Genomic DNA, 116335 nt, shown 5'->3' on the forward strand with positions numbered 1-116335 from the left:
TTTTACATGATGCAGATAAATCCGTGACATTCTTTCTGGGTCATTCTTGCGTGAGTGTTCTGTGAAATTACCGGATAAATAAAACAAAATGGATGTTACAGTTAACAGAGATGCGTGACAGGAAGAAGATACCCATTTTGATATCCGCACCTTTTTCTGTGTGGTCTGGCCTCTGTTTGGTGTTTCTTTGCACACGTTGACTTCCTCCCACAGCTAGAAAAACACATCAGGATAATTGTTGATTCTAAACTGAGGACAGGAATGCGTGTCGTTTTCCACCCCAAGACTCATCTTTTTTTAAAAAAAGAATAAATAGGTGTGTGGGAAGGGGGAAAAAAAATAACCAAATACCTTTATTTATAAAACTTTATTTTATTCTTCTCAACTCAACAGCTGTGGCTCTTCGAACAGTCTCCAAGTGATAAACTCAAACAACAAACATGGTACATATACATCAAACAACACACAGCACCTTCTATCTCATTAAAAAAAAAAAAAAGGTCTACAGTGAAACAAATCTTAAAAATGATCGGAAAAAAAATGGCAATGGTGTTCTGTCAACAAAAAAATAAATCAACTGTGGCTTAAGATTTCTTTCTTTTTATTTTATTTTATTTTAAAAGACGAGTAAAATAAAAATAATTGAAATCAGGGTCATTTTTAAATATATTGATCACGAAATAAAAAATACACATATCGGACTGCCAGTTGCTCTGTGTTGTTTTGTTTTTTTAAGTGAGTACTTCTGGTTATACATAATTTTGTACAAACTCTGTGTAAATCCTCAGGGTGATCTAAAGTGGTTACATTCAACTGTGGAGTGCCACAGAAACAATATAATATATAAAATAAATTCATTATATTTTGTATACAGTGTTTTCTGTTTGGCTTAAACACTGGTTCTGCAACAATTTATTCCTGAGGTTGCAACACTGTCTTAATTATGATCTAGGTGGAACAAACAGGGGAGGGGGGGGAGATGCACAACAATGGTTAGTCTGAAACCCAAGGACGAAAGTCAAACTAGGAAACAAAGTGACATCCTGCAGGATGAATATGGCAGCAGATGTTTCAGTCTTTTGCAAACCTTTAAAAACTTCATTTATGCTTTGCAACATTTGCCGCTTGCTTGATCAAGTTGTCACAAAAGAGACATGCACATGCCCACAGAGTCGTGATGCAGCTGCACAGATAAACGCGGGAGGACACCGAAAACGCAGAATATTTAGGCAATTATTACCGAGAGGTAAGACACTTCATGACTCCGGACATCTTCACGAGAGTAGTTTCAAGCATAAAAAAAAAAAAAAAAAAAAAACTGCCGACAGTTAGCCCCGTGCAGCGAGGGATCTTCTTCACACACATCCAAGGAGACTACTAGAACAAAATTTACAGACTGTACCTACTGGAGACGGGGTAGTGCAGAAATAGTGAAGGAACCGATACGAAAACGACTGTCAGGAGACCAATGCGAGGTAGCATCGACGAGGGGAGCGGTGGGACCTGAGAGGACAAGCTTGCGGCGCTAGGTAAATGCTTAGATTTGCCTTTCCGTGTATAAAGAGAAGACAGATAGCCCTGTGAGAGCAAGGGAGGTGCGTGAGCTCCGATCCTTTGCAGCTGGTGAACAAATCGCGCACAAATAAATCTTAAGCTTGCGAGCGAGTACCGTGTTCTGATGTGCGTGCAGTCTGGCGCAGAGGGCGAAGGGAGCCGCTCCGCCTTAGGTTAGTGTATATACATTTGAATAACTGACAGGCAATGGATCATTTCTTTAAGAGCGAAGGCAAAACTCTTCAGAGTTTCTCTGTTGACGAACAGGGCAGGATCAGTGACACGAGCGGAACGATAACGGATTTACAAAGCAGGTGATATAAAATAAAAAAAAACAAAAAGACATTCAGCTTCTGAAATAGCATCATACAGTAGCACATTTTTCAAAATGAATTTCAGATCAATTGAAAACGCATGCACGATTTCCATGGACTATATTCCTTCCTTTGTTTTTTTCCACAACACTGTAACATCGTAGGTTGGTTTAATCTAGTCTGTTTTACACTTATGGACACAAATAAACGATACGAAATCACTGACATGCATGTTCTTACACGGGAGGGAAAAGGAAACAAACGGCCATTATTAACAATTTTACAATATAGCGGTGGAGGGGGGAGAGAGAAAAAGAGAGAGATGAATGGAATTAAACCATGTTAACAAGAGTCGGGGCAAGAAACAGGGCAGGGCTTGTTTGGTTGCTTTGCAGGTCAACAGGACAAGGGTCAGGACTGCTGGCCACCCCACTGACTCTCTACGGGCCTGCGCAGGAGCTCCTCCACATGCCTCGCCACATCCATGGTGTCATCCAGGTCAAAGTCTCCGTCTCCATCCAGCACGGGGTCGGCCCTGCCGAGGCAAACAGAGGAGGCTCACGACTGGACAAAGGGCGGCGGCACGGCGGCGACAAAACGCACCGACAGGGAGACGGTGGGCTTGAAGTGCTTGAGAACTCACATGGCTGGGTACATGCTGTAAGTGTGTGAGTGATTAACAGGTGCTGGAGAGGCGCCTTGATCCATATACGTTGGATTTCCACCGACCGGGTCTGGATTAGCTGTGGCGAAGCTGCAAAAGAAACCCCCCGGACGAAAAAAAAAAGAAAAAAATTACTGTAATCCTGAATCAAACGCCGCTGACAATTTATTCAGCAGTTTCCTAAGCAACAATTCTCAGCGTGCTTCCTGCGCTTTTTTTTTTTTTTTTTTTTTCTTCTTTATAACCTCATGTCCATTTTCTCTAGCGCTGCGAAACCAACCATGGAGAAAGGCAGGCGGTGCAGCTTCATAACTAACAAGCCTAACTCATATGATGAGTGGAAGACAAGCTCATGCAGGAACCCCCGCCATCTTTAATTGGCCTCCTCCAACTGTAACAAGCTAACTAATGGCTGACCTGAATTCAAGGTCCAGCGCTGGGTGATTAACTCTAAATGCTGCTTCAGAATAATAACCGGCAAGTGGATGGCAGAGAAGGAAGAGAAGAGAGGCGAAAGGGAAATGGAGGAACAAGAGGAAAGGAAGTACTCACTCAGGCACTACTTGTTTGATTTGTGGTTTTACGTAACCATCCACTGCTTTGGCTTTAAAAAAAAAAAGGAAAACAGAAATAAATTAGTGTGTGTTTTTTTTTTAGCATTTTCTTGTCTAAAAAAAAACGAGCTTTGCATTAGCAATTCTTTCACAAACAGAGTCTCTTACAGAGGGGTGGCGTGTAATATTTGGAGAACACCTCGTCCTTGGGTCTGTCGGGATAGAGGAACAGGAGGTGATTGAGATCGCTAATTCGGTCGGCCAGGGAGCGAATGGAGAAGTCTTTAGTTGTGTAGGGCATCAGATTCCAAACCATTCGCTCACCTAAACACACAGAGCGCGTTATCAGTAACAGTAGCTCCCAGTTCTCTCCAGGACATTATTGCAGATGTTTAGGAGGACACTAAACAGGCTCTAAAATGTTAGCACAGCATGAAGTTAGCAGTTGCTTATTTATTTATTTAAAAGCGTTTTGCATGCACTGTAGATATGTACGCCCTTACAGCTTTCTTCTGATTTAGCTATTTCTCACACTTGTGTGTGAATATCAATAAAAAAAATTTTAACAATAGACAAAGATGATCTAAGAAAATGCAAACTGCAGGTTTTTTTAGGGGAAAAATCTACCCCAACAAACTGCATCCTCTCTATAACAGCCACAACCCCTCTTGTTAAATTGGGAGTTTACAATAATTAAACACATTTCCTTTTTTGTTTTTTGGGCAGTGTCTGACTCCTCGCATCCAGGCCTGATTAATCACTGACCTGCCGAATCATGAAATCGCTTGAATAATAAATGTCAGACAACATGAAAGAGGCTGGACCAGATCAAGGAAATTCAAAGCCATTTCTAAGGCTTTTGAATCAGAATCAGGTTTAATCGGCACGCTGCTTCGTACAGCAGGGGATTTGGCTTCAGTTCCACTTTACTCTCAGTGAAGATATTTTAAGTATAATAGACAGAAAAATGTTAACGGAAACCTTTTTCTGGTAAGTATGAATTTATACATTTTCAACAGAAGAGGAAGACTTGGTTGGATTGGTGCAAACAAGCATGGTAACGGTGTGGGTACCCTGACTGTTAAACGTTCATCAGCTTGACTGCCTGGGGGGTAGAAACTGTCTCTGTGGCGGCTGGTTTTAGCAAATAGCGCTCTGTAACGCTGACCTGAAGGTGAAAGTCTAAACTGTCTGTTTGCAGGATGTGTAGAGTCTGCAGAGATGTTAGCTGCCCCGTTTTTTTAAGCATAGACCTGTACATGTCCTGGATGGAGGCAAAGTCAGGCAAGATGAACCTAGCTGCCTCCAATGAACCTAATTGTTCAACACCAATGGTGGACAAGTTTACACCAGATTTAAAGGGGGTTATGAGTTTTGTTTTTTGTTTTTTTGTTTTTTTTACACAGTATCAGGTTGGTGTAGGACACTACTTTCTTTGATTAGATTAAATCATTCATTAATGCAAGTTGTCCTTGTTAAAATTAAAATCTGTTTGATGGTCCAAAACATTTAAGTGGACGAAGACTTTAAAAAAAACTGTAGGTTAGATTTGAATAAGTTTAGAACATGCAAAACATGCAACATAAATAAATAAAATAAACCATTAATGAAAACCCTGAAATTGACAGTGGGTGTGCCTTCTTTAAGGTTAGGTTTAGCTGCAGCTGTTTCAATAATAATGCCAGTAATATTTAAATATTCAAAACAGAGGTTAATCTAAAAGGACAATGAAGATTGTTTTAAATAAACTTTATTCGTGTTCTTCAGAGTGAGTTTTGAAGAGCGTGGTATAAATGGATTATAAACACACATGGTGGACAATATTTGAACACTGGTGCTATTCCAGGTACGTAACACTGTTAAAACATAGCGAAGTGAGGAACCACCCAACAAGTAAGCTCCAGTACCACCAGACCATCCGTGCATGAACACATCAAAGCAGATCTAGAACTAGGACTTTGCCAACAGGGACCAGTTTATTGGTAATCAGAAATGAATTATGAAATAAAATAACGAAACGAATAAACCATGAGGCTCTCGCGCCTCTCCAAAACTACAAACTGAATAAACAAATTGGGCCAGCACACAACATTGAAATGGACTTAGGGATACATTCCCAGCGGTCAGCATGTTGAAGTCAAGCGAGAACTCCTGAACCGAGTCTTGGTGGCTCCAGGGAAGGAGGCACCAAGACACGGTTCAGTGTGGGATGACTTTTGGGATGCTGCCTGCCTATTCGACAAGGCAACAGGAGAGGCCAGTAAAACTGTGATTCCTTGGTGGAAAACTACAAACATCGTTGATGATTCTAATGTGGATCAATTACAGTTAATGCGTCGTCCACTCCCAGCCACAGCCGCAAAATACTAATGGCTAGTAGAGGCTAGCGTAGTGTAGTTTAGTGACAGATATTAAAATATTTAATGGTGCAGACCATCCCTTCAAACAGCTGCTGAGCTTTATAATTGATAGCTAGAGAGCTGCTGCTTAAAGAGATGTCTTTGCTGCTACAGCCGAGGCCATGATGTGGCCACAGCACTGGACCCGACAGCAGATGTCTAGATATTTGGAAAACGGGGTCAGTCAAGAGAGAAATCCTCTAAACAGCAACCCTTAAGAGACTTTAAGATGAAACATGATACACCACATCTCTATTTTTTTTAAAAATCCAGAGCTGTTTACTTGTAAACTCTCTGGCCTTCCCCAAAGTGCAGGAAAATGTGGGGTTTGTTTTTGAGAACATTAAAACTCCTTGATGACCTTCTTGGATCCTAGGTGGCATTGTGGACACCGGTGCTTTCGCTGACACGATTCAGGATGTGAACACTGCGAACCTCTCTGGTCCGTCGGCATTCATGCGCTCTGTGCTTCTCTTAGCCGAGAGCATGCTGAGCACATCACGACTCCACGCATTCCTCTTATAAACAAAAGAAATGGAATAACAAAGGGAAATCCCTTGAATAATAATTTATGTTCAACAGCAAACGTGCGAAGAGGCACTGCGCAAACAGCTTCTCTGGGTTCTGAAGAACTCCTCTAGAGAAAAACCACAATAAACAACACCAAAGTTATGAGAAACAACTGTTACACATGAATAATTGTCTTACCAAAAAAAGATCAATACAATTGAAACAAGCTGTTTGAGGTATTTTCGCTAGTTTGTCCTTTATAGCTGATAGTTTACTTGAGTCAAAGCTGCGCACTCAGAGGTCTAGTAGCTTTATGTACATTTACTTTAGGGATCTGCGCTCATAGCGGAGACTCATTTGGTTCGCTTGAAGCCAAAACAGTTCTCAGATTTGCCATCCTGCACATCCTACCTGCTTTGTTGGGATTTTCCGCCACCCACGCAATTGTTATGCCTCCAATCTCAGAGTCACTGAAGCGCAGAAGAAAGGTGCCATTGGGTTTGGACATCAGCATATCCTGAGCCTGCTGCTTGTTCACAAAGCCCAGGATGGCTCTACAAAGAGAGTGTTATATTAAAATACAAAGAAAATGTCTTTTTTTATTATTTTATTGTTTTACGGGTTGCCAATAACGGGGAATGATTGCTGGAGTTTGTTTGCTCAGGAGCAGCAAAGCGTTTAGCGTCTTGGTAATCCTTACCCATCATTCCAGTGAGGTTTGAGATGCTTCTTTGTCAGTTCCATAACACCATCAAACCACTGCCAAAATGTGAAGTTCCTTCCTGGCAAGCTTTCCTGCAGATATGTAGAGGAAAACATCTTCTGAAAAAGCATCAAGGATTCAGTTTGATGTCTTTTAAAATGATCTCACGTTTCTGTAAATCATCTGTGGTCCAGGTCCACTGTAATAAAAAAAAATGAAACCAACGTTTCTTCTGTGTGTGCCTGCTCCCTGCGTGAGTGGATAGGGCCGTGTGTTTGTGTGAGACAGTAATGCACATTTTTTTTGAAAAAGCTGACATAAAGTTCCTGTCATCCAATGAGGATAATTTTGTGTGGTGAATGGGGGTTTGCAGTTTCCGCCTTCAATGGCTGCTTTAAGCCAGCAAATGGGGCCTCCTGCATTCTTCTACGGGGACAAACAGGACAATTTAAGATGAAGACTTGACTGCCAATGAGGCCTTCTCACTCAAGTTGACCACAGAATAGAGCAGTTTAGGGTCCTACAAATGAAGCAAGAAAAATATTTGTGTGTATGAATTGCTTGGCGATGAAAAAATAGAAGAAGAAGAAAAAAAAAAAAGAAATGCTCCCATAAGAGCCAAGCATGTGGTTAAAATCCTTTATGACTTGAGGGTTGAAAAAAAAAACCCCGTAAAAAAGTCAAAGCACAGCATGATAAAAATCCATTCATTAAAGCTGGCGATAACAGATAAACAGAAGACTATTTCTGTAAGCTGCATGTTTGCTCAGAGCATCACGAGGTAAGAGGGCTGGTGCTAACCCTGTTAAACTGTGACCAGGTCATCGTCATGCTCCGGTAGTCGTCAGGATTGTTGCTGGAGCTGCTGAAAGCTTTTTGAGCCAGGAAGACCAGGTTCTCCTCAGATAGCCCTCTGTTGCTCTGCACCTCTGCCTTGTACTTCATGTTGATGGCTTCACAAAGCTGAGGCCACAGTACCTTATCTGGCACGAGGAAAGGCACTCGACCCTGCAATTACACAGGAGTTACGGGCGGGAACGAAATACAAAAAAAAAAAAAAACATTGTTGGTAATAATGAATTAAAAAATGAACACATATTTACACAAGCAGCATTTTGATTACAACATTTAGCGATTTTTTTTTGCATAAGGCAATAACTTGTTGATAGCTAATTTTTCCTACGTCTGTGCATACCAAAAGTTTTTTCTTTCTTTAATTCAAGCTTCTCTTGCTTGTACTTTGGTGGCTTTATTGGTGCTTGGAGAGAGGCTACCTGCTAGTAGCAACGCAAGCTAATAAGACTAAAGGTACATGGTTACTAACATAATGTGAACACTACTTTGTGTGTGAAAGATTAAATGAGATACAAACCCTGAGAGGTATATTTAAATTGTCCGTTACCACAGCTATCGATGTTTGAAACTAAATGTTGAATTTAGAAGTCTGGGTTCGTGAGAAACCTTCACATTTTCTTCCTGGATTTCAAGCTTTAGGGTAACTTCCTGTTTCTTTTTTCCAATGTCGAAAATATAAAACTTATAATCGAAACTGGAATATGCAACTGAATAACAACCTTTTGTCACTGGGTAAGTGCTTTCGCCCCACTTTTAATGTCCCTCTGCTTTGAAATGTCTTTTAAGGGTAGTGCTACTTTACAACCTTGGCATTTAATTATGATGCGTTACATTTGTACAGTGAAGTCTAACATTACGACATCCGAGTAGGAAATTTCAACTGAAACTCCCCTAAAGTAGGAATTACGGGTTGGAAAGTCGGAGTGACAGGACCGTGCCCGACTTTCGCATTCAAGATGGCTCCTACTCAGCAACATAAAACTTAATTTTAACTGTTCTATATTTATGTAACATTTGAGTGCAGTTTATATGCACAAAATGCTGTGAAAAACTGTTATTGTCATTGTTATTAACAGTATTATTACAGTGGCCATAGCGGCAAAGCGAGCGATAAAGAATCGCCATCTATTGTTGTTTACCGTTTCAAGTTCAGACGAACACTTCTGAACAGCTTAAAACCACACTCAGCTATAAAATCTGACTTTAAAAGGCACCGTGAGACTCAGGTTAGCTTTATTTGTACATCTAACAATAGCTATGGTGCAAACGTTCATGTTTTTTTCTCCTGTCAGATGAGGGAAACAGGAATGATATCTACTCAGAGATGACATCACTCTAGCTTTCCAGTTTTGAGGTAAAGGGGACAGCATTAGGTGGTACCCTTAACAAAACACAATTTTTTCAGCTTACTAGACTTCCTCTTCTACTGTTAATGTCCTAAAAGGCTCTGCATAAACAGAGAAAGTTGTTCTACCAAGTAAGGTACGTTTTGTCTGACACCAAACAACAAAACAGTGTTGCCCAGAATATATAATCACCATAAAGCAACAGGAACTCCCAAATTAGGGCTGCAAAAACCGAATAACAGCCTTTTGTACATGCAGCTTTGAAAGAAAGGAGAAATGTGCGGGTTCGTACAGAGGTCCAAATTGTACGACGTATTTTAAGGACAATAACTATAACACTGCACTTTTTATTCAATTATTTAACTAATTTGTGAAACGTTTTTTTAAAAAAATATGTCATTACCATTTTCAGAGTTGTGATAGAGTTGTTTATTTCTTTCTTTTTTCACCTTTATAGATCTAATTATTAATTTGGCTGTTTCATTTATGACTCTGAACCACCGTTTCCATCATGGGGAGAAGGTTCCAACTAAGATGAGAATAAAAGCAAGTAATTTTTTTTTTTTTGACTAGATGTATGTAAAGAGTCAAAAATGCACACGAGTGTCCAAACGGGCGGCCACATGGATACAAACTTTGGAAAGCAGACACACAATCCCACACACAAACGTTTTACTTACTGCCTCTGCAAACGCGTTGTCCCACAACACCGTGGCTGTGGCGTTATTGTCTTGGCTACCATGAACTATCACCACAACAGGAAGGGATAACGTCTGTTCAGAGGGGAAAAAAAAAACCCATCACATTCAGTTTGATCATAATCGTTACCAAAATTGATGTATGTACAACAACAATACACATTAAAAAATATATACAACACACATTATTGGGAAGGATACGGTTTAAAATTATTCATCAGGGAGATCCATTGAGTGAATCCTATCTTTGTACATCTTAGGTGAATTACAAATTGTGCCAATAAATATGGACTTGCTCTGTAAATGAATAAGACCTGAAAAGTTGTTCATTTTAATTCCATTATTTTGATTTATTGTAATGAATTTAGAAGGGTGTAGGAAGAGATATGCTTTCCTTCTACCAACCAAGTTTCTTTCATTTTATTTGTAGTAATGCTATGAATAAATACATTTTCCAACACTGCTAAAATTTTAATTGTATTGATATTATTTTTTTTTTTTCAAAACCTAAAGCTTGACTAAGAACTGGAAGAAGTGTTGTCAAATTATGTGTTTTATTGGAGGCTTAGATTTTCCTGAGGATAAACAGGATTTCCACAATTGCAGGAAAAGAAAAGTTAGAACTTCTGTTGTTGGCTTTTTTCCCCCTCTTACCTTAACTTGAAAGACGAGTTCATTGCTTCCAACGCTAAACTGGGACTCAAAGAGAATGGTGAACTTCTCTTCTGTGACCGACTCTGCGCCGCGTCTGTCCGACCGTTTGATCCTTTTTAAAGACTACAGAAAAAGATGATGTGTAAGAACATTTACAAGCCGGAATGCGTCATTTTATACACATTGGAAACATTGGGCACATGCAAAATAGCAAAACAGCAGCTTCCATGTGGTTCTAAATAAAGCACTTGTTAACCTGATGACCAGGAATTGCAACCGCCCCGACAAAAACATGGGTTTGCGTAATTGGTTGGGCTGGAGTTAAAAGTTTGGCGTTAACATAACGCCTAGAATTTTAGACGTCAGCAATGACCTTTGACAAACATTTATTGCTGCTCATCAATCTAGGAATGGTTATAAAAATTCCCTGCGCAATAATTTTTTTTTAAGATGGGTAAAAAAACAAAAATTAATGCAATTACCAACATACAAACAGCAGTTCTAATCTGATTAAATTAGTTACTCTATAAAGTACATCATATAAACAGAAACAAAATATCCCAACCTTATAAATGGCAAATTATCTGGGTAAAAATTTTTTTTTTTCTCAAGGATGGAAACTACAAAGAACCACCCACATGCTGCTTCTTCTGGGGTCAAGTTTCCGCATGTAACATAATGAATAACGGGTCCTCATATATTCTCAAACACATCTTTTATACCGATAAAAATCAATGCTATTCTTTCAAGTGGAAGATAAAAAGATTCATATTATGCACAGATCCACAGTTGGTCCTTGAGTCTTTTTCCACTTTAATGCAAATCTTTTTTAGGTACTGAGCAAGTCACGGTCGACACACGTCGACTTTTGTTGAAGTCATGTTTTTTAGGATACAAAATATACTAAATCAACAGGAAGAGTTGATGATTCAGTGTACTTTGTTTTAAAATTGGTTTCCCTATAATTGCTCTTAGCTTTTCTCTAACAATTATATATTTTCTATACATTGCCACCTACAATGAACTTTTTTTTTTTTTTTGCATATTTCCTGTGTAGTTGCTGTATCTATTAGGTTCCACATGTTTCACAAACATTTGTGTTAACCACTTATAATGCATTGAATTTAAGGGGTGCTTTTATGGATTTGCTATGTGTCTGGATGAAGCCCTCTTCCAGACTACGTCTGTAATTTCAGCTTGAAGGTCCTCTTCCCAGGCATTCAGCCTCGTCATTGAAATTTCAGATGAATGTGTTAACAAAAAAAAAAATGTAAAAAGTCTGGGATAATACCCTTTCTCCAACTATCCTTTAGAGAAATGTTTCCAAAGCCAAATTACAAGGTTGTGTGCAAACATTTTGATTTAATCAACAGCGTTTGTAGACTGAAGGTACAATATGAGACCAAGGTCAAATTCAATTCTCTGCTCATCCAATCACATTCTTGTATTTGCATATAATAATAATAATCTGTGATCATTATGGATTCCTTTTAAATTCCATAATTTAAATGCTTTATAACAACCACCAACTGCTGTTTTGCATTATCCAACAGTTTTGGTAGCTAATTCATTAAAAAAGAGCAGCAGTCTCATCCCCTCATCCCCTCTGGAGTCCCACCTGCCATGAGTGATTCAGTCTAGAAGGTTTTCTTCCAAAGTTCTGCACTTGATTCCAGTGCTTGCATATTGGTTTGAAGGTACCATCTCCGTCACATAGCTCCACTGGCAACATGTGCTCCATTCTGTCTCTCCTCTGTTTTCTCAGAGTCTCTACTGCTGTTGTAATCCATCAAAGTTAGATGAGAGCTCCGCTCTCATTAAATTTTATACTAGCTGGCGCTGCGCTCATCCCAGTTTCAGCCATAACACTTTGGCTGCTGTTTACCATAGTTCCAGGAACTTAACCTGCTCCACCCTCTAACTTGAAACTTAACTTAATTTGCTTAGATGATTTATCACTTTAACCACTTACATTTACAAGCTGGGACCCTACCATGTTCGCTCAGAAATGTTGTGATGGGATTTTGTTCAGATCAAATGGTTCTACATCAAATTTAAAGTAACCTACACAAAGCTTACGTTTTATTATTCGGCAGCCATAACTTGAAGTCCCCAAAATTCACATTTGAACATTTCTTGAAGTTCATAATTTTACGGTGAGAAGGGTTCTTTAAAAGTCGAAAACATTTAACACACCTGCCCGTCTTCCCAGCAGCGGATGCAAGGTCAACCACAGGGTTAGCTCATTCAATAACCAAAGAAAATGCAACAACCCCGAAAGAGCCAACTCTTCAGGGTGATGACAGTACAATTACAAAGAGATGGAAGAGTATGGCTTGCTTTGAAAAGTTGCTGGAAGCAACAAGTTTCTGTTTTAAAAGAATCTGGGAATGTAGGTTTGCAAATATGAGACTTCAGACGCATAAAAGCAAAGTAAAAAAAAAAAAAACAAGCAATGAACAACGTTATCAGGACAAACTCGGAGCAACTGTCAAGCCAGATGGTGGAACGGTGATGATTTGAGTTTGAGGAACTGGTGTCGAGTCGACCATGAACTCACCTGAACAATAAAAGCATTTTCTAAAGTTAAACGAGGAACAAGTAAAACAAAATAAAACAACAGTCGATTCACGATGAACCGCTGGATAAGGAAAGAATCACGCTGTCGCAATGGTCCAGTCAAAGCCCGGACCTTAAACTGAGTGAAATGCTGCACTGGGACCTCGATAGAGCTGTGCAGAAGCAAGAAGTGAAGCAACATTTCCAACAAGAGGGCGAGTGAGAGACCGACGAAGGGATAAAGAAAATGACTTCTCTAATGTTCTGCTGCTGAAGGTGGTTATAAATGCAACAGAAACATTTTTTGTATAAAGCTTTTCCATTTTGGTATCATCTTTGCCGAATAACTTATGACATGGTGGAATATATTATGTGTTTTTGCATATGTAAGTAAAAAACAAATGTAAAAAGAAATTACAATAACTTAAACGCATGCTTATTTGTATTATGCCTTGATAAACAGAACCATTGAAACAGGGTGTACTTTCTTTTCACAATCCCTATTGGTCAGTGACAGTCACACCCTTGTGCAGCATCAGGTCAAATCAACCTGCCTGATATTTTGTACATCCACCTGGTTCCACGAAAACAGCGTTTACTCGTCAGGGGACGGCACGTTAGGGCGTGGTATGCGGCGCTTTAGTGACTAGATGATGGCAAACGCTCATATGGGCGCTGTGGGTGAAACGGGCGGGGCATCTCTGTGTTCTGACACCTCCTCTAGACGGAGAAGGTCAGAAGCTAGGTCAGTAGCTGGAGCTGTTTGGCACACTCATTTTCCAGTTTTACATTCTCCAGCTTGCTGTGATTTAAAATGTCTAAAAGAGTTTTCATGTGCGAAACAGGTGGGTGGAAGCAAATAACTCCCTCGCTTTGCTAGGTATAAAATTCAAAACAATTATTATCAACTGAGTTAATTATTTATGCGCATAAAACAGAAAACAGCACAGCGTTAAGGTTGTTTTAACCACTGCAAGATGCACAACTGGAATTTAGACAGCAAAGCCCCACTTACCATATTCCTGAAGTGGGCGCTGAGAGTGCCTGTAGTCTGGTGGTACTCCATCACGCAGTTATTGTTAAGAATTTCCCCGCTGCTCTCGCTGGAATAGAAAGACAATTAAGGAGTGAGTAAATTAGCTCTTCTGACTAATGTGGTGGACTCATGTGATGAGAATTGCAGTGCTTCTAATATCCCGTCCCTCTAGCTTCCCAGAATTGTGTTTTTGCTGTATAATTGGAATATCTGACTATCACCGTGACCATCTTATCTGCTTTGGCACGCTTGCACGACTGTCTTCGAGCATGTTGTTTACAGCAGACGATACAGAGCAGATGAGAATCCGACTGTTTGATTGATTCCCCGTTTCTCGCAGCTGGCTGCCAAGCTGGCCCGGAGATCGGAAAGTTCCCCATACGTGAGGGTGAATGTGGAGCGAGGCTGTGAAAGAGGCTAAAAGCGGATTCTGTATGTACGCCACAGATTCCTCCGAGGCATTGTTCAACTTCCAGTCATGTCTCGGAGCTAAGCTGTGAAAGGATGCGTTACCAGAAGTCCTCATTCCCAACAAACTCTCATTCATTGATCTCTATAGGAAAACCTGAAACTCTTAATGAAGCCTCAAGGAAGCCCACCTGTGATAAATGTATGTTACACCTGATTTATGACAGGCAAAAGACACAAAGTAATGTTTTTTTTCCCCCAAAAAATGTTTTGACATTTTCATCGACAGAAAAGAGCTCTGTAAACTTACTTCCGTGTGTTTTCATTTTTCAGCAGGGCCTTGGCTTGCTGCTCACTAATTATGGTGGCTTTGACCTGTGGAGGGTTCATGTGGACGTTTAACTTTCCTCCCACTAGGAGGCGTACTGTGGCGGCAAACTTGGTTTGGGTCTTCAGAACCTGGGGTGGCTGCTTCTCGATGATGAAGGTGCTGGGAACATAGAATAAATGTCACAAAAGGAGGTGAAAGCAGAACAAAGCGCCGTTTCTATGCTGGATTTCTTGTAATACAGGCAACAGCATGTTAAAGTGACATTTACTAGATTTTCAAACACATTTCTGCTGCTAACACGATAAATTCAGCTTATTTTGATCTACTTAAAGGATAATAGCATGCAGTGTTAAGTTTTTGTAAAAAAAATTACACACTTAAGGGTGAATATTTGCACATTCTTCACCTTCTGAATGTTTAAATGTGTTTTTTTTAATCCTCCGTATGAAGACTACTTTGAAACAAGTCTTCTCTTGCAGCTATAATTAATAATTTCTAATGTCTGCCTGCTGAGTGGCAAGTGTCCATCTTATGTAACTCTAATGTTAAAGTTTATCCATGGCCATATGCATAGGTTTATATCCTCCTGAAGTTTTAAAAATGATCCATCTAACGCAGTCGTGCTGACATATCTCGACATCTCTGATTTAAAATTAAAAAAACAGAACCGCAGCTTTCTTTAAGGAAGTTTCGGGCCTTTGCAACTGACCTTTAGCCGAACAATGCAAAATAAAGACAGGTCATGTTAATATTACTGTTTCAGTTAGCCAGCAGTAGCTTCTTTTGAAAAATTTTCTCTCAAGATTATTTATTCATGCAGCAACACACAAACAGAAAGCAAAAAAAGGCAGACCGAATAAGATATAACCCTGCAGGCCCGGGGGGGAGCGTGAGCGAAATAATTTTATCGCTATGAGCCCTAAAGCCTTCTGTTATGCAGGTGAGGTGAGTAGCAATAGGAACACGGCTCTCTCGCTTTTGTCAGTGTTAAACCTCCGAAGGTTTTAGGTGACTCCGAAGAGGACTGTGCCCAAGAAGCAATGCATTACTGTCTGGTCGCAGGCTTGTCTGTAGCCTGTCAGAAAATTGCTGTGACAATGACACGACTCCTCTATGTGTTATCGCTACCTTCGGGGACAATCGTATAAGGCAGTGGCAGAGGGTGCTGTCAAAAACTTTAGCGCACTCTTGCTCGGATACGCTGAAAGGCAAAAGCATCCTGGCAGATGGGCCTTTGGGGACGACAATAATGGAACGAAACAAGTTGCATGTGCCCTTTTTTTTTCCCCCACAATGCCTGCTTTATGTCTCAGCAAACCTCTTTAGGTGGCTTCTCCTTCCTTTCTCCCGCTCAATATACTCTAATGGACCCGTGACGACTATCTCAGACTGTAACAACACTGATCAACTGTGATGTATACAGATAAAGAAGCATTTATAGTGTTGGGGAAAGCTCTTTTCCTCCTTACACATTACTTCCATTTTCTTTTTCTTTTTTTGATCACGCTTAAATATTTCAGATCATTAAAGCTAACTGTTAAATCAGACAAAGGTGAACTGAGTAAATAAAGTCGTTTTCCAATGATGACTTGCAATCCAGCACTGCAAAAATGGAACTTAAAATAAGTAAAAATGTTCTTAGAATTTGTGTATTTGTCCTTGATTTGAGCAGATAAATAAGACTATTTGCTTATGGAATAAGATCTTTGCACTTAAAATAGGAATTACTCATCTCCATCACCTTATTTCAAGTGCAGGATGTCTAATTATCTTATTTTAGGGGTAAAAATACTCATTCCATTGGCAAATAATCTTTTTTACCTGCTCAAATCAAGGACAAATACACTAACTTTAAGAACATTTTACTTATTTTTAGAGTTGTTTTTGCAGTGAGTCCAACCTGGCTGTGTGTGAAAATATAATTTGTGAAATCGTGAATTAAAAGCCGAGTTCAACTTTTTACGAACTGCACCAAGGGTGGATGACTGCCTGAATCAGGAAATCACTTAAACAAAACCTTCTTGAGAACACGAAGCAGGGAAAACGGAAGATCTCAAAAAGGCACACGTCATGCCTCGATCGGAAGAAATTACAAACAACAGATGAAAAAAAAAAATGGTTACTGATGGCTATCAGTTTGTAAAGAGTTAAAAAGCTCTTTCTACTCCAGCAAACCACAATGATAGTCATTATCCACAAATGGAGAAAACAGGGAATGGTGGTGAACCTTCCTATAAGTGGCTGCACAAGCCAAGTGGCTCCAAGAACGCACTGACAACTTATCCAGGAGGTGATAAACGAACAAGATCTAAAGCAGTGCAGAACTCACCATCCCCAGTTAAGGTCAGTGTTTAGGATCCACAGACCAGAACTACTGCGGACCAAAAAAAAACACAAACACCTGTCTCACATCTGATGATCCCCAAGACTTCTCTGATACGGAACTTCGGGAGCTTAGACGACTCGGCGTAAACGACACGTGAATTCTGCTCTTCGCCAGAAAATCCTGAAGAACGTCAGCAGTGACCTTAAATTTAAGTCCAGGGCAATGATCCACAGCACACATGCAATTCCACCTCGGAATAGCTAAAAAAAACAACAATGAAGGCTTTTCAAATGGCCTAATTGAAGTCCAGACTTACATCCGATCGAGAGGCTGGGCCACAACCCTTAAGCAGGCCATTTGATTCTCAAAAAAAACTTTTAACGCGCCTAAATAAAAACATTTCTGCAAAGAGGACTGAGTCAAAATTCCTCTACAGTGATTAAAGTATAAAAAAAAAACGTTACCACAAATCCTTGATGGCAGCTGTTTCCGCCGAGGGTGGAACAACTTACAATTAGGAGCACTAACTTTATTATATAGGGCCAGGCTGCTCACTCAAAAAATTAAACTATGATTCAAAATCTACATTTTGGATTTACTCAGTTCATCGCCCTGCTGTTAAAAAGCGGTTCAGTGAGCTAAAACTTTTAGGTCAAAACAGTGTGAGGGGAAACGTGAAAGCGCCCACACCTGGTGACCAAAGCTGAGATGATATCTGTAATAGTGCTGTTGAGTTCGTTGAGCAGCTCTTCGATAGGTCCAGGAATGGGCAGCTGCTGCCTCAGGTGCTCCGCCCGCCGAATCTGCTGTCTGTTCTGCCAAATCGTCTCAGCCAGCTTCTCACACCTGACGTAAAATAAATTAAATAAATAAAAATAAAAAAATACAAACATTAAAAATATTTTGATTGAAACAACTGAATTATTTGCTAACTGGACCAGAAAGGTGTGTTTAAATTCCACTTACTAAAATGACTGAAATGCATAGGCAGCCCTTTTTCAGTATGAAATAACCAGTAAATAAACAACAAGCATACATGAGATCCCAAGGCAATACGCAAGAAATGACAGCCTGTGGATATACGTTTTATATCCCTTGTATATTTCTTTCATTAAAAGCTTCAGAGATAAGCCAAGCAGAAACCGGCTGGAGGTGAATAAACCCATAATTTCATGCCGTGTGCGGGAGTCTAGTGGCTGGTGTTCTTAGCGGGAGATGGGAAAGAGCTCACCAGGACTGAAGGATGTCCAAGCCCCCCTCGGGTGGGCCCCCGTTGCCTGCCAGCTGTTGCCGTCTCTTCCACTGGATCAACTCGTCATCCAGAATGATGGTCTGCTGCTTTCGCAACAGCTGCAGTGTTTTCTGGTGCTTCTCTGCCAGGTCCTGCACATAAAACAGTCAAAACAAACGCAAACTATCACCGTCTAATGTATTGATCTCTTTGGGTGCGAGGGCTCGCTCACAGTGATGGACTGCCATACCTTAGAGGCATTCCAAAGAAACGATAAATATCAAAACGCATTTGTTTTACAAAGGTGCAACCAAAAAAAGAGCGATACGAAGCGTTTTTGCTGGGGCTTTCTCACCAGGCGGTATTTCTGTAGTGTGTTGGCTTCTCTTGTCAGCCATGCATCCACAGTAGCTCTCTTGCTGAGGAGGGCGGGCTCCCGTAGCTGCCGGTCAGAAGGGGGCAGAGTGGCAAGGCTGGACAGCTGAGCTGGAGAGGGTGTCGACAAGTTAAAGACTGACCAAAAGAGATGAGGAAGAAAGTTCTTAACCTGTGCAAATACAGCACGTTTTCCCCCTGGAGCCGTAATAGTTTACTCAAAGTTCCTTGAGGGTAGTACAGACTTTGAAGACTTCCTTTGTATGCCGAAAGAAAGAAAAAGCTGTTATGAAATATGTTATGAAAGCCCTCCCACCTCCCCTCAATAACTGGCACCAAATAAAACAACACGTTTCCAGTTTTGAGTCGCTTAGGATTATGTCTATTTACTACATGCCAAAACAAAGAGATTTTTTTTGTCTTTCTTACATATATTCCTTAAAGTACTCATCCATTTCCTGCCTAGCAACTGTCAAATAAAGGCCACTACAGCCAAAAAAAATAAAACTGTATGACATTTGTCAAGTGTCTTCCTAGAATTTTGGCCCATTCCTCTTGACAAAACTTGCGTAAATGAATCAAGGCTACGTGTCATCTTGCGTGCAGACACATCTTTTTTCTTTGAGATGGCCCTTCCAAAAAAAATTCCCTTTACTGCCCTTAAAGGTGCATTGCGCAAGTTTTGAAGTCAAACATTATTAATTATCTTTCCCATACGTACCCTTACATGTAAAATTAGTTATGCTCCATTTACCTGTTGCCTTGGTAGGCTCCATTAGCCGGTTCATGAGTGTACGTGCATGTGGCATGCTGCATGCTCTCGTTCACCTGACTAGTTTGTTGCGTCTCCGCCGTCATCGATGCATTAGCGAGGGAACGCGCGCTAACTTCAATATTTATAGCTCTCTTACCTCAGAGGACATGACGCTTCTAAACAAAAGACCTGTGCAGTCGCAGCTGCTCTTCCTCTTCTCCCATGCTTGTGCCCAGCACTGGTGTAATTTCAACGTGTCGCCAGAGGGGGCAGACGCCTGCAAAAATCCTGGATCTTGCGCTATGCTCCTTTAAGCCACGTTGTGACTAATTTGACTGTATGCTTAGGGTCTTTCTCTATTTGGAAGACAAATTTGTGTCAAGATTTTACCTTCCTGGCTGAAGACGTTGCTTCGTTATTTCCGCAAAAATGTTGTTTCCTCATGATACCACCTAATTTGTGAAGTTCACAAACCCCTCAGGCCGTAAGCGTCATTGTTTTGCCTCCAATAGTACTACAACTATGGTTATTATGACCAAAAACTTCACCTTTATCAGACCACAGGACATGTGTCCGACACTTTTTGTCCTTGAGTGCATCAGCAAACTGTAATCTAAATTTTGATTACAGTTTTGATTGATTTTCTGGAGGAACGGCTTCTTCCTCAACTGCTGTTGGGACAAGAGTCGTTTCAGTCACACGTGTTGTAGCGGCAGAGCAGGTGCCCCAGATACGGAGGCAATAAATCCTCGCCAAAAAGTTTCCTTTCCCAAGCTTAGGACCCGTGATACAAATCTACCCCCTTCTCTCGCTTCCCATTTCCGTTCCGATTACTTTAAAAACAGGCCACTAGGGTCACAAATGCTTATAACACTGTGGCATCAGCATCTGGAACTTCTCTAAATCGTTTAATGGCATAGCAATCTTGATGTATGTAAATTGGTATATATCTTACGAAAGGAATAACTTATTTCTCTTTTCATTTTGGCATTTTCTGGTAAACAGAAATAATTTGAACAAATGTTTATAAAAGCTGCTCAGCCAAACAACCAAAACATGTTACACCTTTATGGATTTCTTACTAATTACCAGCCCTGCAGCTGCTCATTACGCATTTTAGCAAGTCAAACAATTCATTTTAGCGCAACAACGTTGACACGCATGCCCACTGGTCTCACCCTGGATGCGAAGGCTTTCCTGGTACTGGATGATAAAGTACTCCTGGTTGTGCTGGAGCTTGCGCAGGTCATTCTCAGTGTCTTGGGTGAGCAGGCGAAGCTCCTCAAAGGCCTGGTTGATCTGTTGGTATTTCTGAGACATGCTGTCCATCATGCCGCCCACGGGAGAGCTTGACTAAACACAATGTGGGAAACGCAGAGATGGAGGAATGAGAAAGCCAAACATTTGTGACTGAAAAAGTAGTTTGGTTTTTTTTGCCCGTCGTATGTTACGCCACTCGGCACGTGGAACACTGGATCGTTTATTACGATCCTTTATACAAATGCGTAGCCGCTGGTGAGTTGTTATTTTAGAGCCCTTGGGGTGGGATGCTGACTTCTCTGTGCTGCTGTTAGGGTATTTGACAACAAACTCCCCCGTGACTAAAAGCAAATAATGTGGCGACACTGAAAACGGAAATGGGATAAAATGCACGTGTAACTCCCTCGCACACTGTGAGTGCACCATGGTGCCACAAAGGTTCAGACTAAACAGCGTGAAATTCGTTCGGTCAAAGTCAATTTCACAAATAGGAAAAACATGTTGCGACTGAAAATCAATGCAGAACAGGACTTACTGGGAGTCAGATGTTTTACGCCCTGCTGGTTTTCATGGTTTTGTAACTTAGTGCCGTGGCGTAAACTGAAAAAAAAAGCGGCTCTTGGTACGCCAGCGTTGCAATGGAGAAATTTAAAAGGGGAGATTGAGCAAAACATTTTACTATAAACCCGAACAGGCGCTAATGTGCCACTGAATCACATTTACAATAATGTAATAAAATCTGGTGACATTTGCTGGACAAACAGCGGGAAAAAAAAGAGAGCCGTTATCCAATTACCCAATTTCCGAATTAAGGACCATTATGTAGTTTAGGCTTCACTTAGTAACGTCAGGCTCCGTCCAGGATGTGGCATTAACATTGGACGGAGGTGTGTGTGTGTCCGTGTGTGCACCGACGGCACGCTGCAAAAGCTATCAGCGTCCAACTTACATTTGTAGCCTCTCTGATGAGCCTCTGCTCTGTGTAGAGGATGTGTTTGATACACCGGACGAGCTCCAGAGGACAGCGGTCATACGTGCTCTGAAAGACAAGGAGAGCATGAGACCCGTTAAGACCCGTTATCTCCTGACGAGCCGAGCAACCGCCGCACACAGGGCACACCAATTTAGCAGCATCAAAGAGGCTCGTTAAGTTCTCCAGCGAACGCCGTAGACATGCCAAAATCAATCAAGACACCGAGACGCCGCACGGCGCACCTCAGTGACGTGAATCACAACTGTCCATAAGGCTAAGAGGAGTCTCTGATTTTTTTTTTCTACTGATTAGTGACATTACATTGTTTTTATTTTTACTCAAAATAAACATCTGAACACACTGCAAAAATGGATCTAAAAATAAGTAAAATATTCTTAAAGTTAGCGTATTTATGCTTGATTTGAGCAGGTAAAGAAGATCATCTGCCAATGGAATGAGTATATTGTCCCCTAAAATAACATAATTAGATGTACTGCACTTGAAATAAGATGATGGAGATTAATTGTTCCTGTTTTAAGTCCAAAAATCTTATACCATTGGCAAATCATCTTAATTACCTGCTCAAATCAAGGACAAATACACTCATTTTAAGAACATTTTACTTATTTCTAGTTCTGTTTTTGCAGTGCATAAACTGATTAAAATCCATTGTATTAAGTATGGGCATGGTGTCATGGTTGAGAGAGCAACACGTTATTCCATATGTGTTTCCGTGCCAGGTTTTAAGCTCGGGATGATGGTAATCACAGGAACATTTCTGTGAGCAGGGAGTTCGGTCATAAATAGCAGTGTTGGTTGGTTACCTTAGAACTCACTTGGGCTGTTCTCTTGTTTTCCTCCATGTGGATACAACCTGTTCTCAAAACACCAAGCGTGCCGTGTGCTCTTTCTAAGAACTACTACGAGGAAGGAAACTGCGCTGAACCCTTGTGCCTTCTAAACACCAAACCCCCTGGTTTATTGTAAGCAACTAAGAGGTTTTGCTGAAAACATAATCTGGCACCTTGTTGGTTTTCATTTTTTATTTAATTTTATTTTTTTATTGACAAGAGATCAGCTATATTTTCATTAACAAAAATACAGTTTGAATTAAATTTGCGCACCATTTTTAATCAAACTCAGAATTCGAGCTTGTTAACGCTCACTCATCTTTCTTTTGAACCATAAATCAAAACTGTATTCAAAGATATTAGAGGTTGGGTAAAGTTTAAGTATGCTCTTCTAAAATTATTATTATCATTATTAATTAATGTTTATTTATAAGTTCCTATTTACAAGGGAGAGCTGTCAATGGATGTTACATATGCACCAATTACTTAGATCAGGTAAGCTCATTCTATTGGCCCGCTGATAAATCATCTGCTTTTTGCCGTTTTCTGAAACTAACACATTCTGTCATGACATCGTAAAATCTAGTAAACTTTAAAGAGACGTGTCTTTGGGGAGACCACTGGCGATGTCTTGACAAAGGTTGCCGCATACTGCGGTATGTCACGGAGCTACAGGTAGACTCCAGAGAACAGTGGTCAGCAGTCTGTGTGCTAATTGTTGAAAGAAAGGAAAAAACTATTAAAACTAAATGGGCAACAGTAAAACGAGCATTCTTGTTTAACAAAGCAGTTAATCATTTTCAAGAGAAGAAAAAAAGTACTTGCATAATTAAGCTTCATTGGAAATCCTTTAATTAGTTAGCTGCACCTTATAAATAGTTTCAGACAGGCATTGAGTCTTGGAACTAAATTATTCAGGTATAGTCATTAAAGGACTATATTTTAATAACTGCCTTTTTATGGCAAAGCGGCAAACAATGTTATTTTTAAAAACTGCTTTGTTGTATAATACTTGATCCATAGGTGTTCTTCCCTCTGGTAGCTGTTTGAAGCCCTAAACATAAAAGTGACACCAGATCTTCACATGTACCTTAATATAAAGACATTAACCAGACTAAACAAACTAAAAAATTTACTTATATTTACCAAACGACAATAATGAGGGACAATTTGTTTAGATTTTTTTTATATATATATTCTAAATATCCACAAATACCCTTAGCGTTAGTATAATTGCCTTTTAAACTGTATGCCTTGGGTCAAACATTTTGTGTCTTCTTCCACAAGCTTGGCACAACAGTTTCCTTGAATTGATGCCCGTTCCCCCAGCTGTACCTAACATGAGTTAGCCAGGTCTGCAGGCCACTTTGCTCTTCCCACAGATTTCTCTATAGGACTGAAATCAGGGCTTTGTAACGATCGCTCCAAACATTCACTTTGAGATGGCTGCCTTTCTACTATGCTCGCTTGTACTTTGTATTTCCATTGTAATTTGTTGCTATAATACGGCGACTTGCACCAGTTAGCAACTACTAAGTATCAGGCAGTCTTTTCTGGACAGTTTTTTTTTTCTTTCAGTTTGGATCAATCCTGGGATTTTTGCTGAGATCCTCGTTGGAATCGCAGCGGCTCTTTGTGGGTGTTTATGAGACACAGAAGGTGGAAACAATCAGGCACACTTCTCAAGGTCCAACAATGGGGACAGTGTGCTCCGCTCCCGTCAATCCACCTGGCAGATGTCCGCTGCCTAGTGAATAAAACCGATGAGCTGTTACTTCTCAGCGCAATAAACGCGATCCTCTGTGGATCTCCGACCCTCCGCTTCACCAGAACCTGCCTCGGATAATGCTGCGCACTTCTGATGGTGGGCTTCCAGCTATGTGGAATGAAACGCAAATGACGGACCGCGTGTTGATGTCAAAGTTTTAAAGAAGACATGTAGCCTTCATTTGGAGTCTTCTTTTTATTAACCACAAAGCCTTTGATTCACTGAGGGAGTTCTCTTCATTTGTTCTGGCTGGCCTTTACATCCAACAACCAGCTTGCAACTGAACAGACATGGAGAACAAACACCCAGAATATCTCATTACTAAGGGTTTCAACAGCACAAACCACTCAAATTAACTTCCAAAATACAAATAGCATATCAAGCATGCAACCAGGGATAAAAAAAAACAAAAAAACAACAATCTGGACCACTTTTATACAGCTTTAAAAGATGCACACCATGAAGCTTCGGGGCTTTCTGATCACCGTCTGCTTAATCTTATTCCATCATACAGGCAAAAAGTCTAAACCTCTAAGCCTGTGGTTAGGACTGTTAGGATGTGGACCGATGAGTCAAAGCAGAGGTTACAGGCCTGCTTTCACTGCGCAGATTGAAACGCGTTTGAAGTATCATCCACTGCATTATTAATCAGGTTTTGTTTTGTATGTGTGTGCAAAGACCGTTCATATGTATAACAACAATAAACCATGGTTTTCTTCATATCTGAGGAAGGTATGTTTGACCAAAGAAGAGTCTTACGGAAGTGGATATTTCTTCTGTAGGTTTGAAAACAACCATTTGCACCTGAAGCCCACATCAGAGGACTACATGCACCTCCCATCAACTGCTCTGGAACTGCCTCCCCTGTCCCCTCTCACCCCCTACCTGCATTGAAGATAACCGAGGAAGATGTCCAACATTAGAGGAGCAGGGAAGCTCCAGGACATGGCGGTATTCATCCTTTCTACCCAAAAGCCTGCACTGCAACAGCTGGAAGCAATTTTCACTCATCCGTCTGGAGCGGTGTGAGGTTTGCCTTCTGTTTCAAACCCTCCACCATCTCCACCACTCCCCAAGAAACGAGCCACCAAGGGGTTAATGACTACAGACCCGTCGCCCTGACGTGCGTGGTCATGAAATCAATCCGTTGAGCGACTGGCGTTGCATCTGAAATCCATCACACCCCCTAAAGGTTGCCTGCCAGGCAAACAGGTCAGCAGATGATACACTCAACTTGGGATTACACTTCATCCTGCACCTCGTCAATCAACCTGGAGCTGGTTTGTGGACTTCAACTTAGCCTTCAATACCACCAACCCAGTCATTCTTCACCAGAGGCTCACCCAGCACACAGCGCCGGCCTCCAGCTGCCAGTGGATCACAAACTTCCAGACTGACTGGCCCCCATGGGGCTTGCTCTCTTCAAAACCCTTCTTGTTCACGTATACACAAATGATTGCACCTCAACGGACCCGCCTGTGAAACTCATCACTGGTCTGAAGCTAGATGTTGGGTAGTCTAAAAAGGCAGACAGAAAAGGTGGATCAGCTGGTGACTGCACCGGTCCACTGCTCAGAACCACCTGGAGCTTAACACGCTCCAAACTGTGGAGGTGATAGTTGACTTCCAGAAAGCGTGACCGAACTGTGGTTTTACCCTGTAGGGCACAACAAGCAGCAATCAGCATTATCTCTGTAGTTTAAGGCTCTGATTCACTTTGTATCATTATGCTAAGTACATTTTATCTGTCTTTATAAAACATGGCTAATACGAACCGTTCTCCACAAAGGTTTTGTCCACTCCTAATTTGTCATTTTTCAGGTCAAAATGTGCTTTAGAAGAAGTCAGACTTAAGTTTAGAAAGTAGTTCTCCTCGCTTGCAATGTTTTTTTTTTCTTAAAGAAAAGAGCACAAGCGGAGGACAAAAGAAGAAGTGGCAGCTCTAAAAATGTCAACAGTAGACGATCGGAACCGAAAGTCACATTTTTAAGAAAATCCAGCCAAGGCCTCACACAAGACCTGAGAGATGCATTGTTCGACTGCTGCTCAACTCCTGTGTGTCAAGTTTTCAGCGCACCCTTCTTAGCATAACCTTGTTGATGCCAAAACATACATTTCATGTCTGTCAGAATAAAACCCAGCTTCAAAATTGCCCTTCGGTAAGTAGTCTGTTATGTATAGACACAATACTGGTGTATTGCCTGACTTTTAAGACTCTATTTATGCCTAACTGGTTTACATATCAGAGGTGATTGCCTTAACAAGCAGAAACAAAATTATCAAGTGAAGAAAACAAAGCAAAAAAAAACTCCCAGAGAGCTACTGAAACAAACTAAAAAAATGTATTACCTTGAGTTGATTAGCGTAGTGACCCAGTTTGATTTTAAGTAGGAAGCCATCCTCTCCAACCTGGTGCTCAGCCTTGTTTTGCAACTCTTGTATCAAGCTGTCCAGCAAACGTTTCGCCTTGAACTCCTCCTGCGGGTTCTCCAGGTCTATGGCATCCCTAATAGCACACGTACACACACACACAAATAAGATGCACAGAGAAGAAATGTGGAATGCATGTGCATGCAGCAATAGTTAAATGACTCCTTAAGCACTGGATGAAAAAAAAAAAAAAAAAAAAAAAAACTCACCAGAGCTGGCTCTCTATCCACTGGGACAGATAATGTCGCACTTCAATGGGGAAGTGCTGGCCATACAGGGACTGCATCTGGTGAAGAGCATCTCCCTGAAGCTGCTGGGCCTGGATCCACACTGCCATCATCAACACCCTGAAGCTGCGAGGGAATCAGCCGGTTAGCACTAAGTTCGGAGCACGGCTTGAACATGAGATCAAACAAAGCAGTTTGTGTGATTTGATTATATCAGAGCGAAGATTAGGAAACTCTCTGTTGACAGTTTGCTGAACTAACTCCGTGACACTAAAAGGACACCTGCAGAAGTCAGCACAGTAAGCATGAAAAAAATGTGTTGGTTTTCTACTTGCTGTCAACGTCTTGTGCAATAAAGATCAATATATTGATTATAAGACAACCTAGAGTTTCTTTCTTTTTTTTTTTTTTTAACCAAACCACAGCACTGAGACTGCATTGACTGAGATTTTAAAATTATATGCTGCATGTCTTTATTAACCTGACTCTCGCCAGATGGATTTTGTTCCGCAGTGCTCCACACGTCCATCTGGGATCGCTCCATTGGAGATGTATTTCAGAAGGTGGGGCCTTTTTAAAAAAATCCTAGCACTACACTTGTCCGTCATCTTTACTGACGTGCTTTAAGTTACAAGCGGGAGAAGGGCGAAAACATGGTTTCCACTAACAAAAGTCGTAAAAACGGTTCTTTGGTGTTCTTTTAAAGAATTAATATTCTGTATATTGGACAACACTGACAAAGTGGCAGCATCAATGTTACCGCTTGCTTCCTTGCTGCAAGCCGCCATTGTTGTCCGAATCCAAACAGTCGCTTCTCCGATACGTCACATCCCGCCCGGCGATCCTGATTGGCTCGTCCATTTTATGTGGTGTTGAAATCCCTCCCTATGGCAGCGATTCCAGATGGATGTGTGAAAACGTGTTTGAGCTCGGCATCCAACTGGCGAGAGTCAGGTTAGGTCTTTATAGCTCTTTTTGCTAAATGTCAGTGCTACCTTTGAAACAGATTACCACGGTATCATTATCGATAAACTGTAATAAGTGGGTGGGATAACGCTCTTACTCGAGAGACTGGGATTACTTTGTATCACTTGGCAATTGTAAATCAGAGCCAACAAAAAGGCACGTGGGGTTTCTCAAGGCCTTCTTCTCAGGCCACTTTAAAAAACATAAAATGTTTTTTTGATGGTCTGTCAGACACCAAATGGTCTAAAATACATTTTAGAGTTGCTGGTCGGGTACAAAGCATCCAGCTCCCCGAGGCCATCTGGGACCTCTTCATTCTGTGTTACCAAAACCAGAACTAAAAGCAGAGGCTACAGTTATTTTCTATGCCCCACTGCTCCAACTTCCTAAAAACCTGAGAAAACTGCAGAAACTGTTGGCTCCTTCAAATCATGACTGAAAACATTATTATTTTCTGCAGGTTTCATTTGAAAGTTAAATATATTTAAAGTTAATTCTTGCAGTGTCTGAGCTAATGTTTAATTGAAATGGGCATCTTATTATTCCTTTGATTTTTAATCTAATGCTTAAATTTGGCTTAGTACTTAAATGCGTTGCTGGTCTGTTATGTGATTTTATTTACCCATAATCTTTTATAAAGCTGTAAAGCACTTTAAATGACCTTGTGCATGAATGGTGCGATACAAATTTCTCTTACCTAAAATAATCTAGGAGTGAGCATCTTGAAATAAGGGTTTGTATCAAACGAGAGCTAAAACGGATATTACACTGCTAAAAAAAAAAACAGTAAAGGAGCACTTTGAAAACACACCAGATCTCGAAAAGAAAAAAAAAAATACATGCTACATATCTGTACTGACATGGAAAGGGTAATGTGTTAGGAACAAAAGGATGCCACGTCATTTGATGAAAATTAAAATGATCAACCAACATTAGGCTATCCAAAGTCAGAGAGAAAGTGAAACTCACAAACTGATGAGGCAAACTGGGTGGATTTGCTAAAATGTCACTGCAGCAACTCAGAGTGTTACTCAGCAGTTTGTATGGCCCATACGTGCCGGCATGCATGCCTGACAATGTCGGCGCATGTTCCTTATGAGATGACAGAATATCCTGGGGTATCTCCTGCCAGATCCTGACCAGAGCATCACTGAGCTAATGGACAATCAGTGGACCAGACTTGGTGGTGTTGGAGAACCTAAAGATGATTTCCCAGAGATGTTCTATTGGATTTAGGTCAGGAGAGCATAGAGGCCAGTCAATGGTGTCAATTCTTTCATCCTCCAGGAACTGCCTGCATACTCTTGCCACATGGGGCCAGGCATTATCGTGCACCAGGAGGAACCCAGGACTCACTGCGACACTGAAGTGTCAAACAGTGGATCTAAGGATTTCATCCTGATACGTAACAGCAGTCAGGGTGCCGTGGTGTATCCTTTATACAGCTTTGTGCCTCCCAACATGGATACCCCCCCCCCTCCAGACCAACACTGACCCAGCATCAAACGGATCACGCTGATCAATGTTGCAGCTGGCATAACCATCTCCACAGCTTCTCCAGAGTCTTTCATGTCTGTCACATGAACTCAGAGTGAACTTGCTCTCGTCTGTGAAAAGAACAGGGCGCCGGTGCCAAACTGGCCGATTCTGGTGTTCTCTGTGAAAATGCCGGTCGGCCTGCAGTCAAATGCAAAACTACCGAAAGGCAGAGAATGGAAAATAAAATGTCTGCAAAACCGTTCCTGTTTTTTTTTTTGTTTTTTTGTTTTTTGCCTCTTCAATACACCTGCTGTTAATTTCATTAACAGCAAAACAGCTGACACAACAACCACCTCTACCACTGAACTAACCAGATCAGGCTTCCAGAAGTTTACCTGACTTTATATGATACCCTGATTAAAAGGTGTTCCTTCATTATTATTTTTTCAGCAGTTTCCATTTCTCTTTCAAACACAATGTTGCGTACTCAAGTGCATCAATATTAGGTGCAGCAGCAGCTGCAAAAACCCCATTACTCATAGGACGGATTCAAAACGCGTTTGTTTTTTTTAAAGATGCCTGCAGAGCTTGGGCGGATCGGGATCACAGATACACATGTTTAAAAAAAAGAAACAAGATGAGCCTCTGTCATTTCTTACATTCTTGTACTCCACAGTCCGAAACTACAAACACAATGTTCATACGCCGTCTTTGAGCTGCTGTTGACCTTTTATGACTGTATCAGAAAGCGGCAGCCTGTCCAGGTCAGACTTTCTCTACCGACCGGCATTATTCTGGACCAGAAGTGCCGCCAGTGAAGTGCAATTATGTTTACTGCAACAGTGTTTTTGAATAACATGTAATGAGATGTACCCAAGACTTGAAGAACCAGCATAAACATCATCAACACATGCTTGGTGTTGATTCATGCTGGTCATGCTTTTGAGTTTCAGCATTCAAATCCCCTGAAAAATATCCAGAAAGGATCAGGCTTGTCGAGCACGAGCTTATAACAGCCACTGTTATATCGTCTTATTTCACGCAGACAGCCTGGCTGCTCCCACGTTCCTTTTAAACTTTATATTCAATGTGACTGCCACGTTCACATTGAATATAAAGTTAAGTATTAAACGTAGTCCTCCTAAACAATAACAAATTTCCTCACGCTCCAATCTGGTAACGCTGTCAGAATACAGCAAAAACAGACAAAAAATGCAGCAAAAAAATAAGAAAAAACAATAAAAAATTATTTGTGAGTATGTTCTTATCTGTGCTGACAAACATAACAAAAAGATTTACCGCTCAAAGTACTACGCATAAAAAAAGTATTAAGTACATAAAAGTATGTTGCAAATGTGTCACAAAGACAGATGCTTGAAGATTAAAATTGAAGAGTACACAGTTTAAGAGGTTAAGAGAACATTCACTTATTCACAATAATAAATGATTTAATCCCTGCCTTCTTCCTTTTCAAAAGTTTTAAAACATATTCAGGCGTGACTTGTCTTTGACTGACCGCAGACTCTCTCTTTGGCTAGTTTTTATCTATAAATGTATTCTTGGGCATCTTCCTATATACTTATGCTCACTTCGGTCTAGAGCTGTAACCCATTATAGCCTGCGCTCTCGGGACATAATTTAATGCAGGTCACAAAGGTCCGAACTGAAATGAGTAAAAAAAAGGCTTTTAAATGTTCAGCTCCTGCAATCAGAAGGATTTAAAGTTATCATCTCTTGTTGCCTTGGACCAATTCAACTCATTTTTAAATGTCAGAGACACTAGATCATTTGGCTTCTGTAACTCCCCTCGGTTATAAGTTTAATGTCTTGGCCAGACCACTCTTGGAAAAAAAAAAAAAAGGTTTTAATTTCAATGAGTTATTATCCGGGTTAAATAAAATCTACAATTATGGCAATGAGCCCGATTTTGACTGAAACCTTGGTGGCTGCTGCTATTTGCAGTCAGTCGAGTGGTTTGGACCACCTGCCTCACAGAAATCTGGTGGGAGCTATTGATCGTTGTGTTTTCTGCCACTTCCAGTCGGCGCAGTCACTCTACCTTTAACTTTAAACGTGTGAAATACGCTTCCAACCGTGTCGCTAGAAAAAAAAGTACTCAAGGCCTTTGCTTCACGTCTGTTTACGTTTCTTAGTATGAGTCAAATAACGTCTTCCCTGAACTTTTTGACAATTATTTTTGACTTAGCGTTATTTGCAACATGCAATTAAAAACGTTACGGGGTAATTTTAGGTGCTGCGTCTGAAGCACACCTGTAGCAGCTGGTGAAGCCCTTGACTGGGTGCATCAGTTGGGCCTGAGACCACACTGGATGTGCAATTATGTGCAAACTAGAGATAGTAGTTCTAGATAAAAAAAAAAAAAAAATGTGAACACAGAACATAGATTTAAGAAGATTAAGAATTTCAAGAACGCCCTTTTCTTGACGAGGCTCACATGGAGATTTGACTACGTTCGCAATGCGGATGACAAAACATCCTGGCGAGCAACAACTTCCTCATATTATCTTCTTTTTCCAACCTAAACAACAGCACCGAACTGAATGGCGTCTCTGAAGGACACCATTTAGCTAGCAATATAGCTAAGTATTTTCACGCTGCGCATGTTGAGGGCTTCAACACGTTCTTCCGTTATCCTTAGGTTGAAAGGAGTTGTGTTGGGTCAATGCCACTTGTTTCCAGTCAACACACCCACTCGGCCTTCTCAAAAGCAGCTCAGTCACTGTCAGTAAAAGGCAGAGAGAAATGAGTATGCGGGAAGTTTGTGGTGTACATTTGTCGTGTTTGTGTGTGCATGAGTGTATTTGTAGGTGTTTGTGGTGTCGGTGGTTCTGCTTGACAATGTGTGCATCTTTTTTTTTTTTTCTATCCGTGCACGCATAATTTACACAAACAGAGCTACACATAGCTTTCTTTACTATAACACAACAGCCAAGCAGAAAGGGAAGTTCGCCCTCCCCACCGAAATGATACTGGGTCTCTCACACGTCTCTTTCACTTTTGTTTCTCAGCAGCGTATTTCCGAAATCCTGACTCCCATTTAGACATTGGTTTCTTTTTCTTCTTCTTTAAACTCGTTTCCTTTTAAGACCACATAGGACGTCGCTAATTAAGAAGTGCCGTTACATAAAACGTTGCGCATGGTTAGCAATAATGCATAAAGAAAAAGAAAAAAAAAATGCCGCTTCGCAGGAGATAACAACAACAAAACTTCATTTGGTAAAGAGTTTCTCATGACTGGAACACATGACTTACAGTCATATGTCAAATGAGTCCTTAACCAGCTGGAAAATCAATTAATTTAATATAAAACTCAAAAATCCTTTCTTCATCTCATGTGACCTCCTGGAAAAGTTGTCATTTAAATGACAACTGGGTCTATTATATGTGCAAATCTGTTTCTACCAAGGGCAAATTTAAGCACCCTCCCCAAGTATCGATAACCTTGGTAAAGATGTGCACAAAAGTCTGGAATTAAATGGTTGTTATAGGGATCTGGTAACAATCAGATGGCCCGCTTTGCTGCACTGCTAGCCTCTTTCTTCACACTTCCACTTCTAAATGTTTTCATCACGTATTACCAGCTATCCATTATTTATACCCGCTTATCCATGCAGGGTCGTGGGGGTGAGGGCGGCTGGTGCCCAACTCCTATGGACATTAGGTGAATTATTGCTAATGGTATTAATATTTATTTTATAGAAACTGTTAGGGGTGTCGAAAGTTTTTAATATTTTTTTTTTACACATCCTTACCATGGGTGTTTGCAGGTCACGTTAGATTCTAACTCTGGCATTGCTCATACTTTAAAATCTGTATACCGTGACCTTGAAAGTGCCCTTATTGATCACTAAAGAGCAGAGATCTTTGTGCTGGTGAAGAAGTCAGGATTTCCATAAGCAGCTCACTTCTTACTCACTCTTTTTGTTTGTTTTTTAGGAAAGATGGGATTCTCATAAAGGGGGTTGCTTTTTCCTAACTACAACAACTAGATGAAGTTGAAGATGGTGATCCCCCTAAACAGAACCTGTCTGACAGCACGAGGTGGGCCAGAAGGTTGAAATATGCAACATACAAAGCCCCTGTCTAAAGATAGTATTTGAGAACAGTTAAGAAACAAAACAGACGAATCTGAAAATATTCACACAGCTGTTTCCACATCTTTGGGACACCGGTGAGCCACAGTAAGAGCCAACAGTAGTGATTCTTCCCAGGAGTGGCTGATCTCCAAGGATGCATCAACATCTCATCCAGGAGGTAATAAAAGAGCCCCTCTATCCAAAAAAATAACATTTTGGAATGGCCTAGTTAAAGTCCCTACATGCATGTGGCTGAGAGCCTGGTGAAAACCCTGCAGTGGAGCTGAATCCAAACAATTCTGCAGACTGGGCTGAAGTTCCTCCACAGTGACATAAATGATTACCAGTTATCACAAACACTTCAGAGCAGCAATTGCCACAAATGTTAGCACAGCCAATTATTAGGTTTAGGGTGCAATTATATACTTTTCTTTGTTACTTAGGATTTGGTTAATTAGAATTTATTTAACTTAAATCAAATATTAATTTAGAATCTGTATTTTGCATTAACTGTAGTTATCTTTGTCTGATCTCAACATTTGTTTGGCTGATTTGAAACATGTAAATGTGTTGTTGGTCCTCCCCCCCCCACCACCACCACCCCCATATTGTTGAAATTAATAAAAACCAAGCAAGAAGACATAATCGCACATTCCCCAAAACAAAGAAGAATGAAATTCAAATGTGCAACATCGACATATTATCTTTGACGGAATCGGGCAGCAGCACATGAGCTATCAGCTGATTGGAGGAAGCACCCAACAGGAAGAGCATACAACCTTTCTGCCAGCTCTGTCTGTGACACCGACTGTGTGTAGCTTTGTCTCTGCACCATCCGCGCATCGCATGCCCACAAAGAACCGCCGGGAGTCGGGGCTAAAAACTTTTGTCGGGCTTCTTTAAAAGTCTGTCTGACACTTTAACAGCTGTTAAAGGCGCAGACTGGGGCTGCTCACCATAAACACTTCCATTCTCACCTCTAAGAGGAAAGTAACATCTTTCCCAGTAACTGATTCACCGTTTCCACGAGTTCCAAAATAGCCTGGAATGAACCTGCGACGGCTAACTTCTCTACCTTTTTTGCTTCTCAAAACCTGCGACGGATAACTTGTGCAATATGGCATGGATCAAGAGAGACAAGCTTACCTTCAGGTCTGTGCTACTATCTAACAGCAGGAAGCTGTAAAGTGGAGCGGCACTAACCTGAGACAGACAGAAAGTGAGAGAGCGAGAGAGACAGAGAACCAGAGAAAGAACGACAGAAGAGATAGAGACCAAATGGAGGAAGTGAGTCAACCATGGGTGCTTCTGAGGAAGCTGTCTATTTCTCACAGGGAAGACAGCTTCGACAAAAGGCCTGGGGAGGTTAAGAAAAGGATGAAAGGGAAAGTCCAATGAACAGATTTGGTAGTTCTCCTTGTCTTGACAATTAGTTAAAATAATTTAGGGGGGGGGATCCTTTCCAAAGACAAATGCATGATGATTCAAGATGTTAGTGATGTTAGACTATCTCTGATTAGAAGAATAAAACGATGCCCAGAATAATTACTTGAAAATGGAATATACAGCAACACTTCAACCTCAGGAATGCTTACAATTTCTGTAAAGATACCTTTGTTCACAAAAAAAACCTGTATTTCATAATTGATCTAAAACATTTACATCAATTCAGATATTTATTTATCTTACAAGGGTTCTTACAATGAAGAGAAGTGTGCGGAACGCATTGTGAAAACGTTATGCTTTCCCACTGATCAGAATAGTACATGCTGCCAGTGTCATGGCAGTGACGCCGCCCATGGTGGGGTTGGTTGGCGGCAGAGAGGTGGGTGCTGAAACTCAAGCAAGGCAGTGCTATTTGTTTAGGAGCATTTTATTGAGCTGCAACACGTGTTGATTTAGTCATTCAATTACTCATGTCATTTTTGTGAGTCTCCTTTTTGGGCGCTACTTGAGTCCCTCGCTACCACCACTGATCCCCCCACCCTCCTACATGTGACAACAGCATCATAAAACTCCTGAAATCCTGTGTTGGGTTTTGGTTTTAATATCCAACACAAAGTTTATTCACATGGATTACGAGAATGAAACATGACAGACAAGCCATCTATCCATCAGCAAGTCCTGTTTAATAACAGTCGACGTTCGAATCACATCCATTCAGTTTATCCAGTTAATTCCAATACAAATAAATCTATAAGCATAGATTCAGTCAAAAATCTCATTGCCAATTGCAAAAGAGTGTTTGTGGGAAGCCCAGCAGCCTGCACGGCGTTGCTGACTTTGCAGCAATTCCTCATCATCCTGGGTAAGCACGTGGTGACAGTGGAAAGCAATCACTCTTTTCAACAGAATGGAAGAAACCTCCAGTACTTCAATATGTTGTCAAATGTCATCACTGGTTGGTAGTTGAGAGGAGAGGTCAAGAAAAATATGTTTTTTGTTTGTTTGTTTTTTTACGGGGGAAAAAATAAACCAAAATTAGTCAATGGTTGTGACAGATAAACCAGGAAGCACTGGGCTCGGTGTAACAAAAATTACACCAAGAGATTACACCAAGTCAACAGCAACAATAGCTATGCCAGCGATTCTGTGCAAGACAGACACATAGCTAGAAGCATGGGCAGGTATCCTGTTTAATAAATACACATTCATCATAAAAAACATTAATCACACAGAAAAAAAATGTCTTTTGATTACAAAAAAATGGTATTTTCAATGAGGACATTTTAGCTCCCAACATGCTGAGACAGAATAGAGAAAAATGTAACTTTGGCGTAAACGCTCGTGGATGTCTAAAATACAGAATTTCAATAGAAATGTCAGTTGAAACCAGTATTTTCTCTTTACAAATGTTTCAACAGATCCGAACGCATTAATACCAGGGTTAGGATTTTTAGCTGTACTAACTTGTCTATAACCAAACGTGTGGCACTATGAAGAAGCCGTAACGATTCGAGGGAGCAGCGCTATCTAACCTACAACCAGACAGAAGGTCGAGTCTCTTATTGTGGAAGACAAAAAAAGGATTAGACTTGAAATTTGGGCTCGTCATAACTCAGCCAGCTCTCATTCCTGGCTGGACTCTAAAGAGACAGAACATAAGGAGAACACATGCTGATAAAGAAACTCCAGATAAACATATGAGCATCATCATTTTTTTTTTTTCGTTTTGACTGTTGGATAATTTCTTCTAAAAACCACTGTGAGCCTATTTCAGTTAACTCAGCTGAAAACTGGCGTTCTTGTAAAGCAGTTGTTTTAAATGTTTATTTTTAGACATCTGTAAAAGATGTCTAGAATCTATAAAGGCCTTAATGGAGCTAAGAACAGAATAAAAAAGTTAACCAGTAGTTCAGGTGAATTGAATTACTACCACTTTGGTAATGCAGGTTTTGGAAGAAAAAGAAAAAGTGTTTGCCACCTTGAAGAGTTCTTCTGTTTTTGTCTTTGTGTCACATTAAATTATTGCAAATTATCAAGCAAACTTTAATATCAGATAAAGATAATTTGGATGAATACTAAGCTTAGCTTTCAAAAGATTACTTAATTTAATTTGTGTGTGTGTGGCAACAATGGCCATCAAGCTTCTGTGTTGACTAGCAATAAGGAGGAATTTCGGCCGACTCGTTTTTGCAGACTTATTTTAATTCAGCCACATTGGAGGACGTTTTTTTCTTTAGCACACAACTTCTTAGTAAACTTTAAGTCTGTGTTTTGTCTAAGCGATCACATTGCTTTTTTTTTTTTTTTTTTTTTGGAGCTATTCAGTGGTGGAGTTGCTGCTCTATTTTGTCCTCCATTGTCCTGCTTTTACAATCCAAGCGGATGTGAGCTTAAGACCATAAAGTGATGGATAGAGGGATTTAATCAAAATGCATTGATCAGTCCGTTATGGCAGGCCACCCAGGTCCCGTAGAAGCCAAGCAGCCCTAGAACAATACACTGTTACATAGTAAAAGAAGACGATATTCATAACAACTGTCAAACATATTGATGTTTGATTGTTATGTTTCTTTTTTGGCACATGGGAGATGAGCCTTTGTACTCTTTTAGGTTAGCAGTGGTGTTGGCTTAGGAGCTCTTCCAAAGATGCTCACTCTTTTGATTAATGTTCAGCCTTCAACACCAACTTTTACTGATCCAAGCGAGGTCTTCCGCACTTTAGATGTTGTTCTTGATTATTTTATAACCACCTGGAAAAGCTGCTAACTGGACTCTTGGATTAATCTTGCCGGTGCTGGGCACTTCTGGGAAAAGTTCACCACTGTTCCATTTTATTTTATTTATTTATTTATTTATTTATTTTTCAATTTGGGGAAAATGGTTTTCACTGTAATTCATTGGAGTCCCAAAACCTCTGAAATGTTCCCCAGGCCACAGACCGGTACCGAGCTGTGGGTCATTTGGTACTGTGCTGCTCAGAAAGAATAAATAACTTACTTTATTTATGATTAGTTCATTATCTGAGTCTGAGCAATGTTTTTTTTTTTCTGAACATTGTTTTATTTTGAAAAAAATGTCCTTTCAATCCCTTACCTTGAGCAATAATAGATTTGTGTGAGTAAACTTGCTCAATCAAAACAGTTAAAAGCATATTTTCCCTAGGCCATGGCACTCATAATCAATTATCTCTACAGCTGTATCAAAAACAGCTGCAAAGAGGTTTTTTTTTAGGCTGTTAGGGCAATTACCATCTAAAATTGATGATCGCTAATGTGTTTCTCTTCCCGTAACAAAACCTACAAAGAACAATTAGCTCAGTTTTAAAGCAGAATGGTGCTAAACGAGGGGAAAAGCCTCTTAATATACTGACAAAGTTACAATCGCAGCAAATTATTCACTTCATTATTGCACTGTCTCTGAGATTTTAGAAGGCTGAAAAACAATATGTCAGAAATGAAGACAAAAGCCCTGCTTTAAGTACTGCGTTCGTGATCATTTTGAGTTTCAGCATTAATGTCAAATAGCTGCTCCAGGCTTTTGATTGCAATGATTTTTATAATTTTACATAATCTTGAAACGGGAATAACATGCCATGGTGTGCGCAGGTTGCTAAATTACTCTACTGGTGGCATGGCTGCAATTTACCCATGTTCCTATTAGGCACTATGAGCCGGAAACCAGTATTTGTGTAAATGAAAAAAAAAAAAAAAACTTTAATCAAAATATGAGGAGCTCTTTTCTAAAACACTTTGAACTCAGCACTGCACCTTTCCAGGCGCCCTGCATGCTCACACCGAGTCAGAGGCAAACCTAGGAAAGTTAAAAACACACATGCACATAAGATTACTTCACCTTTTACTTTGGCTAACCCATCAAAGCTCTCCAGCAGTCCTTTTATCCTTTACAACCTTTCTTTTTTAAAAGAATGAGAATGACCTTGGCAGGTACTTCAAACGCATTCTAACGCTGAAGCACATTTCTAGTTGTCTAGCATGAATTACCTGCACACAGGTCTGCCAACAATTTCGTTTTCCTCATCCTTCTCACTGTTTTTCTCCTCGTCTTTCACACACCAACAACATATGCTGCCACAGTACCTATTCGTTATCCTCGTAACACCAGAAGCTCATTTCACTTAGCTTGTGAAGTAAAGAAAATTCAATTTGACTTCACGTGTTTCTCTCCTAGATTTTCTTGTAGCAACACATTACATCCCTGGACTTCAGGTTAAAGCCAATATTCCTCTTTCTCTCCACACGGTGCTGGCAAAGATGCAGGGGACAACTTATTCGGATTTTCTCGGTGGCCGATGCACAAAACCACGGCATATTTATGAGCAAGGGAATTGCTGGATGACAAAGTAAGAGAGTTGTGTCCCAACTTGCATTACGCAAGAGCAAAAAAAACAAACTAATCTAAACTCCGTCCTCAAGCAGCTGCAGAGGCTTTTTGTACCGACTCAGACAACCAAAACACACGGCCGCTTACTGAATTCTGACTTCTTCTGATTACCCAGGGTTTCCCAAAGTCAGGTGACCTTTGCGGTTTAAGATAGCCTTCAAGTGTGACTCATTGAAGGCCCAGACAGAGATATAACAGTAGTAAAAAAAAAGGTCAAATGCCAATAAGAGACAGGCTTCTAATAAAGGTTTCAGCTGTTAGCTCTATTTAAGAACCATCTACACTAAGAGCAGTCAGCATAAATAAATTACAGGGAATTACACAAGTGTGAATGTCCCTGTCTAATTGTCATGTTTTTGTGATGTGGAAAGTAGATAATACATCATTTCAGGACTCTTTTTTAGCTTTACTGTGACACATGTCCAGTAAAATTCAAGTAACAGGTTTAACCTGCTTGATGGAAACATTTTGAATTAAAAATCTCCAATAGCCTCATTGTATAAGCATGCATACTTTCTGACACATTCATTGTTTTATGCACTGTTTGTTCTGGTTTCAAGATTTACTCCTGTACTCCTAACATGAATCATATAAAATGTGATTAACCTTAAATAAAACTTATATATTGCAGTGGGGTCTTCCTAATGCTCATTTGAATTATTTGACTAAAGCTACAGTTTGCAGAAAGGTTAAAGAGGATAAAACTAATGTTATTGTACACTGATATCAGTCTGGAGAGGGGCATAAAAACTTTAATGTATTCAAATGCATAACAAGATAGTGAAAGCAGTCATCAGCAATTGGAGAAAATACAGGAGAGCATTGATGCTGCGAATTCAGGCTGCAATAGGTTCTCAAAAACACTGAAGGAGCTGCAAGAATTTTTGGGACACAATTTTAAAAGATATGTCGATACCATAATCCATCTGGATCACCAAAGGAACGTAACACCCACAGTGAAACGCAGTGGTATTTGAATCATGGCTTGAGGTTGGCTTTCTCAGACGGAACAGGGAGGTTTGTCAGGATGGATAAAATACGACCAATTCCAAAATACCATTTTTTACCCAAAAACCTTCAGATGTCTGGCTGAAGATAAAGAGTGGTTTGGTTTTAAAGAACCACAGAGAGTCCAAGCATATATCCAAATAGATAATACAATACAACCTTGGAAGAATTTTACGTTTTCTAACTGCCTGGCCAAAATTTGGAACTAAATACTACAGAAAACTGTTATAATCTGATGCCGACACGATTCTTCCTAACTTATTAAACCTTTGCAGGGCAGAGCTGGCAAGTATATAATAATGTTTTGAGCTAAAAAGCACATTTCAACAAAGTATTAGTTTAAGGACATGTCCTCTTATACAACAAGGTTGTTGCAGCTTATTTCATAAATACATTTTCCCCAATAAATCTGGCTTTCTTTTGGATTTTACAGGGTATGGGTCACATCAAAGGTCGAAAGGGTTTTAAATGTTTTATAACGGGCTCATCTTTTACACATCTTAAATACCCTGACTTTTAACAGGGGGGTATGTGTACTTTTGAGAACCCCCATCCATAGTTTATGGTAATACAGTAGCTTGCTCTGCAACAAATACGCAGTAAACGGTACATCCCTCCCTTGTTCTAGTTACATTAACTTGTGTGCTGATGTGAAAGCAATCACAACCACCCGTTCAGGAAACATGACAGTGTCCTTGAATTGTAGTCTATGCAGTCCTTTTTTAAGCTTCCCACAATGAGAGCACAGGATTAGCAGTGTGCAACACGTGTATTTTAAAGCCCAGCCGGCAGGTTTTGGGGTCACAGAATATCTTGGCACAGTCACTTACCTGACTTTTTTTTTTTTCTTTTCTTTTTTTTTTTTTTCAAAACATAAACCCATGTCACCCACTCTTTCCTCTGAGGAAAACTGCCATTCATCAGTGCAAACACTTCCTGTTAGGAAACCGAAGTGCCACCCACCCATTCAAAGCAATCTTGCCATGTGTACAACAAAAAAGGAAGGATGTTACATGAAGCGACAAGTAGCTTTCAGTTTGATGTTGTGATTGATTAACAACACAACTATAGGAAAAAAAAGCTCAGGGCTTTCGAAGAGATGTATTTGTTTGACTTGCGTTCGTGCAGAGTTGAAGTGTCTACCCGTAAATTAAGTCTTTTTTGGCATGACTTTCATAAAGTTAGAAGTTTTAGTCTGTTAAAGCAATAGCATTATGCTATTCAGGTGCTGGTAACTTTCTTCGTCTTGGTCTTTACATGTTTCATATATACTGTGCTGCATGTACAACTGTCGTTTATGCAAGACTGCACGGTAAATATAACTTCAGTTTTTTCAGCTTTACCCCTTCCTTACCTTATGGTCTATAATGTTCACCATCCATGATTTCCTCTGTCCATAAAAGCCTCATGGTTCCTGTTCTGAAGCATTAAACACCCTGGCTGGTTATGGAGATATTAATATTTAGGTGATGTCTAGTTGAATCAGGCAATGGGTTCAATAATTTAATTTCTGGCCGCACCACATAGACAGAGTTTAGTTCGTAGGGTCCTTTTCCATGTGTTTATGCTGTTCTGTTCTCACACCTTCACCAAGCAATTCTAGATTTCTCGTATAGTTACCAGCTAGTTACACGATACCTGTCTGACAACATCCCTTCTTCCTCAATTATTCATTTTGGCTGGAGCGCCAGATCCAGGTAACTTCATCTTGAGAATGATGACGACTACCTCGTCCACGTGCCCTTCCAAGGTGCAAGATAGGGTGTTGCTTGTTACCCACATCCGGGCCTTCAAAAATTATTTCTAAGTGTTTGCTACAATTGCTTGGCATTATGTGAAACCTCTAAGTACTGCCCGCACAGTTCACTGAATTTCACAAGTTTAATTAAGTAATTGATCTGTAGAGTCAAAGTGAGAACAGATCTCACTCCCAGGATTGGACATAGAAACAATCATGTAGTGGTTAAACTATTTAACAAATAATTTTTACCATTACCCTTTAATTTATACCTAGCTAGATGAGTATACTCCTGTCTTAGCTAGCTGACAGTCAAAAGATAAAAACTATACCGCTGTTTTCATCTTGTGTATAATTAGTGAGAAAATTACATTGATAAACATGCGACAGATTTTCTAACTTTCTATAAACAAGTACGCAACCGTTTATTATACGACACAAATAGCAGCATGATTATATATTTTTACAAACAAGTCTTTTAGTCTCTTACTCTACCTGCAATCATGTATTAATAAATGTGTTGTCCTTGCACTTTAGCACTTCATAGCCCCAAAAAGCCCCCCTTCCCCCTGCCAATTCAAATAAATTACATTTGATTTAATTGGATTTTAATCTCAAAATGCTTAGATCTTTGTTATGGCAACTGGACCAACAAGCTTTCTCCAATTAACCTCAGTTACGCAGCTGGAAGCCAGGGAATTTTCAGATTTCCCTCAACTTAGGGAGTCAGTTAGCTTAAGCCCCTTTAAAGAGATTTTAGCTGTGATCTAATGTGTTCTGTAGACCTCTGTGCATTACGCAAGGTTCAATATGAGATGGGGAGCTGAACCCAAACGGCTGATGTTACAACTCTGAGCCAAGTGACTTTATCTATATAGCGAAAACATAAATACCATATTATGTAACATATCTAATTTCCAAGTAGGTTTGAAGTAGGGATGCTACAGACATTGCTCTGTTACAACCAGTCCGGCTACTGACTTTTCATGAGTTTCATCCTGTTGGCTTCACTCATTTTAATAGGAGTGAAGGTTGAGGTATTAAAGGGTTGAGATATTAAAAGGTTGAGGTATTAACATGTAAAAGGCCAAAGCATCTTAAAGAGGTGTTCTGCAGGTTGATCGTAGAATTATCGTCAGAAAATACCTTGAGATAAAAAGTCGCTAACAAAAATCCAGAGCACTGTTTGCCCCTCTCCCATCAGCTAAACGCTTCAAAAGCCTCAAAGCCAAAACAAATAAACTTAGAAACAGCTTCTTCCCAAGAGCTGTGAGGGCAATCGTCCCCTCATGGGAGACTGCAGTCCAACTCTTTAAAATCACCCAGCTGTTACTAGCCCATCATACATTACAATTCACCCTAATGCTATCGCCGAATTGCACACTATCATCTCAGAATATCTACATGCGCATTTCTGTAAATGAAGCCTCAAACCATCATTGTACAATAAGCTCCTTATTACCTCATAATCTGTTATCTGTGACTCATAAAGGACAACTAGTACATACAAACTTTTGAATCTTCATCCTTTTGTTTTTTAATCTCTCTTGAACGCTACAATGGGAAAAAAAAACACTTTAACCCTTCATTATCAGTTTGTTTGTTTGTTTGCCTGTATTATGTGTACTCTAAACCGGAGTGGCCAAAAAGAAATTTCAATAAAGAATCTTTGAATCAACTGCAGTGGCTGCACAGCATTCTCTGGAAGTTGCTTCTGAGCCAGGAGGAATCACACAGGATAAGCTTTACACTGCCAGATATTTTGGAAAACATGCAATTCTAAGTTTAACGTCAATTACTGGACTAATGATCAGCGGAGATCACAGGGACCCCCTCCGGTTTGATTACCGGGTAAACCGGTCGGTAGACAATGCCGTGAACCTGGGACTACACTTCATTTCGCAACACCTTGGCCAACCAGGGACACACGCCTGGATCCAGTTTGTGGACCTAACCTCGGTCTTCAAAGCCATCAACTCAGACATCCTCCACCAGAAGCTCACCCAGCTCACAGGGCCGCCCTCCACCTGTCAGTGGAAGACCAGCTTCCTTAATCACCAGCAACAAGAGGTGAGGCTCTTGTAGCTATCATAAAAACCAGTTTATTTGCCAAGTTTGAGCAAATAAACTGGAATACAAGGAATTTGACGTTGCTCTCATCAAGGATATTTAAAGCACAAATATTTCAAAAAAGATAATTGGGAACATTTTGTAAATATGTATAGATACATGTTTCGACAAAACAGGAAGACGTGGTTGGATTGTTGCAGATAAGCACGGTATTGATTTGGGTACACTGACGGTTAAGTATCCATGAGTATCCAACAGCCTGGGGGAAGAGACTGTCTGTGCCGGCTGGTTTTTGTAAATAGTGATCTGCAGCTCCAACCTGAAGTTAAAAGTCTAAAGATTTTGAGTGCAGGATGTGTGGGGTCTGCAGAGGCGTTAGCTGGCCTTTTTCTGACCCTAGACCTGTAGAAAACGTACCGTCCTATAAAGCTTCCCATCATTTGCACCTTTCAACTCGTTGAGGAGGCCAATGGCGAGAAATCTTTCACTGTATTCTGCTTTACTACAGAAAAAGCAAAAAAACAAAAAAAAAAAAAAAAACAAGCTTAATCTTGACAAGTTCCACGAGTTTGAAACTATTCTTAATTAAAGCTGCTGTCACAGTTTCCTATAATGCAGTGTATGCTATGTTTGGGAAAAGGTATTACCAGGGTCTAAAAGAGAAGAAAATGGAGGAGATTTTGTGAAACATCAAGTCCTAATGGTGAGAATTAGGTTTCGACATGTTGGGGGGGTGGATCTGTGATCGCTAGTTTTAGCCGGCCATCGAACTATGTAGAGTACAGTGTCTAATGCAACATGAGACAATGTAGGAGTGCTCTTTTCCTGTTGCATCATATTTTCCTGTGCCATTGAAACAAAAGGCAGATACACAATAGCATGACGGGGATTTAAGACACAGCTTAAGCCTCATAACAGTCTTAAAGAATCTGCAGTTGATCTGAAAAGGGGTAAAAAACAAAAAAAAAATCTGATAAGAACAAGATCATGACGTAATATACTAAACTGTTACAAAACCGTTAACAATATTCTACTGACGATCGCACAACTGTGACTCTGTGTGCAACGGGAAACACAGTGAAATCAATGTAATGGGACAACGGGACTTGGTGGATTCGGTGTCACACAGAAACACATGACAAACATTTGTGCCAGAGGCTGTGAGGAAGGGACAGATGACTACATGAGGATCTTTGTGCTTTCCAACCTGCCTGGAGGTTATGTTGCTGTGCTCTAACCCACATCCCATCACGCTGTCAACATGAGGAAGATCACTCATTAGCTCAGCCGTGTGCTCGCGTGTGCGTGCCTGCAAATGTTGCATTCGTAAATATATTTCTATCGTGATGGCACATGTTGTTTTTGCATCGCATTTAAATGTGGGAAAAACTTTCATTAAACGGGCCTCGCAGGACTAAATGCACACACAAAAAGGGAACACATCTGATGGCTTAATCACATTAAGAGCAAAGCATCTCTGTCCTGCAGGCTCTTCCTATCAGCCTCTGTGTCAGCTTTTGCTGCGATTTCTCCACGCAAAGGGCTAAACAAGAAACGGAGTTGAACACTGTCACCATCGCACTGTCACATTAGCAAAATGAGGTTATTTTTGAACAGTCAACAAAACAAAATGATCCAGCGGTGTGCTTAAAAAAATAAAAAAACAGTAGTCAAACTGTTCACCAAACAGAAGCCATGTAAAAATAAACTGGGCACCTTGTCTTTACAGGTTATGTGGCTATTCCTGTAATTAAAATAAGCCTTTGGGAGAGGTGAAACAGAAATAAAACATCTAATTAAAATATACTGCGCACTAAAGGTGATATGACAAACTTCAACTATAATGCATTTAGGAAAGAGAAAAATTAAACGCTGTAGATAAGGTAAATGTCATTGCACAGGGACATCTGTATGCCAGAACAATAACAGGGCATTGTGCGTATTCTAAATAAAGAACTCTTAAAAGACCAAACAGCTGCCAGTTGTGGCAGAAACAATGTTAAGACAATATACTCTCTTAGTTAATGATGTCAGAAGAACAACAGAGAAAAAAAAAACATACTTTTGTGGATGTGGACAGGCTATTTAATGGATGTAAAGTGAGATCAATAGAATGACTGATATGTCCTAGATCACCCCTTCTTTGTTCTTGCTTCTCTCTCTAGTCTGCAAAATGTTCCTGCATGTTTCCCTTATTGGTGAAACACAAAATGTTTCCAGTTATTTTTGGAGTGTACTTGCTCATTTTATGTCCACTGACCTCACAATCGCCTAGATCAGTAGGTTCTCAATAGTTTTTTTTTTTTAAAACCAATACCATTTCAGTAAACAGTATAAAGGCAGAAAGAAATACAACAGGACAAAAGAGAAAAAAAATGGCACTCCTAATAAGATTGCACAATATGCTACAAGTTTATTGTCATCGCAATACCGCTGTACGCAATATCAACATTGCAAAGACCTGCTAGTACTGCACCAAGTAGACTGCCAGTTGCATTCCGCTTTTTATACCAGTAATTAGGGCTAGACGATAATTCAATAACTATATACATCGATCGATAGACATATATCAATGAAAGAAAAAAGGGTCTATAAAAAGTTCAATAGAATAATAGTTTTCCTTCCTTTTGTATTCTAGCCATCTAGGTTAATATTACAGTCACTACATCCTCCCAGCCAATCACACACAGACCCAGGAATTAAGCCCCGCCCACTTGAAAGAGCTCAGAGAGTAGGTGTTCTTTTTTTAAAATTTGGGAGTTTTGGTAAACAACTCAAGTTTTATATTCCGTTCCAGTTTGTCAGGCTCCGGCCGGGTCAAGCTACACAATTCCAACCGTAGCAAACAGGAAAAAGAACGGCTACAACCTCCACTTTGTCAAAGTTAAATAGTGTAAATAGAGATTGTTAATTAATCGTAATTAATTTTTTTTAATAATCACAATAAAATTAACAGTTTTATTTAAATATCGGATGAAAACCACCCTTTTTGCGCCAAATAAGGAAGCAGATTTCTCATTTCAACATTTAATTTGAAGCGTGGTAATCCTCTCCAAACAGCTTTGCATTCTGCTCGTAATGACGGTGATCGCACAGGCTCCCCTCGGGCTCCAAGAAACTTTGGAGCGGAGCTAGACGGAGTAACCGTGGATGTAGTATGCTGGAAAGGAGCGGACACGTACGGGTGCGGAGGCTGTGCAATTACGAGGTGATTCTCCTCTATTGGTAATCCGTGTGTATTTGACAGATTGTGCATTCTTTGTGGACTGACAAGTTTAACTTTTCAAGTTTCAAGTCACAAACAGAAACAGAAAAAGACTCCAGAAGTTGACTTCTAAAGTTGGAGATTTCTCTTCAGCCTCTAATTCCTTTATGACTGCTACATGCTTAAAACAGCAAAAGCTGGTACATTTTTTTTTTTTTTAACCAACAACACAAACATGGTTAAGCTGAGTTTTATGCACCGGTAATTCCCACAACGTTGTTTTGACTTCAGTGGTAATGAAGCCGCACAAGTTGTTTCTGGTTTCTGTTGCCCACTTCAATAAATATTGGGAATTTTTTTCGACACCTCTTCTTTTCTGGCCAGTTGTAAGCCTACTTGTAATGCAGAATAAGAACCTGGGCTATATATAATCAACAGCAGGTATTTTTATATCTGTTATTTGGCCTTTGAAAAGTCCTATTGCGTACAGTTCAATGTAAACAGTGACATGGCGACCAGTCATTAAAAATTTCATTATTTAAATCAAATTCCACAAAGAATTTGACGCATTGAAACGACAAAATTATAGAATTCAACTTTGTATGAAATGACGTGCAGAAATACAAAAGCACTGGTTGACTCACAGATCATGATAAGTTGTCCTTTTGTCAAACTAACTGGATCTAACACAAAGACTTATATCCTGAACAGTGAACTATGCCTTTTTTTTTGTGAACCTCCTTCTCCTTTGCACACAGAGACACCCCGCCGCGTCAGACAAAATGTCATTCTATAAAGATAAAAACAAGTGTGGCCCCAGGTGACAAGTTTCCCGCAGTGCTGAACTGGAAGTCTGGGGACACTTTCTACTGGCTATGATTATGAGCAACAGCACATAAAGGCAAAGGATCATCTCTTAAAAGATATAATACACCCCCTGCCACCCAAATGATAAAAACCTTGTGCAGGGTATTTCGTACATATTGCCCCATGGCAACAAATGGCGAACTGCTGAAAATATGTTTAGAAACTGCAAACATTGCTTATACACAACACTTCTCAACTTCTAGCTCTACATTCAAATGAAAAAGATCTATTAACCTTAACCTGCTTATTAATTACTCATAAACATAGATGACTTCTGATTTGCTTGTTTTACAGAAAATTGCTCTAAAGAGAGTATTTATAAGAAGCCAAAAGGGAAAAAATAAAACACCATAATGAAAGTCAGTTATGCTGACTGACTGTGGAAGTACAGCAAATGTAATCTTAATTGAAAACCTTGTAGCCTATTAATCAAAATGTGTCATGTGAGCCTGAAGATGTTTATTCTCAATATTTAAGAAATTCAAGTTGTCAAAGCAATTATCTTCTTCGCTTTGATGATTTAAATCAAATGTGCTGGAGCGTGCTAAGTATCGCACTAGAAGTTCATGTGAATAAGAAAGAAGAATACAGTAAATATTGCCTAAAAAAAAACACTTATTTGGGCGTGCCGATGGCCCAGGGGCAGAAAAACGTGACTCATGTACAGCTTTAGATTTGAATATTATTTTCATTGAACAAAAAACTTATTTCTGATAAATGATGAGACAGGCATCTCTCAAAAGCGAGTATCTATATTGAAGGTAACACAATTTATCTATTTTTCTTTACATTTCATAAAATAACATGTTGAAAATGATGTATACCCTTCTAAATAATCATATGAATAAAGCTTTATTGACATTATCACTGATATTTTGACAATTTACTTTTGACCATGATCATCTTCATTTTGAACTACCTCCGCAGATTATCAGATTCCAGTTGGGACACATGCTGGGCTACTCCAAAAATGTAATATTACTTCCAGTCAAAAGAAAACATTTGCAAAACTTAAAAGGTCACTTTTAAATCTGCCAGAGTATAAATACTTTGTTAAAATGATAACTTTTCAGTTAAGACTTTTTCCAGTCAAAAGAAAACATTTGCAAAACTTAAAAGGTCACTTTTAAATCTGACAGAGTATAAATACTTTGTTAAAATGATAACTTTTCAGTTAAGACTTTTTCACAACGAACATTCTATCTCCCTCCTTTAGACATTTAAAAATGACTGTTTTCTCTCTTTTTATGTCTAAAAATATTTTTTTTTGCCATGTAATAACACTTTGAGAAAATATATTTCAGTAAATTCTTCGTAATTTCTGGTGGCTCGCACTTGAGTGACCTGCAGTTGGAGCGCTGCTGTTTTTAAGGACATGTAGGCCCATCCTCATAGGCGCATTCCAAGTCAGATACAAATCAATGACCCACCAGTCACTGTCCTGGGTCATTAGAAGCTATTGCTTGGTGTGAGTGGAGTACTTGGTAACCTGAATCATGATGAGACTGCTGATGTAATCGATTTGGAGGACTGAGCTGTAAACAACGGAGAGTTGGAAGCTCTCTCTGTACAAAATGTGGACACCATTGTCGTTAAAAGTGTAGCCTTTATTCTTCATGTGCAGGTGAACTGCTGAATCTTGCCCTGAGCTGCTGGCCCCCCTGAGCTGTGCCATTACGTAGTTGTTTGGTTCCTCCGATATAGGAGTCCTCGCAGTCCTTGCTGCATTGGACCGCATACACAACGCCGCTCGGCTGTGGTTTGGACGTTCTGTCCAGTTTTTGTCCAAGTGTTATTAGGTTTGAAATTTACTGGTATGTTGTATTTCGAGCAGATTCCCCTGAGTTTCTCAGAAATTCCTGACACATATACGTAGAATGACAATGCTTTTGCGTCTCTCTGTTTTCTCCTCTGTTAGACGTAGTGTTGTTTTTTTCTGCCAGGCTTGTTGGCCAATTGGACAAATGCCCAGTTTGGATAACCACAAGCTTGGACTGATTTCCTGATATGCTTGTGTTTTTTTTGTTTCTCCTCTGTGGCATAGGGAATGTTGTCCGCCCGATAACTCAGAGTTTGGTTCCAGTGGGTGATGGGAATCAAAATGCAGATATTGATCTGTGTGTGTGGGCTTCCGGTAAACCTCCCTTGACCCGAAATGTTGAGACTCCCAGATCCACAATTCTGTCTAATATGAAGAGTTATCGTGCTGTTGTGTCCTTTAGCAATGGGGGAAGCAGCAATGTTATTTGAAGGACTTCGATGTCTCTGTCTTAAGTAATTACTTAAAAAATATTGAATTTCTGAAAAGTCTGGAAGGAACCCATACAGAGTAAGGCCAAAATACCAAGATCTGCTGATACACAGGAGCAATTTAAGACTACAACCAATCTAACTAAAACAAATCCTCCGTGTGGGTTGGAAACCACGTAATGAGTTTGTTTTTCAAGGGACATCTCAATAAGTTTATTAGTGATTATTTTCTTATTATTTTATTACCAATTGGTTTATCTGCCAAGTTATCCTGTAGTACACATTAGAAAGCCCCCAAGTGGTCACAATGGCCAGTTTTCCATTGTTTCAAATGCACCATTGAACCTCTGTCGACACCACCGACATGCAGTCCTTGAAAGGCATTGGGAATTTAATTTAAAACACTCTGACTTTATTTCTGGTGTCCTGCACGTGAACAGTTTGTGTCATTGAAGCGTATGCACTTTGATGATAAAATCCTTTAATGGATTATCTATACAAGGACAAATCTCATTCTTCCATAGACGATGAGGAATGTTGACCCCTACGTGACAGTTCTGTAAAAACTATAATTTAAAATAAAAGAATTAAAATAACTATAAATTGTGCAATAGTGAGATTTCAGTTTCTTCGGTTTAGCTTCGGGCAGCCTTCTAAATGGTACTGCTGCAAAAGATTTTTTGACTTGAAAAGGAATATTGTTCCATTTCAAATAACCCTCAATGACAAGGTTATCTCTCATGGGTTGGTTATGATTGGGGGGATGTAATTCTTCATTTACTATATGTTTTTCGCCCCCCCCCCCCCCCAACCCCCTCGTACGTACAAGGGCAGCTATATCACAGAAGCAAACAGGAAATAATTTCTATTTGTAAATGGCTTAATGTTAAGTCATGGCCCCAGTGCAGAACAGAGGATGCAGATGGGTTTTTCTGTACAGAATCGTGAGTGCTGCATAGTCAGAAACAATCACACACAAAATCTAAATGGGTTTGTTATAGACTCGTAAGCCTGAAGTTGTATACATGTATTACAAAATTGACGATTCACTGCTCAAAGCATTTTATTCTTCCTTCTCCTTGTAACTAAATATGATGCCAAAGCTTCTTTATGACAGGCTAATAAATTTTTATTTACAGTTAAAAAAAAAAAACAGCTTGACAAACTCACAATCTTTCTGAGTCTCTCAGCAATCAGGTTATGTGTCAGTGAGGTGTGTTCGATTCTACCCAGTGATGAGCATTATTCCACTGATGGGACCAGCACATACCATTTCTATGTGCAACAGGTCAGGTGATGGTACTGTATTTATTAGCCTAAAGATAGTGGATTGTTTGGTTCAGCTGCTCGGGACCATTTTTTATTGTAGTCAGAGCGGTGACGGGATGTGATGTCCATTCCTTGGCATGAGACCAAAATAATGAGCTGCTGCTGCTGCTGTAGGTGTTAAAGTCTGCTAACATGTGGAGAACAGCCAGAAGAAAGCACGTGACCGTCTTTTTGGACGAGATAAACACAAAGGCGAAGTTCTGAGAAATTTTTTTTGAGGAACTTGGATGCCTGTGTCTTGAGCAATTATTTCAAAATGATTTAATTCTTGAAGTCTGGATGGTTACCAACCAGAGTCAACCCAAATTACCAAGAGATGCAGACACATAGGGTCATTTAAGACCACAACCAATCTAATTAACACAAACCACCGCACCCCATGTGGGTTGGAAACCACATAATGAGTTGTTGTTTTTTTCAAGGGACATCTCAATAAGTTCCTTAGTGACAAGAAAAACAAAACTGTGCTACGTGTTAAGCTGACAGTACAACGTGGATGTTGGAGAGAAAAACAACAAAAAGAAAAGGTCAGTAAAGCTCATCTGCACCAGTGAAGTTGTCAACCTCCTGGACAACATAAGATAACGCTAGCTGTTTCGGTTCAATTTGCATGTTATTTAAGCCATTACAAGGCCTTCGTTGGGCAGTACTATAAAGCTTGCTACTCCACATTACTCCAGACATTTTGAATTGAGAAAGCTTCCTGGAGAGGAAGCGAAATGTCTTTAAACTTCCGAAAAAAGTCCAGTGGTTTTGTTTTTTTACTTTTTTGGAATGACCATGACCGGGATGACTGAGGATCTTCACCAGCATAACGGCAGCTGTAATTAGCTTGACGGACACCCCAATGACGGCATTCTGCACCATGCAAAGCTCCGTGGCATTGCTGAATAAATAAATAATGAAGCAACAAATCGACAAACCAGTGCAACTGTGACATTGTGATCTGCGGTGAGAGCAGGGACCAAGTGGAGGAAAATCTAGAAATGGAGGTTTGCCCTGGAAAGGAGAGGAATGAAGGAGAGACAGAATATACTTGTGTGAATGAGAGGGACCTGATCGGAGCATTTAGGTTGCATTGAGTAGAGATAAAGAAGGTGGAGGATTACGATTACGTAGGGCCAACAGTCCAGAACAATGGCGAGTGCGGAAAAGAGGTGAAGTAACATGTCCAAGCAGGGTGGAACGGGTGGAGAAAAGTGTTGATTGTGTTGTGACATAACAGTCTACTCGAGAAAGTGAAGAAGTGTAGAAGTGAGCCCAGCGATGGTGTATTGGTTTATAGACAGTGGCACTGAGGAAGAGACAGGAGGCAGAGCTAGGGGTAGCAGAGATGAAGATGCTGAGGTTCTCTTTGGGAGTGACAAGGATGGATAGGATCAGGAGTGGGTACATTAGAGAGAAAGATCTTGTTAGATGTACTGGAGATAAAGCCAGAGAGGTAGTTATTTGCACATGACAGCACCCAATGCTTCTAAATATTGACCCATTTTTGCCTGGTTTCTTGGCTCTCTATCCTTTTCCCATTTGTTCAATACATTCTATTACACATACTATGACTCAATTTATTATGTCCAAGATGGCTTGGACATGTACAGAGAAGGGATAATGAGTACATTGGTAAAAGGATGCTAAGGCTAGAACTGCCGTGCAGGAGGCCTTGAGGAAGAGCAAAAAGAAGATGTATTGATAAATACAAAGAGGACAAGAAGGTAGACAGTGTGAGAGAAAAAGATGCAGAAGATAGACTTATATGGAAACATGACTCGCTGTGGTGACCCCTGAAAGGGAAAAGCCAAATAACAAAGAAGTTTACACTGACTAAGTTACTATTTAAAGTGCAATGTGTGGTGTAAACCTCAAAATGTCCCTCTACAGATTTCTAAGTAAGATTTATCTTCTGAAATGATGAATGAAAAAGCATGAAAGCACGTTGTAATTCAGTCTCTTAATATATGAGCAAATGGTCTTTATTTATCGTTAAGTCCCTGAACACACAACCTACCAGGTATTTTTGAATTACCAGCACTCTGAGTGAAAACAATCTGTAACCTATGTAAGAAAACTAGTTTCTAAAATATTTTTGAAGACTGAATTTAGTAAAATTATACAGGAGTGGAATCTGAAAATACATAAAATGATTAAAATTTTCACAGAAAATGTGAGACTATTGTTGGAAAATAGCACATTATTTTAACTAAAAGTGTTGTATTGTGTTGTATTCTTGAAATAACAGCCAATTACTGAGTTTGTTTATATGCATTTGTTACAGATGCAAAGCAGGTGAAGGAACGTATTAGGGCTTAGCAAGAAAATCCCCTGTTTATTACCTGTTATCACACTAAAAATGGACAAGACAGCTTGTTTAGGAAAAAGAATGAGAAGCATAATTAGTGACAGGATCTTGCCAAATGGTTATGCTGCTAGGTTTTCAAGAAATTGACAATACATTTTACCTTTCCACATGACATATCTTAACTTATGTATTAATTCACTATTTATTTAAGTATTTAAAAGTTGCTCTTCCAATTGATGCACTTCTCTGGTTTTGCATGTCATAATAATTTTCTTAATACAGGTTTTAAATCTACTGGTAGAAGGATACATTACATCATATATTCAAGCTATGTCCACCGTGCACTAACATAATCTACATCAGGTAACCTGAACGGCTGAAAAATAATTAAGAATTCACCACAATGACAACGGATCAAGCTTCATTGTGTTCCCCTGGTGCTGAGGATTATGCCCCGTGTCACATTTCTGCATGTGTGCCTTAAAATCTATATTATTTCATGCATGAATATTATGGATGCATGTTGCTCCCAACCAGCGAGCCAGCGGATGGCATTACATAATCTCTGACCCAGAGCGAGAGATAAATGTGAACCAGGCCCCGCAGCTCACGTACGGGGGCAGCGGGAAGACCAGCTTGTTGAAGGCGAGCCACTTTTGAAGCCGAACCCTGCAGCCAGAAAACAAATGAGCCAAGGCAGACAGCAGAGGGGACCAGCCAACCAGTTGTCACCGTCCTGCAGTGTGATCTAATGAGCACATCAGCGAAAAAGTCGTCTGGTAAAAACAAGCAGGTAAAAGCCCAGACTATGACCTTCTACATGGACAAACAGTGTGAGATGTTTACCAAAGAACTTCAGCCAGCCCTCCATTTCTGTATGTTTAGCCTTAAATTATTCCCTCCAGCTCATTGAAGACAGAAAGGTCGGCGTTGTTATTCATGCCGACTTCTTAAGAGACATTACAACCGACATTTCAATTCCTCAGAGGTATTCTGCCTGCTCTTTTATCAACTAGACTACTTTTAGTGTTGAAACGGCCAAATATTTAGACTCAAAATATAATATCTATGCAACTTATGTGGATATATATTGCAAAAAATACATAGCAATCTGATAAATATTTTCATTGTCAAACTTGTAGGCCCATGTCATGTTTATATCTACTTTATATCACATACATACATAGATGCATAAACTACCAGTCAAAACTATGGACCTGCCTTTTCATTCAGTGGTTTTATTTGTACTCCCTCTGGGAACTCCTTCCAGGCAGCTGCGAAACCATAACTTAACCTTGAGACGATCATCAGGAGAAGAGTGACCAAAGCGGTAATCAAAGGGGGGTATGTTTATTATTTCACAATTTTGTGTTGAATACATAATTCTGTATACTTTTGAGTTCTTGTTTTGATGTCTTCGCCATGTATCTGCAATATAGAAAGTCATAAAAATAAAGAAAAGCCATTGAATGACAAATGCGAGTCCAAACCTTTGACTGATAGAGGATATAAAAGTTTTTCCTCAGTAAATACATTTCTAATATGTCTATGTCATTCATACCCGATGTCAGTAACAAAGAAATCAATAAAAATTATATAATAAATTGAGTCACGGTATGTGTCATAAAGAGAACTGACACAGGGAATATCTATTGAACAAAAGGGGAAAAGGATGTGTAAAAAAGGTAAAAAGCCTAAAGATAGAAAGCTAAAAATAGGTCATTATTTAGAAAGAATTAGATGCTGCTACGTGCAAATTAAAATCAGCTGATTTAACTTTAACTGATGGCTTACAAAAAAGAGTTTTTGATTACCAAAATATTGGTAATCAAAAACGATGGTAGAAGCAAAGAGAACTATCATATAAAAGTATTTTACATAACATACTAATGGCAATAACAATACAGCTGCCTTTCTAAACGTGTCAATGTCCAGTGGGTAATGCAGAGCCATAATCCAGAAGTGGAATGAAAGTATTAGACTAAGGGTGTTTTTGTGCCTTTATTAGATTACACTGAAGGGGCAAAAAATACATTTAAATGGTTCTTGTGATCTCGTTTTTTTTTCTATACACATTTGAGAGCCACTGTACTGCCTTTTGTGTGTTGCACAAGATGCATGCATTGTTGTGAAACCGTGCAACATCTTAACAGATGATTACACAATCCAATGAGAAACAATTCATTTGAATTTTATTTTTATTCCATCTGTTGACATTTTAAAAAGAAACTGGAATCCTATAAGACATGACCGAAGTATCGCAGGCATTTTTTACATCCTTTTGGTGGCTTATTTCAAGAATAAGTTGTCTTTCGACTTTGTGAGCTCACATCAAATAATTCAAATACAAGCTCTTGACAACAAATCTTTATCGTGTTAGAATTAACCAGCAGATGACCCATTCATTCTAACAACATACTCCAGGATGGTAAAATCTGGAGAGCATAATGCTTAATGCTGAAAATGAAAAAAGGCTTTCCAAAATAATCAACTAGAGGCAAGAGGCTTAACCCAAATACACCATGAATTGGACACAAAGACCGAGCAGTAGATTCGGATGAACAAGTCCACTTCATGTGACAGCTCAGGCCACTTGGACTTCTTGTCCTAATATCACACTGCTGAGGATTAAGATACAGCTCCACATCAAATGTTGCTTTTATTTATGTACATGTAAAAAAGCTTTAAAAAAAGTATTTGCCAGTAGCATTGCTTCTCACCGAGAACTGTGTGGGCTATATCCATTTTAAACCAGAGAACTGTCCAGTAGCTACCAATGAATTGTACATAATAGCATTGATAGAGAACTGCCAGCTGTTTTTCCCACAAGTTATTGCCATCAGTTCAAATCCCTCCTGTCTAAATCACACACACACACACACACACACACACACACACACACACACACACACACACACACACACACACACACACACACACACACACACACACACACACACATACATACATACATACATACATACATACATACATACATACATACATACATACATACATACATACATACATACATAGATAGATAGATAGATAGATAGATAGATGCAAATATCTATGTATCTATCAATCTATCTATGTATGTATCTATCTATCTATGCATCGATCTATCTATCTATCGATATATCTATATATATATATATATATATAGATATATAGATAGATCGATAGATAGATAGATCGATGCATAGATAGATAGATACATACATAGATAGATACATACATAGATAGATACATACATAGATAGATAGATTGATAGATACATAGATAAACAGTATTTAGACAACTTCCTCCAATGATCCCAGTGTCCCTCCAATGGCGATACTAATCTCCTAACACTAACCATAACTCATATCCTTCTGCCTTTCAATCTCAGCATGTTTTTTTTCCCCGTTAACAGATAAATTATTGTTGTTGTCAGTACGATGGATGACTATATGGATGAATATCTATATGCAAACCACTTTCAAATGCATGCATGTCTTCATGCTGTATTTAAATACCTTTTCTGGGCAAGGGGGGGTTGATATTAGTTGAATCTATGTAAGCAGCACAGAAGAGCAAATAAAAAGGTCCGAACGAGGCCCCTCGACCACCTGTCACTTTTCCAGGCCTTCTACCAGGGGCCCCCGGGTGGAATACGGAAACAAATTGGCAAATGGCACACATAAACCCAGACAAAGCCCTTACAGTTCAGCCGTTTCATCGGAGAACAACACGATGCATCGAAGGACGATTGTTTTTCTTTGTTAAAAATGTTGCCATATTCCCTCCTACACGACTTGTGGGAAGGGAATATGGGGGTTGGATGAGATGCGATGAGATTGTAATCCCGCAAGGGCTCTGTTTACATATTGCTGAAGAAACCCAAACAAAGAAGCTCTGCTGCGGTATATACGACATAAAGTTACATGAAGCATTTAGAGTTTTAGAAGCAAGACCAGGGGCATAAAAACGTGTTTGATAAAATGCACCAAATCTGACAGAATAAAACTTTGATCAAAGTAAGAGTGGTTTTAGTGTTTTACGTTCAATGATCAATAACTTTTCTCCAGTTCTCTCAACATAAACAAATTTATTTTGATCTGTCCCTTTCTGTCTCATTAGGTGTGGCAATGTCTTATTAATTGTATCTTTTTTTTCTTCTTAACTAGCCCGAATAAGTCTTAACTGCCTACTTTTATGGGTTGTATTTTCTTTATTATACAGTTACACTTAATAGATAACGTTTTAGTACAAACAGTAACTCAGGCTGGCTTAGATTTTACCTTTCATGTAAATGGTAAAGCTATTTCTACAGGACATATGGTCCCTATAGTTCTCTGTCACTTTAAGATAAACAAATAAAACTTTGAGGAATTTGTTTAAACAGTTCATGATTGATTGTGTTTGTCTGTTCGTCTATCTTTAGGAGTGGAGTCTTACTTTGGTTACTTTGTGCTAACGAAAGCAGGAAACAGAGTCTGGAAGATATGCATCAAACCTTTATTTGCACTAAACTTGGCAATCTTTGTCAATGTAAATTGGTTGCAATTGTGAAGTTAAATCTCTAACTTTTAATAACTAACCGAGTTCCAGGTTATGAAGTGTGCATTTATTTTTTTAGGGGATGGGTTAGAGCACAACAACACAACTAAAATGTTTATTTTTTAACAATTGTTTGTCTTAATGTTTCAATATTTAAAGAAATAGTCGAACATTAAATTGGTTTACACAATCTTTACCTTTAGTTTGCCCTAGAAAAGCAATCCACAACTGAGTCACAAAGCTGTAACTTTGCTTCTTCAAGCGAAGTCCTTGAACCTGGACAAATAGTGGCTATAGGTTTAAGAAACGGCGAATACTGGATTTGGCTATTAGACGTACAGCAAGAAATCAGCTGGTGTCTGGAATCGGTCCATTTTCAGCTGGCTGAAACAGGACCGGGGGCCAGACAACCTAAACCTCAAAAAAAAATTTCAAATCAATGACATGCCAAAGCGCTAGCAAGTTCTGGTCCTACCAGCCTTCTGGGTGGGGGTTGTCATTGAGGGAAGAGCATGCAGTATCAAGGTGCTTAAATGAGACGGAAAGTGCAAACAGCTAAAATGCTATAGGAGATTTATATGACAAATGTGCAGCTCATTTAGGCTGAAGGGAGCCAGAGAGAGCAAGATTTCATTCAATAAATGGAAGGCTAAACATATTACAGTCAAAGATGCTCTGTTTCATCTTTCTGAGCTTTCAAACAGACTTTTTGAAACTACATTTCTATTTCGTTTTCTTTACTGAATACGACTGTATGGCTACCAGAGAGCACCCGGCTGTCAGTGGATCCAAAAAGTCACTGCTCTGCATGTGTAAGAGGATCTTGCCGCATACCCCTGCCCGCTTTGGACTCTGCCTTCGGGTTGTGCAGGGAGATGGGAGGAGACGGCTTACGCGCTGCACGAGTTCAACTATGACGGGAACGTTGGGATTCAGGCAGTCCGATCAACGCACTTCATCAGATGACACAAAACGCGCAGCTAAACTGGCGCCTGCCACAACGACCATTCAAAGTGGCCAAAAACATTTAATGAGAAAAAAAAAAGTTTAATCGACAATTTCTTTCTTTTTCCATTAGCGAGATAATTTGCAGTCAATCAGCCATATTCTTTTAGCCTCTGTGGATTTGGACTTGTGTCGTTCTCTGTGCGAGCCGGGAGGTTTGTGTGCAGGAGCAGTGTGTTTGTGTAGGGAAAAGGGGGAGGGTTACCGGTAAGACAAATAAGGGGTATGTATTGTTTCAACATCTTCAAACTAGTCTAGCAAGATCAGTGAAACGCAGCACCTGAATGAAAGAGCGCGCTAGCTGTATTAATAGCACACATTCTGCACCCTTTTGGCTATGTTCCCAACTTTAATTTAAAATAGCTGGCCATTTAAAAGCCCTCTCCTCCCATCTGTAAACCCCAAACGCATGCAGGTTTTGTGAGCGCTGCCCTTTGATCTCCCTCACTTGTCATGTGTCAGGGGTCAGAGAGTTGCAGATTTTCAAGCACACTATCTAAGCCCGTCACCAGAGCTCATGGACCCATCCCCCTCTGCATGGCTGCTCCCCTCAACATGCCCCCCACCCACCCACCCCCACCCCCCACAACCGCTTTCATGGCAAGCTCAGTGCTGTCAGTAAAGGTCAACTGCACCTTTACCCCACCGAGGTCTTTGCCCCCACAGCACCAGCACTATTTCGTGGCAGATATGGATGTTTGTAAGAACAAACAGAGCCCGGAGCACCACTGTACTGTGACATAATATTTATTTATCAATTTGTTCCCTTTACAGAAAGCTGCGCACAGAGTAAATACAATCAATAAGGATGTCTTTGCAGAAAAGCGTTTTGCTAACACACGTTTACTATATTTGACTAATTAAGGATTATTTCATTGTTTTGTAAAGCGAAACTTTGGGCCCCCAATGAAATTAGTATTTAGTCTGTAGTCAGGCCAAATTAATTCATACCCCAGGTAGATGTAGGGTAAACTTCTTCTTTCAGCTTTTCCCTTTCAGGGGTTGCAACAGTCATTCATCTGTCCCCATTTAACCCTATATTCTGCACCCTCTTTCCCCCACGCCAACTACCGTATTTTTCGGACTATAAAATCCTTAAATCTTCGCAGAAATTGATGGCGCGCCTTATAATCCACTGCACCTTATATATGATTAAAGTTGTGCTTACTGACTGATTTTATGCCGTACAATGCGCTCAAAAATCTGTTAAAATGTGTAAGTACGAATTTGGTAGGCAACGAAGCCGCTCAGATCAATGGATATTCTGAGCATTACGGTACACTGTGTCACTACCTGATCGGACCCCTGAGCCGTCTATAAGACTGCCTGACTGTAATGTCTAAACTAGAAGTGCATTTGTGTAAAGGCCCCCCCACATACAGGAGCGTAGTTCACTCCACGGAGGTCCGCGCGTATTCGAGGCGAACTTTGCACATACAGGTACGCGTCACACTTTAAACTGCGCACTTTAAAAGTCTTTACATTGAACTTTTTTATTTGTGACACCAAGCTTGATACGCTGAGCTGCTCCAAGCAGGCGGTTGTAAGGACGCGCGGCATCAGCGTCCCTCTCTGTTCTCACTGACAGGTGGGAGCCTGCTGGAAAAGAAACGGTGCTCAGCTAGCAATTCACGCATTTTTTCACATTTGTGCGAATTTGCAACAAGAAATGTAGGCAACAGTACGCTCGACTATAAAGGGTAAAATGTAACCAAATGCTATTTGTAAAATGGCAACAATAAACCTAGTTAGTTTATTATATATATATAAAAGTTACGTTTATTTTGGCCTTATGTTAGAAACAGAGCAGTGTAGTCCAAATACTCTGTCCTCCTGAAAGAGACGGGTAGAGAGCTGTGTACGCGAAGGGGCGGAGTGATATAACACACTTGGGAAGAATGTTTAGCGTGCCTTATAATCTGGTGCGCCTTATGGTCTGAAAAATACGGTACTTTAATGTCCTACCTTCAGGCTTAGATTAAATTCATCTTTGAGCTTCATCAGCATTTTTCTTCGGACTGGAAGTTATATTATGGTTTTGGTAAAGCCCAGTCAGAGTCCTGACTTGAATGTGAGAAAGAATCTGTGGGGGGAGCAAGGGTGACGCTAAGGAGGCCTTCTGACCTCAAAGACTGGAGTTCATCACCAAAGAGAAATGCTCAAAATACCAGGGGAAACATGCAAAGCTGGTCAGCAATTCTGATGGTTTACAGTAATGCCAATAGGGATCTTACTATTGATTATCAAGGATGTTATAAATATATTAGACACACCATTTTGAATAAAATTTCATTGTCTTTCATGAGATCCTGAAATTTATCTATATTTTCGAGGGGTATCAATAATTTCGGGCTAAACGGCTTATCCCTTCTAGAGCTTTCCTTCCTTTCCATCTATTGAAGTGAAAGGAATAATCTATTAAAGCATAAATACTTACTATTTAAGATGCAATCTTCAAATATTATATATATTTTTTATTGATTCATTTATTTTTGTTTGTTGCATAAAGTAGCAGCTTTTGTACCACACTGACCATAAGCATCAAGTCCTAATGGGCCAAATAAAAGTATTTACTTTAGTAAAAAAACACAACAAATCTTTTATTTTTACCTTCTCAACAAAAAAACTAAACAGAAAATATTGCAATGAAATGAAGACATCTCATTTTTTTCTAAGGAAAAAACAGATCTCTAAATTATTCTGTATCTAAAACAAAAAGGACTTTGCATGTATGCTTTGATAAAAGCAAGGCATACAATGTCTTAAATTGTTTGCAGTTTTTTATGTCTAGAGACTTTTTTGTGTATGTATTGTCAGCAAAATGCCAGGTTTATCGAACGGCTGCGCCCAAGCCTGCTCTTGATAAGTCACCAGATATATAAAATAGGAAGATAACAGAAAAATACTTCAGAATATTTAAATTAATCTGCTGGAAGACCTTGTATAAGTGTTTCACCCTAAAAATAATCTCTCTCTATCAACACAAATTGTCCTCGGTCTGACTTTTGGACAACAATACGGCTCTGTTGCAATTCTTTGCGCTTACAGATCTATGAACGCTCTGATTAGTGTTTGCTTGACCCGTTCATACCTCTCCAATTCAGCCACGCTGTAAAGGAAGGCCGCTGTTATGAGTTCTGCAAATTTTATTTATTTAGCTCTAGGATAATAACATTATTATATTGCTGAAATATCTAAATCTTATGTTAAGGGTGTACTCAATACCGGAAGGCCTTTTCTAATTAGCTCCCCTGACAAATGTAAGAGGATAACCCTTGCAAACTCCCACACTGCTTGTGGTTTAACAAAGTTATGTATAAGGATTTAGCCTGAAAGCTTGCCACAAAGAAAGAAAAAAAACTGTGTATTCAGAAAATGAAAAAGCTTGATAGTCACCATATCTCCAGGCATCTGCACATGAAACCTAACTAATTATCAGTTGATAGACGGTAAAATACAGTAGCTGTTCTCCAAAACAGGCATTTCTCAAGAGAAAGAATAAAAACAAAAATTGTCCCTATTCACTAGATTGCTTTTTAAAAGACAAAGCACATCAAAGAGCTTTTCCCGGAACAATGCCCAACTTTACCAACGAGGGCCTAACAGAGAGCTCTCATCTCTGCCATACTGAGTGATTACAGTAGCGGCACAGGGATAATCTGAGTGTGACGGGGTGACAGCCAGTGTTACCTTCTCGCCCTCGTTTCTCTTTTTTTCTCCAAATTTACTAAAATGTAGCATCAAATGTTTTCAGTATTTTCTGACTTAACTTTAGGAAACAGCTCAAAACCATAACTGACTTATTAAAGCACAATAATCCAATATCTAATTCCAGTTTAAGGTTGCTGTTTGGATGCACCTTAAACCGTGGTCAAGAGAATAGAGAACAGGCTCTGGGTGATTAAGACACCCCTTTGCCTGTCCATACTACCATACCAGGGCCCACTTTTACACTCTATAATCATTTATTCGGGAGGTCAGCTTCCCCACCCATCTTAGATTTTGGTATTTACCAGGAATTTAAAATGCTGAACGTTGGTCTTCATCAGGGAATTTCAAATTCAGTGCAGGAAAATTTTTATTTTAGTATAATCTCCATTTAAACAATCAGATTTCAGTCAAGTACGCTAAAATAAATCAGTTATGCCAAATAACATGCACACAGCAACACTGCCACGCCCCTTAAACACATTGCAAATCTCCACCCTGGACATGTCTGAGTCAATGAACTGCCTAAAGTGAAGCAATAGGCAGAATTTACAGAATTTTCAAGGACTGTTTCTGGATATTTACAGGAAATCTCTCTGTACGACCATTGTTGTGAGCAGTAAGGGCTTGGTAAGCCTCCCATGGCAAGTAGCTCCCTTTCTTAGACGATAAAATAAAAGGGCATAAAAAGCAACAACAACTGCTAAAGAACATAATGGTGGAATGGGTGAATTGACTAGCCCCCATTGCAGAAAAGGTATTAGTGTCTGTTATTTAGAGCAAAATATACTCTGTTTTATAATTGATTAGCTTGATTAAACATGAAACTTTCTTCAAGCTCCGTCACTGCTAGGAAATAAGGTCCAGCAAAAAGAAACGGAGGGAAAGAAAGTCAGAGAACTGCTATTATTTCAGGGTAGTACATAGTGAGGGAATAAAACTGCTTTAAACGACAAATTACTTACCCTGAAACACAGTTGTATTCCAAAATAACATTTGGTTTTTATAAGCTCATCCTCAAAGGTATATGTGTGGTTACGGTAGCCAAATAGGAAAGGCCAGATCCTGTTTACTTTGCTAAAAATGTATTTATCCTTTTTTTAAACTGGAATTTCACACAAACAAACCTTCTTTAATAATTTGTATTCTCGTGATGTGTTTTTATAAATATTCATAGTCATAGCTTATCATATGTGCATTGTTGTGTGTTGCCCTATATAAATCAAAGATGAGGGACAGTGGAATATGTAATAATAAGAAATAAAAAAAAGGTTGAGGGAACAAAATACATCACTGACAAAGGCATGCTATTTTCTTTTTAAAAATGGTGCCTGTGACTGGTGCAGAAAGGAAAATGAAGTAAAACGGATCGAAGACTACAAAACAGACAACAGTAGATGGAATCTAATTGTCGAAGGTGTAAAACAGATTAGAATCCCAAATGTTTTGTTGTTGTTTTTGTTGTGTAGGTAGAGGCTGAAAAAAAGGACCTTATGCTGATGTAATTAATGCTAGGTCACTATCTATTTTTAAAACTTCTCCATTATGGATGAGGGGATTCTTTTTATTGTAGCGACGGAAAGTGGATGCTAAGCAAACATTGACAGACCATTCAACGAATGCACACAAAGTGTATGCACAACTGGACAAATAACACAAGGAAAGGGGAAGTAAATCTATATTTTTGCTAGTAAAATACCTGAACTCGGTGACAGAATCCAATAAGACGATAAACAGCACTTCATTAAATTATCTTCTAAAACTGTAATTAAATCAATACGTTGCTCTTTATAAAAAGCCAGAGTATTGTTTTATTTTTTTAGCGACAAAAAAAAACCATCTGCTGCTTCCATTGTGCACGGTTCATCCAAGAACATCTTTAGGCACCAGCTGCAATAGGCACAGATGAGCTCACAAGATCAATACAGCGTAATAGCGCCACAAATCCAAACACTGACTTTGAATTATGTTGTGCAAGTGTCTCTACAAACATTAAAAAAAAAAAGCTAGAAAGAGCATGTACTTCCCTATTTCCCTGGCGTACAAAACGAACTTGCAGAGAATGCTGCGGCATTCACATGCATGTGTAAAATGATAACAGGGAAAGGGAAAGAGAGGGAGGCGGGATTAGTTTGACAAAGCCAGTATTTATATCATTCAGCCTTAATCCGTGAGCTTTTAATCCGTCGTGCAAACAAATACAAATAAATCATAGCACTAAAAGAGGAAAGAAACATTTTTTTTTTCTTTTTTTAAATATCATCTCAACTATGATTTAAAAAAAAAAAATACAGACTTCAACTCTCTCTTTGAAGGCCAGTGGTCCCTCCGGAGCTTCGAGTGGTTCATATAAAACAAAGATTTCACAAAAAAATGAGAAGATTAAGAAGGCTAAACTTATCTGTCCACTCGCTTTTTGAACGCTTTTTACAGAACATTCGGTTCTATTTTTCTCCTTTTGACAAACCTCCAATTTAAACCCAAAAAGCACGTGTATTCTCTTGCAGGAGAGATCTATTCATTGGTTCTATCCCATTTGGTGTAAGCCCCTAATAGGCTTGAACGTGGCCGTGGCAGCAGGGAGAGCTTGACGCTCATCCTGATCAATTAAAAACACCACAAACGCGACGCTGGGAATCGCGCTGAAAACTATTTTAGATACAACTCTTCAGCTCAAACAACAAACAACGACCTTGTGCTTCTTAAAGAGGAAAGTTCCAGCTTTTTACCATTTGCAACTAATATATAAAAACATTAACCGCAGCAACTAGGACAAAAATACGATTTCTCCCCGTGCCACACTATTGTCACCAGCAAATTCTCTTGACGCTGTTTAGACGGCGCAGACAAAGGGTGTCATTTCAGGACCTGCTCGACGACCCTTTTGGGATCAGAAACGGTCAAACAGCATTACGAGAGATAACGAAGCATTGGTTTCTTTAAGAGCGGGCCCTGCTGCCTGCTTCGCCTCTACCTGAGCTGGCAGATGAAGTGACATCGCCTCGGGTTACATTACGCTATCAGGGTAGAAACCTCATTGAAGCGACAAGCGCTGGGTGTGAAAACGGCTGAAGGTGGGGATGGCAAGACTGGATTACAAATTGGCTTTAAAGTTACACCACATCTGCCTCCTTTGAAAACAGACAGGGGCAGTGGATTCCCATCACACTCCAGTTAACCTGAGAGATGAGACACAGCGCCTCGCAAAAGCAGTCCTCCCCCTTAAAACGTTTTCAGATTTTATAATATCACAATCACAAACTTCAGTATATGTTTCTAGTTTTGCTGTGGACTCAAATAGATTTAGGTCTGCTCTTTGATTGGGCCATTTTATGCACATGGATATCTGTAGATGTAATTGCAGTTCTGGCTGAATATTTAGGGCAGTTGTTCTGCTGGAAACTAAAAAAACTTCCAACTCCCCATCGACACTCCAGAGATTCCCTGACCCTGCTGGGAAAAAGGCCTTCCCGCAGCATGATGTTGCCATGATGTTTGACTCTGGGTGGCTGGTTCAGTGCTAGTTCTCCTCCATACAACGTTTTTTTTTTTTTTTTTAGATCTGGCACAAAATTCAAAGCAGGTTCTTCTGCGTTTCTACAGTCTCCCCTGCGAGCCTTGCAGCAAACGCATCGGCGTCTTCGAACACTAACTTTTCTCCTTGCACCTTTTCCATAAAGGTCAAATTCACGGAAATGTGTGACTAATATTTCCAATGTTGATAGATGCTCCTACCTGAGCCGTGGATCTCTGCAGCTCCTCCAGAGTTGTCACAGGCCTCTCGGCTGCTTTAATGCTCTCCTCGCGTGTTCTTTAAGTTGAGGTAGAGAGTCGTGTTTTCAGCTGTGCCGTATTCTCTGCATTTGTGAAATGCTCAAAGCGTGAGGAGTTGTTTTCTAACTGGTAACCAGTCACTTGGAAAGTAAAAATTAAACCTGATATTTTTTTTCCCAATCAGTAAACCACACATAAGTGTTAACGAGCTACACTGACAACACTGTTCAGTGTGGAAGCGGTTACTGCAAGAGGAGGACTCAAAGTTGTTTTTTTGTTTGTTTAACTGTGCTTATTGTTATTAAAAGACGCTGACCACAGGTTATGATATAGACTCAATGTCGTTTCTTTCTTCGTTTTAAATCTGGAAAACCCTGTTTAACCTTGACAGCTCTCTATAACACACACAGCCTCTGGTCCTAAGATGAAATAACCGATGTCTGTTCAGGTCTTCTAGCAGGAAGCTTAGAAAAATATATTTCTAAAGTGGTCAGCTGGACTTTTTCCAAGATGAATGGGAATCAGCTAACACTGATGTCAGCAGATCAAAGCTGTGCAAAAACCAGATGCTGGAATCACCAACAAATCTCTACAAAAAGTATTAGAAGTTTTATAGCAGTCCGAAGTTAGCCATACAGCTGAAGATGCCCCATCTAACCAATGAATAAAAAAGAAATTTTACTTTATGGTGCATCTTTGCATAATAAACACATCAAATCAAAAGTAGGCCAGTGGGTCACCTACACATATATATAGTGTTACTGTTAGAATCCAGAAAAATTAAATGTGGCTGCATACGCTCACCAGTTTTTTTAAATACTGAAACACGAACACTTTATGTCCTGTGTTTTACTTCTGTCCACCAGGCTGGATGTCTATCTTTACAAACAGAACAAGCATAAATGCATCGCTTTTCAACGACATGGACCACTGCACATTGTCTCTGGTTTTTGAAGGGTCACTACCTCCCCCACCATTTATTAAAATCTCAACATTATTATTTTTCAGGGCACATTTGAACTTATTCCTTTATATGCATGAGAGATGAAATATGACTCAGCCCTTTATGCTTTAATAAATTACTCTGTAGGTTGTCTAGTGTTACCCTCTTAATGCATTTAGGACAAATACCTTGTTGGTAAATAAACTTTAAATTGATTAATCTAATAATCTGTTTAATCAAACGTGCAGGTGGGCCATTGTAAATACAAATAACAAGAAAGCGCCATCCCTGGGGAGGTTAGGAAGAAAAGAAACGACCACATGAGGTTCCTGTGAAATTGCAGACCAGAGCTGCGCAAACTTGAAAAAGAATATTAGCCCAGACCTTATTTATCCACTTTAACGCTATTATGAACAAACCGTTGCCCAGCATCTCCTTACAAAGCACTAAATCAAAGGGAGTGAAAGGTAGAATTCATTTTTTTGCCACATTCAACGTAAAAAGGACGTCTTTGAGGGATGATAGTCACCCTCCGCAGCAACCCAGACCTGAACCCAATGCACTGCAGGGAATTTAGTGAAAATAAGCCGCAGGTAGTCACAGCGGATGGACACTGAATTAGGGAGGAGACGCTGAGACAGGTGAGGGCAAAATCTCATAGACATCATGAACAATTATTTGACTAATGGAAACGAAGGAGGCGTTTCATGCAGAGCTGGAAGGGCGCAATGGACAGTAGTGGCAACAATCAGAAACCTTATTTGACAGAGGGATCAGAGGGATCCTGGCCTAGACCCGACTGAAAGCTCTTGGTCACATGACCAGTGGATTAGTATTAGCCCAACTGAAAGGGGGAGGACGTTAGTGTGCACGGCACCACATGCTTCCTGATCGCTTCCTCTCAAGTGTCTTTCCCTTTCTGTTTCAGTCTGCAAAGGTCTTATTCTTGTCGCTCCGCAAGACCGTACAGCCCACGGCTCCATTGCGTTGTTGTTTTTTTAAGCCTTCCCACAGGAAACCCTTTGGTAAGAAGTCCGTCCGCTCTTTTAAAAAGGAGGTCGGAGAGACGAGAAGCACCACAGTAAAAAAAAATAATAAAAAATACCATTAATGATTCTGACACATGACTCACAGCTCAGTCAGATCAAAACCTCTGCCCTAATCTACCGACTTCAAACCGCTCATAATGTCAAGAAAAAGGAAGCTTATTTGTGACACGCTTCACACAAAAGCCAGAATACACATATTTTGCAACGTTTAGGTGAAGAAAATAAAACCATTCACACGTATGACCGCAGTAGAGGCATCACAACAGCTTAAAGCCCAATAAAATAAACCCGTCAACACCTCATATTTCTGACAGCACTCTTATTATGCTTTCCTTCACGGTGAACATCTCTACATAATGTGACAGCCCCTTTTAGCCCCTTTTTGGGCTGTACTGCCTGCAATGTTTGCCTGGCAGAGGTGAGTTTTCAAAAAGCGAGAAGCAGTCAGAAACTAAAGGGCTCGCCATGCTGTGAGTCCACGCAACTGCGGGCTTGTCCGTCTCTTTCTTGCTGCCATTCCTCCTTCATCTGGATGTTGCTGGCAGGGACAAAATGTGCCAGTCAACTCAGGTCAGTCAGGGCGAGCCATGTTCCCATATCAACCTTTTTTTCTTTTAAGCAGAGACCAATGAAAACCCTACGTCCCATCGCACTGTGTACTGCAGCAAAAGGGGAAAACGGTGCTTGCCAACAGGGTTAAATGCTACCGGAGGCAGAGAACATCATTTCCAAGAGATTGCAGTCACAGTGCAAAGAGTAAATTAAAACGTATCTATTTAGATAGAGGCACAGAAAAAAAAAAAAAAAAAAAACATGACATAACTTGAAATGCCTTTGAAAGCGGTGCAAACCAAAAGAGACATATAAACAGGTCAAATTCAGCAACTCAAATTGCCATAGTGATCAATTCTGTGTGGTCTAAAACAAAATGCTTTTACTGGTGTACTGAGAGGGAATCCCATTGTGAAGGCATTGAGGGAGAAGTGGGCAGAAAGCTAAATTTTTTTTCCATGACTCTTAACTACTTGGACGTGCGAAGCAATGCCATCCCGATCGTAGCAGTGCCAAAAAATAAATTCTGTGCCACAAAAAAACCAAAAAAAACCAATCTGAAATAAAACAAGCACATGTGCTCTCTCGCAAGAGCGCAAGGTTTCCTTGTGAATGACACAGAAACTTTAAAAGCATGTGTGACATTTAAAAATTGTGAGCTGGCACCAGAGCCAAGGTCTTCATTCAACAGTCGCACTTTGCAGCTTTGACAGCCTGCTTTGTGCAGACTCTGACGAGACACCCTTTCATACTTTTTTACGCTCGCCACCTTTTCTATGAAAAAGTGCAAACAGACAAGGAGGGATCTCTGTTGCAATGCCATGCAAACGGCAGTTAGAGCTGAAGATGATTTATGCTCTGACAACGGTACCACAAGCTTTTGTTGCTTCTGTCTGACACTTCAAGAGGTTTGATAATTGAGGTTATAGACAATATATAAGAAAAAAATATTCAAGACTTGGTTTAAAATAGGCACAAGCAGGGACTGAGGTTCCCAAGATATGATAACCTTGTGTCGACGTATCACAGTTTTACAGAAAAAAATCATATTTTTTTTCATAGTAGGGTGGTAGTCTTGTTATAGGAAGGATGCAGGTTCAATTCCAGCTTCCCCCTGCTGCCTGTCAAAAACAAATCATTGAGCAAGACATGCCCACTTATAGTATACTGTATTTGTGTCAATGCGTGAATATCTGGGAGTGCTGATGGGGGAACAGTAGAAGAGCTTTGAGTGGCCAATATGACTAAATCCCATCTCTGTTTGCTGTTAGTATATCAACATTATCAATAAAAGTATCCAGTATTCAAGGAAATTTGCTTACGAAACAAAAATATCTCTTTTCGTTCCCACTCCTTAACAGACGTACTCCTTGGAGCTTGCAAACTGTAGTCTACGTTTAAAACAGCGTTTCAGAAGCGGTGCTCGCTTTGTGTCCATTGCATGAGGAGCCATGTTTTTCCTGCAACAGGAAATATTTCAAATCAGCTTAATTCGTTCTCTTGACGGTGGCAAACAGCAACACGTGGGGGAGGGGTGTTCTGGGGAGCTCTCAGGTCACTTTATCAGGCATTAGGACAATTAAACCGTAGGAAAACAAAGCTGTTTTGTAAAACAGTAACTTTTCCACACACTGTTATACACTGACAACAGCTTATAGTAATTGTTAGTATCAAAAATATAGAGCGTTAGAAATGTGTGAGGAGTGAAAGTTTATTTCTCATGTGACAGTTATTGTAAAATTCTTATATATAAAAACAAAGTAGCATTCAAGCAGTACAGAGAAGAAACAACAGGCTGGAACCAAGAAAGTTACTTTTGAAGCGCGCCCTTGACGCCACAGTTCACATTAGTCCACCGCACATGGGGCAGCTTTATGTTCATATTTCATCTTCAGACCTGACGGCCCCTATAATGGAGGCTACAGGCTGCTGGAGCTGTGAGGCAGGGCTGGGGGTGGGGGGGCTTGCCCGTTAATAAAAACTTCTGGGTAATTATTAGAAAAATAAACCATAACCTAGTCAGCCGGACAAGAGCGCGACGTTTGTTTCTATCTGACATTAAAGCGTCACCAGAGTGATAGATGTCAGCTGATAGTAAACTTGCTGGCTGCGCCGTCACGCCGCCAGCCCGTGAGAATATACAGACAGGACACGACACCGGGATCCAGCTCTCAGGAGAACCTGCCTGTTGATTCGGAGAGCGCAGAGCAGCAGAAGTGGCCCGTAAACAAACCCGAGCGCCGCCCGCTCGGCGCGCAAGGGGAGGCTGCTGCGCCGCGTCTCCAGGCGGAGGGGCGCGCAGCCGCGCTCGCAGTTTGTTTACAAAGCGCTGTCAGAATCTCATTTCGCAACGCAGAGCGTCAAAAAAAAAGAGGGGCACACGCAGCGAGGACGGTCCATCTCCTCCTCAGAGAAAGGTGGAAAACGCTTTCAGCCGGGGGCTCTGGCGATAAGTAAATAAAGCCCGGTGGCACTCACCTCTTTGGAGCGGCGAAAAGTTGTTGTCCTTTTTCATAAAACGAGGAGGGAGAGTCTACAGCGACGCGATCAGCCTCCGGCAGGATTCTCTCCGTTAGTCAGTTCCCAACAGTTCGCCGTACAGTTCACGGCTCGCCGTCTCTCTCTCCGTCTCTCTCTCTCTCTCTCTCTCTGACAACACCGCCCACTTCCGGCGGTTCCTGTGCGTCTGACGGTTTCTACGGATCGCTGATGACTGACTCTCGAGCAGCGGCGGCCTGGTGTTAGTTATTAACCTCGGGTCAGCACATAATAAAACGGTCACTTATTATAAGAGCGCTCCATCTTTAAAACGCAGCGAGATAAACCTGTGCGACCGTGGGGTTTTGCTTTTTAAACTTTGCCCCATGCTACACGTGACTAAATATCGAGCTCATTAAATGTAAAGTTGGAATGTCTGCATTATAAATACACAATTCAGCAAAAACAGCAACAGCAAAATGAGAATATTATTATGATAGAATATTAATACTAATTAATATTCTACCGTAATAATAATCATTTGTGTGGTCTGTTACAAGAAAAAGGAAAAAAATTCAGTATTCATTATCTCGAAACTCATCCCCTGAAGACAGTGTACGACAGCGCCCCCTGCTGTTGACCGTTAGGCTATCAATGAAGCCAATAATTGAAGCAAATGCCGCTTTTGTGTTTGTGTCCTGCTTTTATATGTAATAATATGCAATTATGTTGTTTTTAATTTGTTTGGGGTTTTTTTTAGGCTCGTTTGTTTTCTATGAACCCAGGGGGAGCAATGAGTGTTTTAGTGAACGAGTGATTAACTCAGGCTGTGATTGTTTTTCAGAAATCTTATTTTGGTAAATTAGAGACAGCATCAAACTGTGAAGAGAAAATAGGGGAGGGGGGGGGGGGCAACCAAAATAAAATTAACTGAGCTACAGCGCCTGTTTAAAAGAAGTAGGAAGAAGGTCACAAGTGAGGGTTATTGAGAGATAAACACGTCTTTTCAGTTTAACTGCATGATTTCATTCCAAAAAGGTTCATGGTGTTGACATTCTTTCAATGTGTGCATGAAACCTGAAAAAAGTGGAAGGTGTATAAAACCTCCGCAGCGGCAGATAAACAGATGAACATTTAATACAGGAAGCTGAAATCAGCAAAGAAAAGACAAAAGACATGGATGATTCAACAGTTGTTCTTCTACTCTATGGTATTGTTTTCAGGTAATAGCCTTTTGGAAAATACTTCAATGAAGTCATGGATACAATTAAACTGTGTGGCCATTAGTCATTGTTCAGAGACACATCAAGAGAAATAGTAACACATTTTGTACTTGCAGCTACTAGTAAAGAAGAGCCCAAAGAACAGATATGGGCTGAATTTTCTCTTTTTTTTCTACGTGAATCACGCAGCTAAAAGTAAAATAATAATAATAATAATAATAATAATAATAATAATAATAATAATAATTCAAGAATCAAAAAGAATCTTAAATTAAAACAATTATATATATATATATATATATATATATATATATATATATATATATATATATATATATATATATATATACATATATATACATTTAATGTATATATATATATATATATATATATATACATTAAATGTATATATGTATATATATATATATATATATATATATATATTGAACTGAAAACCACCTAAACACCCTAAAGTTGAAGAAACTCAAATATGTTGTTTAAAACTTTTAAAACCGAGAATTTAAAAGATGTAACACAACCAATGAGATAAAGAGCTGTCAAAAATCTGTTTCTGTAAGCTGTCAGCATAGGAGTTCAATTTTAACCGATTGATTTCTCATATTATAAATCTTAACAACATTACATTCTGCATTTGGTAGGGATTTTCCACACGGGGCCAAAAAAATTAAATAAAAAAAAAGCTCAGGGTTTGTTTCTGTTGACAGTAACTGCTGTGACATCAGGCTACATTACATCATCACCGAAACCTATATTAAAAGTGATGATTTTTGGTAGCAGTCATGCTCTCTCAGTCACACACACAACACCCCCCCAGCACAGATGCAGCCTAATTCTCCAGTTTGATTGGCTGCGGGCCAAAAGTGAGAGGTGACAGTTGTTTCCTCAAACAGCTGAGTCAGCAGCCGCTGACGGTAATAGCTGTGCATCTCGACAGCCCATCGCCTCCTCGCAGCAGTCTGTATTTATTTCCTATACCCAAAACAGGATGCACATGAGCCAGTGTGAGAGAAAGGGAGAGGATTGGTGACACAAAAGCTGCCTTCTTCCTCTTTGTTTACCAGTTTCACCTCGGTGCTCGAGTTTTACTGATGGGACTCATAGGTACACCAGCAGGCCCAAAGCTGCTGATCGCATCATTTCTGTGTTAAAGATGCAGATAAAGAGGTGCAGCACATGAGCACGTACACACACACACACACACACACACACACAGAACTGGGAGTTTCCAGTTAGGGAAGTCCACTGAAAATGTGAGATTTACCATCAAAGGTTGAGAGAAACTCTCACAGCGAAAGTAGGAAGTACAGAGACAGCTCATTTCAGAGGTGATTGAATTCCTATAACGCAACTGATGCGGGCCAGAGTGCGTTTGATCTTCACTGGCCACGGCCTAAAACAAGATTTCCAAGGAGTTAAGCAGTCCTGTTCGAATGGGTTGCACTAGATTTTAAGGTTTACTCCAAGCAGAAGGTTACAATAAAACACTGATATGTGAAAACATCACATATAGTTTTCCATGTAGATGTAGATTTCCATATGTTTGAAGAGCTTTTGTCCACACTTTCCGGATGGGAAGCGAAACGTCTCCAAACTTCGGAAAAAAAGTCCAGTTGTTTAGTTTTTTACCTTTTTTTGGAATATAACTTGGTCAAATTTCGCCAGGTGAGGTCGGATGAACTTAGTATTCCATGTGCGGTTTGAAAGTACAACCAAACCAGCGGTTTTAAAACATTTTTGCAACAAGAACCACCTGGATAAATGCAGTTATACCTGCGCTACCATACTAATGGAAAGGTTTGGCCAGCTGGCCGGCAGTGCACAGCAACAGGTGAAGGGGTGAGACACTCCTGCATTCTGGGGGAACTATTTCTTTGATTTGGATGCACACTTGAATTAACTGTAAAAAAAATTCTTTATTCTTCAAATGAATGCTTTGGGTCAAAACTGACTCATACTGGCCACCGCTATTTAATTCCACATGACAAATCCCTTTATTTCAGCTAAACAACGGTAACCAGAGCATGATGCAGCCACCACCGTGTTTTACTGGGGGATACGGTGTTCCTTTGCTGATGTGCAGTGCAGCTTTTGTGCCAGTCTTACCGTTTGAAATTGCGGTTCTGTCAGCACATAACCCCAGTTCTAAAGTCCTTACACTGGCTCCCTGTATCTCAGAGAATAGACTTTAAAATACTTCTGTTAGTCTATAAATCCTTAAATGGCTTAGCTCCTAAATACATCACAGACTTGTTATCAGCGTATAAACCATCCAGACCACTCAGGTCTTCTGACTCCAGCCTGCTCTGCATACCTAGAACCAGAACCAAACATGGAGAAGCAGCATTTAGTTCCTATGCTCCAATTATCTGGAACAAACTTCCAGAAAACTGTAAAAGTGCGGAAAGCCTGAGTTCTTTTAAATCAAGATTAAAAACACATTTGTTTAAAATTGCCTTCAATTGTCCTAGTTAACTGAATCACCACTTTTTTGTTCTATTTTCTATCTATATTTTATTCCTACTTGCTTTTATTCTGTTTTATTTTGCTATATTTTAATCATGTAAAGCACTTTGCATTGTCTTTGTACTGAATTGTGCTATATAAATAAATTTGCCTTGCCTTGCCTTGCCATTCCTCTACAGTGGTTGGGAGATTTTAACCAGGTTCAACAAACCTTTGTCTTTCGACCCCACTGCTCGGTCAACAGGAGGCTGGCGTCACATATAAAACACATTCCGTAGTAACACAATTTAACTCCGCCCAGGAGATCATCCACCTTCTTACCTCCCTGAAGGACCTGTTCAGTGTCCTAAGAGGGCGTACTGGGTTTCTAAGGGAACGTACGCAGCCAGGACACCAGGTCTTTCAGGGACAGTTTTTTTATATTCATTAACATCCGTCTTCAATGTGGGCTGTGTGCAACACAGCAAAAACAGAACTAAAAATAAGTAAAAAGTTCTTAAAATTAGTGTCTTTTTCCTTGATTTGAGCAGGTAAATAAGATGATCTGCCAATAGAAAAAGATTTTTGCACTTAAAATAGGAACAATTCATCTCCATGATCTTATTTCAAGTGCAGGATGTCTAATTATCTTATTTTAGGGGTCAAAATCATCTTATTTACCTGCTCAAATCTAGGACAGAAACACTAATTTTAAGCACGTTTTACTTATTTTTAGATCCGTTTTTGCAGTGAATACACCAGTGCAATTGTTTCTGTTCAGATTTATGGACATAATTTTTTTTTTTCTCTGCGCCTTACATTTATCAGTAGACCAATGTCGTTGCACTACCACTCATCGTAGGTTGGTTCAGTGTCAAAGATTTATATTATCTCTCTCGTCTTTCATCAGTTTGAAGAATGTCAAGTTTTAGAAATGTCCCCTTTCCTCCAAGATTTCCCAAATTATCGATGGCTAAATGCTAGAATTACATAAAAATGCGATACGACAAATGTATATTTATACGAAGGTTCATAAACTTCTATTTGCCATTGACTCGACATTTTATGACTCTAGAGTGAGTAAAAACAGCCGACATCCTCCTGAACATTTAAGGAATCTATCTTGCTTAATTCAAATGCAACGTTTTTGTCCCACATTTCTTACACTTTAAATTCAATTTTTAAAAAAACTACAGTACATGAAAAAAGGCATTGAAAAAAGAAATTTTCTAAATATATTTAGAAAATCTGAAGAGAATTATTTTCTAGCTTTGTTTATAAAACTATATTCCGCACGTAGAGTAAAATACAATAAAAGTCCTTCAGACTTCATTGCCTCTCTGTGACCAATGACTTCTGTATGATGGGTCATATCCTAAATATTTTACACATTTACTTAGTTGAGTTAAATGCTGTTAATAAATCTGGAGTCATTGCTCATTTCCTTTTAGTTCAGCAAGCTTTCTGAAAGGTTTTGAATATTTTCTGATTTAATTTTCTTCTCATTACCTGCTCAGTCCTGCTTATCTGAGCGCTTTCAGTGGACGTTCAGCAGAAGTATCGACTTGTGTCGATGAGGTACGTCCTGACTCCAGTGTCAGGCCTTAGATTTTTTTTTTTTTTTTTTTTTTTTTTAGGCAGTTATCTTCCTGTATCTTAAATCAAGAGTTTTCAGCTGATGGACGCGGTTGATCGTTTAGACGTTTGGTCTTCCACTTCCAAAGATGTAAATAAAATAAAAATAAAAAATTAGGTTTGCAGACTTCAACTCGTGAGAAACACGTTTCAGCAGACACACTCTAAAGCCGTATGAACACTTGTGTCTGTTAAGCGAAAAATAAAAAATAAAAAAAACTATGATAGTAATAAAGACTTGAAACATTTATTCTAGGCTTCCCTTGGCAACTGAACCAATCGCTGATTTAACGCTAAATAAACAGGTCAAGCATACATGTTTGAGCTGTTTGTTTTTTCCATTTAGAAGTTTTATTCTTGAAGCAATGAAATAAAAAAAAAAATGTTTATAGTAAATGATGTAGTAAAAGCACTGAGACCTTGAAAACAGTAAAAGCATATTCCATACTGTTCTGTACTTCTTGTACTAAGACCGGTTGTTGCATCAGCTGGAAAATAAAGGGCTTCATTTAAGCGACACCAAAGCAAACAGACATAAATAGGCCTTTTTTTTTCAGATTAGATTTACATTTACACATGACAGGCCAGAGAATAATATACAAAACACTGCTCCCGGTGCGTGCTGTGTGAAACATATTTAATTGGTAATAAATGATACATTTCATGACTGATCATACCAGTTGCAGAACAGAAACAATAAAATGTGGATTGGAAATGCCAACTCAATTAACATTATCACATCTTTCAGCATTTTAATGAAAATGCTGCGTCATCCTTAAATACACATTTTACATTTAGCACTATAAGGGGAACAAAGCTGAGAATAATTTCTGAATCAGAAATATTATAAATATTTCCTTTCCTCCCCCCGTGTATAACAATTATAAACAATTATAAAATCTCAGATGCCTCAAATAAATGCCAGGAATATTTCATTATGCATTATACACCAGTTGTTATAAAAAAAACAACTGGTGTTTGGAAGGAGAAGCCAATTTGACATCATTCATTGTAGGGTCATTTTAAAGAAGATTTAAAAAAAAAAAAATGGCATTTGATCCAGTACAACTTAAAAACAGCACATAGCTTATACAAAAACTTATACTATACGCATTTACCTTTTCCACAAAAACATAAACCATTTAAAATGTTAATAAACAAGACAGTATTCTCAAAAAAATATATTTCCCTATGTATGTAGGCATTTAGTTTAACAAAATAAAGAAGGAAAATAAATGCTGAATAAAAATAAAAACAACAGGTTCACACAAACAGAACGACCCAAATGTATAGGGAGCTGTTTTTGTTTTTAAAAAGACCATACATTAAAAAAAAATTAATAAAAATCTTTTCTTTAAAAGGTGATGGAGAGTAATTTTACACAGGAGCGAGAAAAACTATACAGGCAGACGGTGTGTACAGAGAGAAATAAATCATTAGTAGATCCACACACATAAGAGGTCAAATCCCAACAAAAGGGAGACAACAAGAGTGCGATGTTTGTTTTCACATGGGAGATGCTACGTCCATGTTCAGCGTGATCGAGTCTGCAAAGAGAAGAGAAACTAGCAATCAATGCTGATGCCATGCGATGCGATTTATTAAATAAAGCTCGCCTTAAGTCGGCGTCGGACGGCAAACCCACCCAAATGTCCTTGATTAGCGTCTGCTTCGACGGGCATCAGAGAGTCGAGGGATTCGAGGGTGTGAGGCGACATGACGAACAGTTCGCTGGTGTTCCCAGAGTTTGTGCTGTAAAAAACACACACATACGAGAAAAGCAACGAATTAAAAAAAATTATAAATAAATGCAGGACAACGCAATGTAATTAGATTCATATCAAACATGTCGTGCTATGCCAAACGCTGTTGGCACCTTTGATATAACTGTGCTTACTTCTCCGTCATCCCACTTCCCCACAAGTGCCCTACGACAACCGAACGGGATTTGATTTAACATTTTATCAGCCTGTAAATCGGTTGCAACATGCATTACTGGGGCCGTTATTAATACAGTAAATAAATAATCCCATCCCTAGGTTCAACTGCAGATGAACAGGCAGACAATTTAAAGAGTTAATTAATGCCGTCGCTGATAGCGGGGGTGTCCGAAGTTCCCTCCGAATGATTTGGAGCATCGCGACATCAGTTTCCAGAGTGGCACAAATCTGGCTCGTCTAGATCAAGGTATTCACTGATCAATGAAGATGAGCTAAAAATGGAAAATGCAGGGTTCTGTATAAAGTATTTGTTGTTCACTAACCAATTTCTGCTGCTTTTATTTTACTTTAGTTGTAAAGAAGGATCACCCAACATCCAGTGACTTTAAATCAAAAGTAAAAGGACAAAAGAATTGGTAAAAAAAACAAAAAAAAAAAAAAAAAAAAAACATTGGCCGCACAAATTCATTAAAAATAGCCAATAAAGAAAAAGGGGAACTATATCCCAATTATTGCTGGGAAGAGAATTTCTTTTTTTTCAAATCTAAATAGTAGAAAGTTATTGACCGTCAAAAATCTTAGGCTTGTCTTTTGATGAGGCTAAAACAAGAGACTCTTTTCGTTTCAGGTCTCTGAATCACAGACGGCTCTGTAACTGCGTGTTTAGTCCCTCAGAAAAACACATCTCATTTAAAAACAATAGTTTTTGCGTTTTTAATTTAAAAAAATATATATATTTTATGTAGCCTGTCAATACACTCAACTCGTTCCGTGTGGCAAAACATTTGGACTTAAAGCGTTTAGGAGCGCAAAGGCAAATCCGACACAAAAGTCCAGCTGAATGGATGTAAATTGGAGCGTCTCTGTAGTCAACGGCAGCAGCGTGTGACCAGCGAGGGGATCGAACGGGTCACTCAGCCTCGTATTCAAACTTAAATGCTATTCGTTGTCATAGTTTCCCTTTTGTCTGACTGACAGGGCGTTCTCGTTCTGATTACGTTTCAGAAGAAACGACTATCTTCAAACTTAATACTGTTACTATCTGGAATCGGTACGCCCTCCTCGAACAATGACACCCACAGCGGCTGGCTTTGAATGGAGGGTTATGACAAAACACACGAGAAGCAGGAGAATGAACAAAAGTGAATGGTGAATGGTAAGGACATGCTACTGTATAATCAATCAGGTTAGTGCAAAAGGAGAGCTAAACTCTGAGTTGGGAGCAGAGTCTGTGAGCTGGACACAAACATGGAAATTATGCAGATGTGATTATGGGACTGCTATTTGTTAAGCACATCTGTCAAACAAAAAATGAATAATAATTAAAAAAAAATAAATAGAAGGTAATGCACACACATCTCTACATGCGACCCCGCCCCCCCCAATGAGGCCTACCCTGGGAATCCGTTCCCAAGCAGCTCACTGTCTTGCAAGTCCATGAACACGGAGGGACACCTACGGAGACAGGTCAGGATCTGACTGAGAAAACCTCAAAACCTACAATGCACCACAGTGAACATGGCCCTTTACGTCCCGACTCTTAGCCCCTTCTCATTTATTCTTACTTCAAGCGTATAAATTACCAATTTATATGCTTGTCAGTGATCGCCAATTCTAAATAGCTAATATTCTAAATTTGCATTGCCACCGAATCCTTTTGTTTGCTTTAAGGACTGATTATTCTTTTTTTATTATCTTTTTTTTTGTTTTTTTAGGTAAAAATTAAGAACAATACTTTCTCAGTAAAGCTCCGACTTTTGAAGTGTTGTTCCTTCCTGTTCAAACACTGTTAGTTGATTTCCCAAGAAGCCAGAAAAAAACTTTCATGAGTTCTCTGCGCTGCAGGCAGTCAGTCTTTGACGCTTTCTAGTCTTGCAAAGGTTTTAACCCTTCTTAAACTTTTATACATTATGTCACATTTCAACTACAAACCTCAATATGCTGTATTGGGGTTTCATGTGATAGACAAACACAAAGTAGCACAGAACTGTGAGGTGGAAGGAAAAGGATACATGTTTTAAACCTTTTTTTTTAAACAAATAAAAGTCACAAAAAGGACGCAATTCATTTGTATTCAGACCTTTTAAACTGAATATCCATAAATAAGATCAAGTGCAACCTATGGCCTCCAGAAGTCAACCATTTAGTAAATTAAGTTCAGATGTGTGTAATTAAACTTTCAGCATCAATCTAATAGTATTTCTAGCTGTTCGGTGATGTTCGTTAGAGAACATCAGTGAACAAAAAGCATCATGGAAGCCATGAAACACAGCTGAGCTGAGGAAATGTTTGGTGTAAGGTTATAAAAAAAAAAAAAAAAAAAAAAAAGAAAACGCCCAACCTTTCAACAATTTATGACTAAATAATCCATACGTCATCCAAAAATGGAAAGCGTGGTGCGTAACGGCGACCCTACCAAGGCATGGCCATCCATCCAAACTGATTGGCTGGAGGAAGGAGAGAAGTAAACATGTGGAAGAAGGTGATCGAGTCAGAGAAGATAAAACTTTAACTCTTTGGGCTAGATGTCAAACTATGTGGCAGAAAACACCGTGCATCACAGTGAACACACCATCTCCAGGGTGAAACGGAGTGGTGGAAGCATCGTGTTGTGGGGACGCCCTTCTTCAACACAGAAGCCGGTCAGATTAGACGAGAAGAGCTAATTACAGGCCGATCGTGGCCCGTTACAGGCTCCAAACGACCGGGGAAGCCAAGAACTACAACACACGGATTAAGATCGAAGCAAATGTTTTTGTTAAAATGTTCCAGTCGGAGTCCAGACCTGGCAAGACTTGACGCTCACAGATACTCTCCATTTATTCTGAGCGCAGGATGAACTGCTTTGCAGAGAAAGGACAAAAAGCTACGCAACAAAAGCCCTGCGACTGTAGCAGCAGTCAAAGCCATTCAACGAAGTATTGACTCAGGTGGACTGACTACAACTAAATGCCAAACATTTCAGATTGTCATTTAGAAAAAAATAAAAAAAAGAAATAAAAAGCTTTTTTTTCTTCTTTCATCTGACCATAATGTGCTACTTTGTGTTCCTCTGAAGCTTGTGTGTGTGGGATACAATCTTCAAGTATCAAAGCTTTTCTGTAATTTTTTACAGCGTTTAGTCTGAGCAAAGTTAGGGATTCAACAATGACAGAGTGAAATTACTTGTTGTAATTTCTTCGCAGGATTGTTACTATTAGCCCAATGTGAGGCATCTGAAGTCTCTGTACACAGCAGAAACATCCAGACCGAGGCAGAAGACAACGTCCATGTTCAGGACGGAGGCGCCAAATGTTACGGCCTAAACGCGGGGGAAGCCTGACGGATACTCACGGGGTCACGCAGATGAACTTTGTCTTCAAGTACGGCTGGATGGCTGGAAGAGAAAGACGAGACATGGGGAAAAAATATCCGAGCAGAAAAAAACGAGGTAGAATTAAAATCAATCAGTCGTTAACAGCTGCGTAGGGGAATAAGGCGGCGACTTACTGCTCGTCGAGTCTCCTGCCGCCTCGGGCTCATGAGCCGCCTCTGGCCTGCAGTATTTCCCGAAGGCCTCCTCCTTCGGGATGTCCGGATGGAGGTAGACGAGAGGCGAGACCAGGATGTTGGTGGCATCCATGATCTTGTAGCTCATGATGATGTCGGCAAACGACATGCTGCTGAGCTGCTGCTTGGTGTACGGCTCCACCGACTGGATCTGGGTCTTTCCTACAAAATAAAAAAAATAAAAAAAATAAAGATTAATGACAGCAAAATCCGATTATTCTAAAGACATTACAGGAACAGCATAGAGCAGGGGTGTCAAACATACGGCCCGCGGGCCGGATCCGGCACGCCGAACAATTTAGTCCGGCCCTGTGGCTAAATGCATTATCATTATAAAAAAAAAAAATATTTTTTTTTTTTACAGTGTCCTGTCTGGCAATAAGAATTGTTGTCTTAATGCCAAAAAAAAAGCTCATCAGATTTGACTTTCACAAGTAGAGCAGTACTGCTTTTGCCATAGTGCTCTGCTTAATTTATGAATGTGAATAGTTTTATTATGATTCATGCGGGGAATATCTCAAATGATATGGACACTACAATGGGACAGTAGGAGAGGAAAGGAAGAACAAGAAGAAAAAAAAAACAAAAGGTGAAAGAAAGAGGAGATAAAAGGAAGAGAATGATAAAACAATTATTGAAAAAAACATGTACTTCGTTTAATTGAAAATATGCAGTTCCTATATTGTCCACGAGGGGCGCTGTGTTTTAATTAGCAGATTAAGCTTCAGGTGTGGAAAATTTTAAATCATTTCTTAATTTTTATCTGTTTGATGTATTTTGACATGCAGAACAGTGTTTTTAAGTTCCAAAAAATGTGAATAAATGTTTTTCAACATTGTATAATCACTGTGATCAGTTCTTATGCCTAATGCACAAGTAAATGTTTAACTGAGTAAAAGTATTGTTGAAATTGCACATACTTTTCTTAAAAACGCTGAGGTTATTCATAATATATTGTGTAAAAGTGAAATTAATTTAATATAAAAAACCAACAAGTCCACATTTATTAGTTCTATTTAATCTTGCAATGAGTTTACTCGTGGATCAGATTAAGCTGAATGCGGCCCCTAAACCAAAATGAGTTGGACACCCCTGGCATAGAGACTCACCTCCGATGTCTTTCTCCACCCATGTAAATGTGATGCCGCCCTCTTTGCTGCTCTCGCTGAAGCGCAGAAGAAACGTGCCAGGAGGCTTGGGGCTCAGAATGGCTCTCTCCCTCTCCTTACTGATAAAACCCATGATGTATCTGGTAACAGACAAACGAAACGTCACAGTTGCGCGTCTGAACGGCCTCCACACGACAACAGGAAGGGAGCGAGCGGCTCCAGACGCGGGCCGGAGACTGGAGTCTAAACAAAAGGGCCGACGTCTCACCCCTCGTTCCACAGAGCGAGGATGTACTTCTTCACCAGGTCAATGATGTTGTCCAGCCACACCCAGAAGGAGAAGCCTTTGCCAGCCATGTTTTCCTGTAAAAGAGGAAAGGGAGGGAATAAAATAAAATTATTCCCACGAAGCGAAACCATACGAAGAAGGCAGACCGATCCATTTATAGTGGTCAAGCGTAGTACCTTACAGAACTTGGCCCATGTTATTTGGCATCCAGAATAGTTCACACAAGGCCCTATAAAAAAAAAAAGTAAAATAATATAGGCATTTAGGCATGCTGAAGATTGTCAGAGACTTTCTAAGGACTTTTTTTTTATTATTATTGTTTTACCAAGTAATTTCTCAGCCAGCGTGGTGAGCTGCTCAATGGTCAGGCCTCTCTTGGTGGTTGAAGAGAACTGCCAGCTCAGCACCTCAGCCACCTGGTCCCAGGTTCCCACTGGAGGCTTGGTGAAGAAGTTCACGTTCTGTTTAAAGCAAACAGAGACAACAGTCTCACAACGGTCTGCCGCCAGCAGGGATCCGACCTTTTTTCCCCACAAGAGGGCGCCGTCTCACCTTCGGGTGATTAGTGAGCATGTTGTACCACAGGATGGAAGCCCAGGCGTTGGGCATCTGGCAGATGTTTGAAATGACGACCACTGGCAGGGAGTGAGTCTGCAAATTAATAATAATAATAATAATCATGAGATGTGTCCTCTGTTGATGGGAGTCAAGCAACACCCCTCACTTCAGACCATCTTCAATGATACAATAACCAGACAGTCCCAGAAAATCATGTCAGACCCCACTCATATTCTTTATACAGAATATCAGTTCCTTCCATCAGGTCGACGTCTTAGAGTCCCTGCCTGTAGATTAAACCGCTATAAGAACTCATTTGTTCCGCTTTCCATTAAAGCAACAAATAGCATTAAGCAGTAAATTGTGGAATAGGCAATAGTATTCAACATTTAAACTGACACATGCTCTTTTATTTTTATTTATTTTTTTTCAGTATCTCTTAAAACAGATTTTTTTAAAGAATGGTTTTTATACATGTTTATTTATTTATTATCATCATTATTATTATTTTTTTCTCTTCTTTCAATTTTTTATTGTGAATATAATGTAACATGCTCCTTTATGTATCTATTTATTGTCTTATAATGGAATTTTTATAGTAGTGTTATGTGTGAATGCAGTGTGACACATAGTTTGGACTATGTAGCAGCCAGAGTCTGTAACCCAAATAAAATTTCCTTTGGGACAATAAAGTTAATCTATCTATCTATCTATCTATCATTCGACCCATCCCTTAGGCAGCAGTGGGCTGCCACTGTGTGGCGTCTGGGAGCAATCTGGCAGCGAGCTCAGGGAGTTGCAGTTTGCGGGACTGAAACCAGGGAACTTGGCGTAAGTGCCCTGCTCCAACCACTAGGACGCCACTCCCCAAGAGGCAGCCTTATGATCAGTTTCATTTTGCTAAAAGCATTTGAATCGTCTTTCATTAAAGCTCTAACATCGATCATATTTACAGCATGGCACACAGATACCATTGGCCTATTCACGCTAACAGATGTTTGGCACCCCAGAGACTTTCTGCTGCATCTGCACCTCCCATCCACAGGCAAACTTGAGTTTTTAAACCAGAAAATATGATTATTTGTTTTACGACGATCCTCTTCTGATCCTATAATATGGATAACTCCGTTCTTTCACGTTAAACGAGTCGATCCTGAGATCACGGGGCATCTGTGCTTTTATGGCATCCAACAGCGATGGCTTAAAACTTAAAACGGGATTCACCTGAGCAATATGTACAAGACACACGAGGCCTATGTCACGCAGGCCTAATGCCTTCACTGTGCGCCATTCTCAACAGGTTATTATCTGGGTTGGCATAAACTCACTCAACTCGTTCTTAGATGAGTGTGCTCTGTACACACCTGTGGATTCTGCATCCAATCCCATATCACCTGTTATAGTTCATAGTGGTTACAGATCATGACTGCAATATTGGTGGGTTGACTTCAACTTATTATAGCACAAAATCCGGTATAATGGTTGAAAGTCCTTGCAATGGATAAGAGGCCTGGGTCTACTGAAAGACTTTCCAGACCTACTACGCGACTGGCCGGTCCTGAAAACAGACCGCCGGCAGAGTGAACGTTTCTCTGCTTCACCTAAATCAGATCTAGGCAATAAATATTGTACACTGCAAAAAAACGGAACTAGAAATAAGTAAAATGTTCTTAAAATGAGTGTATTTGTCCTTGATTTGAGCAGGTAAATAAGATTATTTGCCAATGGAATAAGATTTTTGCACTTAAAATAAGAACAATTCATCTCCATCATCTTATTTAAAGTGAAGGATATTTAATTATCAAGGATAAATACACTAACTTTAAGAACATTTCACTTATTTTTAGACCCGTTTTTGCAGTGTAACAAGAGGCAGGAGTAGCCGTCAGAAACGCATGAGAAAAAGCTCTGGGAAATTCAAACAGAAAATCCATTACAGGCCATAAGACGTCTTGGTTACTTTAATAAACGCGTGACGTAATTATTCCAGCCATAGCTGTAGTTAACGCCATCGCTGTGATCATTTTAGATTTCTACACTTGTGACATCAGTTCCATAATACAGCTTTAATATAGTGCTAACAGTGCAATTTCTGCCTTTTCTAAACCTTCTTGAACTCACTGCGGCACATAGACATTTAAATTTCTGTATCTGGGATGAAAATATTCCCAAATGATCCTAAATGTAAGACGCCAGAGTTGTTACATTTAAAATGAGCACGTTAACACAGAGCAAAGAGTAAAAAAAAAATCAGATTCAGGCTCAGCAACACTTGTTGGCTGTCCTTCCTTCAGTGCTGTCAGTGAGGTCAAAACCGCAATGATTGTTGATGTTGACTTAAAATAACTGCACATGTGCTACAGTTTTCAAGGTCGCTCAATATTCTCGTAACCTACTATGAATCAGGCGTCAAAACTTATATGTTATATCTTATATTACTCTTTGGGTTTTACCACTAGTGAGGCTTAGTTTTCATTTTAAATTGGTTTTATTGTTTCTTTTAAGCATTTTCATGCATTATCTTTTTAGCTTAGTTTTAGCTTGTAGCAACGTACAGTCCTTTGTTTCAGCTGTTGGTTGTTTTTAAACGCTTTATAAATAAAGATGGCATGGTATATGTTAGTTCACTTAAAAGAGACCAAGACCTTGAAGCAAACTGGAGCTACTCACCTCCAGATCGATCTTTAGACCCTGGTGATAGACTTCTGTCTCAAACGTGATTAGATGGAGTTCCTCTGTTACAATAAGGGAGGCCTAGAGAAAAGATAATTTGAAGCTGTAATTATGTGGGAAATAAACGATATTACTTCAACCAACTGCACAAAAACTTCACCGAGAGTAATTTTGATGAATGCCCCTAAATATGAGCCTTACGTCGCTATTGGTCCGGCCGCCGTTGCCGCACCTCTGTTCTCGCAGGGTCTGCAACACACAGGAAGTCAGCTCTCCACATCAGATCACTTTCCCATCATTTAATTATATAATCACTCGTAAAAAGGATTGCTTCCATAACGTACCAAGTGTTTAAACTCTGCTGATAGGCTACCGTTGTTGGATTCCTCCATGTTCATGACTTTTGTGTTGGTACCGAGGATGTTAAACTTTCGAGACCTGGAAAAAAAAAAAAAAAAAAATTACTAAGCCTCTGATGTTGCTGAATGAAGAAAAAAATTCTCAATGCTCAGGTTTAAAGAGGCGCTGATAAAAAAAAAAAAGCTTACCCTCTAATCGCAGCGACGTCACCAGATTCTCTGGAAACAAAAACATAAAAAAACGTTTCAGTTAGTAAATCAGATTCATCTTTATGTGGCCATGATTGTGTTCATGATCAAGGAATTTATTTCAGCAAAATACCTTCGATAAAGAACTAATACGCAGAGTACAATAAGCAGGATGTGGGTAGAAAAATTCAATGAATAGCCAAACAACTCACTTGTCAATGCAAACTTTAATCTTGAGCTGGTAATTGAGCTCAGCAAACTTTACAAGCAACCTTGAAAAACACAAGAAAAAAAATTAGAATAGATTTACTGTCACGTTAGGGGTTGAATGATTTTCTTTCTACGCATCACACAAAACGGCCTCACCAGAGGATATAGAAGCGTGATTTTTGTTTGAGGCTCTGAATCTCACCTGACTTTTGTTGTGAACTGCACTCCTGTCTTGATGACCAGCGGTCTGTCTGGGTGCATGGGCATACAAGGCTGTCTTTCAACGACAAAAGCGCTGAAAATAAAGAAAGCGGCAGGTTTTTAGGCATCTATCCAGGAAATACACACACTGTAGTCCTTATTGGTGACTGCTTAAATAAAATAAACCACCTCTTCATGAGGTTTCTGAACAGGTCCACGATCTTCTCCTCCAAAGCCGGCCGGTGCTGAATGATGGGGTCGCCCTTGTAGGACACTTTCTGTTGAAGCTCCTCCAGTTTCTTAATCTGTTGACGGATCTGGAGCTGGGACTCAGCCAAGGATGTGATCCTGATTAGGAAAGAAGTACAGGTCAAACATCCGATTGGGCAAATACTGATAAATGGCCGTGTTGCATCAGACATCATTTGTCTCGAGTTATTTAGGGTGAAGGGAACACTGCAAATACGGAACTGGAAATAAGTAAAATTTACTTAAAATAAGTGTATTTGTCGTTGATTTGAGCAGGTAAAAAAGACTATTTGCCAATGGAATAAGATTTTTGCACTTAGAATAGGAACAACTCATCTCCATCATCTTATTTCAAGTGCAGGATGTCTAATTATCTTATTTTAGGGGTCAAAAAACTCATTCCATTGGCAGATAATCTTATTTACCTGCCCAAATCAAGGATAAATACACTAACTTTAAGAACATTTTACTTATTTTAAGTTACGTTTTTGCAGTGAAGTCATCGAAGAGGTTGAGTCTAAAGTCGCACTGCGTGATTTATTCTGTTTACACAGACAGACACCCAATGTGTGAGGACTTTACGAGGAACAACGCTGCATGTCCTATTAAAGTCGGGTACCATGTTTCAAGGCGATCGAGGCAAATGTTAGGGGGGCCTCCGATGCAGGCGATTTGCTGTCTTCTCTTCCAGTCTGCCAGTTCCTCGTCAGTTAGATTCTTCTGCACGTAATCCATGGCCGTCAGAAGGCCTCCCATCTCTGTCACGATTTGCTATAAATTACACAAAGCACACATGAAACAAGAGCTTGAACAGACACCCACAATCTGCAGTCCAGACAGGTAATGACTGATGAATTAGACAACCCCTGCAAGCTGAAAGCATTCTTGACCAAACGCTTAAATAACAAATATTAGCAAACATATTTTGGTTTTCAACCCTGAAAGTAAGTGGAAAATTGCACCTACCCTCCTGAGCTGGTCCAGGGCGCTAAGCATTTGCTCGAGCTGAGCCATCTTCTGTCTTGTGGCAGCTGCCTGGCTGTTTCCATTGAGGTCCTGTGACAGCTCTGGAGACGGGGCGAACACGTGGGCCATCAGATAAACAGTTACACGTATCAATACCTAGCAATTTCTCGACTAAAGCTAAAAAAAAAAAAAAAATAATATGGAAATTTGAAGACATACCTCCTTGGCTTTTCAAGGTTTTGTAGTTAAAGTCAAAATCATCTTGCAGGTTTTCAAGCATTTTCATCTTCTGTTCCATATCCTGCAGAAAATGAAAAAAGAAAATTGTACAAACACATTCTACCAAACAGCTTTAAGTAGTTTTAAAGCTATTTTATTTTTTTTTTTAGATATTTAATGATGAAGACTTTATAATAATAAGGGTGTTTTCACACCAGGGCAGTGTGGGCGACTCGGTTCCATTGGGTGGTGAATGTTAAAAAAAATAAATTCACACCTCCATCGGTTTGGTTAAATTTTACATTGACATTTTGAAAGAAAGCAAAACCGGTTGGAGAATAGCGAACAGTTACAACAGCTGCTGGTTCCACAGTGCCACAGCAAGAACCTGCCTTGTATGAGCAGCAAGTGCCAAGCCATTCCAACATTTAATCTACAAAAATGCACCATTTTTTAATTTGAATTCATATTCTCGATGCCTGAAATAGGATTTTCTCCTTACAAATACTAAATGTTCATTCTAAACAGGAAAAATGTCTTTGTTGACAGGCGCAGCAGCAAACCAGACACACAGGGAATGGAAAATGTGACATCGTTGTCCTAGTGAGAATGAAGTTAGAGATGACACGCATGTTGACCGTGGAAAGGAAGAAATTTAATTTTGGACATCTGAAATGTCAACTTTTTTTTTTTTTTTTTTTTAAGAAATGAATGATATATGGATATTTTGTTTTAAAAACAAAACGGCTTGACAATTAAATGCTATATTTGCTTGCCATAAGCAAGGCAACTAGCTGTCCAGCGTCCCGCAGCAGTACAGGGAAAACAGTCAAAGATGGAGATACTTCAACATGCTGCTGAGGTTATAGAGACGCCGAGAGAGGATTTAACAGCCTTGAGTTTGCTCGTGTCCGTAAATCACAGACGTAACTCATTTTGGATCACTTACTATCCTCTGGGTGATGGCGCGTTTGCGTTCTCTCTGCAAAGTGAATTTAACTTTCTGGCAGACAAGAGTTTACTTCCTTGGTCCGAGCATTTAGATCTGCTCTAACAAAGCAGTCTATCCGAGAGAACGGACCGAAACAGCTAAAAGGGTGAAAGCAACCTCACCTGCACACGCTTCCTGATGTCTTGGAGATTGTGCTCTAGTATTTGCTGCTTCTCTGTCACCACTGTTCCGGTGGGATGGGCCGCTTGACCATCCTGCCAGAAAAATAAAAACTGAATCGTGACAAAAGGCGTATTTGTGTCAAAGCTTCGTCCTTTAAAACGGAACGGCGTAAAAATCTTACAGCTGGCTGCGGCTTTGCGTACCTGTGCAGTAGAGGTGGCAGTCTGCAACAGCCTTTGCTCCTCCCACAAACAGCGGGCAACGATGCGGGCGATTTCCATTGGCTTCTCCAGATATTTGCTTTGCAGGTGCTGTTTGATTCGGCGGAGGTTGTGCTGGTAGAGGACATTGTTCTCCTGCAGGAAGCGGCTGTACTGCTGGTCTATTTCTCCGAGGAGGTTGTGGAACACCAGCGTGGCGTGCGACTCCTTGTTGGCAGCGTAAGCCCTGGTTTGAACAGAAAAATAATAACAAGACATCAAAAATAAGGACACTGTATTGGTTCCTAAAAAAAATAAATAAATCTACTTCTGGTGAAACCAAAATAGTTTTATAAAGATGTGCAAACCGTACTGACACAAAACACAAAAGAAAAAAAAAAAAAAAAAACCTTCAGTCTGTTTTCATGTATTGTATTACAGATACTTTGTAGATTTTATGAGCAGCTTTCTGTGCTGTTGGGGACGGGGAAAAACTGTAATGCGTCTGATTAGGAAAAATTATATATTTTTATGATTTCTCACCAGTCCTGACTCTCAATCCACGGGGCGAGGAACTGCCGCAGCTCCATCGGGAAGCTGTCGCTGTACAGATGGTAGAGTTGTTCCAGATACCTGGTCTCCAGCTGCTGTAACTGGTTCCACTGGGCCATCCTGACGCACGCCGCTTCTGTTTTACACACACACACACACACACAAAAGAGCAGCGGCAGCGGTGAAGCAGGACGGCCAAAACCGACTCACTTCCCTCCCCCCGACGACAAGAAACAAGAGCGTTATTAAAATCAAAACCTGCCGCAGATGTCTGAACAGAGTATCTCTCCCATTGATCGGCAGGAAACGGCTTGAACACCGCGTCTGCTCTGAAAGTGATGACAGGCCGATGCGGGGCCTCCTCTCAGCACAGTCACTTCCTGTGCACCGAAAAAGCCGAGCTTCCAACGAGAAGCACGGGCCGCGTGGATCAGCTGTTCGCTCCTCCGAGCAGAGAAGAGTTAAAGATCTCTGACCAAGGGCTCGACGCTTGCTGGAAATAACGAGAAAAGCCATGCTTCCTTTTCTCGGTTTTCTAAAAACTGAGAACCATAGAATCGTTTTCTTTTACCTGATAAAAGGGGTGTCTTTAAAAAAAATTGTTTTTTTTTTTTTGTTTTTTTTGAGCAAGCAACCCGAGCCACGTTGTCTCACTCATTGTCAAGTACCTGCAGACAAAGACGCGTTACACACGTGATTCGCTAAGCAGGTTTTCTACAAGGCTTCTCATTTCCCCAGAAACAGGCCATACTTCTCCCCGAGGGAACACCAGAGATTCAACAAGGACAACAAAAAGGGGTCTCCTGTAATAAATACACAATTAAAACCTTTGCTGACTGCTGGTATAAGACGGGTACTGCTACATTAACGTTCACGAATAACCAGTTTTTCAGGATCCACTTTTGGTCTCTGACCTGTTGCGGTATTAGCGCAATAAGTCTAACTCAGGAGTACTTCACAGTGCTATTGATGTAAAGGTACTAAGACATTATTTCTAAATGGAATATAGAATAAAAAGGTCAGAGCTGACATTTCCGGCACCTTTAGAGAATTAATAGCAAACGACTCAGTGAAATATACTGCATGGGAGTTTTAATTGAACTAGCCATCTTGCGTGTGGATTACCTAAGAGCAACTTTGTATTAAAGTGCGACTTCCAGTTTCTTTATTGGTGTTCAAAGAGAACAAAAGCCTTCCAAGAACATTCACAGTTACATTTGTGTGAAGGTTTTTTATGGGGGGGGGGGGTTTAACCATCCAGGCACACAGGAGGATATCACCAAGACTTTCATATGACCTCTGTTCCTCTTTCACCAGCAAATAAAAAAGATGCTTCACTCACGATGTGAATTTCTGGGCAAGTGAAACCCTCCCCGAGAGCATCGCTTCAAAGAAACGTTACCTCACGACCAAAACAACCGCGGGTCCTTAAACGTCCCGAAATTCCAAACAACATCCCCCACTTATGTGTTATCATTGCGTACCATCAGTAAAGTACCAGATTAACCTCCTAACATTAACGTAACCTCTGCCGATTATTATTATTTATTTTTTTAACCCCCCGTTTCCAGGATTTTATTGCCTTTTTCAACCCGCTCGAAATTTACAGACGTGTGTGGGGAGGGTCTCCTAAGGATGATAAATAATTCAGTGTGTAGTTACAGAGAGACAACAGTGTTTCACCAATGCCCGTCTGGGCCAGAAGGTGAAAGAAAACCCACAAAAGGCCAATTTGTCTGGCAAGACGAAGCACGAATGAAGCCCCCACAAGTCTGAACGGTGCCACACACACGTCCAATGACAGACAGCTGTAGAAAAAAAAAAAGATTTTATGTCACTCAAACTAATGTACAAAAGGAATTCATCAACATGAATCAGCAAAACTAAAGTCAGGCGGCGTTATCTGGTCGTCTAATGTCTGGTAACAGCCTGCCTCTTACCGGCAAAAGCACAATGTGATTCCTTAAAACACCAGCGATATTCCAGGAAGTACTTCCTTGAACAAAGAAAACAGTGACCATGCCTAGTGTTCTGTTTCTGACAGACAGTAAACACCCGAGAAACGAAAAAGGCCCTATGGCATTGTGGTTCTTTAACTCTCCAACGAGCTGACTTCACTGGGGACTTTTTCATTCTAGAGCAACAACACCGATCCATGGACAGAGAGGAATAGTACAGTTTGTAAAATGCATACAGATTTGTACAAAAGGGACTGAATCGTGATGTTAGTGACAGACTAGCCCACAGAAGGCATGGAGAGATGGGCGTGACAACTGGAAGCAAACGATATACAACGAGAATAGCTCAGTAGGGTCAAAATATCATTGTTGGTGGGGACTTTTCTCTCAAGACCTAGCCGATAAAAAAAAAAAAGTATCGATGTTGATAAATAGGGCGATTCAAAACACGTGCCAGGAGACCCAAACATAAAAGAGAACACGTGTAAAGGCCGGCTGATTTGATTTTAAGGTTGGTGGGTTGAAAAGAGAAAGCTGTCAGTCGACAAGGAACGTTGCAACAGTTTAACAACTTATGTAACACTGCGGATGCAGGAGGACTCTCCACGCCGAATAACCGATGACCTAGTTGCCGTGCAGTAGTTTAGCAGGGTTGGGATAGAGCTAGCAGAGCACTCTATTACGAAATAGCTGGGACTAGCCCACCAAAGCGAAGATTTCAGAAAAGTAGAAAGAAGGGGAAAAAAAAAGATTATTTAATGAAAACCAAATGCAGAAGTCGATTTACGGTCTCCTACCTAGGTCGCTGTCACTTCTGTGGAAAGTTTCCCCGACGATAAACCGTTAGCTTTCAACGAAACACACTGACGGCGGCAGTCAGTTTAGTCTTTTGTGTAAACCCGAACTAGCATAAACGAGAGCTGGAACTCAGAAGAAGGCTATCGATAATGCTTTTCTCCCCCCCAACACGAGAAAAACTCCTCTCCGACGCAACTCCTGAGCGCCCAGCCCATCAGACAGATTGCTGTCGAGCCAGCCAAAGGGTTCACGGTTTAGTCGTGACTGACGTCCACAACAGCCAATGGCGTCTGGCAGCTTCTGCCGCAACCAATAGGAAGTCCGCTTTTGCGGAGAAGAGGCGTAGCCCGTCAGCACGGTAGGTTGAGGTCGTTCTGTTTACTGCTGTCGCAACTGAGCTCTTCTGCCGGAGTCACCCTCCCCACGCTGAAGACCATATTTAGGCCTAAACGTTCGACCGTCTCGGAGGGAGGCTGAGCCATTAAGCGGAACAGCAGGCCTGGAAGTCATCTGAGTTACTGGCAATGCTGTCGTCATAGAGGTTAATAACACAAGTGCTTTTCTCTATTGACCTCGGAGAGTTAAAATTAATTAACATAATTGTCATTACGTCTTCTGAGTATGCGGATAGAATGGACAATTAAACACGCGTGGAGAATTTAACAGATTTTAAGGTTAACTGGCAAATAAAGGAGCAGATGGATAAATATTAGGCATTAATAATGCGCACCAGCTATTGACTCGCACAATAGGCTAGTGGCCGTGTGTCAAAAACATGTATTTAGCTATAGTATGTGTCTCACTATGCAGCATAAGTGGCTTCTAACAGTGTCAGACCACATTCACAGTTAGAAATTCCAAAAATGTAATTGTGTCAAATGCACAAATATATTCCCAATCCAAATGTTGGGGCACATTATTTGGATATTGTTTTGTCATAAATTGAGAATAAAGCTCTAAAACAATGACAATAAAGTTTGTCTAAGTCTAGAAATAATGCGAATATCTAATTTTACACAATCATAAATTATTATTTTTCCCATTTATAACAAATCCTTTATGGTGCTTTGCTATATTAGGTTTGCTACTGACGATATCACACACGTGTATTCATTGTTTCTCTTTTTCTCTCTGTTCTCTTCCCTCCTCGGTGTTTAGAGAGCACTCTCCTTAATTGAATTTCTCCACCCATTGATTATTTCAACAGTGCTTCTTGCCACATGGGCTTTTGTGCCGCTACAACAGACCAAGGTCAGACAAGTCTGCAGGGAGGATAAAAAAGAAGAAGCACATCTCTTGTTCTTGTCTGGTACTTTGTGTGCTTTTCTTTCATGATCTAATGTGGCAGGGCCTGAACACTGTCGTCGTCAGTTAGCATCAAGTTACGAACATATTTCAATTACAGCAGCACCCTTTTATTGTACTCGGGCCATTTTTACTGTCAAAAACTGACAGCTTTATTTTAAGATTCATGAGCAGATAGCATTTTTTTCGTCTGAGCAGACGTTCTTTTCATTATTCAGCGGATCTGCACATTGTTACAGCTGGTGTTTGAAAAAGATTTTGGACATGCATTATTCTGTTGACATCAATCGCAGTCGGATGCCTTCCTTAGGTTTCAATGAAGTTCTTATTTTATTCCGCTGAATTTAGAATGGTGGACACATTTTAACATCTTTAGATGGTCGCTATTGTTTCTTTAGGCCATTCTCTTTCTGTCTGTAATCAAGGACTTGCAGCAGTATTTATACGTTTTGTGACCATGGAGACAGCTGTTTTTCTCTCTTTGTGCAGATGTGGGCTCAGACGAACCTGGTGAGTATATATCTACAACAAATGCAACATGTTGAACACACAATAAACAATACATACATACATATTTGACCACAAGGGGTTCTCTGAAAAATTGTAATCCTCACTTTAACTGTTGTATTTCAGTAGAGCAGACAAGGACACATAATAGAGATAGTAATACAGTATGTTAGAAACCATTTTTATAGTCAAAGGTAAGAAAATATTCATAATCTTACTTACATGGGACTGAATTGTTGGCAGACTATCAACAAAATAGAAAAAGAAATAGCAGATAGATTGTCCAGTGGCTGAATACAGTTTCCAATAGCAGCTTTCGCTTATTATGCCTACTAACGTAAAAAAATAAATAAAAAAATCCCATTTTTCAAAATCCTTATCATTTATTAGGCATCTATTGCCAGACATTTTTGTTTCAGTTTTAACAAAACTAGTGAGCAATAAGAGTTAATAGGTTTAATTATTTTAAAAGCTTTTGTCCAAGTACGCTTCTTTTGCCTTGTTGGTTATTTTTTTTCTTCTAAAAGAACAAACATCAACATTATTGATCTTTTGTGCACTTTACATCACCTCCGACTACTTTCCTTTGCTAAACACCGTGGCAGTTCTCGCATTAATGGCACACTGGTCAAGCTTCTCCTTCAGCGACTCCACATGCACCCTGTCACTGAAAAGGTCCATTCTGCAAGAAAAACCTTTTAGTAAGTGCATTGCTGTGAAAATTAATTTAGATTTTTTTTTTTCCGTTTCTTTCTATTCTTTCACACTTAGATGTTTCATATCGTTCAACAACTATTAATATAGCGATAATAATAACTTGTGCCACCCATGGCTGCAACGACTGCCAGTAAGCGTTTGCAACAAGTGGCAATGGCTCTTTTACATCACTGGATGATTTCTGAACATTTCTCCAGAACTCTTGAACGGCTGTGGACTTGATGGACTTGTAGGTGGGCTTTGGATCATTGTCCTATTGCGTGCCCCAGCCATGCTTGAGCTTAACCCTTTATAGGGCACTCAATGAAATACTTTAAAATTAAAAAATTCAAACTTAGAGTGTTATTGGACAACATAATAAGACTTCATTACATTTGTTACATTTTTCAATTTTTTTTATTTTCATGTCGAAAATCGAGGTCAATGAAGTTACCATATTTGGTAACTTGCCCTTAAGTGGTAAAAAAATCAAGGCCAATGAAGTGATCAAATTTGGTTTATTGCCTCTAAATGGGAAAACAAATTACAATACGTATACATAGACAAAATACAGGAAAAACACATATAATGTATTTGAACATTTTAACATCACTTTCAGAACATAAAAGTGCTAACAGAAAAACGTGCTGATAACAGAATTGCTCAACAAACCCTCTGAGGAATACAAGTGTCTGTGTTTGTCTCTGTAGCTCCCTTCCCCCTGACAGCCAGTATCCCATCATCACTGGTGACGTAGTCACAGGTACCACAAGTGACAGCCTTTTTCTCCATATCCTTGATTGTCCTTAGTGGAGGTTTTCCAATTCTGTTGTCCCTGGCGGTCCCTGTGTACCTACAGTTGTGGTCTCGGAGGTAACGCACTAGCTCCAGGCTGGTGAAAAAGTTATCAGCATAGATGGCTGTGGTTGTGGGAAAGGTCATGGTACTGGCAAGGACAGATACAATCTGGCTGGTTGCACCTAAGCCTTCTTGTTCAGGTTTTAGGGGAACATCATGGGCCTCCAGGGTAGTCTTGCCCTGGTATAGCACAATGTCATGTATGAAGCCATCCTCAGATGCCCTGGCAAACAACTTGAAACCCCACTTGTCTGGCTTGCTTTTAATATATTGCCTCAGGTTGCCAGCTTTCTTCCCTTTGTAGGCAACCATCACTTCATCTACAGACTGTTTTGGGGTCTGTGACTAACGTCTAAAGGCAGTATTTATGAATCTGAACAGTGGTCGAATTTTGAAGAAGCGGTCACTGGTACCACAGATCATGGAGTTGTCATTGAAGTGGATAACCCTTTTCAGCAGCCTGAACCTCTTTGAGGACATTAGTTGGGCAACTTGAGGGACCCTGGTCTCTATGGCCCAGTAGTCATCAACAGACGGGAGCTCCACAATACCCATATAGATGAGGATGGCGACAAAAGTAAGTATTTCATTCTCATTGGTCGTGAAAGTGGTGTTGATGTCCTTCTGAGCAGCATATAAGTTGGTTTGGTACGTGATATGCCTGATGATTTGGTCGTCAAAGTACCTTGTAAAGTACTGAAAAGGGACATCAATGTAGTCAGGGGTGGAGTGCTGGTATTCAGGCAGGGCTGTGTTGTTCAGGTCAACTTTGTGCCAGGTTGTTGGCCTGGCTGCTGACTTACTGAGTTTGCTGGGCCTCTTGGGTTGTGGTGCTGGCTGCTCATTATCATCATCATCATTGTCTTCACTGTAACTGTCGCTGCCACTGTCCTGGATCACCTCCACTGCAGGCTGCAAGCGTTTCCTTTTGGTGGTGGGGCCCATGTTGCTTGGGCCTGGAATGTCCTGGTTGTGGGTGGGTGGGACGAAGTCAGGGTCTGACACATCATCATCTTCATCCTCGTCATCATCATCATCATCATCACTAATGTCAGGGTGGACCGGCACAACCGCAGTCTCCCTCCTCTTGCCATAAAAGGTTGATGGAAGCTAAAAATTAAACATATGCAATAAAACAACTGTCATAACATCATAAACTGACAAAAATCATTCATAATTACTATTCATAAACTAAAAACACAGTGTTGAAATTTCCCAGAATCACTGTATAGTGTTATAAAAAACTTTTGCAACCCTAAACATAATATGCTAAGTTGTATTGCTTAATTTGTAAAGAAAATGCACTGAGTATGGTTTGTTAGATGCATTGGGCATATGTCCAAAAACGGACATACCAAGTAAAATCTAGTTTTTAGTGAAAAGGGCATATGATCAAATATGGTGCCTGCATTTTTCATGCTGTATTTTCAATAATTTCAATAAGTCCTCAGCAAACAACTTGTATGTCAATACTAAACACAACTATTCAACAATAAAATGTATGAGTTTCATCAACTTACCATGGTTATTTTTGATGTTTCCTTTGAAAATGTCCAGTGAACCGAGCTGCAAAAGTGAATTTTTCTGACTTTGGAGACAAAGAGAAATTTGACGTGACCGCGGTCTCTACTTATTAGTCCAACTGCGCAACAATGTAACTTATAATGTAGGGTGATCTTTGCTGATTGGCTGGATAAAGATTCCATGATTCTTGAACTCACTGAGACGGGGGATGGGCACGATAACCAACATGTGTGGAAATTACCAAAAACAGTCACTTGCCCGATAAAGGGTTAAGGTCATGAATAGATACACATGTCATTTTAATTCCTTCTAGATTCTAGATGTCAATAACTTTGGTTCTTATCAAGTCGTGAATTTATTTAGATCGGGGCATGATATAGTCACCAGTTCTAATCAAGAGATGTTTTTTTTTTCATACAAGTTATGCAGTAATCAGTCTAAAGATTTTGTTAACTGTTAATTGATGTTTTCACAAGGGAGGCCATTTCTTTTTGATACAGGAACGCTTTGATTTGAATAGCTTTGGTACTTTAAGAAATGGAATTATCACCTGAAAACTGATTTTTGAATTTACTCAAGTTATTTTTGCCTGAGAGTAAAAAACAATTTAATGATGGAAAACATTTAAACGTGACAACAAAGTGAAGACTGATGAAAGCTGCAAGGGGGCAAATGCTTTTTAACAACACTGCACCTTACCAGGAACTAAACCAGGAACCCAGCAAGAAGGTCCTGGGTTCGAGTCCTACCCTTGCCCTGGGTCTTTCTGCATGGAGTTTGCATGTTCTCCCTGTGCATGCGTGGGTTCTCTCCGGATACTCCGGCTTCCTCCCACAGTCCAAAAATCATGACTGTTAGGTTAATTGGCCTCTATAAATTCTCCTTAGGTGTGAGTGTGTGCGAGAGTGGTTGTTTGTCCTGTTTTTCTCTGCTGCCCTACGATTGACTGGCAACCTGTCCAGGGTGTACCCCGCCTCTCGCCCATTGACAGCTGGAGATAGGCACCAGCACCCCTCGCGACCCCTCAAGAGATAGGCGTGTTAGATAATGGATGGATGGATGGATGAATGGATGGATTAAGTTAAGCAGGCAGGTTGGTAAATCAAAACTGTTTTAGACAAAACTAAGAACCCCCCTTTTTCCCCTGTTTTTTACTGGTAGATAAATAATATGGTAAAAATCATTTAAAATATCTATTAATAGTAAATTATTTACAAATCAGAAAATTTAAAGGGGCCTAGTCATGTATTTTGACCATAAAAAGAAAACACAAAAAAAAGCGTATTCATCTTCAAATAAAACAATATACGACAAGTGCTCGTCCTGATAGTGTTTACTTAGTCCCTTGTGAGCCTGAAAAGAGCTCAGACATAAACATTGTCCATCTTCGGGCAGTACTGTGGAGCAATCAGAAAGCAAGTTGGCGGCAACTGACCGTCCTGCAATGCCTCACAGTAAAGTGACGGCTTGGCTCGGTCGAAGGCCGCATCAATCTACAGGGTTAGGCCTTCTTTACCCCTTTCTTTTCACACGTCCGGTGGGTGGATGTTGCTTACTTTCTTGGCTCCAACACATACATATATAGATAGTTGCTCATTGAATGCTGAACCGCAGGTCGACATCGTCACCATATTGGAGGTGGCATACTGGAACAATTCAGAGATGCCTAAATCTAGCACAAGAAAGATGCCTCATTCATGTGCTGCATGGATTTGTACCAACCGATTCAAAGTACAAACTAGATCTACTGGCACTACCCTTCACAGGTAAGAACACATGCTCATGATTGTGTTTATTTATTATAACATCCTTATAACATTGTATATGTGTCTGTGGGCCCCATTGCTTCTCCTTGTTTACTCATTGCGTGTATGCTCAATATCGTACATCTGGTCACATGGTCTTGATTTGGTAAAAATACACAAAAGCACGTGGTTTACTAACAAATAGACCAAAAATAAGGTGTATATCACTGAAATGAAATATAATAAGCCAACAGGGCGCGATAATTTAATCGACAAACCATTGTATGCAACCAGAGAGAGCTGCTGGCATAGAAATTCATAAAGTCATGCACATCTAGGCACCTTTAAAGCAACTGTAATCAACATAGAATAATTCAGACCAGATTTCACCATTTTATATATTTTGCTTTTTGTCTAAATATAAAGTGATCCTAATGCCAAGAAAGACTGTTGTGTTTTCATGAATAGAATGATAAATGTGGTTGATGGTCAAATGCAATCCAGACTCCTCAAAAAACACAGAAATAGCACTTTGATTTAGTGCCAAACCATAATTCAATTCAAAAAATACTTTATTAAACACAAAATGAAGTTAATGTCGCAATTCATTGTCTGCACACTACAGCAAAGAGTTGTAGATGAAGATGCGGTGGGAAGGAAGGACATTCTGTAGCGTTCTGTCTGACAGTAGATCTGAAGAAGCCTCTGACTGATGACACTGTTGTTGTTTTACAGTCTGATGAAGAGGATGCTCAGGGCTGTCCCTAATGTTCTTCCTTTCGTGAAGAATCCTTCTTCACCCCAATCATCTCCAGAGGCTCAAGAGGAGTCCCCAGAACAGAGCCACGCTTCTTATAATTATCACATTCCAACTTCAGCAGGATCAGCAAAACCCTAGGGTACAGCAATATCTCTTCAGCTTTTTACACCGTAGGGAAACAAATTCCTACTGACTAAACATGCAAATATACAATAGAAAACAGGTCCAGGGTGCAAATGAAAAATTATGTATCTGTGTCTTGGCCTCGAGTGACCCCCCACCCAGGCAGTGCCGCCCTGGGTACAAAGCCACATCACCCATATGAAAAACAGCCACTGGTCATACATAACAATGTGCATGCCGAAAAGGTGAGAGATTGAACATCATTTCTTAATTACACGGTATTAAAACATTCCTTCAGACAAAAGAAAAGCTAACACTTGAAATACTTCATACACACAAGTCCAGCATAGCAATCTACTTTAAATGCTAGCGTTGACTTTTTTATATATATATATGTATATATTATTTGTGTGACAGATATGAGCAAACATGGAAGTCATCGTTGTCAGGTACAATAAAAACACAACAGAGAGCAAATGAGGTGTCAGACTGTGACCACCTCAAAAAGTCTCTAAGATCATTGCTGTGTCCTTTCGATTAGACTCATTCATCACCATTGCTTCCTTCCCATTCGTTTCTTATCTTTCTGGCGCCTTTATTCGCTTCCCACCTTCTTTAGATGCTCTGCTTCCAGCCGGACCAGCTGAGAGTCCTCGGTCACCTCTACCAGACCCTGCATCTCTGGACCATCCACATGCACCAGCTCTCCTTCCTCCAGCTCCACATGCACACCCAGCCCATTCTCCTCTCCCTCTTCCGGTGCCTCTCCCTCCGTCATCTCCTCAATTTCTGTGTTTTGCACCACCTCCTCCTCCCCCTCTCGGATCTTCTTAACGTGAAAGGTAAAGGGGGGAACCCGGTACATGGTTGTCTTGGAGCGAGCGTACACCGTGTGATCAGGGGTGAGAGATTTCTTGAACTTATCTTTGGAGCTTTTCATCTTTGCCCTCCGCTCCATGTTGGGGGTCATGCGGGTTCCAAGTTTGTTGATCTTTTTCTCCAGGTTGTGCTTGGTCTTCTCCAAATTGTCCCGGGTTTTCTGCCTTGTCTTCTCCAGGTTCTCACGGGTCCTCTGCTTAGTCTTTTCCAGGTTTTCCTTGGTCTTTGTTTTGGTCTTCTCCATCTTCTCTTTGGAGAAGGCCTTTTTTATGTTGTCCACCTGCTGCTTGGTGGTGCGCTGGAGACGCTTTGTACGAGACTCTTCGATAATTTCCTCCACTTCAATTTCTTCATCTGAATTGACACTTGCTTTAACTCCTTCTTGTCCTTCCTCTGGTATTTCCTTTAGACCCTCAACTGCTTTGTCTTCAGCTGCCTCTGATGTCCTGGTTTTGGATTCCTTTGGTGTCTTCACTTGATCCTGGGAAGGGATAAGAGAAAAAAAAAACCATTAAATTATCAGAAACAGAGTGCGATTATTATGACATTGTTATATCATTTATTTTGGAACAAAATCTATCTGCTTGAGGAACTAAATAAACGGACAAATCAAAACTGAGATGGAAGTTGTGGGCATGAGACTTTGCAGTGATGCATTATCTGAATGTGCAGCGCAAAGCTGCAGCTGGTGCAGAATGCCACCTAGTGGTATAAAATGACAATTTCTAATACCCAACTGCACAAAATTTCAAACCAAATACTATAATTTGCATCGTGTGACATAGAGGCCTATATTAACATTACTTAACCTTGGACTTTTAGGACAGAGTATGTTATCTGCTCCTGCAACCATTCTGAAACTAAAGCCAACAACTCCTTGCATCTAACCACAGTACTTCCTGTCGTTTGCTATAATGTTCTGCTTTAAAACCTAAACAAAGACTTTTGAAGTGCACATTTTAGGAGAGGTTAGTGACAGAAATTCCAGATCACATTTTATATGTTGGAACATTTTTGGAACAATTACATTATATTTAAGACATAAAAGTTTCAAACTTCAAAGGCTAATTTGATTTCATCATTTGATCTGTCAGTGCAGTTTCACTTCATCATAAAACCCACAGCACCGAAACATAGCAGATTCACGCTTGGTCGAAAACGTCTTTATATGCAAGTCAAGGAAAATAAGCGCAGTGACTGCTTTGTGTTCAGTAGGACAGGAAGTAGGCTGTTGGTAGCGAGACATGGACAGATTCATGAACTCCCACATCTTTTTCCCCATTAACCCAGTTAAAGAAAGCGAGACATAAAACGTCTTTTAAATTAAATTACAGTGTGTTATGAAGTTATTCTTGAGGACACAAGGGGAAAAAACACATGATTCAAGCGACAACGTTCACTACCGAATAGGTGACAGGTTAACTATCTGCTATTACAGCAACTGACCACGACTTCCAGAACTATGCAAGGAATTTGATTGAATAGAAAATATGCTGACAAACCATAGGGGGGATTTAAGGTCCCACCCTACTGGACATTGTTGCCAGACCTCAAAGGAATGGGCTGAGTAAAAATGTAGCTACTGTTAATTGTGTTGCACAAAAAACCAGAAGGGGGACTTTTGAATAGCTGCTCTGAAAAAGTGACAAATTACTTTCTTAAATTTCCATATTACAAAAATCCACTTTTTCAAAAACAAAATCCTGCTGACATTATCCACAAGTGTCCAACCTAAAAATAATTTTTTACCTTTTTCACTAAAAAAGGTGAACGTGAAAGATCATTAAACTGCTGAACTTGTTTCACCTCTTTAAAACATAAAATCATTGTTGTTTAAATTTTAACAAGCGTCCCAGGAATTATCTTTTAAAGTTGTTCCTTTAACTAGATTTTTATTCTGTTCCTTTAGTTTTTCCTCCCCTTCTTTGTCAAAATATTACTGATTTTTCAATTCACCAGCTGTTCTGTTTTTTAAATAAAAATGTTATGTTGCTGTAACTATTACTATTCATAATATTACAAACCTGTTGACTAAAAGTCTTACATGATTATTCAGTCTTTACAGTAAATAAACTCAATTATATTATCTTTGCAGCAAACAGTAAAAGGTCATGTGTATATAACAACCTTCAAATATGTTTGTATATGTCTTCTATAATATGCTGCCAAACACAAGACAACTATTTTTACTGTTCCCCCGCACAGCTGAAACAAAAGTAAAGTACCACTGATTGGAAGCAGAGGTCTTGTTTATGTTCTCTGCCAAAGCACTCAACACTACTTCCTTAGGAATACTCTAAAAATACACAGCTGAAGGTAGCAATGATGTCTTTTATAAATCATTCTAATCATGTAAACAGACTAAGTGACTAACACCTGAAAGACGAGATGTTTCTATAAGGAGGCCCCCCTGCAACATTAAAACGACGTACAACTTCATATTTTGATAGCGGAAATAAATCACGGTAGATATGCAGCAGTGTACAGAAGAGGACAACCGGCAACTATAATATCAGGATGATCAACAGGTCAGTAAATAAGTTGTTTCTCCCAATAGAGAAATAACTATATGACTTAACTGTGAGGTTTAAAAGACAACCACCTGTCAGAAATTTCTGCACGGTTTGAATGCTGACACGTCGCCACAAAACATACAATCCGTCCTTATCTGGTGGTGTATATGGTGGACTTGGCCGACCCGCTGTGTGTGCGTTTATTTTCAGCTGGCCTTTCCTACTTTCTGGATTCCATCTACCCTCCCCTGGCCACCGGCCACTGCATAGCTCAGCCCTGCAGACGGCCCACCCCTCCTCGCCCCTGCTGCTGAACAACACCATCCCCTGCAGTACAGCAACAGATAAACACAGCACGCTGCAACCATAGTTACCACCCCCCCCATGTGCTCCATGCTGGTTACTGAGAGCTGAGCTGCAGAAATGTATATATATACATAGACAGATAGATAGATAGATAGATAGATAGATAGATAGATAGATAGATAGATAGATAGATAGATAGATAGATAGATAGATAGATAGATAGATAGATAGATAGATAGATAGATAGATAGATAGATAGATAGATAGATAGATCTTTTGAAATAAACATATTGCAAGCACGTATTAAACATACTTTTCATTAAGCCCCCATCTCTGCAAGAAAATGGTTGCTTTTTTATTGGTCTGATGCAATATGCTAATTGTAAATTATGCGTTTGTATTTTAGCTAGAGTAGGAAAAATATATAATCAACTGAAATAAAGGCTTTAAGACATCTCTAGTCTGTGTTAATCAATATAGTGTGTTTCCTTTGGTGACTTGAATTACAGAAATAAAAAAAACCTTTTCTATAATATTCTCATTTATTGAATATGACTGTATATACTGTATAAGATTATATCAACCAAGGGTTATGTTTGTAAAGCGAGATTTCAGGAATAATATATACTATAGTTGTGTTTAAAATCATTTTGTTTAAAATTTTAAGGGCTCATGGGAACAGGGTAGAAAAACCTTCCTGTTTACAGTCCATTGAACTCTAAGGAAATTGTGATGATATCAGTTAACCCTGTTTGGGTTTCCAGGCCTGATAACAAAACACAAGACTGAGAGCCTCTGTTTGAATATGTTAAATCCATTAGCGTCCCCGCGTTACCTTCCTCTCCCCTCAGATTTACCACTTCACAGCAGCGGAAAAGTTTGCGCACTGTGTGAACGTATTCACTGGCAGGTGCCAAGAGAGCGGAGACTGAGAATCTTCTGTTAAATATGAAAAAGCTCCCTTGTTGACTCTTTCCAACAAGACTTAACTAAATAGACCTCACGGAAAAGTAGATCTTAAACATCCTGTTTTTGAACGGGTGCTTGTGTTTGGCCATCTTTTAAGAGTAAAATCGTAGGCTCCAAAATAAAATGGAACAATTCAGGAACAGAAAATGGGTGCAGAATTGGAGCCATAAAAAAAAATGCTGTCAGAAGCAGAATCAGCATCACTCTAAACTGAGACCTCTTCTGTTTTGGGGAAATGTCGATTTTGTAAATGTTCAAAGATAGTTTTTACAGGAAATGGTGGAAATGTGCTTTCAAAACACTTTAATACTTTCTCATAACAGAAAAAAATGCTATTTTATTTTTGTATGTAGTACCGGCAGGGTCAAATTCTGAGCGGGGTAATCTACTATACCTTTGCTGTGGTCTGTTGTTGGAGTTAAATTATGGGATGACGCAACTATGGAGCTACAAATGTGTAATTCATTAATGGTTTGCATAAAATGATAAGTGGGGCAATATTTGAGGGCTATAAGTATAAATGTTTGTGTTGTCAAACTGTCTGGTATGTTTTTTATGGTTTCTTTTTTCTTATTATTAATTTCTATATTTAAGTAATGATATATGTTTTTATGTTCTGTTTTCTTCTTTCTTATATTGTAAGAACAGTGATGGGTAGTTTAATTTGACAGTATAGGTATTGGGCTTCCACTGGCACCTTTTCAGTCATTTTTAATGCTTGTCTTGTTGCCTGTAGTGCTGACAAATTATTTGATGATTGACCAAAAATAAATAAATACATAAATAAATAAAAAGAGGAAACTGTAATATAGTAAGATTGAAGCAGCTTCGTCAAAAACTCCAGCGGCTTCTTTCTGTTTCTATTTCAAAGACTCTGTTGTACAATACCACACTAATCTAAGACGTTATTCAAACAAGTTGACACTAACACTAAATTTTGTTCAGGCAATTTATAAAATACAGCTATTCTAAAGACCTTTTGACTGCGTCACATTGTAAATGAATTGTTATGGTGAAATGTAGATAGTTTTAAAAGTTATATTCAGCAGTCCTTCCCTCCCATAAATACATTTGAATAATATCAAAGCCAAATTCAAACTGACTGTACAAGCGTCGGAAAATGTCAGTCTCACTGTTTAGATAAGCCCACACACTGTTAACAGATGGCTCTAATCCACCTACATCCATGCAACCATTTAGCAGGCTTGTAGATAAACAGACTCACGCACTATTCCTTTTGAGGCAGTGTGATGAAAGGCCTCTCCAGTGAGTCACAGGAGCAGCTGTCTTATCCCGTCCACTCCTTGCAGCTGTGCATCTAGCCTTCGCAGTGACTGATGTCTCTGACCGATGTCCCGCTTCAGAGTGGGAGAAGGCCAACGGAGAAATGGACGTGCACTGGAGGTTTGCATGGTACATCTCTGCATGGACCAGCATTGCGATGGCTTTGATGTCTAAAGACTGCTCGGAGGCTAAAATAAGATCCCTAATGTACTCTGGTCATTTCTACTGAAGCCTCGCACACTGTCCAAAATAAACCTTAAACAATTCACAGGGCACTGGCCAGCTGCCTACTACTACTTTAGGCAAAATGCAAATTCTTGTGCATTTCTGTTACAACTAGTACCCCCAGTGCCAGTGGTGCAGCACTAAAGTAAAGCTCAGTCCCTTAAAGTGAGGAGTTTTATTTACCAGACTGCCAAATTTGACTGGAGCTCTTTGATTTCCATAGCTCAGTCTTTCCACATCTCCTGACTTTGAAACCACTGGAATCCCAGCAGGGTTATTCACACTTAAAGGTGTAAAATTGGCCTTCCCATTACTATGTTCGTGTGAGCTGGCAAAAGAACTGGAAACAGTAAGGGAATATATTATATAACCATCTCTTTCACACCAATAGCTTAATATGCATTATTATTATTATCTTATTTCAAATGTTTGTAAATACATACTCCCTTTAGAGTAGATCACTAAAATAATTAAAAAAAAAACTATATTAACTGTGCATGTTATATAAATATGTACTGTATATTAAAACCACTTTTGCATTACACCTACATGAAAAAGATGCTGAATGTTCTTCATGCGGTAGTATTGTTTTCTCTTTTTTTTATGCACAGCTCCATGAACGGGAAGGATACACGTTGCCTCTGTGTTTAGACCGGGGCCCGACTTCAGAAAGTTAGTTTTGCCCAGTAAGTATATTGCTCTCAAGGCTCTGAATGAAGCTATTGTTGATGTGTGTTAAGTAACTGGGGCACTTTGAGTGGAAAAACTGAAATATCTGCCATGACTCATAGGTTCCCACTGTCAGCAAAAAAGAAAAAAAAGAAAAACTGTGTTGAAATTAAAAACAGTCATGGACCTTACTTGTGCATTTGGAGTCATGTCCGTAATTATTTAAAACAGAAGCAGTTCCATACCTGCGTAAATGCAGAAGTAGATATGTTTACTAGCATGTGCAAAAAAAACTAAACTAAAAAAGTGTTGGAAACTTTCCAATGATATTAGAGATAAATGTAAATATATAGGTTTGCTGCAAAGAAACAAACTTAAAACTGCTGCTAAATGGTAAAGACAAGTATGCATAGCTTACAAAATGTTGCTCCCACTGAATCCAGTATGGTTACTATTTATGTTAGTTATAGATTAATCATAATAAACATTTGTGTGCATGCAAACTCTAATGTCAAGGCAGCTTTAAACCCCCAGCGTACTAACACGCTAAGAGCAGCAGATTTACATACCAGCTGGGAGCACAGCGAGCCTGTCACAGCAGCAGTAAAATAAACCACAAGGGTGAACCTGACTGAGGGCTCTTACCAAAAAGACCTTGGTTCCATAGGAAATTTGTTAAGTTACAACAACTAAACTATTATTTAAAATAAAATCTGCTGTGTGCTATTCGGAGTTTTTTGTTTTACTAAAGTCCTTTTTGATTCAGTGCACTTGCTACACATTTGCCTGGGTACTGCGAGACCTAAATGGTGCAGGCTAAAAGATCGATATGAGCAAAGATTAAAAAAAAATAATCCACCTATCTGAGGAAATCCAAGAATAAATCAGAAACAAAGTCACTGACAGCTGTTAATCTAGAAATGTGTTACAAAGTTATTTCTAAGGCTTTTGGCGAATCACAGAGACACATTCTCCACAATTGCAAAAACGTGAATAAATGTCAATCTTTTTCTGAGTCACAGGTCTCGCAAAATTACTCCGAGCATGTATCAACAGTCTTTAAGGCGTGGTCTAAAACCAGACTGAAATCTGACGGAGGCTCTTTGGCATGACCATAAAAAGGCAATTCGTGCTCAGAAACCATCCATGGCTGACTTAAAGAAGAGAACGGTCCAAAATTTCTCCACAGCAATGTAAAAGACACATGGCCCATCATCCCAAATGCTTGATAGCTATCATTTATGCCAGGGGTGGCAACACTAGATATTAAAGGGGGTATTCCTTTTTCACATAAAGCCAGGGTGGTTTAGGTGGTACATCATTTAAATCATTGTTGCATTTTGACTTTACCCAAATTGTTGTTGTCTGATCTTAAAATTAATTTGATGATCTGAAACATTTAGGAGTTACGACAGAAGCAAACACTTTTCCAAGGCGCTTTAAATCTATAAAGCACCATTTTATTAATAAGTCAGCGTCCAGGTTTTCAAATGATCATAGAAAAAGCCCTTTTGTAACACTTATTCAAAACGTCTGTTCCAAATCAACATCCAGAACCTTTTTCTAGGGCAATAATCATTTAGACTTAATTTACACACTGACAAATGCTATACAATTTTTCCACTGCTGGTTTATGTTTCCTCCATTAGCTACCATTGTTAACATTCATGAACATGGCTAAGTTTAGATGTTATTCACACATTTATTTTATGAAAAAGAATTAGGTGGGTACCTGAATTAACAGGTACTCTTTTATCATCCAGACACACTTGTTTGTTTCCGAATTTGTACAAACTCAAAACATTTGGCCAACTTTTTAGTCTGATCTATGTTCTCATTCATATGAGGACGATGTGCCGAATAAGCTTGGAGAGTATCAGCGGCATTGCCCACAGCTGAAACATGGTATGAGGACACATATTTGTTCACTGGCCAAGTAGCTGGACTGCTACAACTGTTCAAACTAGATGTTGACCTGATCCGTCTTCCAGTTGGTACATCCTGTTTGCTGTCATGGGCTTTGGGATGGGTGTGTTAGGAGAGATGACAAAGTGTCGTGATGTGTGGTTAAGGAGCAGGACCCCAGTTCTAGTAGGAATGCTGAGCGAACATGGGGATATTTATCAAATAAAAAATGATACAAACTTACAGGGAAGCACAAGGAAAACAGGATGAAAATGAAGGCAGAACAACAAGGAGAGTGACAGAACATAACGGGCAGCATAACCGAAGGATCCAGGAAGGAACAATGACTGACAGAGAGTTTCTATGGTAAGGGGGATGAGTTGAATGACATAGTATGTCGAGGTGTTATTCAGGAGACAATATGGAAGAGCTGGGGCAAAAGGTAAACTAGGAGAAGCTGAGGGAGGGAGACTAATTAACCAAGAGGAGCTGACGTGAAACACAAACACTTCATCAAAGGACAAGGACTAACGGAATAAACTAGTTTACACAGGGAACAGAGTACAAGAAGAAACTAAGCTCAAAGGAATAATTAACCTCAGCGATTAACATGAACACAGAAAATTAACAGAACACTGCAAGTCCGTATAGCAAAGAAATAACCACAGGGAGATGATGAGAACATAAGCACAAATCAAAACCTAATGTCCAGAGGTCATGCTGGAAGGAAAAAGAATCCAGCTGTTCAGGTTTGCCAGGAATAATTCAAAAACATCTTTTGGGATTGTTTATGATTTATGTATATTTTTCTGATTGTTCTCACACAGTAATCTCTAGATGTTTCATTGAGAAGGCTCCAAACAATGGTTGTATTCTTTTGTTTTGTCCAGAGGAGATTTGGGATTCGTCACTGAATCTCACTTCCATGCGGTCAGCCACAGCCCATGACTGCTTTTATTTAGCCCTCTCACACCTTGATTTTTTCTGTTATTTGTGAATGATGGTTCTAGTTTTACACAGTGATTCTATAATTACAGGTGCATCTCAATAAATCAGAATTACATTTAGAATTGTATTTATTTCTGTAATTCAGCAGCAAAAACTCATACATTTCATAGTTTTATTACATACAGTTATATACTTTAAACCATTATTTCTGTTAAAAAAATGTATATTATATAAGGCCATTATATGTCATGATCTGCCCTTTCTGCTGTCTTTATCCTGCCACTCCTCAGACCTCAGTTGTCAATTAAGCTTTATGGACCACACCTGCGAGCCATCACTCCAATCAAGCTCATCCTATACACCTGTTTCTTCCCAAGTTCTCTTCAGACAGCAAGAATACTTCAGTCAGTAGATAACTAACTGTTTTTCATGCTTGTTACATTTTTTACTGTGTTCTAAAGATTTCCTTGTGATGCCAAGCTCTTGTTGGACATCTGCCTGAGCTTCTACCTTCTGGACCTCGACCTGAATCGCTATTACTACTATGAGCCTTGCCTATCTCATCCCTGAACATCCCATGTATGACCCAAGCATGCATCCCAGAATCGTACTAAGCCTCAGTCATACTGTCTTTGAGTAAGCCAGCTCTCTTTTACACCACGCTACCTAACTTGCTCCTGCAGAGTTTTTCCTGCCTGCACCAGGTTTTCATTAATGAACCATTCAAAAGTGCAACACAGGGTCTGGCTTTAATATTGTGTTCCCTGCCTATCTGCTCCGTGACATTATAGAAACTTTCCAAAGCAGAAATGTTTTGTTATGGTCATGGTATGGCCGACACAATTATGAGGAAGATTGCTGACTTGACAGTAGGCCAGCAGTGACACACTGCAAGAGGGTAAGCCTTAAAAGTTAATTACTGAAGAAGCTTGTCATTTAAAGAGTATTGTATCTGAGCATATTAATAAAAACTGAGTGGAAGGAAAAAGTGCACAAGCAACTGGGATAACCAGAGGCAGAAGATGATTGTGAAGCAAGAGATTTACAAGGCACAGACTGTGGAGACATCATTGTCTTACCTAACCTAAGGAGTGAAATCACCTCGTTCCAGATAAAGGTCAGTTTTGCCTTTTTTGTTTGAAAATCCACATCCCATAATCTGGAGGAGGAATGCAGAATCCAAGTTGCTTCTGGTCCAGTGTAAAATTTCCTAACTAGATCTATGGAGATACAGAGGTCGTATAGAGACTCCATGTTCTGTCAAAAGTAAGATGAGACACCAGAGCCAATAATACAAATGAGCTGAAGGCTTGCCAACATTTCTGTTAACAGAAATAAATGTTTGCCTGATATCTCTCTAATCTATATGATAGAAAAGTTGCACCTTTTGAATTATATTATTGAAATAAATAAAAAAAATTCTATTTTACTCTGATGCATTGAGATGCACCTTTTTTTTCAAGGGAAACGGCTCAAAACAGTGTAAAGGAAATAGCCTACTTGAAATCTATTTGTAATGTAATGCATTACATTTGAAACTTGACAAACTTTGCCAAGGCATTATCTTTCTTTGTTGTTACCCTGCCAGTCCCCAACAATGGATTCATTATGGAGAGTAACATGTTTCAGCTTCAGCCTCGATGGTTCTTGAGCTATTCTTCAACATCCTAACCAAGGAGAGAGTTTTTGTCAACTGGTTGAAAATTGGATGCAATTCGGTGTTTCCATACAGGAGAAAGACCCAAAAATATATAAAACTGCCAATAGGATGCATAAAGTAAGCCAACACTGAACTTCTGCATTGGCATTCTCAAATTCAAGACTTCAGCCACAATGAAAAGGACTGGAACACGCTTCAAAGTCAAGTGTATTGCTATTAATCTAATTACTGTATTAGTAAAGGAATTTGATTGGATAAAGTTACCAGTAAATCCATGCGCACTATCCCCCAACCCTTAAATAGATACACAACTTAATTATACATTGTTGTACATTTGATCTGAAATGGCAGTACTTTGAGCTGCTTTGTCAAATTACACTTGTTCAGTTGGATTGTACGATCAATATCCCCGACTGAAAGGTCTGTGTTTTAAATGTTTCTTTTTCTTGTCCCCTCCCAAAAAACACATTTCCGCATCACCGCTCCCTCAAATATGTTATCTTTTCTTTGGGAAAGCAGAGAGAAAAGAAAACAATGGGAACAGTAGAAAATGAAGCCTGGTTCACATGAGACAATGGGGTAGTTTTAACAGAAAGAACAATGGTTTGCTTTTTTTTTTTTTCTAAATATGAAACAAAAACAAATGAGAACAGTTGTTTTTGCTTCAGGGTGGACTCCTTGCTTTCTTGTCGTCAACAAAATATGCATGTGTTGAAAGAATAAAAGGGAACCCTCAAACAGTAGCCTACATTAGAACAAGTCGAAGGAAACAACACTCTGGCTCCATGAAGTCGCTCTCTTCTGCTGAAACAAAAGAGGTAACACTGAAACACAAACAAAAGAGATAATACCCTAAAAGGAATAGGATGGTGCTTAGACTCTTCTCCTGACTGATACATTTGTGTAATAACTATCTTTATAATCTCTCTACAAACTATGGCTTTAGCTAATTGATGCTAAAGGAGGCAAATATCAGGAAAATTCTACAGTAATTGATATTTGCTGTGTACCCAACAAGATCAAATATTGAAATTGGTCCAAGGGGTGAGTAAAACAAAGTGTTTGTCTAAGATTGTCCACACATGAACATTATACCCTGTAAAAATATTTTTCTTGTAGTTCAGTTAAGCAGTACAAAATCAATGGAAGAAATCTGGAAATGATCACCTGTTCTTCACCATAACAATATAGAAACCTGACAGAGGTGTTTAGACTTTTGAAATTTGCCGTATGACATAGGGTTGAACTTAGAAATGGATCAACATGGCGATCAAATTCTATTAAACTCAGATTAGTCTCAGTGCAATCTCTCTCTAGACAGTGGATGGAGAGAGGACATGTGCAAACAGTTGGGGCCAGCACTCAAAGAGCCATGTTGTAATTTTGGAGTAGAAGTCTGATTAGGATTGAAATAGGCTATCTCGATAGCGGGAGCGATAAGGGAGAGTAGCGTCTGGGGGGGGAGGGCATAAATACCAGCAGTATGAATCAGGCATCTAACTTGGTTCTGCTTGTTGACTTCCTTTCTCTCGGGTTACTTGGTTTTGCTTGCTAGGATCTGATAAGCACTTTACGGCTGTTCTTTGTAGAGGCGCTGACGTTTGGTCTATGATGGGAAACAACGGTTCATTGAAGTGGCCAGAGGGCTTTTCATGGTTGGATTACTACATCTGGAGTAAGAGAAACTATGCGGTTACAGAGACGAGCAGGTTGGAAATCTATTCCAGAAGAGTGTTCCAGCGTCTGCTGGTACCGCTTATTGGCTGTGATTTGAGCTCAGCATAGTCTGAGATGTTAGAGTAGTCTGTAACTGAGAAGTCTCCGAACTCCCTGATAGAATGACCGCGTAGCTGTCGCCGTTTTAGAGGAGCATCCAAACACACCCTAATTCCAGACACAGGAATACCGTCTTACACTGTCACAGACAGATGGATCATATTGCATTAACTAGAGGAAGACACACGTTGAATATCATCCCATGGATGCATGCGAGTTTAAATGGGATATATTGTTAAAATTTAGTTGTTGTTTTTTGCTGTGAATGGGACCATACATTTGTAATTCTGAAATGCATGCCAACTCAATGAGTGAAAACGTTACGAACATATCTGTTTCTCATTCTAGAGCGAATTCAATTCAATTCAGATATATTACATTTTAAATGCCAAAGGGAAATTAAATACTGTGGTAAAGTTCAAAGAGTCTTCTTTAAAGAGTCGTTGTAGATGGTGATTGCGGTGGTCCTGTAATGATCTTTATCACAGAGGATCTGAAGAAGCCTCTGACTGAAGATGGGCTGTTGTTGCATTAAAGTCTCATGAAGAGAATCCTCTGAGTTGTCTATCCTGGTTGCTCTAGAGTCAACTGTAGAGCCTCCAGGGCAGTCCCCAGAGCAGAGCCCTCCTTGCTCTAAGCCTGATCAGCTTTTTTAAGTCACTAGCTTTATAACGGACGGCCGTAGAAGAGACTGCACTCTCCACAACAGATTTATACAAGATATGATCTTAGTGGGAACCTAAGCTTCCTTAAGAAGTACATTCTGCTTTGCTGTTGTCAAGATTAACACTGAGATATTTACACTCCTCCAGCCTCTCCACTTCTTCTCCCATGATGGAAATCTTCTTTGTTTTGTTCACATTCAATTCAAGATGAGATGTTTGTTGCCGCACTTTGCCACAAAGTGGTCCATCGGTTATAGCCATTGTGTTGTCTGTCTCTGATTCATCCGCAAACTGCAGAGTCCTCCGAGCATTTCTGGAGATATGTCCCTGACTTCTCCAGAACGTTTAAAGGGTCTAGAGTGAAAGGGAAGGGTGAAAGTACAGTTCCCTGTAGGCGGTCACCTGCAGGCTCACAAACTATAGTATGTTTGTGTAGATTCAAATTCAGGTCCTGATGCTTCCGATGTAGTCCAATGCTTTTCTGATTTGTGTTTCTTTGTGCCATTAATTCTCTTAAGCATGTTTTATTTGGATTAAATTCTGAAATATCTTGATAAATAATGCTTTTCTAAGTCTTTCTC

The 116335-nt window shown here is 39.8% G+C and overlaps 3 protein-coding genes across 5 annotated transcripts; all 3 read right to left on the reverse strand.

Moving 5' to 3' along the window:
- Positions 1-351: 351 nt before the first annotated feature.
- On the reverse strand, positions 352-72165 carry stat5a (signal transducer and activator of transcription 5a). The gene is made up of 19 exons (XM_012872013.3): positions 71984-72165; positions 26763-26906; positions 26473-26629; positions 21481-21570; positions 20450-20624; positions 18498-18628; positions 18143-18294; positions 17602-17757; positions 14565-14744; positions 13826-13913; positions 10252-10374; positions 9580-9672; positions 7500-7706; positions 6696-6790; positions 6407-6549; positions 3255-3410; positions 3085-3136; positions 2512-2622; positions 352-2403 (listed from the first exon to the last, which is right to left on the reverse strand). Exons 2-19 carry the CDS (start codon positions 26891-26893, stop codon positions 2280-2282), a joined length of 2364 nt encoding a protein of 787 aa, XP_012727467.1. The 5' UTR covers positions 26894-26906; positions 71984-72165; the 3' UTR covers positions 352-2279.
- Positions 72166-77920: 5755 nt separating this feature from the next.
- Positions 77921-94674, reverse strand: stat3 (signal transducer and activator of transcription 3 (acute-phase response factor)). Of its 3 annotated transcripts, none has more exons than XM_012872006.3 (24): positions 94437-94673; positions 91673-91817; positions 91133-91376; positions 90929-91021; positions 89816-89897; positions 89597-89697; positions 89250-89401; positions 88571-88729; positions 88383-88475; positions 88183-88242; positions 87971-88000; positions 87767-87860; positions 87624-87671; positions 87420-87503; positions 84744-84842; positions 84517-84652; positions 84368-84420; positions 84171-84265; positions 83903-84042; positions 82734-82955; positions 82578-82620; positions 80640-80699; positions 78950-79056; positions 77921-78851 (listed from the first exon to the last, which is right to left on the reverse strand). In XM_012872006.3, the coding sequence occupies exons 2-24, from the start codon at positions 91798-91800 to the stop codon at positions 78811-78813; spliced, it is 2364 nt and encodes a 787-aa protein (XP_012727460.1). In that variant the 5' UTR covers positions 91801-91817; positions 94437-94673; the 3' UTR covers positions 77921-78810. The 3 variants fall into 3 exon arrangements, with proteins under 3 accessions (XP_012727460.1, XP_012727459.1, XP_021176905.1); XM_012872005.3 differs by having other exon boundaries at positions 91673-91820; XM_021321230.2 differs by lacking the exon at positions 80640-80699 and having other exon boundaries at positions 94437-94674.
- Positions 94675-102247: 7573 nt separating this feature from the next.
- Positions 102248-103330, reverse strand: cavin1a (caveolae associated protein 1a; the record flags this gene model as incomplete). The annotated part of the gene is made up of 1 exon (XM_036148012.1): positions 102248-103330. A coding segment is annotated over one exon (780 nt), but the record flags the coding sequence as incomplete, so codon positions are not given.
- Positions 103331-116335: the final 13005 nt, after the last annotated feature.

The sequence above is a fragment of the Fundulus heteroclitus genome, chromosome 16, assembly GCF_011125445.2.
Source record: "Fundulus heteroclitus isolate FHET01 chromosome 16, MU-UCD_Fhet_4.1, whole genome shotgun sequence".
NCBI lineage: Eukaryota > Metazoa > Chordata > Actinopteri > Cyprinodontiformes > Fundulidae > Fundulus > Fundulus heteroclitus.

Bases quoted from the DNA above. Each gene is read 5' to 3' on its own strand.
- stat3 (XM_012872006.3), bottom strand. From the start codon at position 91,800: ATGGCCCAGTGGAACCAGTTACAGCAGCTGGAGACCAGGTATCTGGAA. The intron at 88,243-88,382 runs GTGAGATTCAGA...GTGTTTTTCAAG, and splicing joins CAGTTCACAACAAAAGTCAG to GTTGCTTGTAAAGTTTGCTG. The intron at 82,956-83,902 runs GTGAGTCTCTAT...TTTATTTTGTAG, and splicing joins GGTGGAGAAAGACATCGGAG to GAAAGACCCAGATCCAGTCG.
- stat5a (XM_012872013.3), bottom strand. From the start codon at position 26,893: ATGATGGCAGTGTGGATCCAGGCCCAGCAGCTTCAGGGAGATGCTCTT. The intron at 20,625-21,480 runs GTAAGTTGGACG...CATTGTGTTTAG, and splicing joins TCATCAGAGAGGCTACAAAT to TCAAGCTCTCCCGTGGGCGG. The intron at 2,623-3,084 runs GTGAGTACTTCC...TTTCTTTTGCAG, and splicing joins ATCAAACAAGTAGTGCCTGA to CTTCGCCACAGCTAATCCAG.